General features: G+C 38.5%; 2 protein-coding genes across 8 annotated transcripts in view; one reads left to right on the top strand and one right to left on the bottom strand.

Annotated features, from left to right (window-relative positions):
* camsap1b (calmodulin regulated spectrin-associated protein 1b) overlaps positions 1–42,396 on the top strand; it is a 174,039-nt gene extending 131,643 nt beyond the window's left edge. For 3 of the 6 annotated variants that reach the window (XM_039763848.1, XM_039763849.1, XM_039763847.1), the window contains 7 exons: positions 11,173–11,309; positions 14,909–14,986; positions 15,763–15,977; positions 19,426–19,528; positions 19,946–20,061; positions 24,626–24,744; positions 41,615–42,396. In XM_039763848.1, coding sequence (XP_039619782.1) covers positions 11,173–11,309; positions 14,909–14,986; positions 15,763–15,977; positions 19,426–19,528; positions 19,946–20,061; positions 24,626–24,744; positions 41,615–41,911 — 1,065 coding nt within the window. In that variant the 3' untranslated portion in view covers positions 41,912–42,396. The remainder of the gene's footprint in view (positions 1–11,172; positions 11,310–14,908; positions 14,987–15,762; positions 15,978–19,425; positions 19,529–19,945; positions 20,062–24,625; positions 24,745–41,614) is intronic. The other 3 variants (XM_039763852.1, XM_039763853.1, XM_039763850.1) reach the window with 1 other exon arrangement.
* Positions 42,397–67,378: 24,982 nt separating this feature from the next.
* exoc3l1 (exocyst complex component 3-like 1) lies at positions 67,379–143,656 on the bottom strand. 2 transcript variants are annotated; one of them, XM_039763844.1, is made up of 13 exons: positions 143,535–143,656; positions 134,182–134,342; positions 133,744–133,963; positions 129,729–130,404; positions 120,858–120,975; positions 114,479–114,604; positions 108,003–108,103; positions 97,698–97,808; positions 97,429–97,573; positions 91,057–91,179; positions 83,966–84,121; positions 73,257–73,420; positions 67,379–67,716 (listed from the first exon to the last, which is right to left on the bottom strand). In XM_039763844.1, exons 1-13 carry the CDS (start codon positions 143,563–143,565, stop codon positions 67,530–67,532), a joined length of 2,319 nt encoding a protein of 772 aa, XP_039619778.1. In that variant the 5' UTR covers positions 143,566–143,656; the 3' UTR covers positions 67,379–67,529. The 2 variants fall into 2 exon arrangements, with proteins under 2 accessions (XP_039619778.1, XP_039619779.1); XM_039763845.1 differs by having other exon boundaries at positions 134,182–134,339.
* Between the last annotated feature and the right edge of the window lie 523 nt (positions 143,657–144,179).

Genomic DNA, 144,179 nt, shown 5'->3' with positions numbered 1-144,179 from the left:
TGTTGTATTTTGATATTTATGAATGCCAATGCTAGTTTACTTAAATAACTGTGGGTAACAGCTTTAAGAATATCCAGTTTTAAAGTTGCTGTCATTGTTAGTATTTACATATTTTATATTACGTTACTGAGAAGGCACAATATTGTTCATTTGAATAATGGAGGTAGCTTTAATTAAATGACCTGGATTTCTGTTTTTGCTGTTTAATTACATTGGGTATTGGGGGTTATGAAATTTTACTGGTATTGAAAACAGAAATTCTGGCATTGGAAAATCCCTATACTGGTTATTTGCTTTTGTATTTTATGTGTTATTTTTGGTGTGAAGACTTCACTCTATGAAAATTGATCTGCCTGTTTCAGTAGATATTGTCTTTTTGACAGGTCCTGGTTCCTGGTTCCTATTTGATATAAACATCATTTAAATTGTCTGGAATAACATGCAACAGTCACAACAGTTAGTCACAATGTACAGTACACCCCCAAAAGTTGCAGGGGTTACATTCCTAGAGCACCCGCAAATTGTGAAAAACCTAAAATTTTGGATGTGGTTAAAAAAAAAAAATGCCTATTTTCATAGTTTAATCCCTAAATATGCCCCCAAAACACTTTCAAACTCGGCATAATACATTACCTAAAAATAGAGAATGTAAAGGTAGACCTGTATACTGTACTGCTATTTCTCCCACAGTGCTAGAATGTAAAATACCGATGTTACCGCTATATGTATACTGTAATTCATGCAAGCACGTTTTCATTGCCAGAAGCCTTAGACGGTGCAGCTCGTTTCGGCGGCATCTTCGGGCTTTAACCCTTAAACTGCCACATACGTGGGGTTAATGCATCCATGGACGGCAAATACTTTTTTGCTACACTTTAAGTAAACGTCACAATTGACAAAGAAAAAGTAAAATTTTAATGGTACACTTTTTCATGCAAAGTGCATCACAATTACTGCAGCACTAATCCTTTTACACACTGCTAATGAACTGTAAAAACTATTTTAAAAACTACTGGAACAATATGTACAAAGTGCAACGCTTGGGTCACAGAATTGCACAGAAACACAGGAGATTTTTGAGACAGGAACTTCATTCAAACACTTCAAACATGTCTCTTTTAGATGTAAAAGGAGCTCAGTATGCAGTTAATTATCGATTAAACAATAGACAAACATCATAGGGGAGCACAACCACCAACAGGAGCAGAGAATGTCTGGGGGAGGAGAGAGAAACAAAGCAGTCAGCCAAAAGGACAGGCACTGTGTTCAGGTTTTTAAGTAAGCATAGCGCGAGAAGCCACAATCGAGAAGACTGTGATTTATTTATTTTTATGGTGGAGATTCCAGGGACGCATCCAGCCTTAACCCAACATGCACACTCACAAACAGAGACAAAAACAAAGCAAACAGGTAACCAAACAGCAAATAAACAATGTAATGAAAACAAATGAAATAAGAAAACGATGCCACCCCTGTTCCCCTTACGGCGATTACACATTAAATACAACAAGGCACAAAAAAAAACACACACAGCAAATCATGGAAAATAACAGCGGATGAAATGTAATGATGAAAATAGATCGTCCCGTTGAATGGAAATATACAGATAGTCCTACCTGCAGTTCCTGAAATGGTGAAGATGGGTTGACGGGTTCAGGAGTGCTCCTTTCTTTGCAGGTTGGCCATGAATCCACTTACAGTCCTCGTGTACACAGGCAGACGGCAGACAGTCCAGACGCAACAGAAGACAGACAGACAGAAACTTGAAACACAAATTACAAAAACTTTTTTTTTTTTTTTTGTTTTTGGTCACCGACACCCTTTTTAAAAGCCGTGCTGACATCGTTTGACCTCAACAGCCCCAGCACCCTCAGCAGAAGACAAATCAGAGCTACTGCTGGGAGTTGCAGTTTCAAATTCTATTGGCTACTTTCGCCATCCCAAGTCACAGTTTTCTCTACAGCAGCTTCCTGTTCTCTGTACAGTACAGTATTGCCACCAAAAAAGCCATTAAAATTGTGGAGGAGATTTGCGGTTTCCGCTAACAATTAGTTAGGTTCTAAGGAAAAATCCGCGAATGACTGAGGCCGTGAACTCTGAACCGCGACTTTGCGGGGGTCTGCTGTACACTTAATTTTTACTAGGCTGAAGGGCAATGTAATTTAAATCTTTAAACAGGCCGTAACTTTATCCAGCTGTAACAGCAGTTAGGATAATTTAAATTAACAGAAAATTATCAGTAATCATTCAAATAGTTATTTTTTTGTATATTGTAATTTAAATTATAATAACAATGAAACTGACACCTTTTATTCAGATACATACAAAATGTATACTCCTTATGTAATAAAGATGCAGTTGGAGAACATATATAGTAGTGTGCTAAAGTCTTTGGCAATGCTATAGGGCAGGAATGCATTCAAAAAAAATTCCATGAATTGTTAATATTAATCAATCGGCCTGCAACGATTACTCGATGTAATTGACGATGTCGACTATAAAAAATCGTCAACGCGGATTTTTTTATTGTCGACGCGTCATAAACACTACCTTCAATAGAGGTTCCAGTCACAAAGATCCACATTGGTTTTTGTAACTGCAATGCACTACATGAACGTCTGGGGGCAGTATCGTTGTTTGTTGTTTGTCAAGACTGCGCACGGTCCTACCAACAAAGAAGAACGTCTGAGGAGAAGAAGAATGTAGAGGAAAATAAACGTGGTTGGAATGGCGAGTCGGATAGAGGAGGGGGAAAGAGATGAAAAAAAATTGAGACAGAAACTTTCTAAAGTGAGGGAGCACCAAAAAAGAAAAAAAAAAGTTGAATGCAGATTATGCAAAGCGGTGCTTTCTTTTCATGGCAGCACCACCGCGATGCATGAGCATCTGAAACGCAGGCATCCTGGATCTCTGATGCCGTCCTCTCTTAAGAATTTATGCTGGTGCTGTTAGTTAGGGTCAGATAAGGAGGGCAGGGAGAGCATGAACGAAACTGAGAAAATAAGTGAAAAAAGCTAACTTTTACAAGTAACAAATTTACACCCTATCTGTTCGTTTTCAAATAATATTGCATTAGTGCGATGATGTTCTCTAATTGGTACTATTCTGGTCATACAATGATTTCTTCAAAATGTCACATATTTGTCTCTCTCTTTTTTTTTCCCCCACCGTTGCTGCGCACTGACACCAGAAGGCGTGAGCTTATTCAGTGGTAGCAGGAGTATGCAGGTGGCCGGTTGCTTGTGCTATAATAAGCTTGACCTAGCGGCGATCAAAGCACATGTACTGTGCAAGGCATGTAGGGGTCCACTGAGAAAAGAAGAGCGTTCATGGCTCACATTGCAGAGGAACATTCTTTCCTCTGCATGTCATGGAGTCCTGTTGCAGACTGGGCAAGATCGGGGGGAAGAAAAAAAGGCGGTCACTGATTATAACCGCAAGAAGGTACACAATGTTTTCCGAAATGTACTATAAGGTCATAAAATGAATAATTCCAAATATCATATATACCTATTTCTTTGTTTTTTTTGTCAGTGTGGCTTTGACATCACGGGCCGTAAGGCGCATACTAATTCAGCATAAGCAGAAACACACAATAAAATTGAATTAAAAAAAATCAAGTGACAATGAAATACGAATAAGGTAGATTCGCCAGCGTTTGTGTGTCAGCTTTTATCCATCCAGATCAGAGAATTTCCAGTTCAATTGCCTCAAAACACCACTCACATCTACAGTTAATCCCAGTTTCAAATAAAAATTAACAGCGTCAGATCCCGGGGGTGGGGTGGTTGGGGGGACGTTAGTATGTATCATGACCGTGACTGAGAAAATAAAAGTAAAAAAAAAAGGTAACTTTTACAAGTACTATACATTTACAGTGGCTGTTACAGATGTAAATCAAATGTATGTGTTTATTGTATAATATTAATAAGAGCAACTCCGTACTCAAAACAATAAATATATGAGGCACTCAGGATCAAACTGGGGGACTCTTGATTATAAGTCAGTTCCTACCGCTGCACCATGGAAGCTATTGTATTATCCTTGAAACTTTTGTGAAAGTGTTTATTTGATCTTTGCACTTCAGGCATTACACATTATATAGTTTGTCTACATTTTGTCATTTATTGCTAAAATATGAAAAAGGTTTCAGTTGTAACAATGTATTTTTTGGTTAAATTAAATGCACTTTTTTTGTTTAAAGACTACATGCACTTTAGTTTGTATTGTTTAATGTATTTGTTTTTTATTGTGATGGTCACACTAATATAACAACATCTGATTATTTTCAAATTCCTATGTTTCACTGGTTATTTTAAATTGATTACAATTAATTTAATTATTAATCGTGTTAATGCAGAGACATCAAGGTAACATTCACAGGTTGACAGACGTGAGCAGATTGAGGCAAGACATGCACTGGAGCCCAGAACAGGATGTGCAACCACAGGTCACAGGCATCAAAATAGTCAGGCATGAAATAATCGTGACTAATCGAAAAATAAATTGATTAGTCGACTACCAAAATAATTAGTTGCAGCCCTATTAATCAATAACCTCTCAAAGTTCAGTAAACAGAAAAAAAAACAAACAAAATCAGTATTTAGTGTTGCCACACCTAAAAGCGGAACTTCTCTTAAGAATACCTATTATGCAGTTTCCAAAGGTGCTCTCAAGGTAGGTTGTTCAGGGCTCTTGGAGAACTTGCCACAGCTTAACTGTTGATATCTGTCTGTGCAAGTAATCCTAGACTGGCTCAGTGATTTTGAGATCAAGGCTTTGTTTAGAGCCGTACAGTCTGTTGCAGAATTTCTTGTTTCTCTTTTCGCTGCAGATAATTTTTTTTATGATTTTGGCCTTGTGTTTGGGATCATTGTCACACTGGTCAAATTTGGGTCCAATCAAATGTCTCGCATGTGGTTGTGTATGATGGATAAGAATTTGTATTTCTCAGCAGTGAGGGGCCAAACAATTCTGATAAAATCACTAATCCTGTTTGTAGAAATGATGCCTCAAGCACTCTGGGAATCTCCACTGTGCTTAAATGTTGCCTGCAGATATAGATGTGCTAGAAAACTTCCGATTTCGAAGAGTAAGCTCAATTTATTTCTCATTTCCTGCACTCAGCTTCCATGATCAGCCATTGCATGGCAGGTCTTCATACTGACCTTTGCATTTGTTCTTCTGCAGAAGAACATGGACAGCACATTCCCCTAAAATTTCTCCTTGGGAGAGACTATGATGATGCAGGATGACCATTTTGTGTGTTGTCACTATGCTCACTTTTGCCTTGTTGTAAAATTTGCAACTTAAACTTGCACAGCTACGGCAACCTCCCCTTTTAAATGTTTTGTATTTCCCTGTTTTATTCCCTCTACACAGCTTTTTCTGTTTCTTTGAATCACTTAATAGAACCTACACATTATGTAATTGATCATTAGCATCTGTTTTATATTTGCTTAATCAAGCTTGGGCTATGCCTTCAAAGATTAACATGTTTTAACTGTTGTTAGTTTCTTTCTGTTAAGGACATTCAGGCTTCTTGCATTGCTTCACTTTTTGCAAAAGTAACTCTAAAGCACGCTGTTTTCTGTTGACAACATGCTAATCCAGAAGAAAAATAACCATCTAAGACAAATACTTTTTTAGAGCATCTAAAGTGTCTAATACTTTGGTGTTTATACACAAATGTAAAATCAGAAAGCTTCTATCAAATTACAAAGGCAAGTTTCATTCGGATTGATTGATTTTTTTTTTTCTGCAGACTTTCATTATGAATCACAAAGACTCACACACGCGTGCAGATGGACATTAGAACAGTTTGAGGAGGATAGGCCATTTAGCCCAATAAGCTTACCGATCCTATTTACCCAATTTCTCAAAAAACACTGAGTCAAGATTAGAAGTTCTCTTTTATTTGCTATCACACTACTTGCTAATTTATTCCTTGTGTCCATGGTTCTTTGTTTAAAGAAAAGCTTTCAAACATTTGTGTGAAATCTACTTTTGACAAGTTTCCAACTGTGTACCCATGTTCCTGTTGAACAATTCATATTAAACTAACAGCTGGGATCAACTATTGTAATTCCTTTCATAATTTTTTTAAATTCTCCTTTTCACCTGTTCTGTTTCCTTAAACCAAAAATGTTTATTTTTTTCAGTGTTTCCTCTTAGTTCATACCTTTCATCCCTGGAATTTGCCCTAGTCGCTTTTCTCTTGTCTTTCTATAGTGCTGCTAGGTCTTTTTGGTGAATTATCCCTCTGCTCCACAGTTTAAATTTACAAATCAAACAATTCAGACATGATTAAAGTGCACATTGCAGACTTTAAGTATATTTGCGCACATTTTAGTCTTGCCATGTAGAATTGACAACAACTTTTACACATGGTCATGTGGTTCCCTCAATTCAAGGCATTATAATGTTTGGGATATAGCAATGGCAGCTATATAAGAACAGTCATATTTTGTACTTTGTTGCATATCCCTTGCTTGCGATGACTGATTAAAGTCTGTGATTCACAGACATCACCAGGTGCTGAGCATTTTCTCTGGTAATGCTCTGCCAAGCTTCTAATGCAGCTATCTTCAGCTCCTGCTTATTTCATGTGATTGTCCCCTGAAGTGTTCTCTTCAGCATATGGAAAGTATGCTCAATTGGATTTAAATCGGGTGACTGCCATTGCCATTCAGTAATTTTCCCTTTGTTTAGCTTTGAAAAACTCCTGTGTTGCCTTAACAGTATATGTGGGATCATTACCTTGTTGTAGGATGAATTGCCATCCAGTGAGTTTGGAGGCATTTACTGGAACTTGAGCAGATAAGATGTTTCTGTACACCTCAGAAATCTGTGCATCATCAATGAAGATAAGTGTGCCAGTAACTGTGGCAGCCATACATGCCCAAGTCATAACACACACCCCACCACCAAAACCATGTTTAACAAATGAGGTGATATGCTTCTGAGTTAATAGGTACTGGAGTCCTTATGTGGACGGGGAAAAAGCCTTATAACTTACCAAATACATCCACTTTGAATTAGCAAAGGTTTCAAGTATACATGTTACCTGTGTTTCTGAAACATGTTTGTAAAAACCAAAGCTGAAAGTCATATATTTTAATCACATATTCTGGTAGTATTTTCTTGAGGTAATGATATGTTTCTTGCTTGCAGCAGGCATCATGGTTGGATATACATCACCAAGCTGATTCTGCTTACCGTAAATACCCGTATATAGGACACATTTTTTTTCTTAAGAAGTAGGCCTGAAAACCCAGGTGCATCTTATACATGGATACTTTTATTACAAAAATTATACATTTATTATATCAGAAATTTATTATAAAAATTTCGAATTACAATACCATATTCAGCAATGTTTATCCTCGTCATCACTGTCCTCATTAAACAAAGCATCCCACTCCTGTTGTGCTATACAGTCATCATGATAGTCCAGCTCTTCCTCCTTTTGGTCATCATCATCGTTGTCAACGTCATCCATTCAAAGAATGTCGTCTTCCGTGCAGTCTAACATGTTGCTGATATAACATTTCTTGAATCCCTTCACCACGGTCTTGATTGGCAATTCTTTCCAGGTGTCTACTATCCATTGGCAGATTGTAGGCATGTGGACTTTCCTCATGTTGCAGCCCTTAGTGAAAGTGTGTTCACCATTAATCATCCATTCGGCCCATTTTTTCTTTAGTGCTACTTTGAATGGCTTATCCACAATGGCATCCATCGGTTGCAAAATACTGGTCATGCCGCCGGGGATGATGACGAGGTCTGTATTGTGTCGCTTCAATTTGGATTTAACATTGTCGGTTGTATGGCATCAGAAGGCATCTAACACCAGCATCGATCGTTGTTTCCCTAGACCACCATCATGTTTCATCCATACTGTTTTCAGCCAGTCGTCCGTTATGCCTTTATTGAACCATCCTTGTTCTTGCACCACTTGGGAACTTGTCTTTGGGCATGGTTTTCCTCTTGAAGATGACGTACGGTAGTAACTTTGTACCATCAGCCATACACCCAAGCATCACGGTGAAACGGTTCTTTTCGTTTCCAGTCGATCGCATAGTGATGGTCCTTGCGCCTTTGATGTTTATTGTGTTCTTGGATGGCAGGTCGAATGTCAACGGAGTTTGGTCGGCTTTTCCAATCTGGCTCGTACCGTAGTTGTATTTCTGACGCATCTTGATGACATAACTTTTTGAAATTTCGTTAACTCCTTGTGGTCGCTGGGTAGTCACTGACTAATAGTAGTTCTTCATCTTATTGAAAGCTTATTTCTTCCAAAGAATCTCCGACACCAGTTCGACGACTTGAATTCTATGATGCTTTGCTCTTTAACCAATCTTAGAGCCTGTAAACGAACGGTAGTGGTGCTGACCCCCAGGCAGTCTCGACGGGTATCTTCAAACCATTTAATGAGCGCCTTTTCCAGGTTAGGGTGGTGAGCCTTCGAGCCTCTGTTAGCCCTCTTTACCTTTCGCATTTCTTTGATGGTACTTTCGGATTTTCTCAATTTTCTGATTACGCATTCTGTCGGACCAAATTGCCGCTTAGGTGCCCGGTTCCTGTGTTCTTTCGCGTACGTGATCACTTCCAGTTTAAATTTTGCAGTGTAGCTCTGTTGTGTTGTTTTTGCCATGTTGACTGGGTAATAATGAACAGCTATCTTTAAAACTAATAGGATATTTATACTACCGGTGTGTACATGGAAGCGTAATATCAACCAATAATAGAGAAGTATTTGAATCAAAATTTATTCTCGATTTATCATTGGCTGGAGTCTCACTGAACACATACCGACGAGACTTACAGTGTGGTGCAAAAGTTTTGTCGCAGTCATTCAGTTTGAGCCAGTGGATATGCGTGGTGCTCTCGGCGCGTAGACGGGAGCGTCCATTGGACTTTATGATCGTGTGCGCTTGTGTCAGTGCCTCTCCTTCACCTTCGATGGCTGTGTGACGGGACAGAGAGGAGTGGTTTAAATCCAATTTGAATTTCAAGGTTTGTTTTCAAGCGACAGTTGGTTAGCAGTGCTGCAATTGTAGCTACCGGGGTATACCTCAGTCCACGCGCGATTAGCCGTCGCCCCCCGCACTGGCATTTCACACCATTTCAAATTAAAGTATTTTTCAGGTGTAGCGTCACTAATACTGTATCGATTTTGGAGAATAACACAGCGTTTGAAAGCTCATTTTACATTTCCACGTATATGCCTTATTGTAACGTTTGGAAATAGTTTTATTTTGAATTTTCGCGTCATCAATACGTCTTTTTTGCCGTCTAGAATGTTTCTCGCTCTTTTTTGTTGTTCAGAAAGACTCCAGCCTAACACAAACGCATGGATACAATCACTGGCACTGGCGGCAGCAGCAGCTTTTAATTAGTAACTCAAAATCAGGATGCGTCCTATAAACAGGTACACAGGTTTTTCCATGGTTTTTAGGGTCAAAAATCCACTGTGTCCTATACATGGTATCGTCCTATATGCGGGTATTTACGGTATTATCTTAATTTTGCTTTAGCAATTCAGTTCCAGATTATTTTCCCTAAATGGCTCCTGGTTCCCCCTATTATGTGCTATTTTTTTTTACATAGCCTGCACATCGAGATTACACCAAGTGTCAGCGTTGTGGTAAACTGTGCATGTAAGAGTTTTATTGTATGTTTTGCACATAATAATAAATCTGAACTGAACTTATTAAAATTACAATGCAATATAATACAAGCCTTAAAATTTGGAAAAAACTGCTCCACATGCATGTCAGTTCCTGTGCCGTGTTGTCCATACACAAGAAAAAAAAAATCAAAATGAAAAAGGCAGAGTGTGCGATAGAGCCCAACCATGATTAAAGCACCACCAACCAAAAAAAAAAAATCATATTTTTTAACATATGATTAGTTACTCTTGTTGAAGATATCATAATAAAAGAACTGAAAACGATGTGTTTTTTTTTTTTTAAACTTATACATTGATACCAATCCAAATGTTAATACACAGGGAGAATTTGCAAACTCCATACAGAACCTGTTAATGTGAGATAGGAATGACAGCTTTTCGCCACCACTCTTCCTCAGATAAAACATCTGTACTTCATCTTTTGGCTGCTTCCATTAGGGATCGCCACAGCATATCTGTTTACATATTTTCCTGTCCTCTGCATCTTGTTTTGTCACACCCACCACCTGCATGTTCTCTCTCTAACCACATCCATAAACCTCCTCTTAAGCATTCCTCTTTTCCTCTTGCCTGGCAGCTCTATCCTTAAGCATCCTTCTCCCAGTATATGCAGTATCTCTCCTTTGCACATGTCCAAACCAAAGCAATCTCCCCTCTCTTTATCTCCAAACCATCCACCAAACTTACATTTATTTTTAATCTACTTGAATTTTAGTATGTCCCTAATGTTTTGTCAGTTGATTGAATTCTCACTATCCACCAAAGAACATGATAATACTGGGTGGCAGTAGGTAATACCTATGTGAAATAAGAAAAGTTCCATATAGTAAAAGAATGTTAACGATCGTAAGTATGATTTTTTTTTTTTCCCAGTTATTGTTTTGTAGTTTTCTACAGAACGAGATCAGCCATTCACAACTTGGCATAGACATTCAATAAAATCAATAACAGCATCTGTCGATGACTTTCCGAGATAAATCCACATCTCTGGGGAGAAAAGTGGCATATAGAAAGACAAGCAGCGAAGTAAAGCACACAGCCAGTCTGCTTTTTCCCTTCTTTAAATGACTTAATACATTGTTTTACAATAGGTGTACAATTTCATGATCGTACTCTTTATCCTTTTTGGCTTAAATCTACATATTCAGTTAGTTTTAATGCTTTTTTTCACTTTGGTGCACCAGTACCCTTTAGCTCAATTATAAAAACACAAGGGCAATTTAGTTTTTTTTATTTTATTTTATAATATGCTTCCCTTTAGAATGCAATTTCATGTGGCAAAATATTGAAAAGTAATGTGTGTTCAAGTGACCCATGTCTGTCCACAAACTTTAAATATGTAGACCAAATAATTTTGCATTATAACTTCAATACTATGAAAAATTATTGCTCAAGTAATAATTTTCACTATTTAATGCATATGATATTTATTCGTGCCACCTGTCATGTAAGTATGTAATCAGTCTCTTTATTTCCAGGATGATCAGAAGGCTGAAGATGAATTGGCAAAGAAACGAGCAGCTTTCCTCTTGAAACAGCAGCGCAAAGCTGAAGAGGCTCGCTTAAGAAAACAGCTCCTAGAAGCCGAAGTTGAGCAAAAGCGAGATGAGGCAAGGTAATAAAAGTAATTTTTAAAGTTTTTATCAGTCATTCTTTTCAGTTGTACTGTATGTTTCAAATCAAGTGCATAAACAATATTACTAGTCAGTAGTAGTTGTTCAAGCTTGTACCTTTCACGAACCTCATGACCTTCAGCATGTTAGGCCTTTTTGTCATTTATTGCTTCTCTGTTCATTGTTTCAGTAATGTCCCTACCATTCAATGTTATAGCCTTGTCCATTAAATCCCATCATCGCATTGTGTTTGAGTGTTCACTGCACTATCAGTCCTTCCAGTGAACAATTTGGTTTTGTTTACTTTATGATGTAGACAGCTTTGATTTTCTTGAAGTCCGGAAAACTTTCAGTTGAGTTCTCCAGTACCACAGTACGAAAGAGTCAAATCTATAGCATTTAGTTCTCTGTATGGTCCAACTGCCATAGCCACCACACATTGCCATGTTACACCATAGCTTTGACTGCACTAACTTTTGTTGATAGTGTTATGTCTTTGCTCTTTAAAATGTGTGAAATTGCCATGGCTTTCCTCCTGAGAAGCAACAATCTTTTATTTTCATGTCTGCGTTCAAGATCTGCTGGGTTCTTTGAGTCTAGTAAATCAATCTGTTTTTGCTTCTATTACTTCCTCATCCATTTGCAAAGGACTGATGAGACATGTCTCATGGGTCAGGATGGGCCATGATTTTTGTCATTTTGGTGTTGAGCTGCAGATCAGCTTTTATAATCTTTCACCTTCATCAACCGTTTTGTTAATTCTGAGCCATCAGAATTGTAGGATCATAGAGTAGAGTTCATTTCCAGCCCTTAATTCAACCTGCCCAGCAGTTTTCATTATGTACTCTGAATATAAATTCAATAACTATGATGACAATATGCAACCCTGTCTCACACATTTCACAATCTTGATCTTTTCATTTCTGTTGCTTCATGGTCCAAATACAGATTCCTCAGGTGACAAATATTATTTGGTACTCCCATCTCCTTACGGACCTTCTAAAATTTATTATAATTCACACAATCCAGTCCATTAGAGTGGCCCGTTAAGCAGAGATAAATGTTTTTTCAAGAACTCCATTGGTTTCTTCTTTACTCATTGGATGTTGTCGGTTTGGTGTAGTGCCTCTGCCATTTTTAAAACAGAAGTTTTTAATTTATGTATTGCTGGAGCTTAGCTTACAGGATTTTGAACATTGCTTTGCTGGCATGTGAAATTGTTGCAGCAGTGTTGTTGCAGACTTTGGTATAGCCCTTTTTTGAATTTTGAATGTAACTATGTAAACCCTTTCTATTCTCATGGTCAGTGTTTTCCAAATCTGCTGACATATTGTAAGTAATATTTTTTGTCAGCTCCAACTTGTAGGATTTTACACAGCTGCAATTCCATCACCCTTTACAGCCTTGTTACTAGCAATGCTTTCCAGTGCCTATTTAATTCCTGTCCAAGATTACTTTAGTTAAAACTAATTTTAAGATACTTTTGTAATTACCGTATTTACGCGTATACCACATGTACATTTTTTTCCCGAAAATTAGCATTAGAAAATCAGGTGCGCATCATACACGAGGAAATGTAATTCTGTAATGTTTACTTCTTCTGCTTGGGCTCGCTTTCTCTCACTCGCGTACTCGAGCTCTGTCTCACTCATGCACTCGCTCGCTTGCGCTCTCGCGGGCTCTCTCTCTCTCTCTCTCTCTCTCTCTCTCGCTTGCTTGCTTGCTTGCTTGCGGGCTCTCTCTCTCTCTCTCTCTCGCTTGCTTGCTCACGGGCTCTCTCTTTCTCTCTCTCTCGCTTGCTTGCACGCGGGCTCTCTCTTCCTCTCTCTCTCGCTTGCTTGCTCGCGGGCTCACTCGCGCTCTCCTTCACTCGCACTCTCTAAACGGTTCCTATACAATCACAACACGCGCCGTACATTGGGCAAACGATTTTCGTGATTTTCTTTGTAAAAATTAGGGTGCGCGTCTTACACGAGTAAATACGGTAGTCTGTATAATTCTTCCACTAAGTGTTAATTTGTTCATCTTCTTTTAGCCCTATGTCTGTTCTCCTTTTATCATTTCCCTTTTTGAATAAAAGTTTCCATTGATATCTCCAACATTCTTGAACAGATCTTGTCTTCCCCTTTCTGTTATCTTCTATTTCTTTCCCTCACTCATTTAAGAATACTTCCTTTTCAGTTCTTGCTTTTCTCTGGAATTCTGCATTCAAGTGTACATATGTTTTTCTGTTCCCACTGCCTTTCATTTTCTATCTTTCCTTAGCCACTTCTAAATCCTCAACAGACAGCCATTTTTTCCTTGCACTGCTTTTTTAATGGGATATTTTTGTTGCTTATTTGTATACAATGTTATACACTTATCTCCATAGGTATTCAGGCACCCATCTGCCAGATTAATTCTTTTAATATATGCTTAACTCCATCTCATATTCTCAGGGAATATTGCTTATGATATGAGCCTTCTCCATATTTGCCTGCAAAGTATATAGACATTCTTATTTAGTGATGTCCATGGGTAAAGTCATCTCTTAGGCTTTTGCAAACACGTGTATTATGACCAATTTCGAATTCCAAGACCAAACTGGCATCATAGGCTTTGTTTACATTATCAGGCTCAAGTCACTCAAATCATATTTTTTTGCCTTAATGTGACACAAATAAGATGTTTTCAGATCTGTGTGGATACTGAAATCTGAGCTTTTGAAATGAGATTTGAGTCACTTTTTCGTATGTGTCTTTTTGTTGCGTCCTTTAGCATTCCAGCCCTCTATGATAAAAGTAACTCCCTTTTATTCTAAATATCTCAAGTTCAGCCAGGTTTACTTTGTTTAATGGTTGCTATGTTCCATGTTCAACTGTTAGATTTTCCTTTAATTTTGGGAAACATTTATACGTGGATGTTGTTTTGTCTTTGATTCAACCCATTCGCAATGTCCAACACTCATCCTTACACTCTTTCAACGTGAAGGCCTCAATGTCATACCAGTGCATCTCTATGTTTCTGTCCATTGGATTTACATGACAGAAGTACTGCAGTAGGATGTTCCTTCCTTTTTCAGTGGATTGTGTTTAGTCTCACATCCACCTTTATCTCTCTAATTTGGGTAGCACTGCAATGACCAAGCTCAGCTTAATTGAGATGCACAAGATCTTTTACTGTGATGAGGCAGTAATCCAGAAGTGGATATCCTAGTACTGTACTGCTTCTGTATATACTTTATGATGAGGTCTGTGAATAACTTACATGCTTTGTCAAGTGGAAGCCCCCAGTGAGTGTATTTAGAGAAACTTTTACTACCCAAATTCTTCAAGTTGTAACCTAGTGTAACTGTGGCTTTCTACTATGTTTTATTATATAAAATGAAACAATTACATTACGTAGTTACATTATATTAAAAAATCCCATCTTAATGCCTTTTTCTATGTTCACAAAAAATCAAAAGTAATCATATACTGCAGTTCGTGTGGATCAACCAACACATCAACAGAAACAATGTGTATTCTCCCAAAACTTTAACCGGGAGTTCTAGTGAACTGAGCAAAGTGGGATGACATGGCAAATTATTAACTCTGAAAATTCCCATATTTTGTGATTTCAGCAGACCACAAAGGAGGGAAAAACAAAGTGGAAACTCAAAGTATCAAAAACAGATGGGGAGAAAAGTTCAATTTAGCAGGTCTGGTTTTTGTCCCTAATTATCTGGTGGTGTAATTTCTCCACAATACTCTTTGTCACATTTTCTTAAATTCTTGTCGTACTGGCAAAGAAGATAGCTTTTCTTCCACTTTACCCTTAAACCTTTTACACTCATGTGGTTCTGTTCCGGGTTAGTCACTAGAATTACTTCTTGTGCTAGGGACAAGTCTTGGGATAAACAGGGCATAGGTTGCTGTGGCAGCCTATAAGATGCTTGCATGGGATTTCAGTGGCTTTCTGTTAAAAGGTCATGGTAGCTTGTGGACTATCTACACTGTTTGTTGGGTACCAGGTTCTAATGATTCATGCCACTAGCCGGCCTGTAGTTCTGTTATCCTCCCAATACTTCTCCAAAATATTGATCTCACTGTGGTGTCCTACGAAGTGATTATAGTTCTGCTGCAGTGATGAAGTATAAAGGGGTGTTCATCAATTCCTCCATCTACAGCCCCTAGCAGGTCTGAGTTGTATTTGTGCAAAGTTCACGTATTTTAGGTGGGTCTATTAAACTAGTTTGAAGTTTAAAGCTATGAGTGTTTTCAATGTTTATCCTAGAGTCAAATTTTAGAATAAAGAGAAAACTATCCTTTTGTTAATTACAGCTTTCACCAGTAAAATGGTAGCTCTGTTACAATGAAGTTGACATTGGGGTAATTTGTTCTCGCTGTTTGCAGAGTTATGCACATCTCCAGTGAGTAAATGGTCTCCTACATAAGTTTACCTTATTACTTTTACAATTGTCACCTTTTTGTTTAGGAGAAAGGCTGAAGAAGACAGAATACGAAAAGAGGAGGAGAAAGCAAGAAGGGAATTTATTAAACAAGAATATCTGCGGCGAAAACAACAGGAAATATTTGAAGAGCAAGGGCTTACCAAACCCAAACCCAAAGCCAAACCCAAGAAGCAGAGACCAAAGTCTGTCCATCGAGACGAGTCCCTCAGTGAAACACAGTCCAAGTGCTCTTCTACTCGTAAGTATTGTTTCATTTAGTTTTTTCTTATGGTAAGTTACATTTGAATAGTGCTAAATATTCAAAGTGAGAAGTGAATGGAACTTCACAGTTTTGTGAAATTTCAAGAGAGAGAAATTTGGTAAATGTAAAGAATGGTGTTCCAATTTTGATCATGTGAATTAACACAATTTTTTTTTTCCCGGTGCACAGTGTGCTATATATTAATTAAAGTGTATTGGTAGATAAAGAAAATAAAAACATAAGTGTAATTTTAGATTCTTTATCCATTTTCCACTTTAGGATATCTCCTTATCACAGTTAGGATCTAGTTAGGGTACCAGAACTACAAGGATCTAAATTTCAGGTTGTAAAAGTTGCACACCCATTAGTCTTCATTGTTTTTGTTTTAGTGTCTATTTTCAGCTTAATGTAAAGCTTCATGTGTGGTGCCAAAGGAAAGAGGGCAAAGCCACTTTCTCATATGTTGCTTGAACACAAGTCATAAAAATTAATGTTTTTCATGTGTCCAGCACAATCAAACTGAACACTGCATACATCTTGATTGTACTGCTGAGTAAGACTAATGTTGATTTACTCTAGTATACATCCACCCAATTAATCAGTCAATCTCACCTTTATATAGAGCCTGTCGTATTCGGCATCATAAGGTTTATTATAAGCCCAATGCAGTACAATTTAAACAAGCAAGTAAATCACATCAATGGGAGTAGGTTCATAATATCAGTTGAGTCAGGTCAGTACAATTAGCAGAGAAAATTATTTTTGAATGTAAAGAAAAGCTGATAAAAATGCAATAGGGAAAACTTTTTTCAAAGCATGTAATCAGTAATGATATTTCATGAACAGAATTTAGTAAAAAAATGTCAAGTGATCAATAATGTTTTATTGTTTTTGTACAGTACAAGTATTGCATCATACTGCAGTGTACTTTTTCTTAAAACATTTCATTGTTTGGTAGCAAACTATAGCTTAAAGCTGCCACAGAATAATGTGTAGTGCTTTATTTGGCTCTATTGGATTGGCTGTGGAGGATTGGTAGTCTACGATGTGATTGGCTGTGGAGGATTAGTAATCTGTCTTGTGATTGGCTGGAAACCTAAGACGTATAGGGTAATTTGTTAATCGGGAAGTAGGATGGATAATCTAAACATGCAGCTTTCAGGAATTGAATTTGCAGGAATCAAACAACATGTATCAATTTCCATATGAAAACATTTACATGTCTTGAAATATCAAACCAATCTTTAATGAATAACTTTAAGAAAAATGTATTGAGAACATATTGGCACCAGTAGATTTGGACTTGATACATCTGAGTCTAAATATCTGATATGTGCTTTTCAAATGATCTGAAATCACGTTTTGTGAGACAGTAAAATCACATATTGTGTTTCTGCCTCTAATTATCTATCCGTATAATGGAGTTGCTAAATGTGAGGATACTTGTGCTGCTGATGTTGTAACATATTAAAAATTGCACAATATTCACCAACTCTTACCTGAATTATCTGTTCTGTATATTTTTTAAGAAAACATTTCATCCAAAAAATGTCCACTTCAGACACATCTACAAGGGTACACAAAAATGTACTGCTTATTTGTATAGCAAATTAATTGACCAGTATTTTTAAGATGTTAAAATGTTTTCATACTCTTCTGTCATGCAAAGGCACCATCAAAGTATTAATGGCAAACCACATGAGTAACTGGTTTAACAGTTAAAAGTAATATACATATGTTCAGTAAACAAAGGCTTGGCTCAATGTCTGTGTTTGGCTGAGTTACTTGAAACAACAGTTTTTCTTTACCACTACACAACCACCACTACAAAGGCAATACAAGCCCAACACTTTCAGTACTTGGCCCAATATTTAAATGCATTTGCTCTATCTGCTCATTCTCATTAAAGCAAACTTTAAAAAGTAGTCTAAAGTACTCTTTTAAACTATAGTAATCAAGTTTCAAGAACATGCTATGCACTCTTTTAAGACATGTTTAGTTCTACCATGGAGGCATAAATAGGCAAATTAAAATGGCTATACACAGATCAGCCATAGCAATAAAACCTCCTCCGTAATATTGTGTAGGTCCCTCTTGTACTGCCAAAACATCCCTGACCCCTTGAGGTGTGGACTCCTCAAGACCTCTGAAGGTGTTCTGTGATATCTGGCACAAAGTCATTAGGAAAAGATCTTTTAAGTGCTGTAAATTGCAAGGTGCGGTCCTCCAAGGATAGAGTTTTATTTTCAGCACATCCCACAGATTCTCGATCCGACTGAGATCTGAGGAAGTCAACACCTTGAATTCTTTGTCGTGTTCCTCAAACCATTTCTGAACAATTTTTGCAGTTTGGCAAGGCACATTATCTTGATGAAAGAGACCACTGTCATGAGGGAATACTGTTGCCAGAGGTGTACATTAATGTAGAAGTCTTCATGTAGGTGGCACGTGTCAAAGTAACATTTACATGAATGCCGCAGAATATTGTCCAGAGCATCACCCTGCCTTCGTCTGTTTGACTTCTTCCCATTGTGTATCCTGCTGCAGTCTCTACCCCAGGTAAATAAAACACACACCCAGATGCCCACATGATCTAATAGAAAATGTAATTCATCAGATAAGGCCAACTTCTTCCACTGCTCCATGATCCAGTTCTAATGCTCACATGCCCATTGTAGGTGCTTTTGGTGCTTGAAAGGTGTCCGCACAGGCACTCTGACGTGCATTTCTCTCATGGCCAGCATTACATTTTTCAACATCTTGTACTACAGTAGCTCTTTCTGTGGGATTGGACTAGATGGGCTAGCCTTTACTTCCCACTGCATATCAGTGAGCCTTGGGTCCCCATGACCTTGTCGCGGGTTCACTCGTCGTCCTTCCTTGGACCATGTATGATATGCCATTCATTGCATCTTGATGTCTAGTTATGTGGTGTCATTTTATGCTATTTTGAAGTTTCTGGTCAAAAATACAATATTTTTGATATTTTATTCTATACTGGTGGTTCTTGCTCTCCAATGCTACTCCCAGGAGGTTAAAAATAGTCTAATTTCAATCAAAGTATGTGGGGTATCTTTTTTATATATATATAAAATACTATTTTAAGGTCAATGATTATGAATAAGATGTTATTTTTAATTTTTGATACTTTACTAGGGATCTAGCCCTCTATGCACCTCTATCATATGGTAAAAAAATGACAGGTTTCTTTTACAATTGATAATATTTAGACTTTAAACATTTAAATTGATGCCCACAGTTTAATACCTCAATTATCTGAAACAAATGTTCTTGTTTGTTGTGTGTTTCTACCTCATGAAGTAAATCATTACATTTCTTAATACCCTTCTATGCTAATTTAGCCTATTTTATTTTAGTTTGTTTATTTTTGTTTAATTTACTATGCAGAATAGTAGTTACACATTTTTCTTTTTTTTCTGTCTAGCTGATAACTTAAGTAGTGCCCAGTCTGGCTCCAGCCTTTCTTTAGCCTCTGCAGCCACAACTGAAGCCGAAAGTGTACATTCAGGTGGAGCAGCATCTCAGCGGTAAGTGGGGAATTTGTGAATTTTATTTGAAGTATTCTATTTGAAATACTGTATTGAATTTTTTTTATATTAACCAATAACATTTATTTTGTATATTATATTTACCAGAGGATTTGAAATATACAAGGGACATTCAAAACATTTCCGCACTTTTTTTCTTAACTCTATTAAGAATTTCAAAAATAAATTACTTCACTTTTCTACATAGTCACCTTTGTTTGCAGAGCAATTTTCCCAGTGTCGTACCAACTTTTTAATGCCCAATTACAACTCCTCCCGCCTTCACCATTTCCAAAGAAAAGATAAAAGTGCAGAAACTTTTTAAATGTCCCTTAGATGATACTTATTATTATAACAATCTTCTGTGCTTAAGAAAAATAGTGTAAATGACTGTACTTATTTCTTATATCAAACCAGGGGTGAGTCTGTGGAGTCATTCCCTATACTAAGTCGAAACGCCAGTAGGAACACGGAGAGGGACTGGGAGAATGCATCCACTGCATCTTCAATTGCATCTGTGGCTGAGTATACTGGTACAGACATCTTATACAAAATGTTATTTGACAACAAATACACAGGTTCATTTGGGATGTTAATGGTCCATTCTCTTTACATTTGATTAAGTCTTAGACACTGAAGAAGGCTATCTATTAAGTAAAAATGGTCTTGGCTTTCTTTTTTTTTTTTTTCTTACCATGCCTATTCTGAAAGGTTACACTTATGCAGTATTACAGTATCAAAGTACTTCTCAAATATTTTATAAGCCATTTTGCTTAGGTTTCCTTTGTATTCCTTAATTTTATTTGAAAGTGTTATTGAGACATGACTAAGTTTGTTTCACACTTTAATATGTATAGTGAGTATAGAAAAGAATCACCCCCTTTGAAATACTCCCATTTTTTTTGCTTTACAGCCTTAAATGAAAACACACAAAATATTTCTTTCCACCTTCACTTACTCATTGCAACCTATAACATCCAAGTAAAAGATATCACAGCTACAGTTTAGAAAAATTATAAAAAAAATCAAAAACAAGACATACTGAGATTAATAAAGGATTACCCCCCGAATGTCAATATTTTGTTGAACCACCTTTTGCTTTTCTCTATCAACTTTACACATCTAGATTGAGCAATATTTGCCCATTTTTCATTTGCCCACTAGATAGATTGTAAACAACAGGCAAAAATAGCGACCACTTGATAACAGTATTAGCAATAATGAATGAAAGCATGAATTAATGAACAGAAATAACCGCAATCGACATTTTAAACTTAACGATTTACTTAAGAAAAAGAAAAACGCCCCAGCACACAGAAAGCAGATGCTTGCAGGCAGGCAGAGCGGCGAAGGTTAAAAAGAAAAGAAAAATAAATAACACTTCCTCCCCAGCGGGGAATCGAACTCGGGTCTCTGAGACACGGTAAGCATGTTGGGCTCTAAGAAACAAATCTTAGCACTTCGCCAAGGAAGCTATTGCAGCATTCTCGAACCTTTCGTGATGGTGCTTATTTGATCTTTGGAAATCAGGCTTTACATATTCTATAGTTTATGCCTACATTTTGTAACATTTATTATTAAAATATGAAAAAGTTTCTGTTTTAACAATGTGTTTACACAGATTACTGTAGAAACGTAACACACATGAAATGCATGTGTTAAAAATAACGATCTATTATTTCCACTCTAAAACTCCAGCAGTTGAGTCACTCCCAGATAATCAAACAAGGCATGAGCTGGGAAAATTTTATGAACGTTCTGCGACGGTGGGGGATGGAATAGCCGGCTGCTTGCTGCTCTTTTTAATCGGCACATTTAGAAGACAAAAGGGTGGCAGAGAAGTGAGAACGGTTTTAAGGTGGGACGGATCTACGAGTTTTTTCGTAGACTCTGGTAATTCTAGTGTTAAGTCTTGCATCATGCCTCAAACTAAGAAAACTGCATCAGAACTAAGGAAAAGTTGTAGATGCTCATTAATCTTGACATGGTTATAAACCCATTACTAAAAGATTTGGTTACATTAAATTTATTTTTGGGCAAATAAGCATTTTAATGATAATGATTCTTTACATTTATTTAGAGCACTTTTCTCACTACTCAAAGCACTTCAGTGGAAGGGGAGCCACATCAACCATCACTAATGTGTAGCATCCACCTGGATGCTGCAACAGCAGCCATGTTTACACCAGTGTGCTTACCTACACGTTATCTGTTAGTTGGTGAAGTGCTGGGGGAGATGGCTTTTTAAGAGAACAGAGGATTATTAGGGGGTCAGAATGACTAGGACATGGTGGGAAATGTAGCCTGAACATCAGAAGTCAAAGGTAACCTTGCCCAGAAATGAATGTCTACTAAAATGTCACCCAGGTCCAAAAGAAGAAAACTATAAGAAATAAAAACTAATCCTAAGGAAGCATCCAGACATGCAAGCTTGTTAGTGGTATATAGATCAACAATTAATATGAAGATAATATGAAGAAAACTGAACAGAAGTTCTATCTGTGAAAGGGGCACCAGGAAGAAGCCTCCTCTATCAAAAAGGAACAAAGCTGCCTATCAGGTTTGCAAGAGACTACCTGGACAAGCCTGATAATTTCTGCAGGTGTATTCATTAGAAAGATGAGCCCACAAGTTGAGAAAAACATTGCCACAATAGGAGAGCCCAATAAACATTCCTTCTGTCAGTTATGGTAGTATGAGTGTCCTTTTAATAGGTGATTTTTCTTACTATAGCCATGGGGAACATAATATACTGTGGGAGTCATGCTTTCAGTGAAATATCAAGAATTCTTGAATACTAGGTCATCAGTTGGAAAACTTGTACTGAACATATGGGGATGTTTCAAATAGACAATGACCCAAACCATTCAAGCAAGTCCACTAAAGAATGGCTTAGGAAGAAGAGGTTCTGTGTCCTGGAATGGCCAAGCAAAAACACTGAACTGGATCCTATTGAAATGCTATCTAACCATGTCGATGGCAGTTTATATATGATATTCTTAAAATTTTAAAGATTTGGCAGAGTTTTGGTTAAAAAAAAAAAAAAAATTTGAAAAATCCCTCAAAGATGATGTCAGAAACTATTGACTAATTATACAAATAGTGTGAAGGAGATGTTGGCTGCACACATAAACGTTACATGCTAAATACAGTGGTACCTCGGTATACGTCCTTAATCCGTTCCAGGTCCTTGGACTTGTACCAAACAGGACGTATACCAAACTAATTTTTCCCATAAGAAATAATGGAAAAATGATTAATCCGTTCCCATGAAAAAAAATCCTATTGTTATTGGCATATTATACATTGATGGGGTTGTATAAATGAAATAAATGAAAATTTAACCTCACTTTACTTTTTAATAACATCTTTGTTTTTCACAATCGTAGATACCGTCGTTTTCGGCATACTGTATGCAGCAGTCATGTCCCGGATACGCATGCCACCTTCATACTTTTCAACAATCAATTCAAATTTATGTTAAAAAACGCAAAATCACGTTGTGACGATGCGGGTTTGCTGTATGCTCCCATCTGCTGTCTGGGAGCCCTTGAACCCTACACTGTCGGTAATGTTATCAATGAGCTTAGCAGTGAGGCACAACAAAGTACAGGATGGTGAAAAAGTGCAAAGTGCTTTTATTAAAACAATCAACAAAACAAGGTGTTCAAATTAAAGTGTAGTGTCCAAAGTTCCAATAAATAAATCCATAAAATCAGAAGTGAAACGTGGAGGTTAAAAACAATAGAAAAAATGTCTTCTTGAAAACGAGGTTAAAATACAGCAAGATGCATTCTTTAAAAAAAAAAAACACAAGAAGAAGCCCGATGCCTTTTTCCCTGGAGGCCCCCCTGCTTCCCCCCTCTGGGCTTCTCAACAGGGGAGTCGCCCTACTTGCAGCTGACCTTCACTCTGCCTACTTCAGCTGTTCAGTTCACCTCTCCGATCCCTGGCTCCGGTAGGCTCCTCCTGATAACGACTTAGGATTCACAGTGATCTCCTTCCAGTCAATCCCACTCCATGATCACTCAGCAGGAGTGACCACTACTACTATTTCCTGGGTGTCAGCCCAACACCCAGGCTCCCTGTTCAGCTGCATCGCGAGCCTGCCACTGCGCTCGCGCTCTCTCTCTCCCTCCTGCTTCCTCCTTTCTCCTGCAACCTCCCGTCCGTTCTTTCTTTTTCCTCCCCTTCTAGCCGACTCGTGCTTCTGTTTATCAAGAGGGCATGGCAGCTAAAATCCGCAGCCCCAGGAACAATCATGAATGCGGATGGTCTGTCACCTGTGCACTTAGGAGACAAACACCCACATCGCGAATTGCCCTGAGAACCGCTTCAGCCCAATACTATCCACTTGCAGAGCCACCACGCCCCATCACCAAGCCGCAAACACGGTGATTATTTATTTTAAAACTGGCCTTTGACAGGAGCTGTGGATCCGCTATACCACACACGTGAAAATTCACAGAGAGTTATAGCACAGGTTGTTCACTGAATGCCAGCAACTTGCACGCTGACGCTCGTGAGCAGTTGTGGCTTTGTCTCGAGAGAGGTAAACAAGAGTAGCACACGAGTCGTATTCCAAACAAAGGTCGTATACCAAGCAAAATTTTTCTCGTCCAAACAGGACGTATACCAAGTTGGACTTATTCCAAAGCGGACGTGTACCGAGGTACCACTGTATTAATCTTATGAGTTCAGATTCATTTTTATGCATATAAAGCCTTTATGTAGGACATTCATTCTGTGTATTTATTAAGTGTTAAGTTTCATGTAATACTCCTATAATATCTAAAATAATAACCACATTGAATTATTCACAGCCTTTTAAACATCAGTGTTTTCTAGTAAATCAAAAAATGTTAACCTTTCAATTGTAGATTTTAATTAACTTCTTTCTTCATTTATTTCTGTATACATGATTCCCTGAAGAAAAGACTTTAAAACCCATTCTTCATTATATTGTGTTAGTCTGATAGTAAGCATCCTAGAACATGCTGTCTTTTTACACCTCATGCATGCTCTAGAGCAGAAACATTGTGTCTGTTCATTTCAGCATGGGAATAGCATATACCTTTTTATTTTTGTCTTTTACAGGTCCAAAATTGTTTAAAGAACCTAGTGCAAAATCTAACAAGCCTATCATCCATAATGCCATTTCACACTGCTGTCTAGCTGGAAAGGTCAATGAAGCACAGAAGAATTCAATTCTGGAGGTATGTATGGCTTTATATGAAGAGTTTAAATTCTCACTTTGATATCACTGTGCATACAGTATGTTTTATGCCATTCTTCAGTTTCAGTATGGTATATTATCTGATATGTTGCCTGCATAATGCACACATGTTGACATGATTAATTATGTGCACAGCGTTGTGTACATTTCTTATTCTGTTTGTTGCAATAGTGTGAATTAAAGCGGAAGTTTCCTTTTTTAGTTATACAGACCTCTCACATTGGTCCTTTTTGTTTTCCTATAAAGTGTAATTCATTATAAGACTGGAAAATATTTATTCAACCGACATAGAATTGTGAGTTTCAAAGAAAGAATCCAATGGAAAAAGATAATAAGAATATGTCTCTTTGCATAAGGATCATTTCAGGCAATGTTTTTTGTGAATTCAAACAATCATTTCCTTTATGGTGGAAACATTGAAGTCAAATGGAAATGAAAAGCTGAATTATGTGTTGCAGAGCTTTTGTTATGGTGGTTACATAGCTATGTTTAAGAAGGTTTTGGCATGCCATGAAATCAAAATTGAACTTTATAGTCTTTAATGGTAGTATCAGTGGTATGAATCAGATATTTTTACATCAACACTGTAAGCCGTGCTGTTTCTTTGAAGTACAAGTGATTGGCAGGATGATGCCGGACTTTGTCCTGTATCCAAATGGTGCCATCTTTCGCCTTTACGCCTGGTGCAGCTGCGTTGTTCTTAAATGTGAGTGGGCGTTTCTTGCGGGGAGGGCTTCTGTTCTCTTCCTCCGATCTGAGTTCACCTCTGTTATAGCGAGTCTTTATTTGAAAACAGCCGTGTAGTAAATAACATTCGATCTAGCTTTTATGTAAGTAACATAGTGAAAAGTCAACCAAAATGACCCCTTTTATTGGCTAACTAAAAAGATTACAATATGCAAGCTTTCGAGGCAACTCAGGCCCCTTCTTCAGACAAGATGTAAGTAAATAACATATAAATGTTAATGTTTTGGGCACATGCACCGTCCAGATCTAAACACTAGAGCGGAGAGTCTAATAGCTGAAGGTGGAAGCTGCCGTCGCTGTACTTTGTATATAAGAGCCAGATCGAATGTTATTTACTTATTACCTTGGTTTATTTACTTACTTTCTACAGCATAAAGTCACAAGTAGATTGCAAAGCTATAGTGCGTCTTTATGTGAAAACAGCAGTGTCAGATTGGGGGGGTGATCATGAATGTGACTGAGAAAATAAAACTGAATAAAAAAAAAAACAAAGCTAACCTTTACGAGTATCATACATTTACACCGGCTGTTACAGACTGAAATCAAATGTCTGTTTTTATTTTAAAATGGTAAGAATAAGAGCAGCTCTCATCTCAAAACGGACTCGTCTGGGATCGAACCCGTGAAGTTTTGATTACCAGTCAAAATTTGATACAGTTGCACCACCGAATGGGTCACAGTAAAGGCGTGTCAATGTCGCACCCTAACGTGGGTTATATTCTTGAATAGAAGCGCACTTGTTCTGCTATATTGTACCTTTTATGAAAGTGTTTATTTGATATTTGGAATTCATGCTTAACACATTGTACACTTCATGTCTACATTTTGTCAGTTATTATTAAAACATGAAAAACGTTTCTGTTTTAACGTTGTGTTTACTGTACTTAGATTGTTGTAGACACGGAACACACATGAAATGCATGTGTTCCAAATAACAATATAGTATTTATAAAAGGTGTGATTTTGCTTGACTTCTCACTCTATACAACTCCAAGCAACTGACGCACAGGTAAACAGAATTGAGCTGAGAAAACTGTGCACCGGTGGGGGATGTGATGGCAGGCTGCTGGCTGTTTGCTGCTTATCAGCACATTTACAGGACAATTTAGACGCTGATGGAGAGGTGCGAAGCGATTTAAGGTGGGACAGATCTATGAGTTTTTTCGTTGGCTCTGGTCATTCTTGTGTGAAGTGAGTGCATTTTTTTTCTAATTTTTAACATGGTACTATATTATAGTGAGAAATGTTTAAGCCAATTAGGATTACTCCAATTCTGCAGAATTAGACAGAATACTATCAGTGTAGTAAAGCTGGAATAATAATAAAGCAATTACCCTAAAAAGATTATTTGTTGATGAGGGTCTCTGGTAATCTCAAATGTGATTAACACTGATTGCATAACTATATGAAATTTCGAAGAGAAGTGGCCAGTTGAATACTTTTCAGTCAAATATGGTCGAACCCAATTTTGATCTGAATTATCCACTATTTTGCAGAAACTGAGGAAGGATGCAGTCATTTTAGGGACCCAGCACTTTCTCAGATTAAAACTATAATTACCAAAGCCTATGAAATAAACTTGTAATTCCAGTTCACCTGAAATCCCTTTGCACCTCTACATCAGCGTCTTTTGTCTTGTAAATATGTCAATTAACACAAGCAGCCTGCTATACCATCACCCTCTAATCTGGAGGGATAAAAGCTGACACACACACACGCTGGTGAATTATTTTTTTATTTATTTATTTTTTTTTATTCAGTTTTATTGAGTGTTCCTGCTCATGCTGAATTACTATGCACCTTATGGTCCATGATGTCAAAGCCACACTGACAAAAAAACACAGACATACAGTGGTGTGAAAAACTATTTGCCCCCTTCCTGATTTCTTATTCTTTTGCATGTTTGTCACACAAAATGTTTCTGATCATCAAACACATTTAACCATTAGTCAAATATAACACAAGTAAACACAAAATGCAGTTTTTAAATGACGGTTTTTATTATTTAGGGAGAAAAAAAAAATCCAAACCTACATGACCCTGTGTGAAAAACTAATTGCCCCCTGAACCTAATAACTGGTTGGGCCACCCTTAGCAGCAATAACTGCAATCAAGTGTTTGCGATAACTTGCAGTGAGTCTTTTACAGCGCTCTGGAGGAATTTTGGCCCACTCATCTTTGCAGAATTGTTGTAATTCAGCTTTATTTGAGGGTTTTCTAGCATGAACTGCCTTTTTAAGGTCATGCCATAGCATCTCAATTGGATTCAGGTCAGGACTTTGACTAGGCCACTCCAAAGTCTTCATTTTGTTTTTCTTCAGCCATTCAGAGGTGGATTTGCTGGTGTGTTTTGGGTCATTGTCCTGTTGCAGCACCCAAGATCGCTTCAGCTTGAGTTGACGAACAGATGGCCGGACATTCTCCTTCAGGATTTTTTGGTAGACAGTAGAATTCATGGTTCCATCTATCACAGCAAGCCATCCAGGTCCTGAAGCAGCAAAACAACCCCAGGCCATCACACTACCACCGCCATATGTTACTGTTGGTATGATGTTCTTTTTCTGAAATGCTGTGTTCCTTTTACGTCAGATGTAATGGGACATTTGCCTTCCAAAAAGTTCAACTTTTGTCTCATCAGTCCACAAGGTATTTTCCCAAAAGTCTTGGCAATCATTGAGATGTTTCTTAGCAAAATTGAGACGAGCCCTAATGTTGTTTTTGCTTGACAGTGGTTTGCGTCTTGGAAATCTGCCATGCAGGCCATTTTTGCCCAGTCTCTTTCTTATGGTGGAGTCGTGAACACTGACCTTAATTGAGGCGGCAAGTGAGGCCTGCAGTTTTTTAGACGTTCTCCTGGGGTCTTTTGTGACCTCTCGGATGAGTCGTCTCTGCGCTCTTGGGGTAATTTTGGTCGGCCGGCCACTCCTGGGAAAGTTCACCACTGTTCCATGTTTTTGCCATTTGTAGGTAATGGCTCTCACTGTGGTTCGCTGGAGTCCCAAAGCTTTAGAAATAGCTTTATAACCTTTACCAGACTGATAGATCTCAATTACTTCTGTTCTCATTTGTTCCTGAATTTCTTTGGATCTTGGCATGATGTCTAGCTTTTGAGGTGCTTTTGGTCTACTTCTCTGTGTCAGGCAGCTCCTATTTAAGTGATTTCTTGATTGAAACAGGTGTGGCAGTAATCAGGCCTGGGGGTGGCTACGGAAATTGAACTCAGGTGTGATACACCACAGTTAGGTTATTTTTTAACAAGGGGGCAATTACTTTTTCACACAGGGCCATGATGTAGGTTTGGATTTTTTTCTCCCTAAATAATAAAAACCATCATTTAAAAACTGCATTTTGTGTTTACTTGTGTTATATTTGACTAATGGTTAAATGTGTTTGATGATCAGAAACATTTTGTGTGACAAACATGCAAAAGAATAAGAAATCAGGAAGGGGGCAAATAGTTTTTCACACCACTGTAGGTGTATACAGTATGATATTTGGAATTACTTATTTTATGACCTGTATAGTACATTTCGGTAAACATTCTGGCGCAGATGCAGCGTTATTCATATTATTCATATTCATTTGCATGCCTTCTTGGGGTTGTAATCAGTGACTGCATTTTTTGGTTTTCGATTTTGCCCAACCTCCACATTTTGGTGCCTGGTGGTGTTTCATTTGTACTCCAGGACATGCGAGGACAGAATAGTACCAAGAGGTCAGTTCCGCACTTTATACAATCATCAAATTCAAATGTTAACAGTTCCCAGACACCCAAGGACTGTCCTTCCTACATTAATGACGTGTGCCTGTTGCAATGTACATGCTTTTCTCTATGCTGTGGCTCCTATTACATTGAAAGGGCACCTGACACTGGCTGAGTTTGCTTTCCTGGGGGAAGCGGCAGTCTTGGAACTGAAGCTTGTCGATGTTGCATCCTGTTTTTCTTTTTCTGTTGCCTTTTCTTCTAAGAAGCGACTACAAAGTTCCTCTGCAAGGTGAGCAATAAACGCTCTTCTCAGTGGATCCGTGCATGCTTTGCACAGTACATGTGTGTTCATCGCCTCCAGGTTAAGCATGTGGTAGCACACAGCAACCTGCCACCTGCGACCTGTGACCTGCGGTCACACCTTGTGGTCTATGAGGTCAACGCAGCACAGAGGAGAAAAAGAGACAAATATATGTAACATTTTGAACAAATTATTTTATGACCTGAATAGTACCAATCAGAAAACATCATCGCACTAATGCAATATTATTTGAAAAGGAATAGCGTCAGATTGGGTGTAAATGTATGGTACTTGTAAAAAAAATTAGCTTTTTTTTTCAGTTTTATTCTCTGTCACGTTCACGCAGCGTCAGCATAAAAAACTTGCATATCATGTGCAGATCACATCTTAAAGTTTCAGCCATTGAAAAGAAGGCTGGCAAAGAAGACTTTTTCTGGCCATAATTTTCTGAAGAGAATTTCTGGACTTGCTACTGTTGTGAAAGCATTCTTGAAGCAGTTTTGTGCCCCAATACATAAATTTAAATATATATATACACACACACACAGTGCATCACTTTTTCCACATTTTGTTATGTTATGTTCCAGCATCACGTCCTAACGGCTGGAGCGATTTTCATGAAACTTGGAACACATGTTCCTCATTGTTCGACTAAAAATACTGTAGGGTGAAATCAGCTGTAACCCACCCTCTTCTGGGTAGGGTGGGGGGTTTATCTTGCAGTCTTGTATGCATGTTATCATCCAGTTGACACTCGGAACGACTACCAGAGGGCGAACTGGAGGTGACTGCCAGCATTCTTTATGTTTGAGGCACCACCGCACCCCTTTTGCTTTTCAAATTAAATACAGTTGGCCGGTTCCAAGCATCAACTGGATGATAACATACATACAACACCTCAAGACAAACACATTAGTGAGTCTTTATCCATCCATCCATTATCCAACCCGCTATATCCTAACTACAGGGTCACGGGGTTCTGTTGGAGCCAATCCTAGCCAGAACAGGGCGCAAGGCAGGAAATAAACCCGGGGCAGGGCGCCAGTCCACCGCCGAAAACCCACAAAGACACGCGGTGAACATGCAAACACCACACAGGGAAGACACGGGAAGCAAACCCAGGTTTATTGTTTGTTAATTTATTTTTATTTTTAAAGGTGTGTGTTTTTTTTTAATTGTTTTTCTCAAACAATTAAAAAAAAACACCTTTATTTTCCTCCCGGGCAACGCTGGGTATTTTAGCTAGTAGCTAATAATACATCATTATGAACAAATATACAGACAAATCAGAAAACCTTATTAATCCCAAGGGAATTTATTTTTGTTACAACTGTACACATAGACAAAGGCACAAGTAACAGTAAGAGTATTACAAAAAGTATGTAAAATAAAAATATAAATAGAATGTAAATGTCAAAATAAAGCACAAAAATTCATCATTCACTTGGCTCTACAGGTACATAGTAATGAAATACAATAAATACTATGCTTGTGAGTATCTTACAAACTCCCTAGTATACTAGACAGTAATAACATACTGAGCTTGAAGTATTTCCCATAATAACACGTTTTTCATGTGAGGAGATCAGATGAAGTATTGCACATCTAAGTAGTTGAAAATGTGCGGGGATATCCATTAGAGAAAAAGGAAACAGCTTGTAGTTTGGATGATTGACCGGAAGAGGAGTTATAGAGTCTGATAGCAATGGGGAGGAAGGATTTTCTATGATGTTCAGTGGAGCACTTTATGCTTATCAGTCTACTACTGAAAACACTCCTGTCCAACTACAACACAATAAAGTGAGTGATTAGCATTTTCAATAATCGACAGAAGTCTAGACAACAGCTGTCCAGTTTCTCTCCTACCACAGAACCAGCTTATGAATTAGTCTTTTTAGCCTCTTAAGTGTCTGCCACTTTTATGTTGCCCTACCATCAGCACACCATAGCGAAAAAAATAGCACTGGCAACCACACACTCATAAAACATCCATAGCATAGTGTTTCAGACCCTAAAAGATCTGAATCTTCATAGGATATAAAGCCTACTTTGACCCTTCTTATTTATGGCCAGTGAGTTCTTGGACCAGTCTAGCTTACTGTTCATATACATCCCCAGATGCTTGTATTTGTGAATGATCTCCACATCCACACCTCTAATAGAGTAACAGAGGAGTAAGTAATCTTCTTAGATCCACCACCAGTTCTTTAGTTTTGATGCAGTTGATTCAGCACATATCAGTCAAACAAGTTGTCCACTACTTTCCTATATTGCGTCTTGTCACCAAGCCTCATACTTGCCATTATTACACAGTCATCAGAAAATTTCTCCAGATGGTAGCTCTCAGTGTTGTAACATTGTAGCAAACCATGACCTTTTATCGCCCCAGACTTTCAAATGTCTTGCTTGCATCTGGATTTCTGAGAAACAAGAGTATACCATCTTCTGACTGGCTGAAATCATGAGTAAGATGTAAAGAGCCTTTTGAATGGCTGCAAGTGACATCATTTAGTAATCCTGCCTCAGAATGGCAGAATAACATCATGCCATTGTTTCATAGGGCTGTTGTACATTCACAAATGTTGTGTATCTTTGAAAAGCTCAGAATGTTGGGTTTTAATGAACCATCTCTGTACTGTATATCAAGCGAATATTTGATGAATACACATTCTACAGTTCTGTGCCCAGCAAAAAGGGACAGTGGCATAAATGGAGTTCCTCCCAATCTGTGACCTGGGGCCTCATGCATAACGGCGTGCGTAGAATTCGCACTATAACATGATGTAAGCACAAAAGCCGAAATGTGCTTACGCACAGAAAAATCAAGATGCAGGAATCTGTGCATTCGCCAACTTCCGCTACATAAATCCCGGTCAGCGTGAAAAGTAACTCTCGTGCACGCACCTGCTGTCCCACCCCAACTCCTCCCAGAATTACGCCTCTTTGAATATGCAAATCAATATAAATAGCCCTTAAGCTCAGCGTTCTGTGAAAAGAAAATGACAAAAGTAAGAGGGGAAAATGGAAGAATTTCAGTGAATACCAAGTGGAGGCAAGGAAAAACGCACTATTTGTTGGTTTAAACAGTGGTAAAAACAAGAAAAGGAATTTGATCGAGTGACATAGCGTGTCAGAGAAACTCGAAAGCTCAAGTTCACAAGTCGCACAGTCCCCGAAATAAGAAAGAAGTTGTCATTTATCAAAGTCGTCATGAAAAGGTGAGTTGTAGCCCACTGTCTGAGTGTCGTATGAAAGCTTATTAGGGTACAGAGGAAAAAAAAAAAGCACACAGTGGGGAGGGGAAGCATGAAATGTCAACTTCAATCTCGAAATTTCCACTTTAATCACACAGTTTATTTTATCATTAAAGTAGAACATCATAAACTTCATCTTAAAATTAACTAGTTTCTCAAATCACATCGTAAGTAAAGTAGCACGTAAATGCTTTGTTTTGTATGTGTTCTTCTATGTGCTCTGTGTGTGTGAATCTCTAAGTGCTTCTTAAACCGGCTCTCTTCCTCAAACAGAACACAGAATCCATTACATTCGTGATATTACAGCTCTCTGAATAGCTAAAATACTGAGATGTATACATGATATCATTTTCATGATGATAGGAATTAAAGCACGTTATTAAAAATGGGTTTCACGGTGGCGCAGTGATTGTGCGCAACCTTTGATGACAAATTCTGCGCAACCTTTGATGACAAATTCTGCGCAACCTTTGATGACAAATTCTGCGCAACCTTTGATGACATATTGTGCGCAACCTTTGATGACATATTGTGCGAAACCTTCGATGACAATGTATTGCAGCAGTACTCTTGGGGGGTTGCGGCTCTAGGCTCGTGGCGGCCCTGGGCAGAGAAAGAATCGGTGGCCCCTTCGCCCGCCAATGTTAATATAGTATCTTATGCACGGTGGATGGCCACATCCGTTGCGGACACTGCATAGCCACCTCGTGCTCATGACACAAGCGTTTAACTTTTGCCAAAATTTGCCGCTGCATTTTTACCTGTGTTATTTTCTCTTTCTGTTTTATATTCAATACTAGCAAAATACCCGTGCTTCGCAGCGGCGAAGTACTGCCTTCAAATTTTTATTAAGAAGAAAATTAACCCTTTTTAAACTGAGGGAAAATATACCAATAATTATTTGTTAAGGACCTCTTTGTATACCACATTGTGAGTTCGGCCCTCCTGTGCGCTGAGCTTACTCTTGAGCATGCAACGTACAGTTGGCCATTTGAACAGTAATCTTGTTTCAAATCTCACAGCTTGGATTGCTGCTGTCATAATTGGTTTGAGTTTCATGGTTTGTTTCAATTACGACAGTATGTAGGACTTGTGTTGAAGAGACATTCAGCATCTGTCAAGCGTTGTAAGTATACAACCGGTTTCATCGATAACTTCACATCCAGCTTTTGAGTGTTTAAACATTCATAAACATCAGTGTCCACTACTGAAATCGTCACCTGTCAATCTAAGATGTTTAAGAGGCATTGGCGGTTGTCGAAAGGTGTAAAATATTTGGCCATTTCGGTACACTTGAAAGCGACAACCGAACAATTCAGCGGCAGCCATCAACTCACATGCAGATGCATAGGTGAAGGGCTTAAGCATTTCACTCTTATAGTGCTCCTGTGTAGTATAATTATCTCCTGTACCATCATCAGTCCACACCTTGAACCTGTCCCAGTCATTCAATACATAAGACACAATGTTCCACTGGATATCAAGAGTGAGCCTGATATGGCCGTGCAATATGTAACAAAGAGAATGGAAAAGGCAGGTGCCATCTCTGGGCATGGAAACCACTCGTTAAGTGACAGTTCTTTGATCGATGGTGATCACCTCGATAGACATGTTAATGGGGGTACGGTTGGAATGATAAAGGAAATGGCTACCTGAACAATGTAAAGTAAGTCTAAAATACCTAAAACAATAACTATAATCGTAATAAATGAACAATAAAACAGTGGAGAAGCCGTGAATTAAATAAAAAGGCTGTAGTTATCAGCAGGGAGACGTGAATCCCATGGCGAAGCAAGGAAGGGAATGTAGAGACTGGAGCGACGGACGGCCTTATATAGGCAGGCAGCCAACAACGTGGGAGGCGTTGTTATGGGGGACCCAACACCGCCTCACACAGTGACCGAGCTGCAAGCTATGGACGTATATATGTACGGAAGTAGGATTCAGTTAGCGTTGGGAACCCGCGTACCAAATTTCTTAAGGATGGGCCCATAAGTAACAAAGACCGTTGAAAAGTTCAATATGGCGGCCGACAGTAGCATCATACCACCGAAATAAGTACCAAATTTCAGCTTTCTACCTACACATTGGTTTTGGTTAGCGCAGGGAAGCCGCCTACCAAATTTCGTGAAGATGGGGCCATGAATAAGAAAGTTCAACATGGTGGAAGTTGTTGACCGTTACGCGTAGAATTTCGAAATGAAACCTGCTTAACTTTTGTAAGTAAGCTGTAAGGAATGAGCCTGCCAAATTTCAGCCTTCTACCTACACGGGAAGTTTAAGAATTAGTGACGTTGGAAAGTTCAAAATGGCGGCTGACAGTGGCGTCATACCACCGAAATAAGTACGTACATTGGTTTCTGTTAGCGCAGGGAAGCCGCCTACCAAATTTCTTGAAGATGGGGCCATAAATAAGAAAGTTCAACATCGCGGACGTTTTTGACCGTTATCAACCGTTATGACCATTATGTGTAGAATTTCCAAATGAAACCTGCTTAACTCTTGTTAGTTAACTGTAAGGAATATGCCTGCCAAATTTCAGCCTCCTACCTACACGGGAAGTTGGAGAATTAGTGATGAGTGAGTGAGTCAGTGCGGGCTTTGCCTTTTGTTAGTATAGATATATTGGCTTGGCGGCCCTGTGCAGGTGCATAGTTTGCTCATGCTTCCCTGCAGTACTGCGTCTTTCAAATGTACTGACCTCCAATTCCTGACCTTACTTTTCTTTCTCCAAGTAACCGATCGCCACACAATCAGCTCTATAATGGACGTTAAGCCATCTGTAAGCTTATAACGCCAATTCTTCAAAACTTTTAAGGAACATTGAAATATCTTTGTAGTATATGTTTAATTATTCTATCCTTCATGCCAGTCCTAGTGAAGCGTACAGTGCGCAGGAACAATACGTGAGCAGAGCGCCAGATCCTTGCTAGCGTAGCGACACCGTGTCCTTTAATTATTAACAATATAGATTATTTAAATTAAGTTAGTTTTATCTGTATAGTATAATAAACACATTTTGCTGCATTTCATCTTACAAATGATATTTTCATCATATGTAAATGCACTCTTTATAAAGTGGCTCAGGTTGTGCAATATTATAACTGTACTGCAAGTTTACAGTGAGAGCTGTACTAATAAGTATTAACAGTTCTAGAAGGAGCAGTTGATGGACTGATTAAGTGCGTTTAGAGTTCTTGGGATGAAACTCTTTCTGAACCGCGAGGTCCGTACAGGAAAGGTTTGAAGAGTTTGTCATATGAGAAGCAGTTCAAATAGGAAGCATGGCTGAGGCAGCATGTGCTTAATGCTGTATACCGATAATTCTCTTTCCGATCAGCTTCTCCGAGTGGTGCAGTGAGAGTAATATGGAAGAAGATGATCCGCTATGGCAACCCTTAACGGGAGCTGCTGAAAGAAGAAAAAAGTGCAGTGAGAGTAACAACACTAAAGCAGCTATGGTATTTAGAATAGTTTGACTATTCTGTGGACCATTGTATTGTTACTGGTTAATTATAATCAGATGCATTAAACTAATAAACAATTGCGGTTAATTTCAGTGTACTTATAAAGCCGCGTCAGGAAAAGAAGGGATAACCACACAGGAACAGTAGCACTGCTTTGACGCTGGGTGCCGCCAGTCTGCAAAACCTAGCAGAGAACTTGTGTACAGCAGGGTATGAGGTACCATAGAAATGTGCGTGACTTTATGCCAAGTTTAGGTTTTATACATCGCGATTTGAACGTGGAAACGTTCTTACGCAACATTTTTGTGTGTACGCACCGTTTATACATGAGGCCCCTGGTCTTGGAGAGTCCAGAGACACCATTTTTAGAAGAAAATTGAAGTGTCTTTTTATCTACCTATAAATTTGTATATCTGTAAAACTATATGCTTGGTCTGATGTGTTAAACTGTATCAGGTATCTAGAACAGGAAGCTGGTTACAGAAATTCCAGGTTGGTCTGTGGTGAGAAGCTTGGCATTTATCAATCAACACTAGACTACCAGCTAGGCTAGAAAAGGCATCCCCTGTAAAGCTGATAACCTGGGTGCAATGGTCAAACACTATGTTGTATAGTCTATGTGGGACCGGCAGGAAAGGCTACGTGTTTTAATAAAGAAGATTTATTAATGCATTTCTGCACTTGCAGTTAAACTAGCAACTCTCCAGTGATTAAGCTATGAAACTGAACACTTGCTTGAGGCGAGTGCATCACATTTCATGGTAGACATTTGGCACTCATTCCTATTCTAAGTCCATGTTTTAGATAATGTCAATAAAGAGAAATATTTCTACATATTCCAGGGAATAGTATTCTATTTTCCTTACCAATGCAAATACCAGATGTGGGATTATAGGTAATTGACTTTGATTAAGCAGCATCATATTTTATAAGTGTGAAGTGCTTGTAATTTTTTCAAATTTTTTTTGTTATAATGCGTCAGGTGCTTACCACAACTATCTACTCCTTTGTGTAACAGCTTTACTGGTTAGGTAAACAAGTGTGTTCTGTACTGCATGTGTTAATTGCTGTCTCTAGAGTGTACTATTGAGACATGCCCAAATGTTATTTGTGAAGCAAAAATAAGTAAAAAGAAAGATCTATTATTTTGTTGGTGAGTGTGTATGTCAGGTACCTCTATATCAGTCAGATACTATATACTATGTTCTCTGTACTAGCTTACTACCACTTGGGCCATGCCACTTCACATACAGTATATTCATTTAGTGTGAATGCTGCATGAGCAAATCCATTATAAATGTTTATACATTGAACGTAAGCACCAAAAAATTAATTTGCATTAAGTCAACTTAGCTGCAGCAAGCAATGAGCACTCTCAACATCAAGTCAATAGTAATCACACTACAACAATTTCTGGAAGAACCAGTAGTTTTATTTATTTATATATACTGCTCAAAAGAATTAAAGGAACACTTTTTAATCAGAGTATAGCATAAAGTCAATGAAACTTATGGGATATTAATCTGGTCAGTTAAGTAGCAGAGGGGGTTGTTAATCAGTTTCAGCTGCTGTGGTGTTAATGAAATTAACAACAGATGCACTAGAGGGGCAACAATGAGATGACCCCCAAAACAGGAATGGTTTAACAGGTGGAGGCCACTGACATTTTTCCCTCCTCATCTTTTCTGATTGTTTCTTCATTAGTTTTGCATTTGGCTACAGTCAGTGTCACTACTGGTAGCATGAGGCGATACCTGGACCCTACAGAGGTTGCACAGGTAGTCCAACTTCTCCAGGATGGCACATCAATACGTGTCATTGCCAGAAGGTTTGCTGTGTCTCCCTGCACAGTCTCAAGGGCATGGAGGAGATTCTAGGAGACAAGCAGTTACTCTAGGAGAGCTGGAGAGGGCCATAGAAGGTCCATAACCCATCAGCAGGACCAGTATCTGCTCCTTTGGGCAAGGAGGAACAGGATGAGCACTGCCAGAGCCCTACAAAATGACCTCCAGCAGGCCACTGGTGTGAATGTCTCTGACCAAACAACCAGAAAGACTTCATGAGGGTGACCCAAGGGCCCCATGTCCTCTAATGGGCCCTGAGCTCACTGCCCAGCAGCATACAGCTCGATTGGCATTCGCCATAGAATACCAGAATTGGCAGATGCACCACTGGTGCCCTGTGCTTTACAGATGAGAGCAGGTTCACCCTGAGCACGTGACAGAAGTGAAAGGGTCTGGAGAAGCCATGGAGAACATTATGCTGCCTGTAACATCATTCAGCATGAGCAGTTTGGTGGTGGGTTAATGATTGTCTGGGGAGGCATATCCATGGAGGGTCACACAGACCGCTACAGGCTTGACAAAGGCACCTTGGCTGCCATTAGGTATCAGGATGAAATCCTTGGACCCATTGTCAGACCCTATGCTGGTACAGTGGCTCCTGGTGCACGACAATTCCTGGCCTCATGTGGTGAGAGTATGCAGGCAGTTCCTGGAGGATGAAGGAATTGATACCATTGACTGGCCACCACACTTTCCTGACCTAAATCCAATAGAACACCTCTGGGACATTATGTTTTGGTCCATCCAATGCCACCAGGTTGCACCTCAGACTGTCCAGGAGCTCAGTGATGCCCTGGTCCAGATCTGGGAGGAGATCCCCACAACACCATCTGTCATCTCATTAGAAGCATGCACTGATGTTGTCAGGCATGTATACAAGAACACAGGGGCCATACAAAGTGCTGCATACAATTTTGAGTTGCTGCAATTAAATTTTGGCAAAATGGACTAGCCTGCCACATAATTTTTCACTCTGATTTTTGGGTGTCTTTGAATTCAGGGCTCTGTAGGTTGATCATTTTCATTTCCATCAAGCGATGTGGCATCCTTTCGTTCCTAACACATTACCCAGTCTATATCAGTATAGATATCCAGGAGGATTTCTTTTTCCCATTGAGATCTGATGTGTTTTCAAAGTGTTCCTTTAATTTTTTGAGCAGTTTATATATATATATATATATATATATATATATATATATATATATATATATATATATATATATATATATATATATATATATATATATATTATATATATATATATATATATATATATATATATATATATATATATATATATATATATATATATATATATATATATATATATATATATATATATATATATATATATATATATATATATATATATATATATATATATATATATATATATATATATATATATATATATATATATATATATATATATATATATATTATATATATATATATATATATATATATATATATATATATATATATATATATACACACACGTGGACAAAATTGTTGGTATACCTTCAGTCAATAAAAGAAAAACTCAAAATGGTCACAGAAATAACTTTAATCTGACAAAAGTAATAATAAATAAAAATTCTATGAAATTTAACCAATGAAAGTCAGACATTGATTTTCAACCATGCTTCAACAGAATTATTTAAAAAAAAAAACTCATGAAACAGGCCTGGACAAAAATGATGGTACCCCTAGAAAAGACTGAAAATAATGTGACCAAAGGGACATGTTAATCCAAGGTGTGTCCACTAATTAGCATCACAGGTGTCTACAATCTTGTAATCAGTCAGTGGACCTATATATAGGGCTCCAGGTAGTCACTGTGTTGTTTGGTGACATGGTGTGTACCACACTCAACATGGACCAGAGGAAGCGAAGGAAAGAGTTGTCTCAGGAGATTAGAAAGAAAATTATAGACAAGCATGTCAAAGGTAAAGGCTATAAGACCATATCAAGCAGCTTGATGTTCCTGTGACTACAGTTGCACATATTATTCAGAAATTTAAGATCCATGGGACTGTAGCCAACCTCCTGGACGTGGCGCAGGAGGAAAATTGATGACAAATCAAAGAGACGGATAATACGAATGGTAACAAAAGAGCCCAGAAAAACTTCTAAAGAGATCCAAGGTGAACTTCAAGCTCAAGGAACATCAGTGTCAGATCGCACCATCCGTCGTTGTTTGAGCCAAAGTGGACTTCATGGGAGACGACCAAGGAGGACACCATTGTTGAAAACAAATCATAAAAAAGCCAGACTGGAATTTGCCAAACTACATGTGGACAAGCCACAAAGATTCTGGGAGAATGTCCTATGGACAGATGAGACAAAAATTGAACTTTTTGCCAAGGCACATCAGCTCTATGTTCACAGACGGAAAAATGAAGCATATCAAGAAAAGAACACTGTCCCTTCTGTGAAACATGGAGGAGGCTCTGTTATGTTCTGGGGCTGCATCTGGCACAGGGTGTCTTGAATCTGTGCAGGGTACAATGAAATCTCAAGACTATCAAGGGATTCTAGAGAGAAATGTGCTGGCCAGTGTCAGAAAGCTTGGTCTCAGTCGCAGGTCATGGGTCTTGCAACAGGACAATGACCCAAAACACACAGCTAAAACACCCAAGCATGGCTAAGAGGAAAACATTGGACTATTCTAAAGTGGCCTTCTATGAGCCCTGACCTCAATCCTATTGAGCATCTTTGGAAAGAGCTGAAACATGCCGTCTGGAAAAGGCACCCTTCAAACCTGAGACAACTGGAGCAGTTTGCTCATGAGGAGTGGGCCAAAATACCTGCTGAGAAGTGCAGAAGTCTCATTGACAGTTACAGGAATCGTTTGATTGCAGTGATTGCCTCAAAAGGTTGTGCAACAAAATATTAAGTTACGGGTACCATCATTTTGTCCAGGCCTGTTTCATGAGTTTATTTTTTTTAAATAATTCTGTTGAAGCATGGTTGAAAATCAATGTCTGACTTTCATTGGTTAAATTTCATAGAATTTTTATTTATTATTACTTTTGTCAGATTAAAGTTATTTCTGTGACCATTGTGAGTTTTTCTTTCATTGATTGAAGGGTACCAACAATTTTGTCTACGTGTGTGTGTGTGTGTATATATGTATGTATATATATGTATATAATCTGGATAAATACTTGGTTTATGTAAAATCTGGTACATTACTGAGCTTGTGAGCAAAGAAATCAGTGAGATTGGATTTTCTGAATAGCTAGACATAACTAGACATTAAAATGGTATAATAGACAATAAAATGTGTTTTTGTTCTTTATTGGTTAAAATGATAAACATCCATTAATTGAAACATATTTTACTTGACAGGTATGCCTGTTCATTCCTACAGTAGTATTTTTGGTGACAGCCTTGATTAGATTTATTTGGACAATTTTAAAGTGACTTGAGGTTTTACTTTGTTTTTAATTGTATAAATGTTTCTGATTATGCAACTATTTGTCATGTAGATGTTACTTTTTCTAATATGTGTGTTTTTGTTTTCAGGAGCTGGAGAAGTGTGAATCCAATCACTTAATAATCTTGTTCCGTGATGCTGGCTGCCAGTTCAGAGCACTTTATTCTTATTTCCCGGATACTGAGGAAATACATAAATTGACTGGCACAGGACCCAAAAGCATCAGCAAGAAAATGATTGATAAGCTTTACAAATACAGTTCAGACCGAAAGCAGTTCAATGTTATCCCTGCAAAAACTGTATCTGTCAGTGTGGATGCACTGACCATTCACAACCATCTATGGCAAGCCAAGCGACCTTCAGTGCCAAAGAAAAGTAGTAAATGAGACATTATGATGGCAGTTCCCCTGGATGAAAAGCATTGATAATAGCTGTGATATATTTTTTCAGTAAACATTTTGAAAATGCTGTCATTTTCACATGTGTCTTTCATATTTAGAAGCATGTGGAAACTATGGCTCTTAAATTGTGAAGGCACTGTATTTACTTTTGGCACTGTGTTCAGTGAAGCAAACATGTCGGATCTTGATGCTGTTTATCCAGGCGTTTTAAAGTGACATTGACTTTGCATGTAGCAGGATTTTTTTGTTTTCTAATCAGTGAATTTCTTTTTACTTGAAATATTTTACTTGGCACTGGGTGTGAAATAAACTGCAATTCACATGGAGTTAACAAAGCTTGAAGCAGGGATTCCTTGTTCTCCTCGTGGTGCTGTGGAAGAGGGAGCTCTTACTCAGTTACAGAAAAGCACTACTCTTGTTTGTCTATTGTTATGGCATCACGTAATAAAAATTCTAGTAAATACTGCCAACATGTCTCCCAACTTCTGTCAAAATGTGCTGCTCAGAAACTATTTATATCAGATAACAATGAAATGGGTCCAGTATAGACATTTACTTTTATGGTACTGTCAAACTAAAGTGGTTTGTAGAACAGGCAACTGATAGTTGCTGGATCATGGAATGTGTGGCACAAAATCACAGGTTGTAGGAATGAAGAGCAAAAAATGGTACTTTTTTTAATAGAAAAAACAGGTTGAAGTGGGACAGATTATGCTTTTTCACAGATTTGTTCTACAGTATGTAGTATTTTTTATTAAATCTATGACATAACAAGGTATGTTTTGAAGAAATGGTGTTAGACTAGATGTGATCTCCACAGTGAGCACAGTATTCCTGTATGAAGGTACACATTTTTAAGATCACATTTGTTTTAATATTTTTAATCATGTATTGTTTCCATACATTCTGTATTTTTTTTTTATATATTGTTTTTGGTTGGTTGAACAAGAGAGTTGACATTTTAATTTTCTTTGTATTGACATTTAATGGTAATGCTAATACCATACCAGATGGATTGTGGCCTGATTACTTTGGAGTTCAGTAGATGTGCTGCATATAATTTGCTTTAAGAAAAAAAAATCCCAGTTAGCTGATCAAAATTATTAAAAGTTATATATCATATTGTGTATGCAAAGCTGACACTTAAAATGCTATCACATTTGTCTCAGCATATTAAATTCTCAGTTAATTCAATTGGGTCTTTTTTTTTTTTTCGAACAACTAATAATGAACTTAAAGCAACACTTATAACAGAAAAGTCTTCCACTGAAGTTTGCTTCTTTTCCATCTTTTCCATGATGTTAACAGGAAATGCTAATAGAATACTTGAGAAGTTGCTGCATCTTGTGTGTATGTGTGTATATATGTGTGTGTATATAAATATAAAAATGTATATTTAAAATGTGGATAGAGGCTCTGTAAATAACAATGATTGTTTACTAAAGAATGTTATTTTATCACATTAGGATCATTTTCTTTTACAAAACATGCTTTACATGCTTGTGCTTTCCTGGTGTATGTTTGATATGATTATACCATATTTATTTTAAAGAGAAGCACTGAAATAAATAAATATTACTCGTAAACACGTTTCCATTATGGCATTCACTTTTTATTTGCTTCACTGTGTTTTGTTTCCTTTTTGCTTTTTTTTTTTTTTCCATTTCATAATTTTCACATATAATTTTGTAGTTAATTTTTTTTATATGCAACATCATGTGCCCTGGAATATGCAACATTTCCTGTATTCATTTATTTTCTAGGCAAGTGTTTTGTTTGGCAGGGTCATCTTATAATGATTTTAAGCTATGTTTACTGTCATAACCAGAATTTATATGCATTTTGTTAGTATCTTACTTTAATGCCTGTATAATCTTAATTTTAACCAGGTTTAACCTAATATATTTATGAGGGTCGTACTTAAAGTGATAAGCATATTTATTTTATGGTTTTATTTCAGTGAGATCTGGTATCTTTATTTACTTCTGTACTCAAACCCGCTGTTCTAGGAGTTTGAAATTGCACTTGGAATAGAGCTCCATTTCAGCTAAACGTGAACAATAAGTGTCTGCTGCCATTTCTGAGCTTATTCTTCCACACCATATTTTTTCCTCTATAAATTTAAAATTAAAGTGCTTTAACCATTATTTAACATTGCTAGAGCAAATGCAAGTGTCTTTATGGGTAAATTAAAGTCATGGAGATTTACCCTTTTAGAAGTTCAGTTTCAGGAGGACTTCATTGAACCTACATGTCATTTGTTAAGATCGTCACTTTTCTCTCTGTGTGTGTGTACACAATATACACACACACACACACAATATACATGTATAATTATTTATTTTGGATTTTTTTTTTTTTAATAAGCTTGTGTCATCATTACATAATCATTTTGTTTTCCAAGACCTGTTTGGCAACTGATGTCATCAGAGATCCCTTATAAAAGACAAAACTGGCACGAGTAAGAGAGAAAAATTTGTTAGATTTTGGTTTCTGACTGCCGATTGTTTCTAAGTTTTGTTTAGTCATGGTAGTTGTGTAAACGTGCTAAGAGCTCTACCTGTGTACCTACTGTTGTCTTGCTTTGCACCTCAGAAAGCCTGTAATTTTGTGGTCTCTTAACATAAACTCCAAGAACTCCTTGTCAGAGTTTATTTTAGAACAGATGTTTGGATCATACCAAATGAGTGTGCATTAGAGGAGCCGAGTACAGCCTTGTGTGATGAGCTGATGTGGGTTGAAAGTTAAGATTAGCAGAGAATATTAGTGTAGCAGTTACTTGATCAGATGTTTAGAACATAAACCACCCATTCCTACCTAAAGCTTTATGTGAGTGATGCTGCAGATATGGTCTGCAGCCTGTCCCTTTTTTTAAAGAGTTAAAATGATCTATAAAATGAAGGTCTCTGGAATGTGCGTTAGCGGTTTAAATTAATTGGTAACAATGCTGCATGAATTTACGCAACTTTGAATTTCAGGTCATCTTTGATAAACACAAAAGGATGTTTGATGCAGTGATACAATTAGTTTTCCTTTAAAGAAAAGGAACCAGTCAATTTAAGGTTTTATTGTGCCATTTTAATGCTAGTGGATGACAGGAAATGTAATGAATCATTAGTTGATGCATTTAAAAATGAGATTGAAAATTTTTCTTGGAGTATAGTTAGTTTGCTAAAACAATTTGTAAACCCTGTTTTTGAAAAAGAAAAAAAATTGTTTTCTAAAGTAAGGTGACACAGATGTCCCAGGAATTAAGTGACCATGGTAACAGTAATTGTCTTGTAAAACCGATAAATTCAGTGTTTGAACAAGTTGCTTTAAAAAGCCCCTTTACACCCCTCAGTGTTCAAGTTCCAGTTCTAATTTTAAAATGCAATTGAAGGCTTGAAAAGATTCAGGGGTTACAGAAAGTGTTTTGTGCGGTTCCAGCTTTTAATGTATTCATTAATCATTCAACAACTCCAATAGAACTGAGATTGGGTTTATGCTTAGAGAAAATATATTGTTTTTAGTCATCTGTTCCAAAGCTAATTTTGTAGTTTCCTTGCCTGAGAGAATGCAACTTTTTTTTAAAAAAAAAAAAATATGGACCACAAGGGGCACATAAGTCTTGGGGTATTTCTCTATTATAATAAAAAAAATCTTGGGAGACAAGATGTGATCTTTTGAAGAGAGACACTTTCATGTCCCCCGAGACGAGACTTTGTGCCAAGAGATTTAACTACGTCCTGGGCCAGAAATGAAAAACAAAGAGTAGATGACAAAGTAGAACGTCATAAACTATTCAAAAATGTTGGAGCGATACACATACAGAGCAGATTAGAGATTATGGATGTACGAAAATTTTAAAGTCTCAAAAAAAATTAATATAGTAAAGATCGCAAACAAACGGAAATTATTACTTGGTGAAATAACGGAACAGAGAAAAGAGATTGAATATATTGTTCAGATTTAAACTTTAACTTGGAGACTTGTGTCAAATTTGTGAAGCCATCAGGGAAAAGTAGTGTTTCTTCCCAATGAAAAGGCCTATCCGTGAGAATTAAGTTTTCTTGTTTACGAGCGGCAGAGATGCAAAGAAGGTGGCGCATAGCACAGGCAGGGGGGGTTGGAGAGCGAGAAGGGGGCAATGCCCCTAGTTTATTATAAAAAATATAAAAAAAAATGTTAAGGGTAGTAAGGGGTAAAGTATGCTCAAATCTTCAGCAACAGCAGTTTCACAGTCACTTTTGGTCTCAGACGTACCAAGGGAATATGCTAAATAATACAATGTTTTTAGCAAGCACAAATTTTCAGACCAGTAGGTCTTTTACAGATAGAGCATCTATGCACTTTAAGTACCAGAAACAAGAGATATGCATACCTTTGTCAAAGAAAAATTGGCAAATTCTCATGTGCTTATTGTTGTGTCTTTACATAAAATATGGTTTACTCAGACCTTGTGTTAATAACTACAAATTAAATATTACTATTCAGAGCAACTACACCCTTCCTTTGATTATCACATTGTTAAAAATTCAGCAGTATTGAGAAAAAATTCTCTGATGAGCATATAGTGAAAATCTAGGCTTTAGGGATATGGCAAGTGGAGGGCTGTAATGCTGCGCCTGTGCATTACCATGACAGATTGGTTAATGAAGCAGCACTCTTCCAGGGTCTTGTGATTGACATTTTTAGAGAGCTCTTGGCAAACTGCACAAATAATAATATATTGATTCCCAATGGATTTCCAGTCCTACACAGAGCATGGGAGGCATGTGTTTTATAGGCTAAGGCAGAATAGTTTACTTTTTAAAATGAAGAAACGTAAGTTTGACATACATTTTGTTAAGACATATCCCAGAAGGGAAGATGCATGGATCACAGTAAGCATCAGGCAAAACTGAATTCCTTTTTTGATAAAGCAGGTTAAATTGGCTTCAATAGCTTCTTCCATCAAAAAATTCAGTTTTATACTTTCCTTTGCCATGAGTCTAACAAGGAAGTTTCCTTCTAAATTCATTTGATCCCCTTAAACACAGGAGACATTTGATAAGTTAGTTATTGTTCACTTTTGCTCCCATTCTGTGACATGTGACTGTTGCTCTATTATTTGAACTCAAGGTGGGCACTTGAAGAGCAGGTTTTGGGGTAGGTTTTACCCTACATTTTACAGATACAGGAAACCTCATCCTTTGCGTATTTGTCCATCAAATTGGCTCCAGCTGAATGAAATGTCTTACTGTACTTATCAAAAAATCTGGCAAAACAACTGAATCTACAATCAACCAATTGGTCAGTTTCTTTAAAAGATTTAACTTTATTTCATGTAGAGCTGGGGACAAAAATACAATCAATGCCTGATTCTTTTAATATATGGTTTTAGGAACTAGAAGCTCAGCTTCAGCCTGAGTTTATAATTGGAGAATAGTTTATACTTAATACATAGTGCTGAAGAAGTTATTTCATCTTCATATAACCCATAAGAATTTTGTTTCTACCAGAAAAGGTTGAAGGGAAGGTTTTACGTTGCAGACATTGTTAATTACTAATCATTTAGAAGTCAACAGGACTTTTGCCAACATTGCACATTTTGCGGGACCCACATTAAGGAAAGATACTATAAACCATATTTGTGGTAGTGAACTGTGCAGCCATTCCAGGTTAAAAAATGTTTGTCCTATGGTGGTGTTACCATTCCGTTCCATCACCCACATGTCTAGAGTAGGGGGTCACAATGAACTTTCAGTAATCTTCTTCCCTCACAACAGTATTGGTTGATGAAGATTTCTTTTTTTATTGTTAACTAGGGGAGCTTTGCCCCCTGCTCACTTTGCTTGCTAACCCCCGTGCCTGTGCTACGCACTACCCTTTTTGTGGTTCTGTTGCTCGCATGTGGAGATGCGGTTGTACAATTTAAACAGATTTTTTTTCATGGGACGTGTTACATATGCATAATAGAACTATGTTACATTACAGTGAGTAATTAACCATATTAAAAAAGAGTAAAATGTAATAATTTGAAAGTAAATTATGTTTCATGTTGCATCATACAATTTTGTTCTGTTTGGCTTAGAAATTAACACACAAACACTTTTTAAACTCTTACTGTAAAACTTCAGTAAAAACAGTTTTTTGAATTAAAGCATCATCAATATCATATTGAATTTTGATTCTGCGTTTGGAATTTCATCGTGACAACGCAACGTATTAATGCCTGTGAGTGAATTTCGTTTCTTTCTCTCAATTAAATGAAACTACTTTTTTCAAATGTTTGTTCTGAGATTTGTTAATTGTCTTTGCAAAAGCTCTCCTAACCCGAAACCGTTAACGTTTTAATACGAATGGCATATCGAGATCTATTTTGTTATGTAATGTTATCTGTGGAAGATATACTGCATTACCTTTCTTGGATGCATCCTTCTTTCTACAGTAATTCTTGCAGTGGAAGACCGGACGGCGTTAATGGTTGTAGATATTCTTCGGGATATTGTAAGTTGATGTTTTCATCTTCCGCATGTTCACCACCAACTGTTTCAGAATAGTCTATTGATACGCATTTAACCAATTTGCCGTGTAACCGATCATCATTTTTGGCATTAATTTGTTTGACTTCATTGTTTCTCGGTGCTAGGATTTCCCGTGTACTCATTTCTTCTGTTGATAACCCTTCGTGATGAATTTCGTCAATACGATTTGGACATATGTCTTCTTTAATTGGGAACTTAAAGTGAGGAAAACCTTAAAATTTATAAGAGCTGAGAGAGCAGAAACTGTTTCTGTCAAAAGCATTCACATGAATGAGTGGTGAGATTACCATGTGCGTGGTTTAATATGGTTGAGAGGAGAGCGTGACTTGAAAAGATCTCATGGCCAAGGCTTGCAGGACTCAAAAAAATCTTTCAAAACGTTGTGTCTCGTCGCAGGATTTTTTTTTTTTATAATAGAGAGATATGTTTTTGTACTACTGAAATCATTATCTACAGCAAAGTCATTCTGATATCTTTTTAAGGGTAAATTTTCAGATTACCTGATTTCCAACTGCAATAATACCTGACAGAGGTCTGGAATTTACTTCCTAAATATTTTTGTGCAGAACTAGGCATTAAGGTAAATTTGACCTTGAGGTATCATCTGGAAACCAATGCACAGATAGAAAGGTTGAATCAGGATTTACAAACATGTTTACAATGTTATACTGACCCATGTCAAACAAACTGGATTGATCTTTGGTTGATTGCAGAATTAACCCCCAGTCACAAAAGTATCTCTTGATTTCTTTTGTTAAATATCAAGCCTACTCACTTTCCGCTCACTGGTTTTCCTCCATATCTGGTTTACAAACTAAAAGAATAGAGGAGTACGCTTTCAGAGCACATGATGATAGCTGGAGCTTTTGCTAAATGTTTTGCAACTATGAAGGATCAAATTCTGAGTATAAACGTGAGCAGGTGTAGCTTGCAATGCAAGATTTCCAGCTCAATGCTTTGTGTCTCAATCTGTAGCTAAGATGATTGGATTTGACACTGTTTTGATCAAAGTGGGTCCTTTCATCACCCCTTACAGTTCATCCTATATTTTTTTGCATTTTCCTGATAAAGCTGATCTTTTTAAGTCTGTATTCACATTAATTGACTTTGCTTTTTCCTGAGGAAGTAGGGAACAGGAAAATGAAATGAGGAAGATGTTAGATTCCTGGTGTATGACTTCGGGGATACAATGCTTTATCAACTGTAGTCCAGTGAAAGCCATTTGCACATTCTATCAGGATTTCCTGCAAACCATGATGGGCACACTTGAAGTTCACACCTTGAATGGAGGGCTCCATTTTAGCGTTTTTGTTTGTGTGTTTAATTATTACTTGCCATGTTATTTTCATGTTAAATTTGTGTTGCCATCTGTCACCATGTGCTATTTTCTATTGATATTGCTACTTTCGAAGTTGGTCATTTGGGCCCTGATTTTACATATACATATATATAAATCACTGACCCCATTGTTTGTTAGGTTGCCATTGATTTGTGATGTCTTCACACTTCCTCTGTTTCCCTGTAAAGGATGGCTCCACACTCACTATTGAAAAAAAAATTACACTAATAAGGAAAGGACTAGCAGCCAGTTCATTTTTGACTGGTGTGGTACGTTTCCAGTTTCAACTTGTCTTTCTGGCTGTGGTATTAGATTGGCTGTACTCTTGTTGCTGTGCTCCTCTGTAGACTTCATTTTAATATTGCTGTGAGACAAGTGGAAGTCATAGATACAAGTCTGTGCATTTCAGTACAGAAAGGCAGTGTAGTCACTACTTTTGATGCGACCCTCAGTATTAAAACACTCGCCTATTATGGCTGTGCCGTGTTCTGGTTTCAGCCAGTTGATTCGTTGAAGGTTGTTAAGGAAGAATCCATGATTGTTATCTTTTCACTTCATTTGAAAAAAAATAAAAAGGTCATTTCCAGTTCTAAAATAGATACGTGTTTGTCTGATATTGCCAGGATTGGCGTCAAACCCCTGTGAATTTGATAAAGATTGAAGAATGCTGTTTGTCTAAACAAAAGTCTCTTCAGTTCCACCCGGGGGAGTAAATGCTAACATTACTCAGTTATTGTCTGCTTTTTTTATTTTTTTTTTCATTTTTATTACTATTTAATTTAATATTGTTTCTTTGTATCAGTATACTACTGCTGGATTATGTGAATTTCGATTAATAAAGTATCTATCTATCAAATGTTTAAAAAAATAATACAAGCTTAATGTGTAGAATGGATTATGATTTAACTTCCAGGAACATATATTACTCCAGGTAACATTTAATTTAACAATGTAATACAGCAGAGGTTTTCACTTATGGCTGCAGGTTTTTATTCCAACAAGTTTCACAACTGGTGCTTCATTCTTACTTTTAATTAATATCATTATGTAGTGAGTTGACCTGTTATTGTAAGGAGTCCTTAAATGTTTGTAATGTTGCCAATTTTTTTAAATTCATAAGCTTCTTTTGCCATTTTCTTTTCTTTTTGTTTTCCCCTCTTCCCCCTTTCTGTAGTTTGCAGAACTAATTGTATCTAAATGCTGACATCACAATGACTTTGCTGCCATATTCATGTGTCTGCTCATTTGTAAAAATTGTTTCATAAATAAAGAGCAAACAAGTACAAGTGGCACTGAACCTGGCACTGATGTTGTTTGCCCCCGTGTCTGCTGTGCTCTTTGATGGTTAGTTCTGGGATTCCATTAGGGGCACACACTCTATGGAAACGAGTGAAAACTAAAAGCCAAAGAAACATACGTATTTAAAGTAATGCAAAAAGAATGTAAATGTTTATTCATTTCTTTATTTGTAGTTCAGACTGATATCAATTAAACGTTTGTGATTGTTGGAATAAAACTTGTAGGCATGAAAATGCACCAGAACTGAACTTGAAAGTCACTACAATGCACGATAATAAAACTGAATGCTGCCTGTAGCTCATTGTTCTCATTAGGGATGAGTTCCATATTATATTTTGTCAGAGTAAATAATTTGACTACAAGGTATAAATTAAACATTCCTGTGAAGTTTGCTTTTTTTACGTCCCCCACTTAAAGAAGCGTTACTGGGCATGTGCACTATTCTAAATGCTAATTGGCTGTCAGGGAACCTATAAGCAGCAGCTCAGTTCAAAGAATGCAGCAATGAAGCATCTCTAAAAGGAGCCCATTTCAATATTTAGCAACCGCTAGGTATTCTGAGCAGTTAAGATGCAGCCAGAGACTTTCACAACATATAAAATGTATTGCAGGTAGTCAATTTTTACAAATTAGTATTTAGAACTGAAATTTTTGATTACATGTATTGGTAGGTCAAGCTCATCCTTGGGTCTCCCTAGTGTAAGAAGAAAAGAATTCAAATACTTGATATTGTATTTTAAAAACTTAATGGTGTTGTGTGAATTGGAAGATAATGATTACCTGTCGCACCTGCAGTGGCAGAGACCCTTTTCATAGGAAGGGATGTTGTGGGAATGTAAGGTGACTGTGTTATGGCTTTGTTCATATTCACTTTTTAAAAAGTGCCATTCTCAGAGTATTTGTCCAGTTCAGTGACCCCATGCCACAGGGTTTGTGAAATATTTAACATCAGTACCGATTTATGAAAACTGAGCTGCCTGTTTGTAGTTTATATTCAATGTCTCTTGTGTGTATTTACCATTTTTTGTATTTTTTTTATTTTTTTTTTTTTTTACCAGTTAAGCTGCTTTGCTTTGGCTGAATAAACAGCAGAGGTGACAGAGAATCAACTTCCCTTTTTATTATTCATCCTTTTTTTTGTAAGTAAAATGATTTGGTGGACATTTTCAAGCTGCATAGTGCAGAACTCAGTATGTGAGTAGAATTATAATAATAAAAATTATCTTCTTACTTCTTAAGACTTCTGGATTCCTTTTTTTGTTTTAATCATTCAAAAAATGTTTAGTTTTTATCTTACATTCAGAACAAATTGAGCATTCTAAAAGAGAAGGGTGTTATGGTATGTTTATTTAAAATGGAGAGATTAATTAGCCGAAATGTATAAAATCTAAACTTTCAAGGGGACCTTGTATCCAACAGGAGGCATTAGCTCCCTGGGAATATGAGTTCTTTTGTAATTATGGCATGTTACATAACCCAGATCTATATAGATTTAATATAAAATGGCTATACCCTTCCCTTAGTGATACAGCGGTAAGAAATCACATAGGAGAAATATCTTAGCTTTGTTTAATGATGGCTTATGCTGCATAACTGATAAAGGCAATGGCAAAGAACCCAGTTCGGGAGTGGGAGCCCGATGTGTAGAGTCTGCCATTTTTGCCATGCAGTGAAAGGATTTTCAGGATCGGATGACGTTATCTTCCATTCGTTCGTCGGCTTTAAAGGTGCTTGGCTGCTTTTGAAAGCTTTATACTATTTCTTCCACATGCAGGCCCCCACTTAGGTGAATCATGGCATTCCAAACAAGGCAAAGAGGATGCAGTTTCATGCTGTCTTTTTGACAGACAAAATTAGTACACAATGGTCCTCAGTCTGAATGCCTAGTTGTCTGTCTGTCTGTCTTTTCTTATAAAGCTTGCCTAGCAGTTGACCCCTGTGCTAAATCTGGCTCTGTGTCAACTGTGCATGTGAGTAGAAAATGGTAGATTTATAAAATATACTTGCACAGAGCACAGTGACATATTAAACTTATACACTTATTACAGAGACAGTTAATTGTGCTGATGCAACATGTAATTTGGCTACAAATAAAAAGGTGGAGAAAAGCAGCTGTCATAAATTAAAACTCAGGACCTTTTTATGGTGGTTAATTGAGTATTTATTGGGATTCACACAACAGTAAGGACAGCCTGTTGATTATCTGAGTAATCTTTTAACATTATAGAATAGGGTAGAGGTTTGTGGAGTCTGGAAATAAATTCTTGCTTCTAAAGATTTCTGGGGCTGAGTCACAAAAGTTTGCTGTTACACATACAGTGCAGTACTAGCTCTGTAAGCCCATGCTGTAAAAAGCCCGGGGTCCTAGAAACTATTGAAATTGTCAGGAAAAAAAACTGAAATGTAGAGATGTTAGGTAATTGAAAGGAACTACTCTAGGCATCTCTCTCCTAGGAGGGTTCGTTTTGCTGATGTGCTCGGATCGCTTGTGTATTAGTGGTGGGAGGAAAAGTAAAAGGGATACCATTTTGCCGATGTTAGTGGCTAAGTGACTTTGTCTTTCTTCTGAGGTTTCGTTTTGCTTATGTGCTGGCCTCACTTGTGTTATTAGCGACTAAGCGAGTTTTCTGTTTTCTCGGATGTGGAGCCCTTACCCCGACCCAGTGACCTGACATTTGCGCGATAGACAAATGAGCGCCAACAAAATAGCGGCGACAAAATCGCGAAACTTTCATTAAATATGAATTACTAGTTTAAAGCATATATAACAATGTTTGTTTTAGAAGTCAATATTATGAGACACGGCACGCAGATAGTCCTTAAGATCGCGCTCTGCATATGTAGTTCCACTCTCTTGGCCTCTCTCGCGATTTTGTCGTGGCGCATTTGTCGAAAACCAGTTAGCGAGTTTGTCGGCACTCATTTGTCCATCACGGTTTTGTCAGTGCTCCTATGTCAATCGCACTTTTGTCGGTGAACCCCCCGACTCCACCTCGCACTTCCGGTCCAGACAGCCACACACACTTCCACACGTAGTGGTTTTTATATAAGACAAGTAAATAATGCACATTTCTTGGTTGAAGCTGATTGATGGTCAAGCAGAAGGAACTGATGATGCATTGTTACGTAGTGGTGGTGTGAGTTGTACCACCTGAAGATTCTTTCATCAAAACAAGCATGGGTTTAAACTGTCCTTTTTTTTTGTTATTATTATTTATCTGCTATTTTCATTCTGAATTTCAGTGCCATTATGATCCACTTCCGTTCATGCAATCTACATATGAAAGGTCAGAGAAACTCAGTAAATAATTGAGACTCCAGCAGGGAGAGCCCATTTAAATGCAAGTTTGCATCCGAAATCATAAAGTCAAGAGTCAGTGGTGAAATAATTCATCATGCTCTGCTCATTATTGTCTCCTGGTCAACTGAAGACCATTGATTGCAATGCTGGTCCACCATTTTTCCCCATCTGGAAGAGGTGGAGTGGAAATGTCGCCAGTCCTCTTTCTATAGTGGTGGTCCTCCATTCTAAAGAAGTAAATGGAAACTGTGCAAACAACTGTTGTATTTGACTGTTTTCTCCCCAATCCACACTTAAATCAGCCCCTGTCAATGAGTCACCATGCTTCTATGTTTGATACTGTGCATACCTTATTGTTTAACCTCATTTTGTAACAGAAAGATCTGCTGTGGATAGATTTTTGTGTGTCAGAGATGTATGCAGATTTATTAAGCATACACTGAAATGTCACATTGACCACAGTATTTAGCTGAAGGCCCTTTGGCAGCAATTAGAGCCTGGATTCTTCTTGCGTATGACATGAAAAGCTTTGCACATCTGGATTCTGGGGATTTTCTGTCATTCTCTGCAGATCCTGTCAAGCTCTATCAGGTTGGATGGAGACAGTCAGTGGACAGCTGTTTTCAGGTCTCAGCAGAGATGTTTGATTGGGCTTAATTGTGGACTCTGGTACAGCCACTCGAACATTCCCAGAGCTGACCCTAAACCACTCATGTGTTGTCTTTGCTTTGTTTTTAGGGTTCGAAGATAAACCTGCAGAGAGCTCTGGGGCAGGATTTCATTAAAGATACAGTATATTGTACTTAGACTTTGCTCCATTCATTTTTTCCTCAACCTTGATTAGTCTCCCACTCCTTACCTCTGAAAATCAACCCCAGAGCATGATACTGTCACCACCATGCTTCACTGGTATTGCGCAGGTGATGACAAGTGCTTGGTTTCTTTGTGATATGAGGCTTAGAATTGAGACCAAACAGTTCAATCGTGATTTTATCACACCAAAGAATCTTTTTTTTTTTTTTTTTTCTTCACATTACAAGAGTCCTTTATGTGCCTTTCTGCATACTCTACATGGGCTTTCATGTGTTGTCTAGCCACTGTGCTCAGATTGGTTGTCCTTCTGGATATTTCTCTGGAGTTCTTGGTCACCTCTTGCCATGGCCTTTCTCCCCCAATTGCTTAGTTTGACCAGGCAGCCAGCTCTAGGAAGAGTTGTGGTCGTTCCAAACTTCTTCCGTTCAAGAATTGTGGAGGCTACTGTGCTCTTGGAAACCTTTAATGCTGCCGAACCTTTTTGTAGCCTACACCAGATCTGTTTCTTGACACAATCGTGTCTCTAAGCACTGCAGGCAATTCCTTTGATCTTATGGCTTGGTTTTTTAATTCCTATACATATTGCCAAGTGTGAGGCCTTCTATAGACAGGTGGGTGCCTTTCTGAATCAAGTGTGGTCATCTCATTTGACTACAGTTGAACTCCGAACAAAGTGTACAGTCATCTCTATGATGCACACTTGAATGGTATGCACCTGAATTGCAAGTGTTATAGCAAAGGGTTTGAATACCATATATACTCGTCTATAAGTCGGGTTTTGAAACCCGACGATCATAAAATCCAACACCGACTTATATGCCCATTCATTTTTTTTATTTATTTATTTTTTTTTACATTTTCTTGCTTCCTCCAATCTCGCACCAGTTTCTCAGACACAATAAATTTTGTTGCAACAGCACAGTTTCCAATTTCTTTCATCACTTCAACGACTTTTAATTTAAAACCAGCTTCATATTGTCTTCTGATCGAATGCTCTACAGGGTGGTCCAGATCTAATTATGCAGATCCAGATCATCTGGATGACTTTGATTTATGCGGGGATTATTCCAGTTTGGTGCTAAGACGACTTCTTCATGTCGTCGGTTCAAACATGTCTCGATGGTCCGGGATTTTTCGGGTGATTTTCTGTGTAATAAACTTAAGTTATAACGTACAGTAATCCCTCGCTATATCGCGCTTCGACTTTTGCGGCTTCACTCTATCGCGGATTTTAAATGTAAGCACATCTAAATATATATCACGGATTTTTCGCTGGTTCGCCGCTTTCTGCGGACAGTGGGTCTTTTAATTTAGGTTACATGCTTCCTCAGTTTGATTGCCCAGTTGATTTCATACAAGGGACGCTATTGGCGGATGGCTTAGAAGCTACCCAATCAGAGCATGTATTACATATTAACTAAAACTAAAACTAAAAGATATGCTTCCCGCGTGGCGCTTGTTTTGTTTGCTTCTCTCTGTCTCTCTCACTCTCTCTGCCTGACGGAGGGGGTGTGAGCAGAGGGGGCTGTTTACACAGTAGCTGTTTGCCTAGAAGATAGGACGCTCCTCTACAAAATGCCGCTTTATCGCGGTGCTTCTGTATACTTAAAAGTATGTATTGATTTTTTGTTTGCTTTTCTTAGTGAGCGCTCTCTCTGACATTATCTGCTCTTCACGATGCTCCTTTGAAGATAAGATATGTTTGCATTCTTTTAATTGTGAGAAAGAACTGCCATCTCTGTCTTGTAATGAAGCACAGTTTAAACGTTTGACTAAAGGGTGTTATTTCATGTCTAGAGGGCTCTAATAATGTTAACAGTGTGGGAGAGTTTATAAGGGCTTAAAATATATAAAAATAACCATACAAACATATGGTTTCTACTTCGCGGAAATTCATTTATCGCGGCAGAGTCTGGAATGGATTAACCGCGATAAACGAGGGTTGACTGTAATGAAAATTGCATAATTAGATCTGGAGCACCCTATATTGTAGATAAGGGATGCTCTTATGATAAAGGTGTATGATGGTGTGAGATACAAAAAACACAAAACAGTGCTAACATCAATTCAAAATAGTTCAGATATTATCATGTGGTCACATAGGCACAATACATAGAAAATAAAAGGCAGTGTGTTCTGTGGTTTCTCTCTCAGGTGGGCGTTAGCATATTATAAACTCTTGGACCAATAACATGAGTTTTCCCGCATTCAACGTATACGACCGACATTATAAAATACCGGAAATTATACGGTAAAATCAAGTCCCGACTTATCCGCTGGAGAACTTCAATATGTGTATATATGGTACTTGTTTCAATGTGATATTTCAGCTTTTTAATTTTAATAGACTTGCAAAAATTGCTAAATCTTGTTTTTGCTTTGTCATTCAGGGGTATTGAGTATTACCTGATGAGAGGAAAAATGTAGTGATTTTAGCATAAGCTTCAACATAACAAAATATGAAAAAGTGTAGAGGTCTGAATAGTTTTTGAAAGCGCTGTGCATTCTTGCCTTGTCCAACTGGTTTTCTCTGGGTATCTCTGTTTCCTCCAACATCCTGTACAGTTGATGTGTGTAATGCTACATTGGCCCAGTATGAGTAACATACAGTGTGCGTTGAGAGGAGACTGGTTTCTTATCCAGGGTGAGCTCCTGTCTTGCACCCAGTGCTGTATGATAGGGTCTGGATGTATTCTGTGGCCTTTCTGGTGGTGGAATTTAAATGTTGAATGTTCTTTTATGCTTGCTTTAAGTGGCATTATACAAAGCATTTAATAATTTATCTACCTTGGTGGGTAGGGTAGGGCGGAGTGGTGGCTCTGAGGCTGGGGGTCTGCACTAGTAATCGGAAGGTTGCCAGTTCAAATCCCGTAAAATATGCCAAAAGTGACTCTACACTGTTGGGCCCTTAAGAAAGGCCCTTAACCTGCATTTGCTCCATCCTGGGTACGATGTTAATCTACATCTAGCCCTGCATGTAGGCCCTTCAACCTGTAGGGAAAAACCTGGGGGTTGATGGCAGAATTGGTACTTCAGTCACTGTAAAAACCTCACAGTGGTTCTATTCCATCTGAACTAGTGTGGTGCTGAGGTGTCAGCCATTGCATGGCTGCACTTGGGTGCTAATCTGGGATCCTGAGTTGGTTTGTCATGTGGTGGGTGCAGCTACCTCAGTAGGAAAGAAAAGAGTTTTCAAACAAATGTTGTTTTATTTTTCAATATAGTCCCCTGATAGCTCCATACACTTCATCCACTTTTCCTGCAATGACGTTAACCACTTCTGTTAACCTTCAAACCAGGACGTCACAGCTGCCTTGACATCTTCATTGCTTGAAAACCGCTGTCCACGGAGGGATTTCTTCAAAACTCACAACACGAAATAATCTGAGAGAGACCGGTCAGGATTGTAGGGTGGATGGTTCAGCTGCGGAGCCCACATTCTTAGATGGCAGCCTGTGATTGATGTGACATATTAACCTGTGCATTGTTGCGAAGAAGCAGCATACCTGCTGTGATTTTTCCTCATCTCTTCTCCTTGATTGACTCCCATAAAGCAATCATTGTGTTGCCATAACTCTCCCCAGTTATGGTTGCCTTGTGTGGCATGAACCCCAAAAGCAAAAGTCCTTCAGTATCCCAGAAGACAGTTGCCATGACATTGCCTGCCTTCTGTCTTGAACATTTTTGGGGTGGGGAATAACTTGTGCTTTCACTGCATTGACTCCATTTTAGACTCAGAATCTTTGTTATAGACCCAAGTCTCATCTCCAGTCACCGCACACACCACACACATTTGGTCATCATGGAGCATCTCCAAGTTCTCCTGTCAGCACTGGATCCTCATGGCCTTCTGACATGGCATCAGTATTCTTAGAACCCATCTTGAACTGACCTTTGACATGCCCAACTTTTCATGAATTATTTTCCAAACTGTACCTGCCGAGTTGCCCATTTCTTCAGCCATTTGGGAAGCCTTAATTCGTCTGTTCAACAAAATTAAATTCTCGACTTTCTTGCACATTTCTATGGATGTAGCTTGCACAGGCCATCCATTGTGAATGTCCTCTTCAATGGTCTCTCTATCCCACTTAAACTACATGCTGCAAAATTTTACTTTGTAGGGTGATGGGGCAGACTCACCATAAACTGCAGTCATGCGTTCATGAATCTCCTTTGGCTTTTTCCCTTCTTTTGTGAGAAATTTTATCACTGAACGTTGCTCCACCTCTAACATTTTCTTACTTGATTCGCACGAGGACTCTCCTGAATTCCTGTCTCTTGGAATGTTAGACTCTCACTGAGCCACAGCTGTACACGAGTAACCTTAAGACATATCACAAGATACTCCAACTTGTTTGGACATGCTTGCTACTTTCTTTAATACTCGGGGAGATAAATTATCTAATACCCCTCGTATTAATCTGGCTGCTTATCTCCAGGATCAAATGTGGACCCTTGGCCGGTCAGCTTTGAGTAGTTTATGCCTAACTGTTTTCTTCCCTCTATAAACTTAGAGGCAATAAAGATCTTTTTTTGCATTTTTCTTTGCATGTTTACTTCTGCATTATATTAGTAGTTTGTTATTAAAGACATATTTATATATACTATGATCATTGGAAGTTTTTGGGACCTTTTTGTTCTGTCTGTTCTTCAGGTATAATGACCTGCTCCCTGTTTCATTCTTAGGCTTTATTACTAGCAGCTAAAAGTCTAATAAATATTAACATTTCTTCTTTGTGGTTTTACTTATTGCCCGTTACAAGCCCATCTTCTGCTGTTCTGCTCCTTTTTCCATTCGTCCTGAAGCATTGCATCTACAGAGAGGCTCCTTAGTAAGCGGATGGTTTCTTTTAAATTAGTTTGCAGTTAACACCACTCCATCTCCATTTCATTCTCCCCCCCCCCATAAAGATTGAAGCAATAATTCTTACAACATCCCCAGACAGGCGTGCACAGATTCGGAATGATTTTGAGTTATTGGCATTGTGAATGAGTTAGCATCTGCGTTAGGTTTTAAATGCACAAGCAGAGAATTGAATGCACAGCACTTAGTATCCTGAGAAAGACGAATGCTGTATGCTTGCTGATTTTCTCTCACCTTTATGTAGAAAAGTGAAAACAGGGGAGACACCATCCCAACCCTTTGAGAAAGGACTGACGTCCAGCCTCCTGATTTACTACCTGATTTGCAATTATCATCCGACTTACCTCCCATTTGACTAAAAACTTGTCTTAAATCATAAAACACTGGGATGTGCTTCCTATGACTTGGTGCCTAATTTTCCACTTTGCTGCACAGATGTTTTTTTTTTTTTAAATACAGTTAGGGTTTTCTGTGTTCCTCTTTTCTTCAGCTATTGTCATTGTAGACAGCCAGTCTGAACGTGAATAAAGGCACTCCCAACTATTTAGAAGTGACCTTAAAACCCTGTCTAGGTAGACAGATGTATACTTCTGTTTATTGTAGGCTGTATAGACATTTAGCTCTCTTTGAAAAGACTGCTTTTTATATAGTGTGTGTAAGTATCCCACCTGGATTTAGGTTGTCAGATGTATTTATTTTATATGTCATGCTTTAGGATTTTTCACGGTAAGGTAGTTCTACTTGCTAATCACAGTGCTGGAGAGTGGTGATGTCAGTCAGTCAGTCAGTCAGTCAGTCATTGTCCAGCCCACTATATCCTAACTACAGGGTCATGGGGGGTCTGCTGAAACCAATCCCAGCCAACACAGGGCGCAAGGCAGGAACCAATCCCAGGCAGGGTGCCAGTCCACTGCGGGACACACACACACACACTAGGGACAATTTAGGATTGCCAATGCACCTAAGCTGCATGTCTTTGGACTGTGGGAGGAAACCGGAGTACCCGGAGGAAACCCACGCGGAGACAGGGAGAACATACAAACTCCACGCTGGGAGGACCCGGGAAGTGAACCCGGGTCGCCTAACTGCGAGGTAGCAGGGCTACCCACTGCACCACCGTGCCGCCCATGGTGATGTCTTGCATGTTAATTTAGCACATGCGAGTAATATTTCTACTTAGCTCAGTACACGCCAATAATGCCTCCATAAACCAATGAGCTTCCACTGAAAGACCAAGTTTAGAACCTGTTGGATCCAAATGTTGCACAGGGGAGCCAAACTCACTTGTGTAGATTTATCCTGCAAGTTGTTTTCCAGGTCAGGTTGGGGAGCAGGCACAGGTACAGCGCATTTCTACACCCACCACATGATGAAACAGCTTGGGATCCTGGTTGGCAGCCCCCCCAGGCAGATACATGGTCCAGTCCCTCCATCCAGAAATAACCCTCTATCTGCCACAGCCAGGTGTTATTAGGGGGTCCAGCCACTCGGTGCTCGACAATGAGGATCCTGTCAGCCGGATCACCCTTGGGGAATTGCTCCACATGGCCATAGTGCTGTAACTGACACTCCCTCGCAATGCAGGTAATATGCCTCATTCGGGACTCCATGAGTGACCACTTGTTCACCACAAAGTCAAACCAGTGGTACCCAAGGATTTTCTGGAGAGACACAGTACTGAAGCAGTCCAGCCTGCTTCTCAGGCCACTGGATAACGTCCATGTCTCGCAACCATATAACAAGATAGGAAGCACCAGAACTCTAAAGACATGGACTTTCGTCCTTTCGCATAGATATCGGTACCGCCATACACTCCTTTCCAGTGACCTCATGACCCCCCATGCTCTCCCAATCCATCTACTGATTTCATAGGAAGAGTAACCAGAGGCAGGAATGTCGCTGCCAAGGTAAGTAAACCTCTCGACAAGGTTGACACTCTCTCCACAGACAGACACTGCTGACGGCTGTGCCGAGGAGGTCATTAAAGGCCAGACACTCAGACTCCTTGTTCAGTCTCTCAACAGACCCAATCAGAGTCTCCATTGACTTCGCGAAGATCACAGCATCGTCAGCAAAATCAAGATCAATGAATCTCTCTTCACTAACAGATGCCCCACAGCCGCTGGACCCCATGATCCTGCCCAATGCCCAGTCCATGTACGCACTGAACAGAATAGGAGGAAGAACATGTTTTCCGTGTCACACGATTACATACAGTAAGTAGCTACTTCTGGTTCACTTTTTCTAGTACCAAAAGTAATTGTGAATCGTCTTATTATAATTCTGTTGTTTTATTATGATTTTTCTCTTAACAAAATTGAATATTTTTAATTGTAACCTATGTATTACATAACTGACTTGTTTGAATTGTCATACATGGAAAGTAAAATCCTCAGTTATTTGATTTGCCCCCTTTCAGAGTCTCTGAGCATTTGCATATCTTGAAGCTAACTAAGCCTAAAAACGTACACTGCACAAGATGTAAAAACATACAAACAGGTCTAAGTGATTATGTGGGCATATTGATCACCAGTCTGGTGAAGGGGAAGGATGGCTGTTGAGCCCCAAAGTGATCATTCATAGTAGGGGAAGACAGATGTCACTGTTAAACCTTTCTGAAATTCAACTTGATAGCTGCAACATATTGATTCCTTTATATGTACATATCTATAATTACACACTGATCCTATAAAAGGTATTGACCCCTATTTTAATATTTTACTCTTATACAACATTGAGCAACACCAATCAACAGACAAAGCCTCATCAATGTCCACACGTTTACACACGTCTTAAACAACTATTATCATACACTGATCATTTCTGTATTATCTATATCTATTATTTATTATATATTTATTTATTATATTACATATCGTACTCATCAATATTGCTGCTTGTGTTTTAATTTTAAATTTTAAAATTTTTATTCTATTTTTAATTTACTATTTGCACATCATGTTGTTACACTGTGGACCCTGAGCTTCGCAATTTCATCTATCTGTATACTTGTATATGATTGAGATGACAATAAAGTTCACTTTGACTTTGACTTTGAAGTGAAAACAGATCTCAGCAAATTGGTCTAAATGAATTACAAATCTCGTACCATTTTCTAAGCTCCTCTAAACCTGAGCAGGGTCACAGGGGACTGCACAAGGCAGGATGAATCCCTGGACAGAACACCAGTCCCTTTCAGGGTGAACACACACTTGCTCTAGTATGAAATTAGCATCTCCAGTCCACCTAACGTGCATGTCTTTGTTTTGTGGAAGGAAACTGGAGCACCCTGAGTAACCCCATGAAGACATGGAGAGAACATGCAAAATTCATTCAAGGATGACCCAGGACACAAACCTTTGTCTCCTTACTACAAAGCTACAGCATTAGCATTGCACCACTGTGCCTCCCCAAAAAATAAAATAAATTTCAAACTGAAGCCTAAAAGAGGTTACTCAAAAGTGACTAAGAAGTCCATAATCCAAAAATCAAAACCAAAGACAATACCAAAATTTAAAAATAAATAAATGTAAAAAAAAAAAAAATCAATTAATCAAAAACCTACCACTACCCAAAAGACAAATCCAAGAAATTCGAACTAAGGAATATGAGCAGAAGCTAATAACTCAATAAAGTGTTAAGGACATCTCAGATCTTATATGGGGCTGAGGGCAGTCCTTCAGCTGCACAATCAGGGGCACCACCCCCTCCGGTTTACTCTGCAAAATGCAAGAACATAAATATTATTAATATAAATATAGAATGCAAGGTAATTGATTGCATAACTTAGATGATACACCTTCTTTAAATCTTCATTGGTGCAGCTAATTGGTTTTAGATGTTACAGAATTAGTCAAATAGAGATCACCTGGCTGTAGTCATGGGGCTTCAGTTTCTCGTGATTGTAGTATAAATGCACCTTATCTAGAAGGTCCAACTTGTGGTGGGTCAGTATGCTGGCCTATCCTACACAATCAAGACAAAAAGAACTATCCAAGGAACTCAGACGTAAGGGTGGAGATAAGAAAATATCCAAGTCGCTGAGTATCCATTATGCAGTCCAGTTAAATCAATCATTAAGCGATTGAAAGAGTGTGGCATAGCTATAAATCTGCCTAGATCAGGATACCTACAGTGATCATGCAAGATGAAGACTAGTGAGGGAGACCACCAAGACACCAGTGATAACTCTAAAGGAGTCACAAGTTGCTGTAGCGATTATTGAAGAAACGGTGCAGACAACATCTGGGAATCTGGTTCTTCGACAGTCATGGCTTTATGGGAGCATGGCAAAAAGAAAAAGTAGTTTTTTAAAAAAAAAAACTATATCTCAGCTGGAATTTGCCAGAAGGCTATGACTATGAAGTCAGCTAGAAGAAAAGTCTGTAGTCTGAGACCAAAATTGAGGTTTTACTGTGGAGTGTGGTGACGGCATCTTCATGTTGTGGGGATGCTTCACTGCAGTAGGCCTTGGAAGGCTTGTGAGGGTAAAATTAATGTGACACAATACAGGGGAATCCTGGAGAAAAAAGTGATACAATCTATAAGAAGCCTGCACCTTTGAAGATCTGTTTTCCAGCAAGACGACGACCTTAAGAATAAAGCCAGCACTACACAGGAATGACTTAAAAGCAGCAATGTTAATGATCTGGAGTGGCCAAGTCAGAGTCCATATCTCAGTTCAATTGAGAATTTGTGGCTGGACTCAAATAGCTGTTGTCATGCAATCCGATAGAGCTTGAACAATTTAATAAGAATGTAATAATAATAATTTTATTTATACTAGCCAACCCGCGGCGTACCTTACGCCGCATAATCAGGCCGATTTTTTAATGATTTTTAAGCACAGGGAGAAAATTAACATTTGAAAAATCGGTAATGTAATAAATCCGCAAGAAAAGCAACATTGTAACAATGCACAGAACGAACCAACACACAATCGTCCGTAACTGAAAACTGGCGGACCCTCATCGCGCCTTCTCCTGCCAGACGGAGGGATGCGAGTGCACTGCGCTCAGGCGCGGAGTGTGGAACGGCAGGAAAGGAGAAGGACGTCCATTCAGCTGCTCCCTCTGTCATGCCAGTCTGCTGATATCTCGTTCAGTATGCACTGCCCGCTCATGTGCCCACCTCCAACTCGTCACTGGAGTCGTTGTCGTCCTTACACAGTCTAGATGCATCTGTGACTCGCGTAGACATTTCATTGCTCTGTGTGGTTTTGGCTGCTTTTCTATATATAATCCACCAAGACACCCGACCACGGGAGGTGGGAGGGAGGTGTGCACAAAGGGTAGGGACGCAACCAGTGGGAGAGTATGAGTCGAACTTGGTGGGAATTCCATGGTTTGCAGCCCGAATGGGGTTCAACGGCTTACCCACGCCTCTCTGCGCCTGGTAGACACACGCTCAATCTCATGCATAATTATTAATTGAATGCTAAATACTTCTGGAAAGACACAGTTGTCTAAAAATGGAGGGTTTGAGGATACAACAGAAAGTGAATGAAAAGATGGAACTCTGGAGAGAGCAACATATAAGTGTCCGTGAGTGAAGAAGACGCATGTTTGTCGTGGATGCGAATTGCTGTATGTAGCGTGTAAAACAGTTTGCTATGGTGCACGCAGTCGTAACCGAAAACTCGTTTTTAAAGACTGCTTACTTCATTGTGTTTTAACCTCAGTTGTAAAGGATTGTTTTAAGGATCCCATGGGATACCCCTCGCAAACTGTTTTACACGCTGCATATGGCGATTCACCTCCGCGAGAAACACGCCTCTATGAACAGTCAACGTAGCTCGGAGGTGCCAGGAGTTGGTAGGCGTGGCTCCTTCCTGCATGTGCCATAGGTGTCTCACTTGTCGGCGGCTCAGTGAATCCATGCCTCTTCCGGCGTGCTTTACATGGTTGTCTTGCCTTAGTGAATTATATATATATATAGGTAGCTCCTTTCCTCGCTACTCAAATGTTGGACGGCAATGTCCAGATGTGCATGTTGATAGAGACAGATCAGTGCACACAGACTCAAGGCTGACATGGTTGTGCTTAATTCTGAATTGAAGGGGGTGAATAGTTATGTGATCGATTATTGCTTTTTACATTTGTAATAAATTTAAACCACTTTCCTGTGATTTGTTTTGTCATTAATGAGCCTTTTTCTATTGATAAGAGTGAAAAAGGGCTTAAAAAAAAAACAAAAAAAGAAATCGACCTAGAAATTTGTTTTGTGGTGTTGAGTGGTGGAAGAGCCACCCTAGCTGATAATCCGGGCCAAAGGGGTCGGTCCAGTGGTGCTGTAGGCTTTTCTGTAACCTTTGTGCTTTTTTTATTGTTTGGTGTCTGGTGTTGATGAACTCCTTCCTTCCATCCATCTTTCTAATCTGCTTATCCAGTAGAGGGTCACAGGACCAAGTTCTCCCACGGATAAGTCAGGACTTGATTTTACAGTATAATTTCTGGTATTTTATAATGTCGGTCGTATAAGTCGAATGCGGAAAACTCACGCTATTGGTACAAGGGATTATGATATGCTGACACCCACATCAGAGAGTAACCACGGAGCATCTATGTGGGTGCTCCTAACCTCTCTCTCTCTCTCTCGTTTGCTATTATGCCTACGTGACCACACAGTAATACCCGAACTATTCTGAAGTGATGTTTGCACTGATTTGTGTTTTTTGTTCTCATACCCTAATACACCTTTATAATAAGAGTACTCCTTCTCTACGATGGAGCGTTCGATCAGAAGAAAATATAAGTCTGGTTTTAAATTAAACGTTGTTGAAGTAGTGAAACAAATTGGTAACTGCGCTGCTGCAACAAAATTCGATGCGTCTGAGAAACTGATGCGAGATTGGAGGAGGCAAGAAGATGTAAAAAATAAAAAAAATAAATGTGTCGCCTTTTTGAATGGGCGTATAAGTCGGGTCTGGTTTTTTGGATTTTAAGACCCGACTTATACGTGAGTATATATGGTAATTGTGATTTATTTCATTTTGCAGCAACTCCAGGCAGTGCTGTCAACGACACAGTCTCAGATTTCCAAAGGCAGAGAGCATTTATTTTTTTACATCTGAAGTTTTTTTTCCCCCTTGAATTCTTTTAGATAACTTTCTTTAAAAATCAACCCATACTGTCTCTCTGTATATCTCTCACTCTCTCTGTATATATATATATATATATATATATATATATATATATATATATATATATATATATATATATATATATATATATATATATATATATATGCAATCATAAAATAATTGTGCATTTATGGAATATTACTAATTTAATAATAAAAAATATATTAGAATAAAACATTTACAGTTTTGAAAATGTGTATATTGCTTTAAATTGTTTCAAACCAAAGTCCATTTGAACAACAATGCTTTATGACAAAATACAGGATTTAATGTAAAACATCTTGAAAGGAAAAGATGACAAATGCTCCTCTGTACCAAATGCCCACCGATGTTTATCTCAAGCACACTTGATTGTAGGAATGCAGAATGGCATGCTGGAAGGTGGCACAAGAATATCTTTAAAGATTGGCCGATAACCCTGAGGAAAAGGATGAGCGCTCTGCTCCAGTGCCTGCAGTACTGAGCTACGAACATCTTTGGGAACATCTCCTCTTATTTCTAACAGCACAAGGACTTGTTCTTCACTAGAAAAGGCAAACAAAAAAGTCACACATTACACACAAAGTTATAATGTTATGTACAGAGTGAAAATTGCATGATGAACAACCAATTTGTTACTCATGTTCATGTCCCCCAGGTCACCAGACTGACCCTCTCCAATTATACTCTGTGGTGGGTGAAATCCACATGGAAGCCTAGTGCTGCTAGGGGGAGCTCCTCAGGGGTACCTGCAAAACTTTGAACACTGGCTGGGTAATCCAGAAACAGTTGTGAAGGCTTACCTGGGTGGGTTTCCTGACCAAAAAAGGCCCCTGTAGTAGGTATATAGGGGTTATTAAAATTGTGAGGAAGCCATTGCTAAGTAGCTAGATGATGAAAGGAGGCCTCAGGGTAAAAAGAAGGCCAAGAAGGCTTGGGTTTTTGCTATTTTTAAGCCCCTTTTGGTTTAGGAAATTGTTCTGAATGTTCACCTGTTTGGGGTTTTAAAACCCTTTTCTTCTGTTGCTTCATTTTTTTTTTGTTTCGGGTTCATCATTTGGGATCAGAGGGTAAAGTATGAATGCCCCCTATAGACCACAACACTTTACACTGGTCTGCACCAAACTCCTCCTGCACACCTAGAAAAGGTGAACTTTATAGATGTGGTGTGCTGAATCCATTTATGAAATTGGAATTTCTCTACTACAAAATATTTCCACAAGATATCAGATTTAGTGAAAAACACTTTTTCATGCTGAGAATATTATTTGAAGTATACTGCTCACAAAAATTAAAGGACCACTTTTTAATCAGAGTATAGCATAAAGTCAATGAAACTTATGAGATATTAATCTGTGGTGTTAATGAAATTAACAACAGATGCACTAGAGGGGCAACAATGAAATGACCCCCAAAACAGGAATGGTTTAACAGGTGGAGGCCACTGACATTTTTCCCTCCTCATCTTTTCTGACTGTTTCTTCACTAGTTTTGCATTTGGCTATGGTCAGTGTCACTACTGGTAGCATGAGGCGATACCTGGACCCTACAGAGGTTGCACAGGTAGTCCAACTTCTCAAGGATGAGACATCAATACGTGTCATTGCCAGACGGTTTGCTGTGTCTCCCTGCACAGTCTCAAGGGCATGGAGGAGATTCTAGGAGACAAGCAGTTACTCGAGGAGAGCTGGACAGGGCTGTAGAAGGTCCTTAACCCATCAGCAGGACTGGTATCTGCTCCTTTGGGCAAGGAGGAACAGGAGGAGCACTGCTGGAGCCCTACAAAATGACCTCCAGCAAGCCACTGGTGTGAATGTCTCTAAACAAACAATAAGAAACAGACTTAATGAGGGTGGCCTGAGGGCAAAAATGTCCTCTAGTTGGCCCTGTGTTCACTGCCTGGCACCATGGAGCTCGATTGGCATTTGCCATAGAATTCCAGAATTGTCAGGTCCACCACTGATGCCCTGTGCTTTTCACAGATAAGAACAGGTTCACCCTGAGCACATGTGACAGACGTGAAAGGGTCTGGAGAAGGTTATGCTGCCTGTAACATTGTTCAGCATGACCGGTTTTGGTGGTGGGTCAGTGATGGTCTGGGGAGGCATATCCATGAAGGGACACGCAGACCTCTAGAGGCTAGACAACGGCACCTTGACTGACATTAGGTATCGGGATGAAATCCATGTACCCATTTTCAGAACCTATGCTGGTGCAGTGGGTCCTGGGTTCCTCCTGGAACACAACCATGCCAGGCCTCATGTGGCGAGAATATGCAGGCAGTTCCTGGAGGATGAAGGAATTGATACTATTGACTGGCCCCCACACTCGCCTGACCTAAATCCAACAGAAAACCTCTGGAACATTATATTTCGGTCCATCCAATGCCACCAGGTTGCACCTCAGACTGTCTAGGAGCTCAGTGATGCCCTGGTTCAGATATAGGAGGAGATCCCCCAGAACACCATCTGTCGTCTCATTAGGAGCATACCCAATATTTTCAGGCATGCATACAAGCACGTGGGAGGCCATACAATGTGTGCCTCAATGTGGAAATACAGACGCTCAGAGGAACTAGTCAAGGAGCTTCTTCTCTCTTCCTACTTAGCACTTGAATAAGAATAAGAATAAGAATTACTTTGTGTCACTGTATTTAGATACAACTAAATTGGAAAGCTTCTCCAGTATGGTACCTCAAAACACTTTAGTTTAATAAAACCATACTTCCCACATCATACAATGCAAGCATACCCACCCATAGACCCATACTAACACAAAGACATCTCACACCTAATTGTACCACTCATACACCCTTATGTGAACACACGCATACCATAAAACAATGACACTATAAATAATATAGATAGTGTGCTAGGATTCAGTTTGTGCTGTATAATCAGAAAGTATAGCAGCATTTAGGCCTATTATTGCTTTAGGAAAAAAAATATTCCTGAATCTGATCCTTGGTTTTAGACATCTGTAATGCCTTCTTGAGGGCAAAAGTTCAAACAGGGAGCGACCAGGATGAGAACCATTTTGTGTGATCTTAATTGCTCTAGAGAGCAGTCTAGAGTTGGCAGTCTCCTCTAGAGAGGGGAGAGTACAGTTGACAATCTTTTGAGCACTGTTAATCATACTCTGTATTGCTTTTTTGTCTGCTGAAGAGCAACCAGCATACCACATAGTCACACCGTACATCAGGATGCTCTCTATGATCGAACGATAGAAAAGCACCAGCAGCCTTGCACACAAGTTGCATTTCCTAAGAGGTCTGAGGAAATATAGGCACTGCTGTGCCTTCTTCACTGCAGCTAAGGTGTTGTCTGCCCATCTGAGCATGTCCGAGATGAGAGTTCCCAAGAATTTAAAACTGTGAACCCTTTCCACATAATCGCCATTGAAGGTCAGAGGGAGGGGGTTGAGTTCTTTCGTTTTACCAGTGTTGAGTATCAACTTGTTATCCGTACATCATATGACCAGTCTGTGTACCTCTGCTCTATAAGCTGACTCATCTCCCGCTGAAATGAGTCTGATAAGCGTGGTGTCACCGGCAAACTTCATAACAATATTACTAGGATGGGAGTGGATGACGTCATTGTTATACAGTGAGTACAGCAAAGGACTCATTCACACAGCCCTGTGGAGAGCCGGTGTTGAGGGTAAAAATCAATTTCCTACACTCTCATTGCGATTTTTTTCCCTGAGAACAAGTGAGCGGCCTCTGATGAACATGGGGTAGAGGTACCACCAGGACATTGCTCAAATGACGAGATGTTTTAGTAGAAAGTTGAGTGAGTCTGTTAGCGGGCATCTACTGCTCATTCCACAATGAGACACCTTCAGAGAATCGTAAGAGCAAAAAATAACACCAAGTGCTTTTTGTAGGTAATAATGATATTTAGGACAATTATATGTGTACTTCTAATTAATTTAAAAAATTAAGTCTAATTAATTTAAATAATGGATTGTTTTTTCTTTAAAATAGTTTTTTTCCCCCATTTTAAAACTTCGTCTATCCACAAGTCTGGATGTGGTAGTGTGATGTTCGCGTTACCCACAGCTGACATACTTGATTTTGTACCCGGGACCGTCATTACTGAGGATGGGCTGAGTAATGAGGGCACATGGTTTATGCTATTACTTCAACAAATTGATGATAAAGTGTTTCAAAGTGAAAAAGGACAGTCAGTGTTCGTAATAAATAAACAAATAATCTTTAATAAAAAAGTGTCCAGAGGAGGTTAAAAATCAATCAATAAATAGTCCAATAAATAAGTTAAAATCCAAGTTAAAACAAAGTCAGGCTCTGTCTCTTTCAAACCATCATCAGTCTTTCCATTTCTGTCTTAAATGGACGTCTCCTCAGCTTACCCATTAGGGTCTCCTCTGCAAGAGATCTCCCCAGACAGACACTGTCGATCCTTTAAATCTGGTTCACGTTACTGCAACCTTCCTATAGTGTAGAGCGTGGATCCCGCGAGCCCTGCACCTTTCTCCTGCCACTATCCTTTGGCCCTCTGAGCTCAAGGAGCAAACGTGACCCTTCCAATCACTCCTCTCATGGTAACTTCCCAATCACCTGCCTCCTCTCCATAGCAGCACCGACTCAGCCACAGTCCTGATTTCCTCCCTTTCCTTTATCCTCCAGGACTTTCTTTCTTTCTCTGAACTCTCCCCTTTTCTTTCCTACTCAGGCTCTTTTTATACTTTAATGCTCTGGATTCCATGATTAGGCACCTTTACCCACTGATGAGGAAATTGGCTGAACTGCACACGTCTGCCAATTCACCCATCAACACCCCAGGGCCTCTTGTCCAGTCTATCACATGTACAGTATGTCTACCTGGAGCCTGAGTGCACCGTTTTAAAGCTTAAGACTTGCTCGGATACAGGCCTCTATGTCCAGATTTGGATTTAGCACCCCGAAATCTATACAGAAAACCACTTTTGACAGAAGTGAAAAACATTTGTAGACTAATGTTATTAATATTTTGCTGCCTTAATAACTTTTTTCTGAAATCGGCTATAGATACATATTCACGTATTTATTGCATAATGTTTCGCTTTGAACATTGTGCTTGTGGTTTGCTGCAGATTTTGTGTTGTAGTTTATTCACAAAGGTGCGCAGTCCTCTCAGCTTCAAATAAAGCAAACTGATGTGAGCTGTCACTCTAGGCCTGTGTGCACTGTGGCTGAACGAGACCAAACACTACTGCACTAAACTGTAACAAAGGACACAAGCCGTTGACACTCGGGCCTACTTCACGTCCACCCTGAGCAAACCTGAGATCTTCATAGACACGGTGCTGAATGCTGAACTTCAAAGCTTTGATTTTAAGAGGAGACGAGTAAATGAATAAAACCTCAACAGGCTGCTGGGAGCTAAAAGTGAGTGTGGCGACGTCAAGGAAGTCATTAATAGGAAAATATCTCCTACTAGATCTGCCTTCCTGCTAGTGAATGTGTGCATGTAAATATTTTCACGTTTGAACAAGTACATCTTTGCATTGAATTCTTATTCTCTCAGTATTAAAATTAAATTTCTTTTATTTTACCATTGCCATGGTAATGTTACTCCAGCATCATTTTCTGTTCTGTTTTTTTTAATTAGTGGCAGCCACTTTGTTTCTGTGACTGCATGATCTGGCGCCATGTCGTTTATAGTCATCAAACCCATTACTAAGACATGGCGGTCATGTGAAATACTCGTTGATCATCTATTTAAGCCAGTGAGTCACTGAATTTGCTATCCAATCTTTGGGTCAGATTAAAAAAAGAAACCAAAAAATGTTTGGCAGTAGTGAGGAGTAAAAGATTTTTTCCGGAACGAGTTTTCAAGCTTTGCTGCAGTGGCCAAACTGAATCCTTGCCTGGTTATTTTGCCACCATGAAGAATGAGAGGCACAAATAAACAGCATATTAGTAAGGGACTATGTCTCATCTTCTGGTCTCAAATTAAATCCAAATTCCCTCCTTGTGTACCTAGGTAGGATACACTTAACATGTTAAAAATAAATTTACCTTCATGAAATAGTCACATCCCTATTTAAAATAAAATAAACCTAAATAGGTAAATATAACTACCTGATATCTGGGTATTTGCAGAAGAGTCTGTCCAGCTTCAAACTCATCACAGTATTGTCCTTAAGTCGGATGATCTCTGCCATGGAGTTCAACACTCCAGTCAACCTCTCACATGTTTTTGGTCCCTGAAGGCACTGGCACCATCCACTCTCTCGTCCAATCCCCTTGAATGTAGAGAAGTGAAAAATTAGATGAAACTTTTTCCATCACCCTTATTTCATCCATTACCCCATCTTCTTCATCGTGGCACAAAAGTAAATTATAACTTGTAAAATGACAGAGAGATTATTCTTGTTCACCTCCTGTTCATGTTAATTCGAGGTCTGCAGATACACAAAATACTGCTATCAACCACAATATGTGGTAACTTACATGTTCATGGTTGTCAGTCAGTGCATCGACATGTACACACATAACCTGGCTAAGGTGAATAACCCAATTAAGGCAGAAAACTTGATTTCTTAATTTACATGCACAAGTAATCTTCTGGAGTTCTCCTCTGAGAAGCATCCAAGTGAAGAACCACAGAGCCATATGTTCTTGTAGTTCTACAGCAGCTGTTCTTGACCATGAATTTGCCAGAGGGAGTCATGTTACCTTACTTCTATACTACACGCTAACCACACAAACCTTTAACCTTAGCAATATTAATTCATATCCTTACCCTAATCTTAACCTAAACCATAACTCCAAGTTAAGTTACCTGAATCTTAACGGTTTATAGTACATCATAGCCACATTATCCTTAATGAAACTTATGTAACCCTTAAGTTATCCTACTCTTAACTATGTATACAACAGTGTGGAGTCAGTGAGAAGCACCAAGTTTCTGTGAGTGCACATTACACATAACCTGACATGGACCACAAATACCACTTCTCTTGTCAAGAAGGCACAACAGCAACTTCATTTTCTCCAAAGGCTGAAAAGAGCAAACCTACCCTCTTCTGTCCTCACAACTTTCCACAGAGGTACTATAGAAAGTACTGTATATTGACCAGCAGCATCTCAGTTTGGTATGCTAGCTGCACTGTCGCTGAACAGAAGATACTTCGAAGAGTGATGAGGACATTTGTTCAAGAATTACACTACTCACTTTGCCAGAGCAGATCCATTATGATCATAAAAGATCCCACACACCCGGCACATGGGCTGTTTGAACTTCTGCCCTCTGAAAAAACGTTACCGCAGTATGCACTGCAGAACGACCAGATTTAACAGGAGCTTCTTCCCCCCGGGCCATCAAAATACTAAACTCTGTTAAATAACCTTTGTCCTTTTGCTCTCTTACTTACTGTGCACTTTATTGCCACAAATAGGTCTTAAGTTTACAGTACATTGTATTGTAATATCGTACAATATTACATTGTCTATATTGTATATATTATGTATAAATATTGTATCCATATTGGTCCTCATTGCCGGCAGTAAGTCGAGCCCGTTTCCAGTGAGAGTTGGACTCCGTCAGGGCTGCCCTTTGGCCGGGGAGAGGGAAGTCTGGGCCTCTCTGCTCAAGCTGCTGCCCTCGCGACCCGACCTTGGATAAGCGGAAGAGGATGGATGGATGGATATTGTATCCATATAGTGCAATAACACAATCACTGTGAAACGATGTGCAATATTTTCTTTCATATTATATTTCACCCACTGACTGGCTTACATTTATATATATATATATATATATATATATATATATTATATATATATATATATATATATATATATATATATATATATTTATATTTATATATATATATATATATATATATATATATATATATATATATATATATATATATTTATATATATATATTATATATATATATATATATTTATATATCTTTTGTATTTATTGTTTGTACTGTGCTGCCTTGTGCTGTCTTACGCTGTCTGACCTACTTTCTGTGTAAGAAGTGAAGTGTTTGTAATGTCTGTATGTTGTGTGGCGTGCATTTGTCTTTTATGCACCTGTCTTTTATGTCTGCACATTGACCCTGGAGAAATGCAACTTCGTTCAGCTATGCATCCATTGTTGTACTGTTGTATGGTATGAATGACAATAAAGTTCACTTACTTACTTACTTAACCACACTTAACACCTAACATTAACAACACTTACACCTAACTTTACCTCTTATCTTAACTGGGCATACTACTAGTCTTCAGCAGCAACCCCAGACCTGCAGTGATGTCTGACTTCTGCCAATAAATTGGGTCATTAAACTGCACAAAAAAAAAAACCTAACCAGTTGAGTAGCATGACACCAGTGATGATGTTTTTGTGCTTAATAAATATGTTTAGTCAAATTGGCACTTTATTGATATGTTTGTTACCAGATTGCACACAGCACACTTTTTTTCAGCTTGGCTATGCGACCAAGTCCTGAGAAGGACGGCGTACACGCACTTCTTGCCTCACACCCAGTACAGCTGGAATAATAATAGCGTAGGGATTTTTACTTCAAAGAGATATGTATTGTATTAGGTTACTTGTTAATTTAAAAAAGTAATTGGACTATGTAACACGTTACTTTTTACAAGTTACCATATTGCTCTTGACATTTTGCTCATCAAAATAAATTTATCAATTTCTGAAATTCTGAGACAGATTTTTTCCAGCCAGGGGAAGGAATAATGTAATTGCTCGAACATTTGTATTTGGTGGACACTTTTACCCATGGCTGCTGAAAGTTTGGGCAAAGCAAATTCATGCACAGGGTAAAAGAGTGCAACAGACATGCCCAGACTACAAAACCCTTAATGTTAACCTTATTAATGGTTTCCTTGACCACATAGTCGGATTAGTCGTGGAGAAATCTACCGTAGTTCATCAGGTTTCTCAGAGGCCAATAGCTAAATTTCTCTAATCGGAGTTAAGTGTTCACAGGGTATTTTAGAAATCAGGCTTCTGTGAATAATCGGGTTATTGAAGGTCATGTAAACGTGCTAAGTGAGTGGAAACATTTTTTTAATATTTGTGTGACATTTACCTTTGATCATCTTCCACCTATGCTTCGCTTGTTAGAGAACTCATTTTAAAATAACAGTCCTTTAACCCAGTGGTTCTCAGCCTGTGGGGCGCGAAGTAACAAAAAGGGGGGCGCAAAGATGTGAAAAAAAGAAAACATGAATCAAAAATATGAAAAAAAATCTGTTGAAACCAAAACAAATTAACTTAAACTACATTCTGATACCAGAACAATAAATATAGAGTTAGATAAATGTCGATAAAAGTTAAGTAGGTATAATAAAATATGTATCTACATTTCAAAAAAATGTTGGGCACGATTAAAACTGTTATGAAAACTCAGGTCACAAATACTTAAAGGTTGAGAAACGCTGCTTTAGCCTACCTTAGCTCTTTTCATAATTTGGAACACTTCCATCAAATCTCTGTTTTCTTGAGATTTAACTTGTTCATTCTTTTTTGATTGTTCATACCCTGCAGTCGTGGAGTAACTTTAATAGTTGCTCTCTGGACTTTTTCCAGCTTTCATGCTTCTTAATGTAAAGGAGATAAATGGCACACCATTTTCCAGAAGATGCGTCAGAAGTGAATAACCTTGCTGGACTTTGGCTGACACAGTAACGTCTTTTCTAGCCTTCTATAAACAGTCTGGTTTTGGACCGTAATAAGTGCACCCCTACTAAGTCGTTTATGATTTTCTAAATATATGAATTACAATAAAACAAATGGTTACAAGACAGCAGTCAGGCACAGAGTTATAATAGTCACATTCCAAGACAGTGCCAAATGAAAAATACTGTAAGTGCATCCTTTCAAATGGACAGTTAAAACATATTGAACATCTTTTTCAGAAGTCTACCCAACTTTCACATCCTACATTTTTTTACTTACTTTTTGAAAATCTTTATTTATTCACATTAAACTTTATTTGCCACATACAGTGCCTTCAGAAAGTATTCAGACGTCTTCACCTTTAACGTATTATGTTATGTTGCAGCCTTAAGCTAACGTAATTCAAATTCATTTTTCTCCCCTCCGACAACACTCATTACCTCAGAATGACAAAGTTAAATAGGATTTTAGAATTTTGCTAATTTATTAAAATAAATAAATATTTATACAAGTATGCAGACCCTTTCCTCATGACTTTGTTGAAGCCTCTTTGGCATCCATCACAGCCTGGAGCCTTCTTGGGTCTGACACAAAAAGCTTCACACACACCTAGATTTGGGATCTTCTACCATGTTCCACTGAAGCTTGGCCAGATTGGGTGGAGGCCGTCAGTGGACAGCTCTCTTTCTGGAGATATTTTATTAGGTTCAAGTCTGGACTTTGGTTTGAACCACTCAAGGACATTTACAGAGCTGCCTCTAAGCTGCTCCTGATGTGTCTTTACTTTGTGCTTAGAGTCATTGTCCTGTTGGAAGATCCAGAATGCTCTGGGGCAAGTTTTCATTTCAGATTGCTCAGTACTTTGCTCCAGTTAACTTTCCTTCAACTTGTGTAATCTTCCAGCCCTGCCACTGAAAAAGACCTAATTGCATGATGCTGCCTCCACCGTGCTTCACATTTAGACAGACATTACACAGGTGATGGGAAGCTCCTGGTCTGAAGCTAAACTTGATTTCATCAGACCAGATATTCTGGCTTTAGATGCCTATTGCAAACTTCAAGCAGGCTTTTCATGTGTCATCTGTCCATTCTGCCATTAAGCTCAGCTTAGTGGTGTGTAACAGTGGTGATTGTCTTTCTGGAAGTTTATCCAACCTTTGTAATGGATTTCTGGAGCTCAGAGTGAACATATGGTCACTTTCTGGAGTCTACTGTGCTCTTGGGGACCTTCAGTGCTGCAAGTTTTTTTTTGTAGCCTTCCCCATATCTGTGCCTCAATATAATCCCATCTCTGTACTCTGCAGGCAATTCCTTCTACCTCCTGCTCAACTGAGAGATCTCCTATAGATCGGTATGTGCCTTTCCTAACCACGTCCAATCTGCTGAAGTGACCACAGGTGGACTCCAAACAATGTGTGGAAACATCAATAGAATGGGATGCATCTGGGCCCAATTTTAAGTTTGTAAAATTTGTAAAAAAAAAAAAAAAATTCTTAAAATCCTGTTTCTGCTTTGTCATTCAGGCATATTAAGTATTAGATCAGGAGGTAGTAGGGTGTTGTACCATATTAGTCATTATGGATGGAATGAGAAGTCAAGCTAAATAACACTTTTTATTGGCTAACTGACCAGATTGCAATATGCAAGCTTTCAAGGAAACTGAAGCTTCCTTCTTTGCCTCAAAAAGCTTGCATATTGCAATCTGTTCATTTAGCCAATAAAAAGTGTCATTTAGCTTGACTTCTCATTGAATCAATGGTGCGGTAAAACTATGGAGAGCCAGACAATTTTAACTGACCCCAAGAGGTCAAAAATTCATCAGTTAATATTTCCCATATTCCATCTTGTTTGGCATCATTTCTTCTTAACTTTTATTATTCATGCCATTAGATGGTGCACAAATGCTACACCAATTTAAGTCACTGGATAGACTCGCTCAATCATGCTTCAAAATGAGCAGAGGGAAGCCATTGAAAGTCGACAATGAGTGCAAGGTGTTCAAAGAATAAACTACAAAATGTGTTTTCACAGAGGTCAGAACAAAGGCTACACGTTTAATTAATAAAGAAAATGCGGCAGCACTCAAAGAATATAAACTCAGTTGTCACTTTTTACCGAACAGTTTTGTGCTACATATTTGCCTCAAAAAAGATTTTTCTACCTTTCTACTTTTCAAGAGACCAGGACTTGCATATAAAATTCCCAAACAAAGTAAGGCCTTCTCAAAACAGATGATCAGCATTGTTTGACATTGAGCTACAAAACTGCAGCACAACATCGATACGCAACCCTGAAAGAAGAAAACTTTTATCCTGTAAAGGAGGATGAATTCTACACATCACCGAACGAGGCCATGTTTCACAGCATCTGACAAACAGTGCAAAAGATGTTGGTGTGATTCGGATCTACTTATGTATGAGAGGAAATAATTCAGCTTGATGAGCTTAACAAGTCATGTTGCAAGATCACAGTTGACCACTGGTGTTGTGCCAAACTGTAATCCACTACTCAGTGTGTTGCACTGCATCACAAATAAGTCATTGGAGTGACATTATTGTTAACCTTGAACTAGTAAGCCTATGTTGCATTTTAAACTTGTATAGCGCCTGGGCTATCTATAACAGAAGCCTCAGGTGACCTGCTATATAGTTTCAAAATTTTTTCATTGGCCTAAAAAGGAGGGAAAAATCATAAAAAGAGGCAACTTGAAAATTATGTGGTAACCACAATGGATAGAAGCTGACACAATACAACACGTTTACAATGGATGGCTTACGAGTCGGGCGAACATGGACAGCTCAATGCTTTGCTGTTAGTCTAGTTGAAGACAAGGTGAAATGAAAATGGTTGCTGGAGACTGCACCCCTGTTGAAGAATGCACCATTGTGCGATTTCTTTGGGCAAAGGGTGTGAAAACTGCTGAAATTCATTGAAGGATATTGGCTTAGTGATTAAGTGAAAACAGCACGACTCAATGAAAAGTTTATGAATGGATAGAAAAGCTTAAAGCAGGTATAACTGACGAAGCTTGATTTGGTTGACCATCAACATTGCACATGCTAGCCTACATCAATATGGTGAATGCCTTCATCAGAGGAAGCTGATGGATTAAATATCCCGCTGTTGCTGCACATTTGGATATCAGCTATACTTCTGCACATTCCATAGTGCACAATGACTTGGGGTATTGTAAAGTTTACACAAGATGGCTACCCATACAACTTACAGATCTGCCCCTTTGGCAAGTTTCAGCAGGTTTAATTCCCCTAGGATCTACTGTTGTGTGAGAGTAAACATTCAACTCAATAAGTGTAACAAGTCACATTAAAGGTCATTTCACCCTTGTTTTCCCTGCCATAAAATACAAAGAGCTTTCTGTGGACCTCTGTGATGAAATTGTGTTGAGACATAGATCAGGGCAAGGGAATAAAAACATCTTTTGAAGCTTTGAGTGTTCCCGGGAGCACAGTGGCCTCAATTATCATGAAATGGAAGAAGTTTGGAACTACCAGAACTCTTCTTAGAGTTATTTGTCCATTCAACCTGAGAAACTAGGCAACAAGAGGCTTTGATCAAGGAGATGATCAAGAACCCAAGTGTCACTCTAACAGAGCTTCAAAAGTCCTCTTCAGAAATGGGAGTCATCTCAGCAGCACTCCATCAATCAGGCGTTTATGGTAGATTTGCTAGACAGAAGCCACTCTTGAGTAAAAGGCATATGATGGCACTTAAAAGACGTAGAGCATGAGGAAAAAGATTCTCTCTTCTGATGAGACAATAACTGAACCCTTTGTACAGAACTGTAAGCACTGTCTCTGATGAAGGCTCATCACCTCCTAATACCATCTCTGAGCTGGAGCGTGATGGTGGCATCATCATGCTAGGAGGGTGCTTCTCAGTTGCAGGGGCCAGGAGACTGGCCAGAACTGAGGGAAAAATGAATGAAGCCAAATACAGAGAGGGCCTGAAAGAAAACCTGCTCCAGAGTGTGTGACCACAGACAGGGGTAATAAAGTTGGAAAATTGTGCTTTTGTGTTATATATGACTTAGAATATTTAATTTGTGTGTTTCATTTTATAATTATTTAGATAATGTCTTTTAAACTGTGTGACTAAGACTATGTCTTAGAGCTCATAAACTGACATTCTGCAATCAAAATGTTCTGCAACTGAAATAGCAGCCGGCACAACTGACTTTATTAGATTGTTAATATTCATGAGGTAGTTTTCCAAGATTTTGGAAAATTTTGGAAGTGATAAAATTCTAAGGTTTTTGCAATATAGGCAGACAGGAATTCTGGGAAATTAAGTACAAACTGTTAAACATATGACATATAACAATGACACTCTAAGTACAGGTGCTGGTCATAAAAGTAAAATATCACGACAAAGTTGATCTATTTCAGTAATTCCATTCAAAAAGTGAAACTTGTATATTAGATTCATTCATTACACACAGACTGATGTATTTTAAATGTTTATTTCTTTTAATTTTGATGATTATAACTGACAACTAACGAAAGTCCCAAATTCAGTATCTCGGAAAATTACAATATCAATTAAGACCAATGCAAAAAAAGGATTTTTAGAAATGTTGGCCAACTAGAAGGTATGAACATGAAAAGTATGTGCATGTACGGCACTCAATATTTAAGTTGGGGCTCCTTTGGCCTGGATTACTGCAGCAATGCGGGGTGGCATGGAGTCGATCAGTCAGTGGAACTGCTCAAGTGTTATGAGAGCCCATGTTGCTCTGATAGTGGCCTTCAGCTCTTCTGAATTGTTGGGTCTGGCATATTGCATCTTCCTCTTCACTATTCCCCATAGATTTTCTATGGGGTTAAGGTCAGGATAGTTTGCTGGCTAATCAAGAACAGGGATACCATGGTCCTTAAACCAGGTACTAGTAACTTTGGCACTGTGTGCAGGTGCCAGGTCCTGTTGGAAAATGAAATCTACATCTCCATAAAGTTCGTCAGCAGCAGGAAGCATGAAGTGCTCTAAAACTTCCTGGTAGATGGCTGCGTTGACCTTGGACCTCAGAAAACACAATGGACCAACACCAGCAGATGACATGGCACCCCAAACCATCACTGACTGTGGAAACTTTACACTGGACCTCAAGCAACGTGGATTCTGTGCCTCTCCTCTCTTCCTCCAGACTCTGGGACCTTGATTTCCAAAGGAAATGCAAAATTTACTTTCATCAGAGAACATAACTTTGGACCACTCAGCAGCAGTTTTGTCTTTAGCCCAGTCGAGGCGCTTCTGACGCTGTCTCTTGTTCAAGAGTGGCTTGACACAAGGAATGCGACGGCTGAAACCCATGTCTTGCATACGTCTGTGCGTGGTGGTTCTTGAAGCACTGACTCCAGCTGCAGTCCACTCTTTGTGAATCTCCCCCACCGTTTTGAATGGGTTTTGTTTCACAATCCTCTCCAGGCTGTGGTTATCCCTATTGCTTGTACACTTTTTTCTACCACATCTTGTCCTTCCCTTCACCTCTCTATTAATGTGCTTGGACACAGAGCTCTGTGAACAGCCAGCCTGTTTAGCAATGACCTTATGTGTCTTGCCCTCCTTGTGCAAGGTGTCAATGGTCATCTTTTGGACAACTGTCAAGTCAGCAGTCTTCCCCATGATTGTGTAGCCTACAGAACTAGACTGAGAGACCATTTAAAGGCTTTTGCAGGTGTTTTGAGTTAATTAGCTAGAGTGTGGCACCAGGTGTCTTCAATATTGGACCTCTTCACAATATTCTAATTTTCCGAGATACTGAATTTGGGACTTTCGTTAGTTTTCAGTTATAATCATCAAAAGTAAAAGAAATAAACATCTGAAATACATCAGTCTGTGTGTAATGAATAAATCTAATATACGAGTTTCACTTTTTGAATGGAATTACTGAAATAAATCAACTTTGTCATGATATTCTAATTTTATGACCAGCACCTGTATAGATAAAGTAACCAGTGTGTTTTAAACTTACAAGAATATGTGAAATGGAGGCTTGAGACTTTAACATTAACATGCTTTGTATCTAGCCAAAAGTAGCTCAATCAACCAGACCATGGGAACATATCGGTTGTCTCAGATTTTTAACTGATGCAATATCTTACATCAGGTTGTATTTTATTGTGAAAAGGGGCAGTCAGCAAGATACTATAAATTCAAAGGATTTTATAAGGTGCAGCCACAGAGACATCATAACTGCTAAGACGTGAGAGAGAGAGAGACTTGAACAACATGAAACATCTATGGAGACACTTGAAGATGGCAGTTTACAGTCCACTTCTTGCTGGCAGATCCTCTCAAACTCCTTTAGACTGGATGAATGAGAAAAACTGCCCATATCCAGGTGTGCAGAGTTTATAGAGTCTAACCCAAAAATTACAAAGCTAGAATTGCTGCTTAAGGGGGCTTCTACAAAGTATTGAAATAAAGGTTTGAAAACTTCTCTGGATGAGAGATTGTAGTTTTTGATTTTTAATAAACTTGCAACCACTCTGAAAACGCCTTCACTTTGTCATTATTGGTTTCTGAGTGTAGATTTATGGGCAAAAACAGCAAATGTACCCATTTAACATTTACAACAAAAAAGTGAAGGGGTCTGAGTACTGTCTGAATCCACAGAAAATAGATTTAGATAGAGACATTTATGGATAATTCCAGAGCTACAAAGTCAGCAAAAACAATTTAGAGAGGCCCGGTCCTTCTGCCAAACTGGACAAACACTTAGAGCATGTGAAAGGAATTTTAATTTATAAATACAGGGCAATAACCTCAGCAAAGAAACTCTGAAGGGATTTTATGCTGATAAATTATTTGTAGGGAATGCACAAACACAATTACAGAAGCTTCAAAAATAAAGCAATGTTGCCAGGAAAAGGTCCTGTGGGCCATATCTGTGTTAGAAATGGAAGAAGGCAGATCACTTTGTGGAGTCATGAATATTGTGTTAAAAAAATAAATAAATAAATAAAAAACCAGAAAATGCCTGAAGCTGAAGGCCATTTTAGATGTGCCAAGGACAAAGAGCCAATGCAGTGAGCAAAACTCCGCAGATGCAAGGTGCCAACATTATAGCCAAAGCTGTATTTCCCTGCCATGACCGATGGACTCAACTTACTCGCCTGTGAAATAACTCCTTAATTTGTAGGGCGTCGTGGCTCATTCTGTCAGAAAGCTGGCTACGCTCCTCAGCACTGCGGCAGACCATGCGCTTCTGCATGAAAGCACGGATATATTCGACCACAAGCGCCCACTGCACTTCAGTAACAAGGACCTGGAGAGAACAATAGAAAACCTCATGAAAAAAATGAGAATCTTAAACTGACAGCAGTCACATAATTTGCAAAATATATCATTATGATACAAAGATGAACAGTCAATCACAACACTTTTGCACTGATCACTGTGAAGTTTTAGCCTACTGAAGGTAAGCAAACAGTTACAAAAGTTCAAAGAGTGTAATTAATGTCTGACATCAGCTACTGTATATTGAACATCAAGTTAATAAAATAATGAAAAAACTTTAGAAACAATAAAGACAAGAAATTCACCAAGCAGATTGGAAAAACTTGAATAATTGAGTCTAAATAAAAGCACATCTGTTTAGTTTACAGATAAATTGCATTACAGCTGTAGCAATCTGAATTTTAAGTCTGCTCTGCTGACATTTTACCAGGTTTTCTTGCCACTTGTTACGTGCAGATGATTCTATACTTAGTTTCAGATTACTTAATAAACGGGATCCAATTCTAAAAGTAACATGAGTAACCTTCAACATATAATACACTCAAAAGAGTAGCACTGTACTAATAAAAAAGATGCATATTATACAGTCCAAGCTCTTAACACTGTCGTGCACTGAAGCCAGTAGATGGCAGCAGAGAGCTGTAGGACTGCACAAGATGGAGAGCTGTGAGTAAACTGTGAAGACAGCGTTAGCAGTCATATGCAATGAGACATACAGATAAAGAATAAAGGCCAGACATCCATCCATCTGAGGAACCCTCTTTATCCATTACAAGGAAGAGAGGAGCATCAAGCACAAGGCAGGAATCAGCCCTGGATAGATTGCAGTATCCTGCTTACACACCCATCCATCTCATCAGCGTAATAGACAACCTTCTTTTAAAAGCAAAGTTAAACTCTCTTCCTCTGGCTTTCTTACATCAATGGGTGTGCATATGTGTGTGGGCTATCGTGCTGCCTTCCAGCCCCAACTCCATGCCAACATAATTCCTCTAGATTCAATTAAATCTATTAATTCCACATGTAGTACTAGGTTGTTGTACCGTGTTAGCCATTATGAATGTAGAGAAAAGCCAAGCAAAATGACACCTTTTATTGGCTAACTAAAAAGATTACAATATGCAAGCTTTCAAGGCAACTCAGGCCTTACATCTTGCCTGAAGAAGGGGCCTGAGTTGCCTCGAAAGCTTGCATATTGTAATCTTTTTAGTTAGCCAATAAAAGGTGTCATTTTGCTTGGCTTTTCTCTTAATTCCACATGGAAATTCAGATGTAGCAGCAGAAACATAAAAAGACAGGACAGATAATACAGCCAATCAATCAATCAATCAATATATAAATATTTATTGTGCAGACGGGTGTATCAATAGGAAGCATTGAATTGCCTCATAGCAGTAGGATAAGCCAATGGCTAAAAGTGCTCCAGGAGAAAACCTCCTGGCATGCAATACCTACAGCAACGTGTAAGGCAGCTTCAGTATATTACATATCATTTGGGTACTGCAGAATGAGGATCACATCGGAATCAGAATACTTTATTAATCCCAAAGGAAATTACCTATGTCACCAGTGTTTGGATAGACAAAGGCACAAGTAATACAAAGAGCAAATAAAAAATAAGCATGTAAAGTAAAAGAGAATATAAAATATCAAAATAAACTACAATAAATCCTCATTTACTATGTTTCACAGGTACGTGGCAAGTTAAATATAATAGATACTGTGCATCCGAGTCTCTTACCATAACCCTAGCTTACTAAACAGAATAAACACACTGATCAGGAAGTGTTCCACATAATAATATTGCACATATAGGTGAACTACTGCACATTTTGAGAAACAAAAGACACACACAAAGGTCTGAAAGAAGTGCTAATAGCAAGTTAACAACAAAGAGACACGGTCAAAGTGTCAGGAGTGCACCCCACCACAACAGTCGCCTTCACTATAAACCAAGGCTGAAACAACGCTAGTTAGGAGCTAAGTTACTATTAACTGAGCCACATCACAGAACTCTTACTAGCTATTAAATGACCAGAAGGGCACGCTCTCATTATGGATTCTTTGTCACAAGAGCCAGTGATATTGGTGTCAGGTGAACCTTTTAGTTTTACAAGATCTTTGAACTGACACTGCCTAAGTAACTAATTCCAATTCTTTCTCCCTCTTTACGGTTTTCTTTCAGAGTTTGACATAAGGTAATCTTAACAGCCTTATTTATGTAAAGTAATGCAAAAATAAAAGAGAAAGCACCCACGTTAAGGGTTTGTGTGGCATCATAACTCCCATGCTTTTCTATTGTCCCTGTGTGTATAAATGAATTGTACTTTTTTCCCTTAAAACTAGTGACTTGGTTACCTTTCCTTTATTCAAAAGGACATCACTAAAGCAAAACAAAACAGTAAAAAAGGGTAACACTAGTTTAGGTACTGCAGAAATGCAGCTATAACTCATTAACTCTCAAGTAAGAAAACCTTAACAATGGCTGATTTTGGTCTGCATAACACCTTAGTAGATAGGTTATGCTTATCTCTGTGCAGTGCAGAATATGGACAGGACAGTAAAATTACTTGTTAATATTAAGGATTCACAAGCCTAATACTAGCCCTGCGGTGGGCTGGTGCCCTGCCCAGAGTTTGTATCCTGCCTTGCGCCTTGTGTTGGCTGGGATTGGCTCCAGCAGACCCCCCGTGACCCTGTAGTTAGGATATAGCAGGATGGATAATGGATGGATGGAAGTCTAATACTAAATATGAAATATCAAGAGAATTGTGTCTCAGTTAAGCCACCTCAGACCACTCCAAAGTGAGGTATTATTACTCGGTCACATTGCAGAGATGAATAAACAGTTTGCAGATAATTTGTAAGTGTTATGAAGACCCAAAGAAGTGTTTGTTAATGTCTTGTTACCTAACATTAAATAAGAAATACAGTAGATGTGTTTTTGCAGAACCTAAACTGAAAAGTGTTACCATAAACAAAAAAAGACACAAGCACAGACATAAAGAGATAATTAAACTAAAGCTCAACTCCCATCTGTTTAGATACACATCACAGTACATCCATAAATAATCCAAACATAAAAACTCATCTTTTATTATAATGTCATATACAGTATATGTAATCCATTTATATATTATTTAAGATTAATTGAAACATATTTTGCTTAATATTTTGACCCTGCTCATGATTAAGTGGGCTTTGAAGATGGAATGGTATATTGCAAAAAAAACGTTGTCGCAGATGGCTAGGGGGGGGCGACCCAGCCGGGACACCTTGCAAAACCGGAGGAGGGCTTACACATCTCTCAGACCATGTGGGGGCGACCACCCTGGGCCTTTGGTGGCCACGGGTACAGGGCTTTGAAGCTCAACCCTGTAGGGGCCCATGGTCACCGCCAGGGGGCACCCCAATGCCTTGGGGACCCTGGACCTCAGCACTTCTGCCACACCCAGAATTGCTGGGGGAAGACGAGCAGGGACACCTGGAGTGCTTCAGGGATGCAGCTGGCACTTCCACCACACTGGGGCGTGTCGGTGGGAGATGGCCGGAACACACCTGGAGCACATCCGGGTGCTTATAAAAGGGGCTGCCTCCCTTCGTGTGAGAACTTGAGTCGGGTGGAAGCAGGACAAGGTCTCTGAAGGAGGCAAGGAAGCATCCTGAAGAACTAAGGCATTGTGTTTATGGCCAGGACTTTGAGGATTTTTGGGGACTGTGGAGCACCTTTGTAAATATGACTTTGTACAATAAACGTGTGTGGGGTGATTACAACATGTCTACCTGTCTGTGTCCGAACCAAGCTCCACAACTTCTACAAATCTATTCTGTGTAAATCATGCAATATGCTGTATGTTCAGGCTCGCGTTTCTCACTATCATTAATTTGCCTCATCCTTTTCCTTTGAAGAAATGAAACAGGATCTTCTCAAAGAATCATTCTCTCTCTGTAGCTCACTAAACGGAGTTCAAGTAGTTGGCTGCATCAGCACTTAGGCTGCAATTGATTCAAAACTAAAACAATTCTGTGTGCTTTGTTTGATTTGCAGGAATTCCTCAGTATGAGAACTGAAATTAACATTATAAAGGGACACAGGATGAGCTGCCATGGATCTTATTACCTCCGATACAGGATTGTTCAAGAAGATTTTGGCAGAAAACTAGCTAACCGTGTATCTCTTCAATGTTAGTTTCTGGAGGTGAATACATTTGCTGCCAGGCTAACACTTTTAAATAAATAGGTTTGGAATATTGGAGCACTGGTTCTTAAGCAAAAGTTATATCAGTGAAAAGTAGTATATTCTTATGTTTTCCAGAACGGATTGGATCAATTCCATCATTCTCTTCCATCATTAAATTTTACAACTGGATGCCCCTAAGGCTTTGGGAATGTCACCAAGTTTCACCTCCGGTGACTAGATTTTGTACATTCCAATGAAGCATATCAAAATAAAAAGCAACATGCTACATTTATAACAGGAACGTATCAAAAGCAAAATGTAAAACAATAAAAAAAATTATTTAGATAACATTTATTTGAAAATACCTAATTTTAGTTATAATTGACAAACCATCTAATATACCAAGGACAGAACATTGCAGGTTACAACCTGAGGTTCATCTTAGATTAACAACTTGAGCTGTGTCTTATAGGGTAGATCTTGGCATAAAAAGAACTTATGAGAATGCTGAATTGACATTTTCAATACTAGAATTATTAAACTACACTGCAGTATACAAAAATCATAAGTGTACATTACAATATTACACAGTATATTGTAACTACAATGGTAAATCAAAATGTAAAGGCAATTTGAAAACTATTCCGTAACCACAACAGATAGAAGATGATGCAATGCAACAAATTTGCAGTGGCTTATGGGTAGTTTGAACATGCACAGCATTGTGCTCTGCTGTTAGTCTAGTTGAAGTCAAAGTCAAATGAACACAGATGCCCCACTGCAGGATTGGTCTAAAGTTGAACAACACACCATATTGAAATTTCTTTTTGCAGAGAGAGTGAAAACTGCTGAAATTCAAAGGATGTTGGCTCAGTACAGAAGCGAAAGCAACGTGCCTCAATGAAAAGTTTATGAATTAGGTAGAAAGGTTTAAAAAGGGATAAAGGTCAAGCCCACATTGACATGGCGAATGCCTTCATCAGAGATCGACAGATTACGTGGTTTGCTGTTTGGATATCAGCTTTGGGTCTACACATGTCATAGTACAGGAAGACTTCGGGTACCATAAAGTCTGCACAAGATGGGCACCCAAACAGCTTACTGATCTGCACAAACCAACATCCTTCAGCGAATTTCAATAGGTTTCACTCCCTCTGCCCAAAGAAATCTCACTACAGTGAGTTGTTCAACAATGGTGCTGTCCCGCAATAGAGTGTCCGTGTTCATTTGATCTTGGGTTCAACTAGAAAATGGTAGACTCCCACATTGTGCATCTTCAAACTACCCATATGGCATTGTGAATGTGTTGTTTTGCGTCAGCTTCAATCCGTGGAGATTACCTTGTAATTTTCAAATTTACTTTACTGATAGCATGTTATTCTTTATAATTTGAAATATATGAAAATGGCAGTAATTTACATATTAAATAATATATTTTGGGATACTGCAAGGTATTGTAATATATATTTTTCCTTGAAGTATATGATAAAATATTTTAAAATGTATTAATACTGGTTGGTAAATCCATCCATCCATTATCCAGCCCGCTATATCCTACCTACAGGGTCACAGGGGTCTGCTGGAGCCAATCCCAGCCAACACAGGGCACAAGGCAGGAAACAAACCCTGGGCAGGGCGCCAGCCCACCGCAGTGGTTGGAAAATCATTTTTAATAATATATTTTACACAGATTTCATTTTTGAAAGCAGTAATGCTGTAATGAAGCAAACCAATGAGCTCCCCTGTTGTAACAGAGCCGTCTCAAAGCCGTTTAATCAATTTGGGTCATCGGGTTACTTATCTCAGCATCGCTGGGCCCAAGGTAGGCAGCAGCCCAGGATGGGGTGCCAGTAAAATCAATGAAGTTCTTCACACACACACACACACGGCCAATTTAGACGAGCACCAGTTACTCTGCACGTCTTTGAGAATGTGGAGGAAAAGCCACGTGGCATCAGGGAAAAAGTGCTGACTTCATACACAATTTGAACTCAGGATTCTGGGTAACGCATGACAGAGGCACCAACCAATGCACCATCAGACCACCTGCCCACAATACACTTTCCTTTATTGAAATGAGGGTTGTTCAAATATAAACTGGAATTTATGAGTTGCATTTTATTTATTGAATGCAATCAAACAACTTATACACTATTTTCCTATGTAGTCCCCTGCCACTGCAGCTCAGGAAGCTTCATAATCTAACAAGAGAAGAAGTGTTTTAACTGCCTGTTGACCCATTCTTGCACAGCGTCAATAACCTCGTCATTCGATTCAAATTTCTTCCCTCCTAAAAATTCCTTAAGTGGACTGAAGAGATGATAGTCACCCTCTGAATGACTTGCACCAATCATACACTCTAGACTGAGAGAGACACTCCTCTGCAAACTGATTTTTAACTCTTGAATAAGTCTGAGATGGAATGAATCCTTCATTTGTCAAAAATTGAACAATGATTTGCTGCGCAACACTACTGTGTACCTCCTGCTCTGACATGTTGATTACAACTGACAGGAAAAGGGGAAAGAGCAGCTAGCATTGCTAACAACAAATTCAAACACGCATGTGCCCGTCCATTGAGTCATGTCTACCTTGCACTCTTTATAAGAACAGAGTATGAAAATTTCTGTTTATAACTGAACGCCCCTCGTAGTTCCTTTAATATGCTAGTGAGTAGTAGGTCAAAAATACTACTTCATAGCAGCAAATGTGCATCGTATATGGTTAATACAATTATTTCTAATTTGAAATTGAGAATTAACATAATGGTGAGGAGGACTAACCTGGAAATAGGGCTCCCGAACATGCTGATAAAAGGTGAAATGCTGATCTATGGTTCGGCAGATGCTGTCTATAAAGTCACAGTTGAACAACCAGGAGCGACACAGCAAATGTAGACAATAAGGCTGCAAGAAAAAATAAAATCGACATATTACAATAATAATGACTTATATAAGCAAAAACATGTTTTAATGTCATTGTAAAAGTCAGATTTAATGAAGGAGTGCTCACTGCACCGTCAGACGAAGTCAGAACGTGCATTTGAAACTTTTTTAAAGTGTTGTATGTGATATTCTTCCAATTGCAAAGAACCCGTTTACAGGCCCTGACAAATCACTTGGTATTTGTTGTGTTGCTTCTTTAGACAAAGTTGTGACATGTCCAGGACATGGTGAGACCTTGCATACCAACGTCCATGAGAAATGCTGAACTGCCCGTGCAGTGCTATTACAAGTCTGAGGGGAGGTTTCCATGCACACTTTGTTGTACCTGCTGAATATTCGCTTTAGACCAGGTTGGTGTTGCCTGACTATCTCAGCTGTCAACCATCATGACTCCTGAAGACAAGTTCTTGAATATTGTGTGCTTGCTACATCATCTTTACTGGTTCAGTTGCTGATTTACCAAGAAGCTGGCATCATTTGATGCTGGCTTGTTACACATGCGTTGACTTATTTTCACTATACATACCTGCTTAGCAGAGGGCACTAAAGTTAGACTAGTTGTTAGACTACTGCATGGTCATGCATGGGTTTTGAAGGACTCCTCTAAGGGCTGGGGAAAGGTACGTAATAACCCACCAAGACGAAAAGGGGGGGCTACCACTGACCTTATCCTGTTGTTCTTCTTCCCTCAAGACTCTGAGAAGTTGCCCGGCAAGGACACTTAACTCTGCCCGTTCCAGTAGTAGCGCTATAAAAGAAGCGCCGGCTAAGAAAAAGGCAAATTTGTTGGGAGACCAGAACAAGCCGAATGGCGGAGCACGTGACTCTCGAAAAGATTCTTCCAGTGAAAGAAATCCCTGATTGGGATAGCGCATTGGCACTGTTTTCGTTGCTTTTGTTTATTTTGTTTGTTTCGTCTCACAATGGTTAAAAGGGACGACCTGGTTGGTGTGTTTCCAGTCTGTCCTTCCACCGCCCGACCATAGCATGAAATAAACTAAACATGTGCTTATGGCTGACAGCTACCACCACACCACGCAGTGACCAGTCTTCAAACTAATTGGCTCTATGAGTGACCTTTTAGAAATGTATTTTTATAGCATACACACAATATATGATGCCACTGGCACCATTTTCATGTGTTTACAAAACCATGCACAGTATTTTAATGCCAGATTTTTGGAAAGCACAAATTATGCTACTTCTGATAGTAGAAAAAAAGAGGGGAAATCCACGCATGATTTAATTAGGAAGCCACAGCATTTTGCCTTGGCAGTCTGCTGGTCAGATACAACAGGGGGAACACCCACCCTCAAAAGGAATGTGATCTGATTATGAAACCAGGCCATTTTGGTTGATTATGAAGAGAGCAGAGGATGCAATAGGAGCACAGAATGCGGCCCACTGTGTAGCATTGTGCATATTCGTATACTCATATTAAAAACATTATCTGAGCGTGGATTGCTCGCTTTTAAACATTTTGAATACTTTTTTATTCCTTGAATAGTTTTTAATATTTCTTTCAGCTAACTAAACTGACTGTGGAAATTTTTTTTCTGTGATCTGCAAGAACCATTATTTTGTAATTTAAATTAATGAAACAGTCAAAGTGCCAGCTGAAATATCACAGTCCTCAAAGACCCTTCTATCCATTGTATTTTGTGATGGCTCACATGGTTGGCAAAGGGTTGCCAGGGAAAAAAAAAGGGGTGGGAAGGAACATGCTGGGTTTAATAGCTCTCTGAAGAAAGACAGGAAAGCTAACACTTCCAGTGGGGATGCAAGTTGACATGCCAATGCGGTAAATTTAACAAGATGAGTGGTTTGTCACCATCTTGTTTGGGAAAAAAACAGGATGGGTGCAGTCAATAGTGAAGATAAGGAACAACTGGTAAGACGTCACTGGGATTGTGCTGTGAATTATTCTGGATTGTGTACATCTTTGAAGATTCAAAATATTTCGAATCCTAACTGCCAATATTTGTTCTCACATGCATTAGGTTATTTGTTTTATGCATTTTAGGGGAAAATATCCCCATACATTTGGTGGACTCACAGTTACGTCTGCCTCCTAACATTTCGAGAAACACCAGATGGAATAAGATAATATAACAATAAATGTGTTGCACTCTCCACATCACTTGCATGCCAACTTTAGGATGCTTTACATGAAGAATACAAACTCACACTCCATAACTCCATGAAAAAGTGATATCTTACATGGTCTAAAACTAGAAAGAAAAACACATTTACCTTATAAAGAATCTGTGCATTCATGACTTTCTGGTACATGTCTTATTTGATTTAATAATACGCTATTGCCAAAACTATTACCAAATCTCCAAATAAAAACCAAATCTCTAGCTTTCTTTCCTACCAGTTTAACTCACAGTGATTCTGAGGTGTTCCCTTCTTCTATCTTGAATTAGTGTGACTGAATATTAACTTTCCACATGCAGTATAGCACCATACTTCCCCCTGTCCTCCCTTGTTTCTCTGCCCTGAAGTGTGCCTAGCCACTATTATATTCCTCTCCATCACACTTGTTTAGCCACAACTCCATAATTCCAACATCGTCTTTAGTCCCAAGTCAACACTGTTGCCTCCAATTTGTGCATTCTCTTTCTAAGGCTCGTCACATTAAGGAGTAAACATTTTAACTGTGGACACAGCTATGTGGTGGGCTTTTGGTCAAGTTTTCTTTAGGTTTTTTTTTTTTCATGACTTTCTTTGTTTTTCACCCTGCACAATCTATTTTAAATATTTATACACTTCCTTAAAGACTCAATCACAGTCCTGAAGGGCTACAGTGGCTGCAGGTTTTTTATTCTAACCCGGTTGCTTAATTAGAAAGCAGTCCTTGCCAATAATTAAATTTGATGTCTTGTTAGTGCTTTAACTCTGCTATGTCAGGTCATTCTCATCTCCTAGATTTTCTTCTAAGGATATCATCCAATTACTTTGAAGGCTAAAATGGATCAGTCCTTCACTTTTTTCTCTTCAATTTCCTTCCAAGTATTTAATTAAATCCAATAGTGCATGATAAATAAACGCTGGTTTAAATGGAAACAAACTAAATGGAGAAATGCTGGTCTCTTTTGTTATTTGCATGTTATTACTAATTAGAAACAATTAAAAACTGAGAATACAGCTGTCATAAGACTAAAATAAGCAATAAGGGTTCAAAATCTTAATGAGTAAGACAACTAAAATGAAGCAGAAGTGTTACTTGAGCAGTAAGTGCTTCTGATTTGGAACAAAAACCTGCCGCCACTGCGGCCCTCCAGGACTGTGATTGAGGACCCCTGCTCTAGCTCCTAGAACATTTGTCCCATTGGTGAAGGAAATGTTTACATTAAAAGGCATTCCAGAGATTGAGAAGAATAAAACCTTCATGTTTGCACTTTGCCTTCATCCATGCAATATGACTGAATATTACGTTCTCTTGGTGTGGATGGTTTCCTGGTACTGGAAAGAGCACAGACAAAATAACAGATTTAGTTTTGGCCTTTAGTTAATTTCCAAATTTCCTGTTTTTTTGTTCTACAAGGACTATGAGCTGGGCTTTCCAATATCATTTGTTCAAACGTGATTTGCCCTCACCAGTTTATGTGGGTAAACTCTCACTCCTGCTTGGCAGCACACTGTTGCTGACTCTCGACCTCTGCCGCATATCGAGCTGGTACTATTTAAGAGGATGGAATCTTTAATAACAATGACTTCCCTTTTCTGTCTCTCATTCAATTTAATTTCATTGGAATGCCGTTTTCTTTCAGGCTTTTGAAGCAAAATACATCTGTTGGTTACTTTAACCTCTTTTTCTGATGGGGTGCTGTCTTGTCTTGTTTCTCTTGACTACCTGAGTCCAAGTTTGATCCAGTGTAGTCTGTATCTTGTTGCTGTTCTCTTTAATTTGGACAGCTAATTTGCCTGGATATTCAGTTAAATGGACATTGGTTAGTCTCTGGAGCTGCTTTTCTAGAGTGCCATCCTTTGCAGGAAGGTTTGCTACTTTCACACAGTTATATAAAATATGAATTATATCAAATATGAAGTTCATGTACTGCTTGAAAACAATTATTGTATACTCTTCTGCTTTATTTTATGTTAGTAACTGATTTTTTTTTAAAGTGAGTACGAGATTCAGTTTTGTCTCCTTTTTTGTAGATGAGAACAGTACACCCATTACACTACAGCTCCTTAAATACTCTGCTAGGGCTCCGATGCTAACTACCCCGATCTGCAAGCAAGTACTGGCCAATAGTGTAGGAACAAAGAACCCTTTATGTCTCCAACCCATATAACACAGCTGGTCTCACTACCATCTTGTATACCTTCCTTTTCACTCTTACTGGTACCTGTCTGTCACAACTTACTCGTGACACTCTTTTCCACCACACACTGGTACCCGAACACTCTTCTCAACTCCACAGGCATCCTCTCACTTTCCCAGATTGCATTAAACAATCTGGTTAAAAACTCCACCGCCATCTCTCCTAAACACCTTCATGCTTCCACAGGTACTGTATGTCATCTGGACCAATAGCCTCCCCATTCTTCATTACTGTCCTTACTTTCTCCTTGCTATTCTGTTGCACTTTCCATCTCCTCAACACACTCTCCATGCTTGTGAGTACGTTTCCATCTTTATCCTTTATCACCTTAACCTGTTGTTCATCTTTCCCAGGTCAGTTCCTCTGTTTAGCCAGTCAGTACAGGTCCTTTTCTCCCTTCTTAGTGTCCAGCCTCTTATACAACTCATCATACTCCTTTTCTTTAACCTTCATCACCTCCCTCTTCACATTATGCCTTATCTCCTTGTACTCTTGTCTACTTCCTTTATCTCTCTGACTATTCCACTTATTCTTTGCCAACCTCTTCCTCTGTATACTCCACCTCCAAGTTTCTTTGCCATGCTTCCTTTGTACAAATGTCACACCAAGCACCCTTCCAGCTGTCTCCCTCACCACTATACCGGATGACCTACCTGATGTCACCCTCCCCATTTTCTGGGCTTGGGACTGGTACGAAGGAAAACACCGGTTTGTAACTCACATTAACATACAGTATCGTAGCATCAAAATTATTCAAAAGCACTCACATTTAAAACTGTGAGATCACGAGTAAGTAGGCCAACATCCAAATGGTTACAAACACACCATGGCAGAAAGAATGCTCAGCAACAACACTGGTTATTTATTTAATCTGCTATAAAAAACACTGCCCCACCTAGTTTGGAAGTAATCATCTTACCTCTATGTTCTCAGGCAACAGCAATGCCATTATGTCTTCATCAATGTGAAGCACCGCAAGTAATGAAAACTTGATTTGTTCATAGTTGAATATAACCAGTTCTAAATCCTCCTCAATGATGAAAAAAACTCTAATGTTGCAGAGTTAATGAAAACTGTAATAATAGTGTGTAGATTTGGATATGTATCCTTCTTCACCACATTATTTTAAATATTAAAGTGAAATGCATATGACCAGGGCTGAGGAGTTAGTCTATTTCTGCTTCAGAAAGCACTGGGTAAATCTTCAGAAGCTCAGGCTACTTCTGTATCAGAAGTCTAATTACTAATTTTTTCCACATCTAAACACTTTGGCAAAAACCCACATATGTTCCATTGATTCTCCTGTGAATCACCCAACTAGTTCGGAGAGAAGAGTATCCAGCACAGGAAATTTTGTTGACTCTCTCAGATTGAAACTTCTTCTGTCACCTCTACAGTACAAACTCCACTTACTTCTCTGTAACCTAAAGTGGTGGTGTGCAGGAGTTTGTCAAGGAATGTGCAAGTTTTTATGGTCCACAACCTTTCAGATACAGAGGAATCAGAAGAGGCAACTGACATATTCTCCGGCATGGAGATATTGGGAGCATGCACTGATTAAAGCTGATTGCCGCACCCACCACACGACGGACCACGGAGACATTGCTCCTGCAAAATTGCTTCACTGAGATCCACATATTGCTCCATGCACCCCAACAAGGAACACTACCTGGAACTCCTCAAATAAAAGCAGGTTTCCCTAAACATGTACATTACACGTTGATCATCATAATATTACATACATACACATAAATACTGAAATGCAGATAAGGATTAAAAAATGTCCCTTCACCAATATATTTTTAGCAAGTAGCAAATATTTAAAGTGCGAAAAAAGAAACACACACACACACACCCCACCTCACTTCAAATTTACCTGGATCTCCAGGAGCAGCTCATCGGTCACCAGCTGACATACTTTTCTGGTTGCTTCTTCTAATGTTCCCTTCAGAAAAGGAGGATAGCTGCTCTGGCACTGAACATGTGGATTCTGCTGTTGGTGAAGGCTGTCCACAGCACTCCTAAAATTACACAAAGTATATCTGTGATCAGATCCAGAAGAAAATCTCACACCCTGCTGGACTTATCTGTTTATGTCCCCAGCTCTGAATCACACGTGGCATATGAACTTTAGTAGATTCTCACCTTAAGGAGACAAAACTGTTGATTGCAGCAAGAAGAAATTGAAGGAAGTACTTTGGGCATTTTCTGTCTTTCTGATGCTGCTCCACATATTCAACAAGTGCTGACCGAAACCTGATAAAGCAAGAGGGCACCATAAAAACACTGTTATCTAAACATATGTACAAGCTCTTCTTATTACCTGCTTAAACTTAAAAAAGAAAAAAAAAAATGCACATTTCACAATAGGCACCCACAAGTAAGGATATATCCTGTAGAATTACAATGTCACATAAGTATAGTATTCTTCTGTGACTAAGGTAAAAAACAAACAAAATGCAGTTCTTCATTTTGCATCTTAAATGTTACTCTATTGTGGTGGGCTGGCGCCCTGCCCAGGGTTTGTTCCCTGCCTTGTGCCCTGTGTTGGCTGGGATTGGCTCCAGCAGACCCCCGTGACCCTGTAGTTAGGATGTAATATGTTGGATAATGGATGGATGGATGTTACTCTATTACTGTCAGATTGTAATCTGGGGACAGATTTCAAACATCTCAGAACAAATTCCTGTACCTTAAAAGTACCATTTAATTATAAATGATACAGTTTAGCAAGAATGTTGAAGACTAGCAAAAATCCTTTACTCAATAGAATTTTACCAGTTCTACTGAAAGAAATGAAAAATGTCGTTTATAAACACTTTATTAGGCATGTTTCAGCAGTGTTGGACCAACTGGCATTACCCATTTTTTTTGCAGTTGGAACCCAATTTCTGGCTTAGATAACTGCAGCCAGATCCTCTAATCGGCAGTTAAAAGTCTCATTTTGCCTGAACGGGCCTCCCTTTGGATTGCAGCACCTGCAGCCTTACTTGATAAGATGATTGATACGAGACCGTGTAGCAGCCATGGACAGCTCTCTCTAAGGGCCAAAAAGGACTCATGTTCTGAACAAAGAATCATAAATCTAGAAGGAGTAACACTGATAGACAGTGGTCAAACAAGAGGCTTATGTGCACCCAAGAAGTCTATTCCTTCCTATAAAAACCTTTGTAACACCCTAACTAATTGCTGTTCTCTCACTACACTACAGTTTGATCTGGCCATAGTTTGGCTGGCCATAGCAAGAATCCATAGCTGGTTGGCTGTGGCCTCAACACAAGCTGAAGCAATCTCTTTACTCCAAGGGGCAACTCTACTGGACTGAGCGGATGGAATACTTGTCTGTGTTGGAGTATGTACAAGACTGTCTTTAATTCCGCCTTTCTGTGGAACAGTGAGGATAGAAGCAAGAGAAAGAGACTGTACGAAACTATGGTTGCCTTGCTAATGACAGTCACTGACTGATCATTACTTGACTTAGCAGGTGTAATTTATCAGGTGTAGTATCAGAAGACACTTTATAAAGCTCTGTAAGAAAACTACAGTACCACCCGCAACCAAAAGGTGAGACCAAAGGTGAAAAAGGAGACCTCCTGGACAGAGAAAAGAAAGAGTGCTGAAAAATTTCAACAGCCATGGACACTGTGAGAGGGACTTTAAAGTCACAGTGCTTATGGGCAACTTCAAAACACAGCAAGAGAGAAAAGACAGGGAAGTTAAGCTCATGTTAAAATTTAATACATTACAGCATGGCTTGAACAGAGACAAGAGTTTTATAGCCAGATATGAAGACTGTTTGCATCTCTCAGACTGACACAGACAACCTGACTACAGATCTGCATTGTTTTGAAAAACTCATCACAAACTTCAAAGGACTTTGTTGGACAGTTATCTTATCTAAAGATCTTGACCATACATTGTTCTTCTATCTCCTGTTAAATTAATCTTAGCCTGAATGAACCTATTAATTTTTTACATTTAAGAGTTTTCATTTAAAAATTTACCATTGTTGTTTCTTGTCCTAGTGTGTGGATATAAACTCAGGGAACTTCAGTTTCTGTATTACATCTTGCCTGAAGAAGGGGCCTGAGTTGCCTCGAAAGCTTGCATATTGTAATCTTTTTAGTTAGCCAATAAAAGGTGTCATTTTGCTTGGCTTTTCTCTACATTCATAATGGCTAACACGGTACAACAACCTAGTACCATGTGTCTGGAGAAAGCCAACCAGGAAATGAACCAAATATTGTTCATGTCAAACCAAAAGTATACTTTGACTCTGAAAATTATTAATTGTAATTTAATAAATATAATACGGTTATGGCATTGGTGTTAACTATAACTAAAGATAATAACCTTGCGAAGGATAAGTTCTGGTTATTAGAAGTTTCTCACCTTAATTTCAAAAGAAAAGGCAGTGCAGCTCTTCACACAAGCATGCACTCGCACACAGAACTTGGTGTCGTAAGGTTGGTCCTAAACAAAGGGCAAAGGCTAGCTACTGTGAGCAAATGAACACCACTTTGCTGGATGGTTATGAAATCCATTGCTAGTGAACTTATCCATCTTAACTTCATGAAGTAAAAAATCAGGATTCATAGGTTGTGTGCCTTTCCCTATAAGTTAGTGTCTTTTTCTATAGGAGAGAAAAAGTTAGGCTTAAGCTTTCAGAATTTTACATTTTGCATTTGCTAGTGTCTTTTAACCATACATATCTATCCACTTACATATATCCGTCCATATTCAATTTTCCTTGTATTATAAATAAATGGTATTTTTGAAAGTAATTTTTGTGAAAGTGAAAGTGTTGATGTAAATTTTTGTTGATTTATGAACCTCATTCATGAGTTGTACAGATCTTTCCATATTTCTGGCATCCCAGTCAAAATGTGAAACAGATCATATACCACATTTCTTGAATTCATTTGTCATCCCAGGGGTGGACAAGTTGAAATTATCACTTTTTCTACATTAACTTGATACATATCTTATTGATTATTAATTATGAATTCCTGCAGCAGTCACAGGAAAGAGGAGAAGTGCTGAATGAGTGAAAAAATGCAAATGTTACTCCAAACCAAGGTGGGCAAAACAGATCTTGGTAATCAGAGACATACTGTATAAGTCTTACCTTTAGCACATGTTAAAGTATGGAAACCATAATACAAAATAAACTAGAAAGTACTTGTATGAAAATAGTAAGTTAAATAAAATCCCCCATTTTGGAGTAGTTGACCAGAAGAAAGCATATGATATAATTTACTTAGGCTTTCATAAAGCCTTTGACTCAGTTCCACACTGAAGATTAATTTTGAAAATAGAAGACTTAGGCGTCAGAGGAAGACTACACAACTTAATTTGAACTTCACTAACTGGCAACACAAAAAGAGTACAGAAAAGAGGAGACTGCTCCATGTGGAGTGAGGTCATCAGTGGAGTCCCACAGGGGTCTGTGCTTGAACTGCTACTTTTTAAAAATATATATTAATGATATATATAGTCAGTAAACTGGCAATATTCACAGATGATACTAAAATTGTAGAGCTAGCAGAAACTGTGGAAACAGCAAAAATAATTCAAAAAGACTTATATAACTGAGCACATATCTGGAGTATTGTCTGCAATTCTAGCCACCACTTTACAAAAAAGACATAGCAGCACAAGAAGCAGAAGAGAGCAACCTGGTGCATCCCATGACATAAGGACATGTCAAACTCTGACAGACTCAAAATTAAACTAGTTTAGTCTTGAGCAGAGGGGACTGTGTAGGGACCTAAACCAGGACTTCAAAATTCTCAAAGGCATTAATTACAAAATTGCAAAAATTAGACAGGCCATTCAGCCCAACAAAGCTCTCCAGTCTTATCCACTTAATTCCTCCAAAGTAAATTAGATCCAGCAAATTTTTTTCATCTTAATGGTGAATTACATACTCAAGGACACCAGTATTTAAGAAAGAGGCCAGGAAGCACTTTTTTATGCAAACAACTGCTGAGTCGTGCAGTTGAAGCAGAAACCTTAACATTGACAAAAACATCAAGAAGTATCTGAATGAGATATGGTGACAGCTTAGCAATTACAGTAGCTAAACAAACAGGTTTGAAGGACTGCATCTCTGTCAGTAATTGTTTATGTTGGCAATGACCATACTGACACTCCACACTGTACTTGTAAATGCTGATAAAGCACATCTTGAATCTGCTGATAATGATTTTTTTCAGGTTCCCACTGCATATATAAACTAAACAACTCCAGCAAGGCAATCATCAACAGTGATCATGAATGACTAAATTGCACAAATCCCTTCAGTCTGGAACACTGGATATGTGTATTGTGCTTTGCACTTTGTTTATTTTGCCATTGCTGTTTTGTGTGTTTTCAGCATGGGCTCCTCGCTATGGACACATCACCTTACTAAGCATATGATGTACCCATTGTGTGGCATGTCTCACCTTTGCTGTGCTGCAAAGAATGTCTGAAATTTGAACATAAAGCTGTACATATTTTAAAAATGTGTTTTGAATAGAAAAAAAAACAAAACAAATTAAGGAAAAGGCTTCTGGTTTGGACCATGGCTATATTTTCACTTCTAATATTGACGATCAATCCACATTTCTTGTGCATTGCAGTCTTTAACCAGTCTTTAGAATTCTCCTTAGTTTATTTATGCAAAAATTGATTTCTGCCAATCACTGCTTAATTAGTTTGATAGGATTCTGGCCCTGTCAGCACAACACATGCTGAAATACTCAAGGACACAAAAAACATCACATACGTAATATGAACAAAAAAAAAAGTAACTAGTAGAATCTCTCTAGATGGGAGAGGGAATTATGAAAAGATTCTCGGCTTTAACTCTCCTTTCAAAGAATCAAGTGGTAAAGAAAAGGCTTTCTGAAGAATATGAGAAGTGAAAAGGCAACAAAGGATGCTGTTAGACACTGTCTTATAAAGTATTCAGATGCTTTAAAAGGTTGGTGAATTACACCTGATATTTAAACAAACTTTTTTTTATTTCAAAACATACCAATATACATTAATAAATCGTTTTTTAAGCAATTAGATTCAACAATAACCTCATTTATTTGGAATTCTAAACATCCACGCATCAAAAGAGCGACTCTACAAAGACAAAAGGTAGAAGGCGGTATGGCTCTACCTAACTTCCAGTTTTATTACTGGGGCAAATATACAGTCGATAAGAACCTGGACACAAATAGAAGAACATACACAGGCTTGGACCGCATTAGAAGTAAAATCCTGCAGTACTTCTTTGTATTCCTTGCTTTGTGCTCCAATAAACACACGTTATAGGCAATACACTAATAACCCAATTGTGCTCCACTCACTTAGAATCTGGAACCAATGTAGAAAGCATTTTAAGACGGAGAAGCTTCTTTCTGTGGCACCCCTGCAAAAGAACCACCTCTTTCAACCCTCACAAACATGTGCAGTTTTTAATATCTGGAAAAATTTTGGAATTAACTTGCTTAGGGATCTTTATATAGACAACGTCTTTGCATCCTATGAACAATTACATTCCAAATTTAACATTCCAGCTACAAATTTCTTTTACTATCTTCAAATCAGGAACTTTGTTAAACAGAACCTTCCAGATTTTCCTCATCTGGCACCCTCATCCACGCTGGAAAATTTATTGCTCAATTTAAAGGAGTTAGACTCCATCTCTACAATATATAAAATCCTTTTACAATCCCTTCCTTTCAAAGATCCAAGAGGACACTGGGAAAATGATCTCTCAATTAATATATCAGAAAAGGAGTGGAAAGTAGCAATGCAGAGAATTCACTCGAGCTCCATATGTGCAAAGCATACAATTATACAGCTCAAAATTATATATCGAGCACATCTGTCTCGACTAAAACTCTCCAAAATGTTTCCAGGACATGATCCAACCTGTGAACGCTGCAAATTAGCTCCAGCCTCACTAGGTCACATGTTCTGGGCCTGCACCAAATTAACATTATTCTGGACAAAAATTTTAATTACCTCTCAGACAGTCTTGGACTCACAATCCCTCCTAACCCATTAACAGCTGTGTTTGGGGTTCTTCCAGAGGGTCTTAAAGTGGAGAAGGACAAACAAACTGTGATTGCATTCACTACACTTTTGGCACGCAGACTTATTCTGATAAACTGGAAGAACCCAAACTCTCCTCTTTTAAGTCAGTGGGAAACTGATGTGTTATATTATTTAAAATTGGAAAAATCAAATACTCAGTTAGAGGATCTGTGCAGACTTTTTTCAAAACATGGCAGGATCTAATCAGTAATATTTTGAAATAAGTTTATAAAGCACAGAGAATTTGTTGATTTAGGTATTTTTAAAAGCCTTAAATTTTACACGTTTGGCTTGCTCTCTCTCTCAAGGGTGGGGATCGATCTGTTCTTAGCATAATTCTTTTTTTTTCTTTTTTTTTTTGTAAAAATGTGATTGCTATGTATTGATTGTAATAAAATTAATAAAATAAAAAAAAAAAAACTCTTCCACTCTGTATTTTTAATTCACATGCTTGTCTACAGATCTCTCATAGATACGTGTGTGTGTGTGTGTGTGTGTGTATGTTTAAATGCATGTTTGCTTATTGTTAGGTTTAAGATTTTATTGTTTGTTAAGATAGGGTGTTTAGAATGGCACTGTATTATTATTATTATTATTATTATTATTATTATTATTATTATCTCAAATCAACTCAAAACTAAACTATGGTCCTTACTGAATTATATGGACCCTGGTGCTCCGGAAGCACAGATTGCTCTAAAATCTTCTGCCCTGAAGTCACATTTTCTGAATTAAACTCCCAGCTGTTGTGCTTAGTAAAAACAAGCACTATGATTTAATGGGAATCTGGGAGAAAAGGCAAGGCAAAAACTATATGCAGATCAAAACCAGGATCTCAGAAATAGTAGTGAACAAAGTTAAAACGCGAGACAAGTCAGAAAAACGTCGAGACATTCAAGAATGTAAAGAGAGTCCAAAACAGTAATTAATCAAAGCATCAAGATCTTTTTGGGGAATCCATGTACTCAGATACAGATACAACATTGACCTAACAATTAGCACCCAATATAGCGCTGCCAATCAATAAACAGAATGGTGGTGGAAGTGGTACAAATAAATAAACAGAAACAAAACTAAGCCAATAAGAGAAAAACAACTATAACCACCAGAGTTTTTTGAGCTGGAACTGCCAAATATAAGAAAACCAAAACCAGTATAGGGTGGTCCAGATCTAATTATGCAATTTTCATTACGCTATAACTTATTAAGTTTATTGCATAGAAAATCACCTGAAAAATCCCGGACCATTGAGAAGTGTGCGAACTGACGACATGAAGAATTGTCTTCACGCCGAACTGGAATCGTCCCTGCATAAAGCAAAGTCATCCAGACGAGCTGGATCTGTATAATTAGATCTGGACCACCCTGTAGAATTCTCACCAAAAAACTAACAAATGCCAAGGATCCTAATACAGGCAAGAATCATTGGTCATAATGTGAATCTGATGGAAATGTATGAAAATGAAGTGACAGAAATGCATAGACTAGAAAATGGTTAACCATCGTAGTCCATTTAGTAAAGACAGCAGCTTAGAAATGGTGTCAACAAACATTCAATGTTCTGACATGAAGATGTCATGGAGGCCAATGAGAGAGCAACAATTCAAACATCATCATCTTGATGTCCATCTAGAATTCTTTAGAAAGCCCATGCATGAACCAGTTGAATATTGGGAAAAGGAGTTGTGATATAAGATTAACATTGGAATCTGTCACCCACACTCAGAGTTTTATGTAAGGTTTAAACGTTACAATGTTCATGTCTCTAACTCTAGTTTTAGTATGGTAGCATCACACTAAGCTCAGTGGATCCTTCTCATCAGCTGGGAATGGGTATATTTGTAGAGCTGAAGGAAAGGCAGAACTGGTGAATGTTGCCAGAGAACGGCTCTCTGCTAAAAAACTAACCCCAGAAAAGTGAATTTTCTTCCAAACATTTTATTTATCTGAAATGTATGACCACAGAAACAATGGAGTGGCTCAGTTAAAGGTTGTAGTCATGCATTGTCCTGTGCAGTAAATGTTAATAAAACTATAGAAGATTTTCTAATAGGACCAGGTAAAAATTACTCCTAGCTAGCATCCAAAGAGACTGAGAACTGTTTCAAAAGGTTTAAATCTGTCTCGATTCTAGAAGAACATTTAAAGTTTTCGGCTTTGTTGACATATCTGTGGCAAAGCCTAAGTTTGACTTTTAAATTTTTTGTTGGGCATACCAGTTTGCAAATTAACTACATAATATGTAATATTGGCAAATATTCAGACACATTTTCACACTCACTTTATTGTTAAAAACAGTTATGAGAATTTAATTTCTGCAGTTTATTGAAAAAAAAGATCAGAACACTTGAAGAAATGTTTATTTTATTGTCCTACAATAGGAAATTTCTTTGTGACATTCACAAAAATATTACTACTAAAAGGGAGCAAAAAATATCCACTGCATACACAGTTAAACGGAGCTCCTCGGATTCAAAGCACAATTACATCATTGCTGTAGGCTCACATTATTTCCAAATCTCTCATTTTTACATTTCTGGATTCTGTTGTTTGTAAAACTGTTTAAATACAATTTAAGGCAGAGAAGATTTGCTGGCTCATTTTTAGAACAAGGTCTGCACATACAGCAGTTGCTGCACATACACTCGGTCAATAGCAGCAGCTCCCTTTGCTGTTTAGCGTCCCCGTGATGATGCAGGTTTTTCAAAAATAAAGATCAGACAACAGTAAACACTGTTAACAATTTATATGTCAGTTAACTACAATAGTTCATTAAAAACAATGTAGCTAAGAAAAGTGATCTTCTCAGCTTTGATTCCCAAATGTATTGGATATGAACCTCCCATTAATCTGAGTAGATTAGACTGCGATTTCCTCTTCTAAAGTCTTTTATCAGGATCAACACTTTCTTTATATTCACTTCCAAACATACATTGGAGCATCACTTCATAAACTTTAATAACACAATTTTCAAACATTTCTGAAATTAAATGTCAGATTATAAAACTATAACATCGATTGGCGACACACAGACGTTGATAATGAGTCTTAAATATTGCTTTTAATAACTGTAAAGTCATGTCAGTTTCTCATTAGGTTCTCTCAGTAAAGACCAAAATACCTTTTTTTAAGGACTTCCTTTTTCCTCCTAAAATCCCACCAACTAACATTCTACAGGAAATTACCAACAAGAGGAATGTCAATCAACATCAGTATAAATTTAACTTGTTACTGAACATACAAATACACAACAAAAACTACACAAGTGCAGTGTCATAAGTGTACTTAAAATTGAGAGAGTCAGAAATTAAATTCTGCACTTGTATATGAAATTATGCAATACTGGGAACATAAGGCTCTTAAAATTTTTAAATAAAACTATTTAGTAATGAATGCACTTCTAAAACCTATAGCCAAACTCTTAACTAGATTTTCAAAGATGATGTTAAGCAGTAGGACCTCAACTGCTGTTTCTTGATAGACATATTAGTTGGGATCAAAAGGGGTACAAACTTTGGGTAATTGCATTTTAATGTAATCTGCTCAAAACACTTCATGTGTACACAGAACAGAGAAGCTGGACACATTTTTGAAATTCCAACAATACATTCTGTGTTAGTATGCAAGTATGAGGCTGGCAATATGCTAAAGCCAGAATTTATTAATCATCATTCTCATACTGGTACTGCAAAGTCTAGGAGTAACCAGTTATAATGTAAAAATGTATATCTGAAATTATATTTTTTTACTTTTATTCTTCGTTTTAGGATTCTGTTGCATCCTGGAGATTATTAACTCTAGCATTTGTGTGAAGGATGTCCAAAATGAGCATTTTTAGGCATGCTGCATGCGGCCAGCCCTGTGGTCACAGAACAAATTGGTGCCAAAACAAACCATTGCTAGCTGCATGCAATACATAAAATCAGAGAAATGGCTGGTGCTTGTTTTAGGTTTCAAATGAAAAGGGGCCCTGCTGCTGTATATATTTGTCAGATTTGGTTAGCAGTTTCAGATTATACCACCAGGCAGCGTTGACAGCATATTATTGGCTCGGGTATTAAGTAATTTGGGTTATCTGGAGTGTAAGAGGGTTTTAGTGGTGCTCCAAATGGAGGCCTGTAGCCTGACATTGTGTCAGCTTTATTTCTGATGACACACTTGAACATTAACACTCATGTCTTATTTCAATCTACAAGAAGAACAATCAAATCAAAGGACACCCCATCCTTTTTTCCTTCTTTGTTTCTTACATTGCAAAAAATATGATTATTTTACCATTTGTAATGTTTGTCGGAATACAGCTGCAGTTTTCTGCAGCCAATTGTGTCAATTCTCAATTCTTAACATATTAACAAATGGAAGTGACTTTACCTGCTGACAAAAGTCTCTAGTTCACAAAGGCCCATGGCAATCATCTGATCTCTCAAGCTTTCACTAATTACTAAAGCAACACGGATATTCTCTTCCAGCATCTATAAAGGAAAAAAAAGACCGTTAAAAAAAAAAGAGGCAACCAGACAAAGATTCAACTTACAAAAGTAACTACCTTATAAGTGTAACAGTTTTTGGATACATGAAGAGCATGTAGCTCATGTTTAGTCCAGTTACATTAATGAAAGGTCACAAGGGCCTTTGGGATCGATTTATATATCATCATCATCATCATCATCTTACAGAGAAATCATTTGATTAGGACAGGGGGAGGCAAAGTTGGTCCTCGAAGGCCTTTGTGGCTGCAAGTTTTTGTTCCAACCCAATTGCTTAATTACAAACTAATTCTTGCCAAAAACAGATCTGTGATGGACAGCTGGCATTTCAGTCTGGCCGGGGGGGGTCCCTGAACAGAAAGAAGGAGGACGAGCAGGTTTTTAGGACACTGCCTCCCCTGGGATGCTAGATGGCAGCTCCCCTGGATGGAAATGGTTCCCCGGATTCCCTCAGGGCAGCATGGGACATGGAGTGCATTTCTTCAGCCCTGTTGGGTACCATGGGTGCCACCAGGGGGAGCTCACAAGGAACCTGGGGACTCCTATTGTTATTACGGAGGCACGAGGACAGAAGACCGGGCTTCTTGAGGAGGATGATGTGTCGTTTGACCCGTAGAAGGAACACTTCCGGGTCATGAACTATTTAAAGGACTTTGGTGAAACCCAGCAAGGAGAGCAGGAGTTGGGAGGTTGGGCAATGAAGCTGCTTGGAGTGGAGGATTGTTTATTTGTATTATTGATTTATTGTATTGATTACTGTTGGAGAATTGTGGAGAGTGTGGTGCGTTGTGCACTTTATTTGAAGAAAAATGTTAAAGAAATCTTCTTGGTGCTTTTACATGTGTGTCCTCGATGTCTGTCTGGTGGGTTCAACAGGGCAACAGCACCTCTAGCGTCCACAAGATCCTATTTAATTTAATGGCTTCTTAGTGTTTCATTCTGCCATGTAAGACCATTCTTGCAGTATTGTAGATTTTTTTTCCTTTCAAAGGATATCATCCAAAGAATTTTCAGTCCTTCACTTGTTTTCTCTTCAGTTTCCTTTCAAATATTTTATCAAACTAGCTGATTAAGCGTAGGTGTAAATAGAAACAAGTCAGGTAGAGAACTGCTTTGCCATTGGCATCTTATTGCTAATAAGGAGCAGTTAAAAACAATGAATGCAGCTATTTAAGTCTAAAATAAGCAATTAAAAGAGGGGAATCTTAACAAGTGAGACAACTAAAATGAGGAAGAAAAATGTTGCTTGAGCATTAAGTGAGTGCTTCAACAGCAATAATTGACTTCTCATTGAGAAATTGAGTTGGAACAAAATCCTGCTGCTGCTACAGCCCTCAAGGACCAACTTTGTAGACCCCTGGATTAGGAAATACACTCCATCCAACACATTTCAGTGCACAAAGCTTTCATATACTCAACAACACTCACTTGTGGTTGCACCTTCTGTGCCATTTTACTGCAGGTCTTACTTTTATGAAGTAACTAGGGAGAAAAGCCCCCTGGCACCTTTGGCACCCAACCCCCAGTTGCGGCCAGTCTTGTGAAGAGGTGGGCTGAACGCACCCCAGGGAGATACAGTTACTCCTCTGAAACCCCCTCTTAAACAGTGATACAATGGGAAACAAATATATATATATTTTTTTTTTACCTCCTCTTTGCTCGATCAGCTGCTGGATTGCTGCTGCTGCTGTGCCGCATGATCTGCATCTCGCACTGCGCTTAGAACATTTAAAAGCCTGTACAGCAGCTGTCCTACTCTTTGTCTTTTATTTCTGGCCCCAGCCGTGGTTAAATCTCTTGGCACTCTTGGTTAAGTCTCGTCTCGTGGGATGTGAGTTCTTGATATTTTTTAGTTTATAATTTAAAACCGGACTAGGAATCTAAATATCTAACAACATCACATTAAAGTTTGATAAATACTGAAAAGAATGATACCCAACATATACTGTATGTGTAGGTTTTAAAATAAGCCTGATTTAAAGCGTGACAAAAAACATAATTTAAAAATGTCACATAAAATCATTGCACTTTTAGGCTTAGAATTTTATATATATATATATAGAGAGAGAGAGTAGACAGATGATTTCTGACTGCTGCTCAGGATTTCCCTTTATTAAATTTGGAAACCTGCAGAAGATAGAATTTCTGTTAAAATTTTTGGCAAATAAATGAGCGGTATTTAAAAATCAAGATACTATAAAACAAAAAATCTTGTTTACATAACTCATGGCAAAAATAAACTGGAAAACTGTGGAGTTATCTGAACCCCCAGCATAAAAGTAACAAAAGTTCCAAGGACATACAGTAGGGAAATGGAGGCTTGGTATGACAGTAACTGCATTTTTATTTTAAAGCTTCCAAATGTCGTTAATAATTGTACAGTTTTGCCTAACTTCTATACTACATACCCCTTAAAGGTGTAGTATTGTTCCTCTACACAATCTTTAAGAATAATTGGTTGATTCTCTCCACTACTTGCAACTGCCTTCAATGTATGTTTATCTCCAGGGAAAATCTAAAAATGTGTACACACTCTTAACAGTCATTTATGAGATACTGTAGCTCAGTTGCAGTGTAACGCAAGGCATAGGGTGGAATATATGTGGGGTCCAACACAAAAAAAAAAACAACACAGTGCCTGTAACTCTTCTTATTGAACAAATTTGGAAAATTAACTACAATCACCTTCAAAATAGCTCCCTTCTGAGTTGACACACAGCTGCATACATTGCTGCCAACTTTCAAAAAGCAATTCTACAGATACTTTCTGAAAGGCTGTTGAGGATCTCCGTCGATTTTGCTTTCTTGTCTTATACCCCCCAAAAATGGGTTCCTTTGAGCTCCAACTTGTGCCATTCAAAAACAAATGCAAAAGACATGTACTATGGATTCAATGAGGTTATCAGAAATAAACTTGATTTATTAGGATTAAAAGTCAAGATGGAGGTAAAGAACTTAAGGGTAACTGTTGACTGTAATTTGAATTTTAAATCGCATATTCATCAGACCACTAGGACAGCATTTTTTCAGTTAAGAAACATAGCTAAAGTTAGACCTCTTATATCATTGAAAGATGCTGAGAAATTAATTCAGGCTTTTGTTTTCAGTCGCTTAGATTACTGTAACGCACTCCTCTCAGGACTACCCAAAAAAGACATAAATCACTTGCAACGAGTGCAGAATGCAGCTGCTAGAATCCTAACTAGGAAAAGAAAATCCAAACACATTTCTCCAGTTTTGATGTCACTACACTGGTTGCCTGTGTCATTCAGGATTGACTTTAAAATTCTGCCTATGGTTTATAAAGCCTTAAATAATCTCGCTCCATCTTATATATCGGAATGCCTGACACGTTATATTCCAAATCGTAACCTTAGATCTTCAAACGAGTGTCTCCTTAGAATTCCAAAAGCTTAACCATAAAGAAGTGGTGAGGCGGCCTTCTGCTGCTATGCACCTAAAATCTGGAATAGCCTGCCAATAGGAATTCGCCAGGCTAATACAGTAGAGCACTTTAAAACACTGCTGAAAACACATTACTTTAACATGGCGGTCTCGTGGTCTGGAATCCCTACAGATTTTAATTTTTTCTCCAGCCATCTGGAGTTTTTTTTTTTTCTGTCCACCCTGGCCATCGGACCTTACTTATTCTAAGTTAATTAATGTTGACTTATTTTATTTTCTTACTGTGTCTTTTATTCTTCTATTCTTCATTATGTAAAGCACTTTGAGCTACATTTTTTTTATGAAAATGTAGTATATAACTAAATGTTGTTGTTGTTGTTTTTGTTGTATTGACCGTAAGTATCGGTCAATAATTGAAAAGCTTCCATTGTGTATTTCTTCAGTTTCATGAGTAACTTGATGTTAATTTGCCGTTCAGTCTTGGACTCCGGCACATTCTGAGTGTGGGTAAGAAATTGTTTATATTTGAACACACGTCCGCTCATACTGAGTGAAGTGATGGAGTTTTGCCTTTCTTGCTATGACAAGTTAGACATGTTCTACAACCATCTTTTGCATGCTGTACTTCAAACATTAATGCTGTGGTCTACATTGATTCGATTTCAGCCCATTTTAGATGGGTAGCACAGCTAGTTATTAATAAAGGTCTAATTTTAATACATACTTTGTAGCAGGGCCACATAGGAGGTTTGTATTTCTATATAAGTGTGTCCTATTGAGTGTTTGTTAAATGTGAATGACAACACTGGGTGCACCGATTTCTGTTTCTGTAAATTAGGGTCAGTGTCTTTAAACAGGTTTGCATTGATGCGGAGGGGCTTCTGGGATTTGTAGTTTGTGGTTTGTATGCACTGTACCAATAAAACCGTAAAAGATGGTTGTGGTGGGACGTTTCGAATGGACCATTTTCTAGTCAAGATCATCCGCAGCAGCTCCTAAACATTTTCAGATACTGGACATTCGTAGCAGGGTGGAAGGAAGGAAGAGAAGGGTGGTGCTCGGCCACCATACATAAGGATGGTGGTGGGTTCTTTTCCTCCCAATCCAGTCCTTCAATGCTCTTGGATAAGAGGCGCGTCTCGAAAGACTATTCTTCTGGACTCCGGTGGTAGGACAGAATTTCACTATCCATGTCCTGGGAAGCAGTTTATTGAATAGGAGTATTCCGCACTTCTTTCCATCATTTAACTCTAGTTTCCATTTCCACAATCACCCCCATCATTTACAGTAAGGACTTTTTTTCCAGGACTGTAAACATCGTCGTGTGGGGGTTTGTTTATTACTTTTTGGGTTTGTAAGTAGTTATTCTAGCAAATAAGGATCATTTTATATATTTGTGTGCTTGGTGTGTTTAATCCTAAAGTGCTTTTTCCTGGCTGTTGTTAATATTAGGGTGGCACGGTGGAAATTTGGTAGGGCTTAGGTGTTAGCCTGATTCTATCCATCCCTCATTTTAAAAGCTTTGTGGCTTCCTTGCTACATAAATCTGGTAAAACCCTCCGCACAAGCTATTGTCGGGGGTGTGTGCTACAACGTTATAGTGACTTTTGCAATGTTTTAGTGCAGAGAAATGCCAGTGAGGATCTCTTCTTGTCCTGTGTCCTTGGGTACACATCCAGCTAGTTATTCAATTCTATTTTTTTACCTGTAAAAAGTATTATCATAATAGGGTGTGATCTTCCACCTGTGTTAAATATTCTGAACACAAAGAAGTGCTGATTTGTCCATCCTGTTGGACCAGTCTGCTATGTGCAACCCTCCTACAAGCATAAGGCTTTCAACTCTTTTGACTGGGCATATTAAAATCTTAGTTAGGATTTTGACATGAAAAGCAGAGGACAGCCCTTACTACAATTACTTTGTTCAATTACTTATTACTTTCTAAAAGTCTGAATGATTGGTAGCTAGCAAAAATTAGAGTGACAATAAAGTATATAGGCTGCAAAAGAGTGGGGTACCAGTGCCAAAGTCCATATTCTGGTTTTGATTATCCATATTGTGAGATATGGCCAGCCATTCATCCCGGCCAATACCCCCAGGCTGCCAGATGGAGCCCTCCTTGCAGCATAAAGGTGCTCTGAATGCCAGCAGGGAATTATGGACCGTGGAATTATAATGTACAGCCCTGCTGGATACCAAGGGGGCCGCCAGGAGTCGCTGCAGGGAGGCCCTGGGATTTATATTTCCCATATAGCCCGGAAGTATTTCCAAGTCACGGGAATGGAAGAAATGATATACTTCCGGGCTGAAGAAAAAGAGAAGTTTTACCTGACCCGGAAGTCCTGGATAATCACATGGACTAAGGGCTCAGAAGCACTTCCGGGTTGAGGACTATAAAGGACTGTGGGAGATCCCAGACAATTGAGCTGAGTTGGGAGGCAGGGTAGCTAAGCGTTTGGGAATGGAGGATTGTGATTTGATTATTGGAGAATTGATTTGATTATTATTTATGAGAATTGTGGAGAGGAGCATGCTTTGTGCACATTATTATTGTAATATATAATTATTTGGACTTTTATCTGGTGTCTGACAAGTGGTCTGAGGGTTCAAGGGAGCGAGAAAGCTCCTAATCTGTCACAATATTTTAGTAAAGTGCTCCTGACTTGTAACTAAAGGTATATACTATTGAGTGTCTGCGTAACTGCAAAAGAAAAATAAAAAACAAACATACTGGAGTGTAAATCAAAAAGTTCAGAGAACTAAGCCCTGATATTGTCACTGCTAATAAAATACATTTATTAGATCTTCTAATGAACAACCAAACAATGAGTTGAAGGCAAAATATATGAATGTGTTTTGAATTTCTAGCTGTAAGTAAACTTTAATTCCTGCAGATCTTCTTCCTCAGTGACGCATGCTTAACATAGGCAGAAAAAAAAGATCAAGCTCTCCTACCTGAATGACAATAGTAGCAATGCTGGTCTGGTAGAATCCCTCGTGATCGGTCTCTGGTTCCTGGTCACCCTGCCAGTCCATCACTTCTACCTCCAATGCCTTCTGCATCCATTCAGACACACTGTACTATAATAGCAAACCACAGCCTTTATCTATTTCTGGAAATACTTTAAAATGAAATTACTTTAGTAATTAAAAAAGCAAACATACTTTGATCTTTTATTCAGAAAGAAAATTAAGAAATTTTCACTTAATGGCAAATAAATACACGACTTTCATAAAAAATGAGTGTAAGCTCCAAAATAGAACACTGAACTGAAAGTACGTAAGTCCCTTTCGAAGAAGATATCTCTTAGATAAATGCTAATGATGACCCACATACTGATCATTACAACATAATATTTAGTACACTCCTCTATTTCATTTTTGAAATACAAAAACTAACAGCCCACTAATCTTACATAAAGCAGAGGCTGACAGTGACATTAGCCTCTGGAGCTCCCAGAAGGGCATAGCTATGAGCAGCCAAAATCAATTTCTAATTGAATGTATGTTTCTTCTCTTTCTACTTAATTATGGTGGGCTGTTGTGTGCAATTTACCTCCTAATGAACAGTAAGTCAGCACTGAAGCTCTCCTTTCTGCAGGAGTCGAGATTAGAGAGCCTCGTACTGGGCAGCTCCGCCAGCCATAAGTTATAAGCTGTAAATGAACTGAACAGACTACATTTGAAAAACAAAACAATATTCCTTTTTATTGAGTGGAAGAAGGCTTTTTTTATTCATGGAAAAAATAAGCTAAATATAACAATATTATGTATACAGTCATCCCTCCCTATATCGCACTTCGACTTTCGCGGCTTCACTCCATCGCGGATTTTAAATGTAAGCATATCTAAATATATATCATGGATTTTTCACTGGTTCGTGGATTTCTGCGGACAATGGGTCTTTTAATTTATGGTACATGCTTCCTCAGTTTGTTTGCCCAGTTGATTTCATACAAGGGAAGCTGTTGGCGGATGGCTGAGAAACTACCCAATCGGAGCACGTATTACATATTAAATAAAACTCCTCAGTGATATACGATATGCTTCCCGTGCAGTGCTTCGCACACTTAAAAACTCTAACAGCCCGTATTGATTTTTGATTGTTTGCTTTTCTCTGTCTCTCTCACTCTCTCTGACATTCTCTGCTCCTGACTGAGGGGGTGTGAGCAGAAGGGCTATTTGCACAGTGTCTGTTTGCTTAGAAGATACGCACGCTCCTCTAAAAAAAGACTACCTTCACATTGATCCCTTCATTGCGGCCGGGCGCATGCTTAAAAGCCCAACAGCCCTATTGATTTTTCATTGATTACTTTTCTCTCTCTCTCTGACATTCTCTGCTCCTGACGGCACTCCTTTGAAGAGGAAGATATGTTTGCATTCTTTTAATTGTGAGAAAGAACTGTCATCTCTGTCTTGTCATGGAGCAGAGTTTAAACTTTTAACTAAAGTGTGTTATTTCATGTCTAGAGGGCTCTAATAATGTTAAAAAACATATTTAGAAGGTCGTAAACAGGTTTTCAATGCTCTAACTGCAAAAATATTAGATTTATAAATAAAGAATCCTGCTTCGTGGAAATTCATTTATCTGTCTGGAACGGATTAACCGCGATAAACAAGGGTTTACTGTATAACTGTGCGGAGAATATTTATAAACAGTGTGGGAGAGTTTCTAAGGACTTAAAATATATAAAAATAACCATACAAACATATGGTTTCTACTTTGCGGATTTTCACCTATCGTGGGGGGATCTAGAAAGCAACCCCCGCGATCGAGGAGGGATTACTGTAATATGTAATCTGAGAAGTCCCAAAATGTACCTTAGGAACATTCAGAGTAAAGGGACACTAACTGAAGACATTCAAAATTTAACATTAATATAAATTCAAATCTTTCTCATATGTGTTGTCATAGACGCCCAGGGACGTTGCCCGGCCAGGATGCCGGAAGAAGCAGAGGACCGGAAATGGGACAATATTTTCCCTGGAGCACAGGTGGGCGGCCTCCCTGGATTTCATGGGGGTCATGGAGCCCAACATCCTGCGAAGATGGAGTCATCGCCAGGGGGCGCCCAGACGTGGTTGGAACCTTGGAGGGCAGCACTTCCACCACACCAGGAAGTAATGCTGGAAGAAGTTCCAGGGACACCCAGAGTGCTTCCAGGTGCTCTACTGACACTTCCGCCAAACCAGGAAGTGACGTCAGACAGAGCACCCAGAGCCCATCCGGGACAGTATAAAAGGGGCCACCTCCCTCCAAAAGGGCAGCCAGAGTTGGGAGGAAGGAGATGAGGTCATTGTGAAGAAGAGAAAGACAAAGGACTGAGTCTGTTAATATTGTGGTGCTGTGAGTTAAGAAAGTGTGTGTGTGCATTTTGGACATTCTGGTGTCTGTCTGTCTGTGTCTGGGGGCATGCTTTTCACAGTGTTAATGATAGCCTTATTGTAGGGTATCTAATCTTATACTACAAAGTGTGCAGCTAATAAATTCATTTTATACTTTAATGTTGTTAGTTGTTTTATAAAGCACCATATAAACAATAACTTAGTAACTGAATTCAATGTCAAATAAAGATTTGCCATAAGCTTGTAACACAGGTACACGCTGAAAAAATTGTTTTGATTATTTCATGTGATTTGTATAAATTTCTTGTCAGTAAAATAAAGAATGAAGAACATTTTTCAGTCACTTAATATTTTTTCACAAAACACTAGCTATCAATTATCATTTTTTATTGTTTTTGCTCTATACTTAATTAAATATCATATTTAAATGATTCCTTGAATTTAATATTTTCTAATAGTAAAATCTATGTTTAAAGCCAAACATTTATTTTATTCGATGGTAGGGTCAGAATAACACTGGAATTGAACATGTTGAGGAGTCATAGCAGCAGGTAGCTGCATGTGAAGTTGTCTGAGACACGGCTGGACCTGTGAGTGGGTCAGCAGAGCCAACAATTGACATTGGGTTCAGGGAAAATGGACAGCTAGAAGAAATCACCGCCTGGTGCCAAAAATAACATCAGCAATAACTTAGTGAATTCAGACAAAGTGCTGCTACCACCGCTTCATGTTAAGTGTGGTTTAATGAAACAGTTGGTCAAAGGCCTATCAAAAGATGGAGTATTTGTGCAAAAGGTTTCTGGGTTTGGCTAAGGCTAAATTGAAAGAAGGCATTTTTGCTGGACCTGATATTAGAAAACTGATTACTGATGCAGAATTTAATGGTGTGATGAACAACTTTGAACAAGAGGTTTGGGTATCATTTAACAATAAAGATCCAAATTACAAAGAAATTGTGATTAGTGTAAGGAATTTGGCAGTCATATGACTATTAGTTTCACTAAAGTCAGATGTATAATACATAAGTCTGGAGAAAACCATGAGTGATTTTTACTTAAAACTGGGCGGGAACAATTAGAGGACTTACTGAGTGTCACATTTCTAAACAAATCAATCACACAAATCATCAACATTATGCCGAACTAGCTGTAAGTACAGTATATAGAAATACAAATTAGGGAACCGCCAGATCACTCATCTAAAATCTTTATATGAAACAATTAGTTCACACAACCTACATATCACAAAAATATTTAAATGTTTAACATTATTAATTTGAGCACAAAGGCTTCCAACATTATTATTACTGAGCTTCCAACATTTCAAACATTATTATAAACATTTTTTTTAAATATAAACAAGTCAGGTAAACAACCCTAAATAACATCCGTCCATTGATTATCCAAACTGCCATATCCTAACCACAGGGTCTAGGGGTCGGCTGGAGCCAATCTCAGCCAACACAGGGTGCAAGGCAGGAAACAAAGTAACAAATTCCAGAAGGTCAACATATCCAACGTATTCAAGAACTGAACTTCTGTTAGTGAATATTCACATGGTTGTCCATTAAAGAGCTGATAATGAAAAGCCCAGGAGTTGCATATTTTAGTATTAAAACCCTGGAATCAATAAATCTGCTTAACATCACCAGTAAAACACAGACAAGACTGCACAACATCCATTTTGTGACTGTTCATCTAAAAATAACTAAAGCAATTTAACTAATTGGAAATGCAAACGTGCCATACCAGAACAGCCACTGTGTTTTAACACGTTGCATATTCCGAGGCTACAATGCTTATCTAAACTCTATGTACTGTTTTTATGTCATATAGTGATGCAATAGTTGTTGTTTTCTTTACTTGTATGTTTAAAAATATTAGATTGACTAAATAGTTTCTTGTTAAATTGATCTACAATAATTTTGTATACATGAATACGTTGTGTCATTTGTTAAATTTTCGTTAAATTTCTTTTTAATTATGACATTATGGAAACATTCTAATTATATTTTATTGTGTCCATGAATTCAAATAAAAATAACTATTCACAATTAAAACAGCTTTTATGAGTTAAATAGCAGTAAAAATAAAATATGCATTACAATCAAAGCATGACCCATTTAGCAGAATGTCTATGTCGTGCAAACCTCTCAAATTTGTGTCTAAAACAAATCTAAATCCAAAATAAAAACAACTAATTAACTGATTAATTAAGCATTTTAAAAGCATGCTCAGTGCACTTCAATATCCAGTCTGCCTTCAGTGGCTTCTTTTAAAATATTTAATTAGAAACATCACCTTGCATTGTTTACATTGTTGTACACAAAATTGCATTCAATCTTCTGATGTTTTACCTCATTTCCTTTGTCGCAAAACTTTATCCAATAAAACTAACCCAGTATTTGTGTCATCCTTTATTGTTTAGTAGAGAAGTATTGAGTTCTTCTCTTTCCAAATTCCTCTTTCTCAAAGCTATCGTTATCATCAGTACTTTCTTGAAATAAAAGTTGTTTTTTCTCCCTCAGACACCCACAACTATTAGGAGTTGGTGTTTATTCTGTTCTATTAAAGTCCTGCACTGTAGAAAGCATCCCAAGTCATAATGGGTGAAGACTTTTGCTTTGTACAGTTTGTTCAATAGGACTCATTATGTTTAATTTGTGTGGATATGAGGATTATTATAGGACTATTTAAATAAAATGCAGCTTGTAAATGAATAAATTGGAAAATCTAACATTATTTTTTGATAGAGTGTATTTAAACAAGAGTTTGATAGGCAGTGCTTTTTGGACAGAACGTTTGGTCAACACAACAATAACTTACAAGATTGACAGTCTGAGAGAACTCTGGGATGCATGCACCTACACTGAAGTATACTGGGAAATATTAAAATCTGAAAGAAAATACCAAAATAAAAGTGGTATTTCTATTAGAATGTATACCTTAAATGCAGAAAAACTATCTGGTGTGGGCTTACTTATAAGAAGGTGTGAACTGGGTGCTTCAAACTTTTCAGGTAACATTTTCTCATATGGCTGGTGCCCTGCCCAGGGTTTGTTTCCTGCCTTGCGCCCTGTGTTGGCTGGGATTGGTTCCAGCAGACCCTTGTGACCCTGTAGTTAGGATAAAGCGGGTTGGATAATGGATGGATGGATTTTCTCATATTTAGCTAAAAGTAACTTCACTGATAAGTAACAAGTTACTATTGGAAATTATTTTTTGTTAAGTTTCAGCTTGCTGTCAGTCATCAAGAAACTCTATAAAGGAAAATGATTTGAAAAAGCACTGTCAGAGATATCACACCTGGCAGAGAGAGATGGCGTAACCTCACAAGAAAAGAGAGAACAAGCACATATGGCTTATGAAGACAAAGACGGTAGCCATTTGACATAAAGCTTGATGTTAGACATTGATATGAATTATTCATGTTGTGTGTTTTCATCAATTATTTTATCAAACATTTGCCTGGTTTCTCTGCAAATAAACACAAGTTTAGATTAAAACAAAGTTTTCGACATTATCTCACCGAGCTGTTAACTGTCTTCTAGTTTACTGACACTAGAGATCTAACCCAAGTAAGGAGCACTCGTTCAGGTTAAGTCCTTTCAGATCTGGGAGCAGTACGATGTTAGAGTATTCAGTGGTTCAGCCCTTACAGTGGGGGGAACTGAGGCTAAAGTGTTTTTTGTTAGGGTACCTCAGAGGTTCAGAGTAGAATCCTTTACAAAGGTAGCAAGCCCTTATTAAGAATTCCAAGAGTAAGAACTGTTTGCTGTACATATAAAACAAGGCTAAAATTTTATACTTTCCTGGAAAAACATGTCCACCAATAAAAAAAGAACCTTTGGAGGCTAAAGTGCCTTTAATGGACAATTTCACAATAAAACAAGCAAGCCATTTCAAATCATTTAATCACCTATATTTAAGCATTCATTTTTCTTAAACACCAAAAAACACCCCAGTGGAAAAGTTTGACTAAAGCATACCCTGACAGTGTTGATGTACTTGGTTTGCAGCTGTTCAAGTGCATCATTGGATATCAGAGGAGCAAGGTCATCAGTGTCAACCTCAGAGCAAAGATCTGGATTCTGAATCATTTCAGGGCTGTGAAGAAAAAAGGAAGTCTATAAGTAGAGAATTAAGGGTTGACTAGTAATTTTTGCAAAGTTAGTCCCTACTTTTTACTGGATGCTTCTGGGATGCTATGTCCCATACCATCCTAGAACTGGAAGAAGCCGGTTTGGAAAGGGATGAGTGACAAAGAATAGTCCAACAGTCAGTGCTGCTGCCTCACAGAGCCAGTGTTCAATTGGTTTAGGTTTGTGTGTTTTCTGCAGTTTCCCCATTGCCTTTTAGTAAATCAGGTTGCCCAAAGTCATGCATTCCTGGGCACCTGGCAGCTCCAAATGTACATGGTATGAGTGTGCATAACTTGTGCTATGCTAAAGTACTATCTGGTGTTTGGTTCCTACTGTGTGCCAAGTGCTATTAGGCCGCCCACAACCTTGTATTGTGTAAAGCATGTTTAAATGTATAGATGAGCACATACAGTTATACTGTGCATACAAAAATAATCATTTATTAATATGCTTACAGCTTCATCATACTTGTCTTGTTCAATGTATTCCCCTTTCTCAATTATTCACCACTTCTTATGTTTTTCCATTTCTGGAAGGCATCCTAGAACTTATTTTGTGGAATGTCATGTAGGTTCTGTGGTGAATTTTCTGTCATTTGAAATCTCAGACTTTTCAAGATGGATTTCAATTTGGGGAACAAAAAACAGTCTGCAGGGGCTGCACACCCACGTTATCATATTTCAGAGAGTTTTCACCAGTCTTTGAATGATCTAACAACTCCCGACTGACTATGACCAAGTTTGCTTTTTGCACATCTGTCAAGAAGCATGGCACACATTTTGCAGCAGCACAATGCATCTGCAGTGTTTCAGTCAAAATTGTGTGACACAAACTTTTACTGATGCCTACTTCTTCACCACTTCATCCACTTCATGGACAGTTAGGCAATAACCATACACAGGGCCGGATTAAGGTGGGTGCTGTTGATGCTGCAGCATTAGGCCCATTCCTGAAATAGGCCCAGATGAAAACAGACGAGAATTTTCCAGAAGCTGAACAGTTTTCCTTTGTTATATTAACCTCAAAATAATTCTTCAAATGAAATTTGGAGTCCGACTTTCGGATGCCTAGACACAGCGTTACTTATTATACAGTTAGTATTGTTCTTTGCGCTGTGTCGTAACTATAACGTCATTGTGTTTATTGTTAACCGAAGATTTCAAGTTAATGTTATCAATTTTACATTAAACAGTTTACTTAGTGATTTAGCTGCGTTTTTTGCAATATCTTTGGGGATTGCTGCCAATTTATTATTGTTCGGTAAGTGGCATGTAGTAAAGTAAAAATCAATGGCTATTTAATTGGTTATCTTTAATGGTAAAACTTAAAGCCGGCCAGCGGGCACAGCATGGATGTTTAGAATTTTTAAAATCCTCTACAGGATTGTGGTCTATTATGAAATTTAAATCATGGACACATTTTTACCCTCAAGAGCCTGAACTGAGTCACTTTGACCCAATGTCACTGCAAATTCATTTTATTTCATTCTGTTTCGTAAGAGAATTGCGAAATTTGGTATATTTCATTGTTAGGTTTTCTGCATTAAGTGCACTTTTCAGACAATTGCTATTGAATATTGATGTTACATAGTTTGATGTTAATCTCGAATTGTTACGATACTACGTCGTTATTATTATTCATGTTCAATAAAGGCTGGCTGGTTGCATCACAAGCAATTAAGGCTTATTGGTCAGTCCGAGTTCGCATGTGCTGTGAGTGTCAAATGCACATGCACCATTGCCAAGAAAAAATAGGCCTTTTTTGCTCTGCAGCATCAGGCCCAATTTCATCTTAATCCGGCCCTGAACATACACATTCTCAACGTGATCAACTTCCAGTATTGGGATCGTCTTCCCAATTTGCAATGTTGATACAATTTGTAACATTATGCACATCGTGTAACAATCCTCTGCATAAGCTCCTATCTGAAAAGTGTCAGTAAATGTTTTTGTTAGTTTCATACAGTTTCATGGAAACACATTGCTCTTCAAGATCCTTCATATTTCCACTTGCAAAAAATCACAAAAGGCACAGGAGTCAAGTTCATTGTACAACATGTGCTTGATGACAAATTGACGTGATCAAACTGGTAAGTCATGTTCACCTCTACACACCACCACTATCAAGAGTCTTCTGTTCGTCCTTGTTGATGCCCTATTTAAGAAATTATGTTTCTTTTTGGACACCTTTTGGGCACCTTTGCTTACAACGTCTGTTACTGTGAGTAGTTAAGTCAACAGCAGATGAACTGATCACCAAAAGGCATAAAGGTCAAGATGACACATTTCTTTAACATTTTAAGCAAGATTACATTTTTATTTCCATCATTCACAAGTACAAAATATGAAAAAAAATGAAAAAGGTCTGAAGCAAAAGATTGGGCACAATACATGGTCGGTACTTAGGCCAGGGTTATACTTCACACGATGCATGCTGCAGCGGATGCTCCTGCTACATAAGAGTTGAAGTGTTTTTACTTGCGCGCGTACTTTACATAAATCTGGAGGAATGCACCAGGTGGCAGTGCGAGATATCACGGTAAGAACGGGTTCGGCTTCGCTGTGTTGTAAATTTCCTGGAACAGCCATTAAATTCCGATGACACCTTACCGCAATATCTCTGAAAAGGATGTTTAATGATTAAATCCATCAATCCAGGGATGTGTCCATTCCAGCCAGCATTGGACACAAAGTAGAAGCAATCCCTGGACGAGGCATCAGCTCATTGCAAGGAGAATACGAACACTCACATACACTAGCGTCATTTTAGTGTAACCAAATCTGCATATCTTTGGAAGGAAACCGGAGCTCACTGTGGAAACCCAGCAGGAAAACAGGTCAGGAAGAAGCCCCAGAGAAAAAAGATGACACAGAAGATGGTATGTGATACTTTTAAAATGTATTGTGTCATTACGATCGGGAATATGCAATGCTTGAATATAAAAGCACCACGAACACATCTGTATGTCAGCATTTTGCTTCACCACATCGAACCATTCATCAAACATCGAAGCGCACACATTGATCCTGTAGGATCTACATAGAGGCTTGCTGTTACATGTATATACAGGGTGGTCCAGATCTAATTATGCAGATCCAGATCGTCTGGATGATTTTGATTTATTCGGGGACGATTCCAGTTCGGCACAAAGACGATTCTTCATGTCGTCAGTTCGCACACTTCACAATGGACCGGGATTTTCCGGGTGATTTTCTATGTAATAAACTTAATAAGTTATAGCGCAATGAAAATAAACAGAGAATCTGACGTGACGTTACGACTTTTATGACACCGTACATCCTCCCTCATTTGCAGGGACTGCAACTCGCGCACGCATTGCGTTAATTTCTGAGGACCTTCTTTGAGGACGCGTCAAAAGAACGCTGGGAACACGTGGCAGTCATGATGTGTGTGCATAATGAAACATAAACGAGAGTTTAGTAACACCCCCTGTGGCAAGTGTCACACCTTGTAAACACTTTTTATAGCCAACTAAGAGTCTCTCATTTCTTATTTGAGTATTTTCACCCATTCATCCTTTTCAAAAGGCTTCTAATTCTGCAAGATTCTTGGGATGTCTCGCATGCACAGCTCTTTTGAGATCTATCCACAGATTTTCAACGATGTTTAGGTTCTGGGGACTGTGAGGGCCATGGCAAAACTGTCAGCTTGAGCCACTTGAGTTATTCCATTGTAGACTATGAGGTGTGTTTTGGATCATTCATTGGATCATTCTTGTTGCAGGACCCAACAACTTTTTTTACAGATGGTGTGATGTTTGCTTCCAGAATTTTCTGGTATTTATTTGAATCCATTCTTCCCTCTACCAATGACATGTCCCCTGTTGCACTGGCTGCAACACAAGCTCAAAGACTGATCAATCACCCCCATACCTAATAGTTAGAGAGGTGTTCTTTTCCTGGAATTCTGCGTCCTTTTTTCTCCAAACCTACATGTACACATTATGGCCAAATGGTTCAATTTTGATTTCATCAGTCCACAAGACTTGTTTCCAGAATGCATCAGGCTTGTTTAGATGTTCATTTGCAAACATTAGGTGCTGAATTTTGTGGCTAGGATGCAGGAAAGCTTTTCATTGCTGACTCAACAATAAAAGTCCTTTCTGTTCAGGTGGGACAATATATCACCACTCCAGAGTCTACTAAATCGCCCTGCAGGTCTTTTGCATTAAAATGTGGGGTTTTTATTTGCCTTTCTAGCAATCCAAGGAGTGGTTCTTTCAGAAATTTGTCTTGGTCTTCCAGACCACAACTTGCCTCCACTGTTTCTGTTAACTGCCATTTCTTAATAACATTACAAACTGAGGAAACAGCTACCTGAAAACGCTTTGCTTATCGTAATGTAGCCTTCTCCTGCTTTATGAGCATCAGCTATTTTATGTTTCAGAATGTTAGGCAGCACTTAGAGGAGCCCATGGCTGCTGATTGTTGAGACAAGGTTTGAGGAGTTAGAATTTATACAGCTTTGCAATCTGCATCACTTGAGGTTTCCCAATGATGACTGTCAACAAGGCATAGCCCTAATGAGCTAATTAAGGTCTGAGACCTTGGTAAAAGTTATCAAATACATTGGGTTGTCCAAACCTTTGCAGGGTGCTCTTTTGCTTTTTCACTGTACAATGGCAGAAAACAGAAACAATACTCATCTTTAACTTTGTCTTTTGGTGATCAGCTCATATTCTGCTCACTTAACTAGGTGCCCAAACTTTTGTATACCACTACATATATATTGTAAAAATTATTCTTATGTTTTTTAGCAGCGCTATATTCATTATTTGAGGCTGTCTATGATGTTGTTACAATCTATATTTCTATCATTTTGAAAAGTGAGTCATTTTTTCTGTCCATCATTATGTTACATTTATTTTCTTAAGAGATGCTTTAATCCGAAGCAACTTACAACAAAAGAGTTCAATGTAACTGAGTAACATCTGCCGACAGGACTGTTTGGGAGCAAATGTTACAGAACAGAGTTACAAAATTGATTATCACAAGTGGAGAGCTCAGAACAAAATTCAAGTGAGTTACAATTCCTAAATAATAAAACCTAACAGCTAATATCAGTTGGACAGAAAGTCACCAAACAAAAGAATCTTTAAACACTTCTTAAACACACTGTGTGAGTCAAAATTCTGAATGAAGGTTGACACCTCATTCCACCAGCTAGGAGCCACACGTGAAAAGAGTCTGGATTGTGATTTAACAGAATGCAGAAGTGATATCACCAGACGCCATTCATCAGCAGACCTCAGTGGACGAGAAGGAGCATAGGACCCAAAGGAAATAGTATTTTGTTTGATAGGGACATATGGCTGTTAGAGAAAAGCTGGTATGCTAATGTCTACTCTTAAAACATTTCATTAAAATTGTACAACATGGTCCTCAAAACAGGAAATTTTGGAACTAGGTGTTGGCGACCCTTGGGCGTTGGCAGTTGTTTGGGACCATTGCGACCTCATTTAGAACCTCTTGCCATTAGTTATAATGGAGCAGTGGAGTGGTACGCAAATGGTGTTTGCTGAGAAAGCCTTTTATAAGAATGGTGATAGTGTGACTGCTGGGCAAAGAGAAATTCCGCGTCATTACAGTTAGGACATCACGATTGTGTCACATCTGCTCATGCGATTACAACATAGGTGCGTAATTTTGAAGAAACAGGTTCAGCCTTAAAAAAAAAAAGTCCTCGGGTTGGAGACACTTTGCATACTGCCCAAGAATCGATAGCAGTTATTCGACCATTGTTTGGAAAGTACGTCATTTCATGGCACGGTGACAATCCATGGCCTCCGAGTTCCCCAGATTTCACTGTGAGTTTTTTTTTCTGTTGGGACAGCTTAAAAGCCAAGCATACCGTACATGTTCTGCAGCCATTGCTGAACTAAAAAGGAGGACTGAAGAGGAAATCGCTGGCATTCCTCTTGACATGTTACGTTGAGCAATGCAGAATTTCCACAACAAGCTGTCAGAATGTGTATGGAGAAATGGACAACACCTTCATGATGTTTTCTTCAAAACATAAAATGAGTATTGAATGAATATTGCTGCGGTGGGCTGGCGCCCTGCCCGGGGTTTGCTTCCTGCCTTGTGCCCTGTGTTGGCTGGGATTGGCTTCAGGAGACCCCCGTGACCCTGTAGTTAGGATATGGCGTGTTGGATAGTGAATGGATGGATGGATGGATGAATATTGATTATCATCATCATTTGCATGTCTTGTAAAAAACATTTCATCGTTAAATGTATGTTGTAATGTGTTTATTCGTGCAATGGACGTCAATTGAAAATTCCCGTTACCCTGCGTCACCCTGTACTTCAGTAGTTTCGAAGAAATCTCAAAAATAAAAGGTTTAACTGAGATGTCATCAAGTCAGTCTTACTAATGGAACCCAACCAGTTTTTGGGAAGGGGTTTGTACCCTGTAAAAAGCAGAGTGAGAAGTAGCATGTTGGGGATTTTTTTGGCTTAATAATGTTTTTTAGCTTTATGTCATTTTCATATACAGTAACATCTACTATAAAAATGTACAATAACTAATATACCACTCTCCACTCATTCATGCTTGCAGCAGTAAGGAGCAGACTGCCGTGGAAAATAGAACTCTTCATCAGCTGAGTTTAGGGTCACCTTTAAATTTATATTTTTAATAAACATTTTCAATCAAGTAGCATAGTAACCTAATATTTAGAGCTGCTGCATCATGCTTTCAGCATTCTGGGATAAAATCCCATGACCATTTATTATTAAATTTGCACATTCTGTTCTATGTCTCTGTAGGTTTCTCTATGCCTCTTCCATTTTTCTCCCCACACCATTAAACACGCCTGCATTAAGATAACATTGCAACTCTAAACTTGCCCCTTGTATGTGTGGCTGGATTCAGCAAAGAACTGCCACCCTGTCCAGGACAAGTTCTTACCTTGTGCCCTGTACTGCCATGTGACCCTGAGTTGTATTAAATATGTCTGAGAACGTTAATGTTATTTATGGGAAAAAAAGTGTTGCATGAAATGCTCCCTGTTCACAGGAAACACATAGGAAAGAGTAGTCCTAGTTCAGCTGAGGACCCCCAACAGTAAGCAGGTTGCTATATTATTGTTTCCAAAGGCTGTGCTGTGAAGTGTTAGATTAATTTCTTTCCGTGCTGTTTTTATTTCTTTCATTATGTAAAAAATGTATCTGGTCATAAGTCAAAAGCAAATATCTCTCTATTAAATATGAAATAAAGAATGGAACTTACCAAACATTTTTGTCTCTTTCTACTTAGTTCAGAGAAAATTGTGAGTATTTATAAAAGTATGGTAGGGTAGCAATATTTTCAGCCATGTTTGCTCTTCAAGTCCCAGAACTGAGTGTATTCCATTTATTAAATAGTATATATACGTCAAGAATAATGGGAATATGTGATTGTGTTGTTAGAGACAAGAAGAAAAACAACACCCTTTCTGTGAGTCCCTAGGGCTCTGTCTTATCTGTGGCCAATGGACGCTCACCTTATTCAGTGCTCCAGGAACCAAAGGCTCGTTGGGCTCCTAACCACCTTTCCTTGAGGCCACAGATGCTTGCCTCAGCTGGTGATCCACCAACCCCATGCTTGCCTTCATTGCCGTTCTATCAATCATTTCACAATAAGCTCCTGGCCGCAAGCGCTTGCCTCCACTGACACTCCCTTTCTCGCTCTCTGCTCCTTCCACGAACATGTTGACTGCTCCATCAATCACTCAGCAGAGCAGTCTTCAGCCAAACCAGTACTACAAGCTCTACAAAGTGGTTACCTCCAGTTCTGTTTCCTTTCAGGGTTGTTTTTGTTTGTGTGTTGTTGTTTTTGTTGTTGTTGTGTGTGTGTGTGGTTAATTGATGGATTTTTTTCCCCCCTCTCTCATGCTCAGGCTCACCCTTCTACCTCAGAGGGCACCTTGTCCTAATTATGATCGATGGAGAGTCAATGAGGACACTGGAACCAACTGCGCCCTCATATGCAAACATGATCAGCCCCAATCTCCTATCTTTAAAGGTTGTGTCACCATGGACCTGTCTCACCTGCTATTCCACAGTACCTTCTTAGTTTTAATATAAGAACTTTGCTGGACTATTTACATGTGTGTAAAAAAGAAACTAAGTTCAGCTGTGGAGAAAAAAGGCTTGTGCTGCTCTTAACAGACTAAAGGGTCACAGTGGATTTTGGGAGACAATGTAAATGTAACTTCTGGAAAATACTAAATTATGTACTGAAACAATGAGGTTAGAAAATAAATTGAGAACAAGCAATATGTAGAATCATTAAAAAACTGCAGTTTTCTTTACAAGAAGGAATGAATGCTAGCCCTCCATTGTTTGTGTCTATTTTATCCATTTCATTATTATAAGGAAAAGACGTCTATCCTGACAGTAATTGCTGTAAAGTAAAAAGCAGTTTTGTATTGGACTCGTCTTTAAAAGTATATACAGTAAGCAAAGTTTAAATGAATAAATTATTCATAATTCTCATAATTTATTTGTAGTGTTTATTGCTAAAGGATAACTGCTGGCCAGCCTATAAACAAAGCGTCAGTCCCTGACTAGACACGAAGCAAACTTGAAATTATTGCTCAAGTGGAATGGCCTGTTGCAGTTTCCCCATATTTTCCTCTGTGTCGTCACATGGGTCATCCAGAAGGGTTTTAGTTTTACCATTTAATAGACTTCAAGGAAAACATTCACTAACCTGTAATAGACGTGAAGCGACCAGTTCAGCAGTGTGAAGATCTCACTGCTTTCTAGATCCCAGTTAATCACCTGTTGGAGATGAGCTGATAGGCACTTGTGGATTATATGCAGGTAGGTGTGAGTAAGATGGTAATGAGGTGGGCAGCATTGTTCCAGTAGATGCTGAACAGTAGCCAGGTCATTCATGATGATTGTCTGCAAGGATGCCAAATGTTTTGCCAGTCCTTGTCCCCGTATACTTATATATGTTTCACGCAGGCGCTGATTGACTGACTTTTCAATGGTGTTGAAGAACATGGACCTCCAGTTCTTTGGACGACCTGGAGGAAGGAAGTAAGAGTTGGCCTCAGAATTTTCCAGGAGAGCTTGGTCAATACTTTCCTCACGTTCAATGATGCGCACCGCCGAGACGAAAAGTGTGGGGTCTTCCCTTACCAGTGCAAGACCACAGTCAATCACTTCCCACAATGTCTTTGCCAGGGTCTTCTCCAATGTCTGTACTCCAGCAAAGTAGCGCAAAAACATTTCTTCAGTCTCCGGGCTAGGTGGCCCTCTCTGCTGAAGCTGCCAGTAGATGTCATCCCGCCATGTTTCTAATTCCATTAGTCGTGCATGAGCTTCTAATAGATGCTTTGAATCTATTAGCTGTTTTGTTTCCATTACCATAGCAGGCACTGCAAAATGAATAGACATTTGCAAAAGATTTAAGATTCTGTATATTACTTACAGTATAATCTATTCATCAGTCCTAAATCAAGCATTTACAAGCAAATGGTATATGGCCTTACTTTAATAGTGTCATTTAAAGAATGAGGAAAGTTAACATCTCTGATCCATAGTTTTTGGCCTGTTGGAGGAAACTTGTAAACATATCCTTCATAGAAACAATCAAAGTATATAAATAAAACAATTCGTTTTTCGTACTATGGTGTGGCTTTGCTAAACTGGGCAAGAAAATTTAATAGAACATTGTGGTAATGCTGGGTCCTGGGTTCAAATTCTGTGCCACATTATTGTCTTTGTGCAGTTTACATGCTCTCCCCATATCAGCTTCAGTTTTTCATGTGTAGGTTATTAACGGGTCCAAAAATGGCTCAATGTGAGGGTGATTAAGGGATGTGCATGAGTGGGCTCTGTAACCAGACCGGTGTCCTGTCCAGTCCAGGGCCACTTCCTGCATTGTGCCAAGGGAGGCTAAGAAAAGCTTTGGCTCCTCTGTGACTTGAAATTAGATTAAATGGGAGAATGTAATGTATGTAGCTGACGTCTTGGAAATTATGTCAAATTATTAGTTCACAACTATTGTTCAATCCTTTAAAATACTTTATATGCAATTTGACCAGTAGACCTCCATGTATCAAACCAGAAATTATTAACTATGAGGCAGCAGTTTGTATATTAGATTGGATTGAGAGAGTGATGCATTTATTACACTGCAATAGATTTCTTGGCACATTGGAAATGGCTTTTATTGTAGTTCGCGTGCACTGATAACTGGTACAAATAACTTACTAGTTCTAATTTAGAGTAACATGGATTCATATTTTATTTCAGGTTTCAATGACAGAGGTCCTAGTCACAATAAAAGTCGCCAAGGATAGACAGCTACTGAGCCAGTATAAACTAAGTTGCCACAGCCTGGAAATAGAAACTGACCATTACCATCCAACATGGAGACCGAGGCAGGAGAAACGGTGTTAGCAGTATCAATTAGGAAAGGTGGAAGGTGAAGATCACTTCCTACTGCTGTACCCCAAACAAAGGGCAATAAGGGACTCCAACTTCACCACATTGTGAATGCCAGAGTTTCTAACATAAGCAAACTGGCCATTCTTCTAGTGAAGGAAGAGCAGACAGCAGAGAAAGCACACAGATACATTATGGTCTGGCAGAGGTTGAGAAAAAAATACAAAGTTGGTCCAAAATAGGAAGAATAGTCCATGTATGGGTTCATGTTTTTTTTTTTTATTATGCTTTTGTATAATTGATTATAGAGTTATGCTAATGCATAAGTAAATATGATGGGTGGCCCAAACATTTCCAAAATGAGTCAAATATATATCTCTGTATCCTGGAACCTCTACCCTGGAGCTCCAAGTAGGTGGAGCTGACTCCAATGGGCGGTCCAAGTAGGTGGAGCCAACTCCAATGGGTACCAATAGAGTCTAGCTGCAGACCTCCAGAGCTCCACCCAGTCACACTATGGTTAAAAGTAGGGTTGTAGTAGTTTCAGTGTAGAAGCTCCATGCTGCAGAGATTCCAGACTTGAAGAGGTCAATAGCACAGGAGTAAGGTGTAGTTATTGACTCTCCTGCTAGTTATCGTATGTCTAAGTCTTGTCAACATGTCCATCGAGTGGCATCATGTTGATTTGATCAAGTCGTATTTCTGACATTTATTTTACAAACATGTGCATCACTTTGCCATTTGTTTTTCTCCTAGCTGAAAAAAGCATGTTATGTCACAACGAACATCATGATGATAATGATCTTGTCATTTGACATTTAAAGACCTGTGAACAGACTGTTAATCAGCAACATTACACTAAACTGCTGAGGGGTCTACAGGAAAGCATCAGAAAAGAATGTCCAGAAACTGAATTGTGCACCTACACACCTACACAGAACACGTTCTCAGTTAAAATGTTTTCAACAAATGGTTGTTACTTTTCACCCACACAAATACGTTAGATCTCACTTCCTGTGAATTCTTTTTGAGACTGATGGGAAGACTATTTTGCTACCATAGAAGCAATCCAACAAAAAAATGAAGGAGGCTGTAGGTATGATAACAAAAGATGAATATGGGAAATGTTTCCAGAAACAGAAGAAATGCTGGAATAACAGTATTACATCACATATTACATCACAGGGATAGTATTTTGATGGTAACTAAATGGAATTATTGTAATCTTTTTTTAGCAATTCTAGGAATTTTTGATTGCCCCCTATATATGTACTTATCTGTCAGCTCCACAAGGCTTGCTCCAAACTGGACAAAGATGGCAGCACTGTGAGGATTATGTTTTTTGACTTCTCCAGTTCCTTCAATACCATTGAGCCATCCCTCCTAAGAGTTAAGCTGAGAGATATGCAGGTGAATGAGGCAGTGGTGTCCCAGATAATGGACTATCTGTTGGGCAGACCGCAGTTTGTGAGACTCAAGGACTGTATTACTGATATGGACGTGTGCAACACTGGAGCAGCGCACTGAACAGTCCTGTCTCCTTTTCTCTTCACTCTGTACACCTCAGACTATAAATATAACACCAGGCCACATCACTTGCAGAAATTCTTAGATGAATATGCACATTTGGGGTGTATTGATAACAGGGACAACACAGAGAACTGGAGTCAAGTGGATGATTTTGTTTCTTGGTGTAGAAAGAATTGTCTGCAACTTAACATCAGCGAAGCCATGGAACTGGTTTTTGATTTTCACCGCACCTCTGGTCACTATTCAAGGAGTGAATATAGAGGTGGTCCACTCCTATAGGTACTTGGGGTGCCACATTAATGACAGGTTGGACAGGTCGGTCACAGAACACAGAGGAACTATATAAGAAAGAGCAGAGCAGTCTCTTTTTTATTAGCAGCCTGTGTTCCTTTGGTGTTTGGCTTCATGAATACTTTTGTGAAGTAATTTATTTTCTTAATCAACGTTTTCCATTAGAGATCTGTATCCTTTTCAAGCAGCTATAGGAACAATGCAGTGAATTTAAAGCCAATCCAATTCAGGGCACACTACCTAAACATTCAGAGAGGGCCAATTGTGTGTCTTAACCTTAAAAGAAACCATAAAAATGAGTATTTTGAATGTTGTAAAAAACCAGAGAACCCAGAGAAAAAAACCCATAATCATGGGGAGAACCTGCAAACTTCACACAATGGCTATTCCTGGAAAAAAACCCAAGTCTCCAAGGCAGAAGGATGTACTGCATTTAAGAGTTAACAAACTAACAATATTCACCATAAAATTAAATTTAAAATGTAGGAAAACAAAGATTTACTAACCAGAGTAAAGTCGTGGCAAATTTTGGATGGCCACTGATAGCTGTTTATATTCAGAACTGCAGTCTCTGATGCATTCCAGAGACTGAAATCCTATGGTGTTGTCTCTGCATTCTTTGTGAATCTCTTTCATCTTGCACGTCATCTCCTGGATATCGTCCATGGCTAAGTGAAGTTGTGCAAGACCTGCTCCAACCCCTTCAAGGTAAGACTGCACTGCAGACTGTGGGAAGAGAAAGACATAGCATGAACCTAACAGCCGATAACAGCTGTAAACATACTGGATATGACATGATTTTAGTTTTATTATTAATTGCATTTGGAATTCTCAGACTCTTGCACAACATGTCTCTCTGTGGTTTGTCTTTTATATAAGACAAAATAAAAAAAAGATGTTTTTAGAACAAACAGAATGAGTGCAAGATAAAAAAGTGATCTTGCCTTGAGTCGTGACTGGATTGATGATGTCCGCTGACTCTCCCGTTTGCGGTAATGGCTTAGTTGTTCAAGCTGGTCAGGGTGGTAGAAAATGCCTGAGGCCCATTTGAGGGCGGCACCTCTAGCCAATCTCTCCGCCTTTTCTAACTCTGGCCACACCTCTTCTAGTATGAAGACAAAACAAAAAACACAAAAGACATTTAAGTATAGGACTCGTAAGTCAATCTCTGTAATTTAAGACTGTTTTTGTTCATAGAAGTACAAGGTCCCCTTATCAACTGGCTCATATACAGAGTTAGTATTGCAAATTTTTAAGTAAATGAAACTTATTTCATCAGACTTCAGATGTCATCACCTAAATAGTTGTTAATATGATTATTTTCTAATATTAATTAGCCAGAGATTTCTGCTTAAACAATTAAGAAATATTATTTTATCATCTCAAATTCCCCAAATTGTTAGTTTTCTAAATTAATTAATATATGTATTGAACTTGCGAAAGCAAATGAAGTGCAGTCCTGGAAGACTGACACATACAGTAGAATTCTACTGAACCCTCTTCAGTGCACTGATAAAGGAAACAATTGGACTCTGAAGCCATGATACCAATAATTAGGGTCTCGTGTCAGCTACCACCATGACCACCACTATCTGGAAGGTATCATAGTGAACACAAGACCTACTGTATATACTGCCATTTCTGCAAAATTTGAAGCATGCTTCAGTTACACAAATCATTAAAAGAGTCTGATGAGTACCAAATGATTGGTCTTGAAAAAGCAACATTGCCAGCATTGGCCATACAGATGTAACTGTGGGTTGGTTTCAGGATATCTCTAATGTCTTCCAGGAGAATTCAAGGAAAGTACACCGCAGACGTGTACAAAATCATGCTAGCTGTTTATTTCACCATTTGTAAGTGTCTAATGCAATAACTCTGTAGTCATTCTAGATCAGTATTTTTTTTTATCTGTGACTGAAGTCATCTCTTCACTCACAGATACCCCGTTCCTTACCCTGTTTTATGTGAGCTGAAAAATTCCTTTCAGAAGCAGCTTCATTTGCTTTTTTTAATCACAGAGAGTATACATAAAGTGACGAAGAATGCAGGAGACCCAAAGTACACTCTTCATCATATCTAAAGAGAATGGTGGGGAGGAAACACTTCTCAGCTACTGGCTTTAATGCAGTATCCAGCAGATCCCAAGTGCATCCTCTCAGGTATCCTGTTACTTCCCTCAGGGAGGGAAACCAAAATCATAACTGGCAGGAATGAACCTGTGCTGGTGAGTGAAACTTTAGTCACAAAATGTACCCTTTAAACTTCATAGCATTCCTGTAAGCTGATTTCCTGTGCCCTAAAATTCAACAATCGGGCTGCCGCGTTATAGTGTGCTGCACGTTGGTTAGACATACGAGTGAGAAGTTCATTGTCCTCTGTACACATGACAAAACTACTACAACTACTACGACTATTAATACTACTTCATTAGTATTTCCCTTTACTTATGTAGTTCTTATGCAGTTTTGACTTGGTGGTTCTTAAAGTATCTATCTATCTATCTATCTATCTATCTATCTATCTATCTATCTATCTATCTATCTTCTCAAAGAGGCTGCATCTGAAAGATCTGGCAAGTAATTAACAGTAGATTGATTTAAATATAGCAATTTATATATTGTGAAGACCCAGGGGTGCCCGACTGTCACAGGCACAAGTCACAGCAAACACAGACGTTTATTATTGACATGAGGAAGCACTTTCACTCGGTCCCCACAGGAATGCGCAGTACAATTAAGAGCCAAAGGCACAATACAGTACAATACTTTTCTTCTTCCTCCTCATTGTTGTTGTCTCCCTCTCTTCTTCTCCTCCACAGGCAAGCTTTGCCCACCTCCTCTTGACCCTGGCTCCTGTCTGCGAGGCTGCTGGCCCTTTTTTAAGCCAACCCGGATTCATTCCAGGTGCTTTTTTAGGTAAGCCCAAGGTATGGCTCTGCTGCTCCCACAGCTACCCCTGGCGGCATCTATGGAACCCAACAGAGCTGTGCCACCAAATAGTAATTCCCACACAGCCCTGTGGGAATCTGAGATGCTGTTGCAACCCAGGGAGATTGGCCAGTAGCAGTTAGGGGGAGATAGCACCCTTCAAAAGCTATTTCCCTTGTCTTTCCTTTCCAGGAGGCAGGGTAAGTACACCAGATATCCCTCACCATATGAAATGTTTTCTTACATGGAGTATGTCATAATATTCAACACAGCGACTACAATTGGTGTAATCGTGATTTATTTTCCATCTTGACCTGTACCAATACATGGCAGCTGTGGGATGAAGCCTATCCTGGCAGCATAGGCTAGAATGATACTAGCAAGATACAAACTTAGAACAAAAAGCCAATCTGCCATGGAGGACAAGAATATATACACTACCATTCAAAAGTTTGGGATCACCCAGAAATTTTCATGTTTTTGATAGAAATTAATTCCTTTTATTATCAATATACAGTACCACTAATTAATAACTTTCCATCCATCCATTTTCAAACCCACTGAATCCGAATACAGGGTCATGGGGGTCTGCCGGAGCCAATCCCAGCCAACACAGGGCACAAGGCAGGAACCAATCCTGGGCAGGGTGCCAACCCACCGTAGGACACACACAAACACACCCACCAAGCACACACTAGGGCCAATTTAGAATCGCCAGTCCACCTAACCTGCATGTCTTTGGATTGTGGGAGGAAACCGGAGCGCCCGGAGGAAACCCACGCAGACAAGGGGAGAACATGCAAACTCCACGCAGGGAGGACCCAGGAAGCGAACCCGGGTCTCCTAACTGCGAGGCAGCAGCGCTACCACTGCGCCACCGTGCCGCCCCTAATAACTTTCTAAATGTATTATTCACGTATGCCAGTAAAGCCCATTTTCCGCAGCAATTCCTTCAGGGTCCTAATGGTGAACTCCCTTAGCTTATCCTTCATTTGTCGTGTTTACATGATAATTGGTTGTTAGAGAAAACTCTGTAATTGCATTAGCATAACTGAAACCTGCGATTCTATTCACTTGGATTGCTGGCACTGACCCAATGTCTTACTTGTGTTTCTGAATGGATGAATAGTAATTTTGTCAAACTAAATAAGAAGAAAACAGAAATCTTGGTTATTGAAAAAAATGAATGTAGTGAGGGTATCAGAAATAAACTTGATCAATTAGGCTTAAAAGTCAAGACAGAGACAAAGAATTTAGAGTCTATTGACCTAAATTTTAAATCACATATTAATCAGATTACTAGGGCAGCATTTTTTCGCTTAAGAAATATAGCAAAAGTTACATCCTTTATAACTTTTCAAGATGCTGAAAAATTAGTTCACGCTTTTGTTTTTAGTTGACTAGATTACTGTAACGCACTCCTCTCAGGACTACCCAAAAAAAGACATCAATCGATTGCAACGAGTGCAGAATGCAGCTGCTAGAATCTTAATTAGGAAAAGAAAGTCCGAGCACATTTCTCCAGTTTTGATGTTACTACATTGGTTACCTGTGTCATTCAGAATTGACTTTAAAATACTGCTTATAGTTTACAAAGCCTTAAATAATCTCGCTTCATCTTATATCTCGTAATATCTTTCACCTTACAAATGAGTGTCTACTTATGATTCCAAGAGCTAAACTTAAAAGAAGTGGTGAGGCAGCTTTCTACTGTTATGCAACTAAAATCTGGAATAGTTTACTGATAGAAATTCACCAGGCTAATACAGTGGAGCACTTTAAAACACTGCTGAAAACTCATTATTTCAACATGGCTTTCTCATAGCTTCATTTTACTTTAACCCTGATATTCTGTATATGCATTTAATTATCATTTTTTATTTGTGGCTCTGTAATCTGTACTAATCCCTACTATTCTCTACTGTTCTTTTTTTGGTTTTCTGTGGTGGCGATCTGCGCCACCACCACCTAATCAAAGCACCGTGCAGTCCCTACATTGATGGATCGAAGACCAGAGAGTCACATGACCATCATCGTCTAATTCTTCCACATGGAGCCTAAAAACCATGAGGACTGATTGAGATCATTTATGTTAGGTAGAATGCCTAGTGGGGGCTGGGTGGTCTCATGGCCTTGGAACCCCTGCAGATTTTGTTTTTTTTTTCTCCAGCCTTTTTGTTTCTGATCTCCTTGGCCATCACACCTTACTTTTATTCTAATTAGTATTGCCTAATTCTATTTTTATATTTTTTCTTTTTTTCTTTCTTCATCCTGTAAAGCACTTTGAGGTACATCATTTATATAAAAATGTTGTATATAAATAAATGTTGTTGTTGTCACCTAATGTTCAGTTCTTGAGTCAAGAATGGCCAAAATGAAACAGCTTTCTCAACAAAACATGTTAGTCTACTGTGTTTTATGTAGAACTAGCAGAATACCCGCGCTTCGCAGCGGAGAAGTAGTGTGTTAAAGAAGGTACGAAAAAGAAAAGGAAAAATTTGAAAAACAATGTAACTTGATTGTTAATGTAATTGTTTTGTCATTGATATGAGTGTTGTTCTCATATCTATCTATCTATATATATATATATATATATATATATATATATCTATATATATATCTCTATCTATCTATATATATATGTTGTTTTCATATCTATCTATATATATATATATCTATCTATCTATCTCTATATATATATATATATATATATATATATATATATATATACCGCTTGGCAGCGGAGAAGTAGTGTGTTAAAGAAGGAAAGAGAAAGAAAAGGAAACATTCTGAAAATAACGTAACATGATTGTCAATGTAATTGTTTTGTCACTGTTATGAGTGTCGCTGTGATATATATATATATATAGCAAAATACCCGCTTAGCGATGTCATGTGTTAAAGAAGTTATGAAAAGAAAAGGAAACATTTTAAAAATAATGTAACATGATTGTCAAAGTAATTGTTTTGTGTATTTGGCGGCAGCGTCACAAAGTTTTTTTCGTCTAGCTGCATCAGAAAATGTACCACAACGTCTGACATGCCTCCTTTTTAGTGTTTTCTCACAGCTTGGATTGCTGCTGTCATATATATACACACACACACAAACACACACACACACACACACACACACATACATACATATATATACACATACATATCTTCATATCTACATATCTATATACATATCTACATATACACATATATATATATATATATATATATATATATATATATATATATATATATATACATACCTATCTAGGTGTATAGCTTTGGTCACTGAGTGCAAGGGAAAAATAATAAAATATAGTCTATAAGTTATTAAACAGTAAAACATTAACGTTTTAAGAAGTACAGGTACATTGAGCACTACTGGAGTGGTTTCAGGTAAACTACATTTTAAAGACTGTAACACAACAGGTAAGTAACTAACAGCAGCTAAAATGTATATGGATCATCTCTCGGTAGTAGATCCCTTTTGAAAGGCGCTACACGACGGCTGTGGTATAGAAATTACATTTTCTATGTGAGCGTTCAAATTTGTGCCTCTGGTAATGTGCCTTACCGGCATTTAAAGAAAATTAGTTTTGTGTCCTCTGCAGTGTTAAGAGAAAGGCTTTGGTTTGGGATAAAAGGAAAAAGGTGTAAAGAAAGGAAAGTTGCCTTTTTCTTTTATATAGTATAGAGAGATGTGTTCGCTGACGTTATGATCGCCTTTTGGGGACAGTCGCGTGGGTCTTGTGTAGACTGGTGAGGCGTCCCGCCATTAATCGGCTGTGATGGCACTGTCAGTCCTCCACTCGTGCGTGTGTTCATAATCCGAGCTGAGGACCTCATAATCGTATACGTGCAAAAGAAAGTGTGAATCGCCTTAATATTATTTTGCCGTGGTGTAGAAAAGGGGTCCCGTGTTTGCACTTGTCTGGGCTATAGCTCAGGGGGAGGATGAAAAAAATTAAAAGTGCTCACTTTGACTTAAGGCAGAAGCGCAGTCAGCGTCTCAAAGGCCGGCACAGCTATGCGCGCGCTGGCTGCTCGACTTTTGCTGGGCAGGAGACCACAGTTTTGCAGACACGTTCATGATATCAAAAGTCTCAGCGCTCTTTGGAGGTCATTCATATATTATATATATAGCAAAATCCCGCGTCTACAGCGGAGAAGTAGTGTGTTAAAGAAGTAATGAAAAGAAAAGGAAACATTTTAATAATAACGTAACATGATTGACATTGTCATGAGTGTTGCTGTCATATATATGCCTGCCTAAATAAGTCACCCTCGCTTTGCTCTTACTTTATTTACCGTTCATTTAATCATGGCTATTGGCGGAAAAATTATAAAATGGAAGGAGGATGGCTTTACCAAAACAATTATTGATGGCGAATCGATTATTCATAAAGCTTGAATTGGTGATGTTTTTCTGTGTTAACCTCATATTTTTTCAGACTTCTTCTCAAACTAAGGTGGTGCGAGGATAAAATGAATCGGGATGCGCTGATCAATGTAATCGTGTACAGTACCAGGAAATCATGCATTGACAAAAGCTCCCTTTGCTTGTAATGCAAAGTGTGATTAAATGCATTATTTTTTAACGCGTTATGGAGCACATGCATCGAAGCTTCTCAGCTGTGCTTGTGCTAAGAAAAGGACAGATTTTAAAAATAACGTAACACGATTGTCAATGTGACCTTTTGTAAGTAGTGTCTGGAGGATTCAGTGTGGAGAAACTCTATAGAGACAGCGTGTGTATTAACTTGTGGATTTTTCTGTGAGTATTTGGTGGCAGTCTGACAAAGTTGCTTCGGAAGACGGCATTAGCTGAGCTCAGCTCAGAGCGAAATGAGGTGGGAGGGGAGATGATGACGTGACTCCCCCACCCGCCTTAACTGTCAATCCCCCACAAACACAGTCTCGGAATTTGCATAAGCACACCCCTTCACCTACAATTTTAACTTAGTTACAAAGTGATCAAAACTCTCGTTTATATCCTGCGTCCTCTCATTAAACTTGTATCCCGCATTACCTGTGGGCATGTGAAACGCCAGCGGTAGCCTGTCTATGAACTTAGTTTAAAGTTTAGGTTTACACCTTGCTTTCTTTCCGAGGCAGCAACACTCATGAATATGGTAGTATATGTCACTCGCTCGCTTCTTATTGTTTTTCGCTGCCTTCTCAATTATATAATGCATGTTTTCTTAAGCGCTTTTTGCAGGTCTTCCTGGTTTTCTACGCACTGCGTTGACAATCAGTTCACGTGATTACGTGGGAGGCGTGATGATGTCACACGAAACTCCGCCCTTCCAGCTCAACTCCATTACAGTTAATGGAGAAAAATACCTTCCAGTTATGACCATTAGGCGTAGAATTTCGAAATGAAACCTGCCCAACTTTTGTAAGTAAGCTGTAAGGAATGAGCCTGCCAAATTTCAGCCGTCTACCTACACGGGAAGTTGGAGAATTAGTGATGAGTGAGTGAGTGAGTGAGGGCTTTGCCTTTTATTAGTATAGATGAAGGCTATTCGCTGTGACAGATGGCCATGAAACTGAAGACTTCATACAAAGGTGTCTATTACTGTCCTGAGAGAAGAGGGAAAGCTTACTCTAACCAGGAAAGAAAAAGAAAGGACAGGCCCAGATGCACAACTGCAGAGGATAAGGACATTAGAATCTGTTGTGTGAGAAACAAACGCCTTACAAGTCCTCTGTTGACTTCTTCACTAAATACACAACAAAATACCAGTGTCATCTTCAACAGGGAAAAGACAATTCTGGGATGCTGGCCTTAGAGGCAGAGTTTCAAAGAAAAAGTATTTTGTGAAACTGACAAATAAAAAGGAAAAGGTTAAAATAAGCAAAGAACACAGACATTGGGCAGAAAATGACTGTAAAAATGTATTATGCTCAGAATTCCAAAATTTGTCTTTTCTCTTTGAAAACAGAGCACCCAAAAAGACCCATGCAGACTCCAAATAACTAGAAAACAGTGACTGAGCTATGATTTAAAGCCTAAAGACATCTTTACCTCCATGTCGCCACCACCATAAACTGTTAAAAAAAACCATTCAGCATGAGTGAATGTTGCATCGTCTTTCCATCCACCTTCAGTTCTTGTAAATCACAATCATTTAAAGCCTATCTCAAAAGCAATACATACTGTACAAAGCATATAGCCATTACAGATACGTCACTGTTCCCCACAGGACACAAAAGAAAAAACATACACCAGATATAGTTTAGGTTCACCTAAAAAAAAAAAAATTAATTAATTTAAAAAATAAGGAACTGCTAATGACCATGGAAAGAGCTCAGCCTGGCACTGACCTTCTGCCCTCACTAGCATGTGCTGACAATACGGCCCACTCTGCTAAGATGCTTAATAAAAAGTACAATGCAGCCTTTTCTTTTTTCAAGAAAATATGCTAACAATTTTTTTTTTATATCAAACATAGACTTTTCTTGAGTTTTCACCAATAATTTCATGAGGTTATGAACATTTGGTACAAATAATAAGAACATGGTAATAATATATTGATCCATTTCTTAACCCAACTTTTTAAAATTATTTGACTATATAAAAATTGGAGTCTGTCTTAGCAGCATAGGTGTGGGAATCTAGTCAATCTAAGGACAACTCACACCAGATTCATTTAGAGTAGACAATGAATCAAAAGGCATGTTGGAAGTAATCAGACAGCCTGGAGAAAAAATACACAGAATGAATAATTATACCTTGATGACCAGTAGTCATTTAATATTAACAATTCTTTCCCAAATGTTTTAGCAAATACTAAGTGTTCAGTAGAAGTTTACATTATATTAGTTTCTGCAAATGAAATATGTCTGTTTAATTGTTATAGTAATCTTAGGACAAACATGCTGCCAATCAGTCTGAATTCATGACAGAATGATCCAAAGTATAACAACCATATTAAGGCCATGATCTTGATCTAAACCAAAATTGTAAAAATGAACGCAGATTAACAATTGGACATTTAGCAACAGAAACATTAAAATGTTGTAAATGTTGAATGTGCATTTATTAATATATTTTACACTAACATGTGCGTCTGTGTATAGATAGATAGATAGATAGATAGATATTTTTCACATCACGCACATTACACATAATCTGTGATGTGTGACCATAACAGACAGATGTCTTGACAGGTTCTTTCTCTCACTTTAACATTTCAATACAGGTATTGCTAACAAAGCCAGTGTGTCCTGACTCAGCAGTTAATAGCCTCAAACATAAAAGTGCTGGGCTGGCTGCTTTCAAAAGGTCAAATCATTTCTTCCACATAACTTTCAAGAACCTATTACTATTCAAATCATGCAACAAGAAAATACAATTCCCGATACAATACCTTGCATGTCTGCCTTCATACCAGCTAGCATGGTCCTGCTTGAAGAGGAAGAAGTATCAGAGGAAAGCTCCTGCAAGCAGTTTTTTTTAGATGTGGTCGCAGAGAAGCAATTAACTTTTGCATTAGACAGCAAGGCTGGAAAAGCTGCTTCCTCCTGAAGCTGCACAGAAATATTCTTGGAAGAGTTTCAGAGGAAGAAGGTGGAGCAATTCAGTCTCTTGGGATCATACCACAACAAAGACAGGAAGAAGGGAGCTATGTGATGTGTCGTGGTGATTCTACTGTTATTGTGTACCTTAAATGTAACTAAGATTAGAAGTGTCTGAATCTGATTAGATAAAAATCTGAACTTTGCAGTTAGTTTTCATCTGCGTTATGCAGTATTTCAACAATTCTTTATTTTTTTCAGCTTTTTAATTTCCTTCATGGCAGATGCAATAGGTCAGATTTTAGAACAGTTATACTATCTTATTTAGAGATATTGAATATTACAGTCTTCCATGTAACATTTTGGTCAGATTAGTCTCTGATTCAATTCATTTTTTATATGAAGAAACTCTTGAGCTACACTTCAAAACTATGATTATTTTCATTCAATCATTGATGACACTAGTAAAACGATCAGGATTGTGAAGTTCTTAGAGC

Source organism: Polypterus senegalus, chromosome 9 (assembly GCF_016835505.1).
Source record: "Polypterus senegalus isolate Bchr_013 chromosome 9, ASM1683550v1, whole genome shotgun sequence".
Lineage (NCBI taxonomy): Eukaryota > Metazoa > Chordata > Cladistia > Polypteriformes > Polypteridae > Polypterus > Polypterus senegalus.
The sequence above is the reverse complement of the archived record's forward strand: the minus strand, read 5'-3'. Positions and strand labels throughout refer to the sequence as shown.

Bases quoted from the DNA above. Each gene is read 5' to 3' on its own strand.
- exoc3l1 (XM_039763844.1), bottom strand. From the start codon at position 143,565: ATGCTAGCTGGTATGAAGGCAGACATGCAAG. The intron at 134,343-143,534 runs GTATTGTATCGG...TCTTCATACTAG, and splicing joins TATGAAGGCAGACATGCAAG to AAGAGGTGTGGCCAGAGTTA. The intron at 130,405-133,743 runs GTTAGTAAATCT...TTCATTTTGCAG, and splicing joins TTTGCCACGACTTTACTCTG to TGCCTGCTATGGTAATGGAA.